The 134,039-nt window shown below is 45.6% G+C and overlaps 1 protein-coding gene and 1 non-coding gene across 2 annotated transcripts; both read left to right on the top strand.

Moving 5' to 3' along the window:
* Nucleotides 1–38,049: 38,049 nt before the first annotated feature.
* Nucleotides 38,050–38,121, top strand: TRNAC-GCA. The gene has a single exon. It is a non-coding gene; the product is annotated as a tRNA-Cys (tRNA).
* Nucleotides 38,122–40,640: 2,519 nt separating this feature from the next.
* PAK1IP1 (PAK1 interacting protein 1) lies at nucleotides 40,641–101,596 on the top strand. Its single transcript, XM_029590645.1, has 10 exons — nucleotides 40,641–40,793; nucleotides 48,074–48,236; nucleotides 57,409–57,529; nucleotides 58,391–58,465; nucleotides 61,383–61,435; nucleotides 62,910–63,055; nucleotides 68,784–68,881; nucleotides 85,313–85,412; nucleotides 98,867–98,993; nucleotides 100,425–101,596. Exons 1-10 carry the CDS (start codon nucleotides 40,713–40,715, stop codon nucleotides 100,601–100,603), a joined length of 1,143 nt encoding a protein of 380 aa, XP_029446505.1. The 5' UTR covers nucleotides 40,641–40,712; the 3' UTR covers nucleotides 100,604–101,596.
* Nucleotides 101,597–134,039: the final 32,443 nt, after the last annotated feature.

The following is a 134,039-nucleotide window of genomic DNA, read 5'->3' on the forward strand; positions in this document are numbered from 1 at the left end:
CTGTTTTATTTGAAGTGATTATTGGGAGTTAGCAGATAGTTCTGGTTCATCAGGGATAAACCAGTCCTGGTTTTGGCCTGACTGTATGCACACCCTTGCAGGCTTACTCTCCCCTTGATATCCCTAGGAAAATCAAAGGGCAGCCCAGTGCACAATGCAGATTCAGATAACTCGGTGGTATGACCATTTTACATGGGTTTCCAAAGTAATATACATAATGATTAAAATAAAAGTGGAAGAAAAGAGAGGCAAAATATTACAAAATGATAATAGTTAAGTACAGTTACAGGTTATGGCAAGTCGACTATCAGGGACATGTCTTAGGTTGTAATGCTGGTCCCTATTATTCCTGGTCAGGTTTAATTTCTGGCCTGGTGACAGGATACCGCTGCTATAACTGCAGGTTTTCCCCTTTCCTCCATGATTATACAGAGGTTTTTCCTGCTCATTCTTTAGTAGCAATTGTTTGATTTTTTTTTTTGCCTTCAGTTCTGGGAAATGTGCATCTCTAATAGCTTTGTATTTTGCAGCGCACAGGAGGAAATGCGTTTGTTTCTCCAGTGCTGCTTTGCATACAGCATGTGGTTTCCTGGGGTTTCTGGTTCAGTTTACAGTTTGCATAATTCTGTTTCTACTGTGTGATCACTTTTACTATGCATTTGGGTGAAGTTCTGTCTGTGTTTTGCATATATGACCAAAATGAGGTATTTTGCTAACACGTAGTTTCTGTTTAGGGATCTATAGCAGTCCAGCTTGTTCTGTTTTTCAATTTGAAATTCCCAATAGGAAGTATATTGATGTTCTAGGGCACATTGCCTCCTAGGTATAGGCCAAATTGTGGTTGTTTTGAGTTCTAGGTATTAGTGCTGGTTTGGTACTGTTGGTTTTCTACATAGGTGCTGTGTGTGTGGTTTTTGTTCTCAGGATTTTGTGTTATTTCATAGAATGCCTGGTAGTCTGTGTCCCTGCTATTAAGAGGAGAGCAGAATTTCAATATTATTTTTATGGTGAGTAATAAAGGAAAGTGTCCTAATTCTGCTCTGCACACATTGTCAGAGGATTTCCTGTTTTGAAATAGTCCCTAGGAAAATCAGATCTCCGAGTCCATTCATTCACTGGGGGTAAAACCAGGATTGGTTCGGCCTAACCCTGATGGGCTGGAGCCATCTGGGAACCCTGAGAATCTATTAGGGATCCCACCTAGCAGAAATAATAATGCTCTTATTCTTATATCCCTGCATATTTAAAAACACATGTGAAAGTTGTTTTTAAGATGAATGCAAGAGCAGGTGGATAGCATTCCCAGACAGCTCCAGCTTTTCAGACATAAGTTGATCTGATCCTGGTTTTATCTTAGCACCTGCATGGATGTCCTTTTCTGCTTTCCCTGGGAGAAGCTGCTTTTTGTTTGAGCTTCCACATTTCTGTTTCAATACTATGCCTTTCTAATTCCATTTATTTCTACCTTTTTAATGAAATTTGTTGGGGAGGACTGTCTATGCTTTCCCAGTGTATTAGAAGCAGCCTGCCCTCCCCACCTTTAGTTTTTATGGGGTTTTTTTTAGCTTCCTCTCTTTTCCTATTCACTTTTAGGGCTCAGTTGTTTAGGACACACAATTTCCTTTCTTCCTTATTTCACATTATGTATTTATTTTCCTCCCCTCTCAGCCTTCTCTGTAGGGAACCCCACTAAAAAGGTATGTTCCCTTTAACAAGGGGTAATAAGCAGGTGGTATGGTTCAATGTGAGAACACCCCTTTTGGTGAGAGCCAGAATGGACTTTTCCTGTATGGGTATAAAGAGCCCCCCAGGTGTTTGCAGAAGGCTTAGCGTTCTGCAGGGAGGCACACAGATGGGGGGAATCTATCATGTGCAGGGGAGCAGTTGCAAACCCAAAGGCAGGGTGTTCTGGAGCGACAAGCAAGTCTGAAGCTTTCCATTCCCATTCTAAATCAACGTCCTAAGCTCAAGGATTAAGAAAAATGAGCATTTCCCAAGCAAGGGAAGATAACGCTTACTCTTATGATTTTCTTAGGGAACATAAAAACATAAAACTTGCATTACTGGGTCAAACCAAAAGTCCATCAAGCCCAGTATCCTCTTTTAGACAATGGCCAATTCAGGTCACGAGTACCTGGTAGGATCCCAAGGGGCAGATAGATTCCAAGTTGCTTATCCCAAGAATGAGCAGTGGATTTCTGCAGCTCTAACTTAATAATGGTTTATGGACTTTTCCTCCAAGAATTTGTCCAAACCTTTTTTAAATGCATCTACACTAATAGCTTTCACCACATCCTCTGACAATGAATTCCAGAGCTTAATTATGTCTTGAATAAAAAAATATTAAAAATATTTTCTCTTATTAGAACATAAGAACATGCCATGCTGGGTCAGACTAAGGGTCCATCAAGCCCAGCATCCTGTTTCCAACAGAGGCCAATCCAGGCCATAAGAACCTGGCAAGTACCCAAAACCTAAGTCTATTCCATGTTACTATTGCTAGTAATAGCAGTGGCCATTTCTAAGACAACTTAATTAATAGCAGGTAATGGACTTCTCCCCCAGGAACTTATCTAATTATATCTTTTTTGAGATGCGGCGACGAGAATTGTACACAGTATTCAAGTTGCGGTCTCACCATGGAGCGATACAGAGGCATTATGACATTTTCCATTTTATTCACCATTCCCTTTCTAATAATTCCTAACATTCTGTTTGCTTTTTTGATGCTGCAGCACACAGAACCGACGATTTCAATGTGTATCACCTAGTAACTTCATTGTGTGTCCCCTATTCTTTGTACTCTTTGAAACAGTAAACAACCAATTAATGTTTACTTGTTCCACTCCATTCATTATTTTATAGACCTCTATAAGATCTCCCCTCAGCCGTTTCTTCTCCAGGGGAAACAAAGCATCCTGTTTCTGAGCTCAGAGTTCAAGTCTGAGTTGCCAGAAGGGATCTGAAACCCATAAAGCTGTCTGTTGTGATTCTTCACGAAGAAGGAGTTTATTGCTGACTTTCCTAGACAGCGTAATATGGTTCCAAAACAATTCTTCACAACTGGGGAGAAGAGGAGTCAGCACCAACCAGGGGCATCATTGAAAGGAAAAGGGCGAAAAGTGTCCTGCAGAAGAGCAGGTCAGCCACCAGGATTTCATGAACCAGGGACCCTGCGAGAAGCTTGTGAATGTGTAAATGGAAAATGCCAACTCGTCACCCAGAAAGTGTACTGCATGCAGATTATCACAACTGAAGACGTTTTGTTACAATAAACATTTCTGTGGGAACATCATTCTAAGTATAAAGCGTGGGCTTTTCAAGTCCAAGAGTGCAAACTCCAATAGCCTAGAAGTGAATCTCCCTCCCTTGCCTGGGAATGAATCCAACCCAGAGCCCTCTTTTGCAGTATGGACGTGAAAAAGGGGATTACAGCACCTTTTGCCTTTTGCAATGTGCAGGATAGTACCAAAACTGAGCAAGAAGCATCAACCTTCAAAAAAGACCTAAAAACATGGCTGTTTCTCAAAGTCAACATTGACATTCATACTTCTTATCATCCTAACACCCAATCAAACTTTCAACCGAATCCGCAAAAGAAATTGTCTCCATCCAGGACCAAACAAACTCTCCTCTCTCAAAATGACTCTTTCCTGGACTAGAAATGTTTTAACTCTGTTTAATATCCATCCTGTTATACATATACCTATTTTTCACAATTGTTAAGAGAATTACAATTTAAATCTTGTAAACCGTTATGATGGCTTCACCGAATGACGGTATATAAAACTCAGCAAATAAATAAATAGCTCCAGGTATTAGAAAAATAAAAATGATTAGAAATATAGAAAACCCTATTCTAGACCTGAAAGATATTTGACAACCTTTTAATGTGTGTGTGTGTGTGTGTGTGTGTGTGTGTTGGCTGAGAAGAGGAAAGGATACATCAAGGGTCACTGTTGCCTTAAAGTGCAGTGTGGTCCATATAGCACTATGTGCCCTTCGTCCACCAGCCAAAGGAACAACAGCATGCATTGGGACTTTGCACTAAATTCAATGTTATTATTGGAGAAAATGAGAACGTCTTTGTGCATTCCCCAAATGCATCATTACTTTCCCTTTTACAAGGAGAAGAGTGGGGGGGGGGGTGCAGGGGAGGCCTTTTTTTTTTTTTTTTTTTTTTTTTTTACAAGATTGGAATGTGGAATTAGTTTGGTTAGACTAAAATCAGGAGACATGGGTTCAAATCCCATCTCCAGTACTCACTGGGTGACGTTGAGTAAAAGCATATTCAAAGACTACATATTTTAGTAGCTTTTTTTGCTGACCTTTGCCGAACAATTGTACAGCCAGATAACACTCCACGGATTCCCCAGTGTTGATTTGATGTAGTGTCTGAGAATGTGTAAAGCATTATTAAATAGCACCTCCTGGTAGTAGTATGGTTTTCCATTCAGGCTTGTACCTCATTGAGAAAGCCAGATGAAGATAAATGACTTGTTTTCAACTGGGTTTGGTAGCATCAGAAATAGAGTACTCTAGACCAAAGATCCTTTTGTACTCTGCTCCAGTATTTTTTGATTACAAGACCATCCCTTCTGCAGCCGAGACCCACGTTATAGTGGAGCATGTGGCATGGAAGACCCTGCCAACAGAATAGAGAATTGCAGAATTTACTCCCGAAGAAGCCAGCCAGTTACCTTAGGTGTTCCTGATGGCTTGCTTCTCCCTTGAGGTTGACAAGGAGTGAAAAGAGCCATTCTTTTCTATGAAAAAAATGTATCCCTCACATTTAAGTCCAAATAATATGTTACTCAGCAATTAGAGGTAGATTTTAAAAGCGTTGCTCATGCAAAAACGGTCCCATGCATATGTGGGCCACACACAAGTAACACAAATTGTAAGAAGCTGAGAAAGGCAGGACTAAGACTTACATGCTTAACCTCTGAATTTTGCAAGGCTGACCATGGAGAGCGAGCGAAAGAGAGAAACAATCTGTCACTCTCTATATCTCCCTCTGTAAGAGGGGCACTTTTAACTCTGGGTGGGTTTTTTTTTTTTTGGGGGGGGGGGCGGTGTTACATTGGTCTGCCTAGGATGCAAGGGTCTGTAGACCCTTGTAAAACTACCCCCTGCCCAAAACTCACCCTGAATTGAAAGTGCCCCTCTTATAGAGGGTGATATATAGAGTGTCAGATTGTCATAAGAACATAAGAAATTGCCATGCTGGGTCAGACCAAGGGTCCAACAAGCCCAGCATCAGGTTTCCAACAGAGGCCAAAACCAGGCCACAAGAACCTGGCAAGTACCCAAAAACTAAGTAGAACTCATGCTACTGATGCAATTAATGCAGTGGCTATTCCCTAATTGATTCATAGCCATTAATGGACTTCTCCTCCAAGAACTTATCCAAACCTTTTTTGAACCCAGCTACACTAACTGCACTAACCACATCCTCTGGCAACAAATTCCAGAGCTTTATTGTGCGTTGAGTGAAAAAGAATTATCTCCGATTAGTCTTAAATGTGCTACTTGCTAACTTCATGGAATGCCCCCTAGTCCTTCTATTATTCGAAAGTGTAAATAACCGAGTCACATCTACTCGTTCAAGACCTCTCATGATCTTAAAGACCTCTATCATATCCCCCCTCAGCCGTCTCTTCTCCAAGCTGAACAGCTCTAACCTCTTCAGCCTTTCCTCATAGGGAAGCTGTTCCATTCCCCTTATCATTTTGGTTGCCCTTCTCTGTACCTTCTCCATCGCAACTATATCTTTTTTGAGATGTGGCGACCAGAATTGTACACAGTTTTCAAGGTGCGGTCTCACCATGGAGCGATACAGAGGCTTTATGATATTTTCTGTTTTATTAACCATTCCCTTCCTAATAATTCCTAACATTTTATTTGCTTTTTTAACTGCTGCAGCACACTGAGCCGATGATTTTAAAGTATTATCAACTATAATGCCTAGATCTTTTTCCTGGGTGGTAGCTCCTAATATGGAACCTAACATCGTGTAACTACAGCAAGGGTTATTTTTCCCTATACGCAACACCTTGCACTTGTCCACATTAAATTTCATCTGCCATTTGGATGCCCAATCTTCCAGTCTTGCAAGGTCCTCCTGTAATGTATCACAATCCGCTTGTGATTTAACTACTCTGAATAATTTTGTATCATCCGCAAATTTGATAACCTCACTCGTCGTATTCCTTTCCAGATCATTTATATATATATTGAAAAGCACCTCTCTTTCTCGCTCTCTTTCTCTCTCACTCCCTCACTTTTTAAATGATACACACGATATAAAATTGAGTGTATTTTTCCTTGCATGCCCAATACTCATGTTTATGGGCACATGCGCGCCCCTTTTAAAATGTACATGCTAATAAGTAATCGATCAGGCAAACTGGATTTGAAGAATGGAACCCTTTAGCTGTTAATGTCTCACTTGCAGTAGACATCACTAACACCGTGGACCATCATCTAAAGTTGTGAGCCAGCTTGACTGATGGCATTAATTATTCTCTTTTTACGAACTTTTCTCCACAGGTGAGCAAAAGAATTATTTTCAAACTCCTTTTCCTAATGATGGGACTGGTTTACCTTCCATTTTATTTATATGGGAAAAAAGCTTAGGGAATGAGGCCCAATCACAGCTTCCTTGGCCTTAAGAAGGAATGCCATCAGTTCAGACTGAAATCACTTGCATTGTGAACAGCAACAGCTGTAGAACTGTGCAATCCAATTCAAATTATTTTCCATTTTAAAGACTTTTTTTTAATATAGCCCTCTGGTATATAATTTCTCTAACATGGCAAAATAAGTGATGGGATTGCAGATGCCACTTTAATAGAAGTCCAGTGAAACAGCAGGTCTGAACTTTTCATTCTTGCTTATGCCATTTCCAGACAGATGAGCACAGTAATAACATGGAAAGCAAGGAGTTTTAGTCTCCTGCCCAGTGGGGCCACCAGGACTCAGACAAACCATGGAGGTGACACGCTGGAGCTCTGGGGAAAGGGGAAAGATGGCTGCCAGGCAACATGTCATGTCACACCGAGGGTTTGACCGCGAGGAGACTTCCTTCAAAGCTGACTAGGATTCTAGTGTTGCTTGAGTTGAACACGGGTTATAAAAGGAGAGGAAAAATTGGGGGGGGGGGGAGAGTATGTTAAACACTTCTATATTAATAGCCTTCTACTGAGCTGTGACAACATATCTCATTGATTGCATCACTTTTTAAATAGCTCTCCATTTTAATTGAATTATATGTTAAAGTATTATGTAGATTTTTGTAAAAAAAAACAGTGCTGGCATTTAGGTGACATGTTTATGTTGTCACTGAAAGTAACATAAAATGTGCGATTCTGGATCAGACCAAAGATCCATCATAGGAAGTACTTATTTCACTCGGTGCACAAACTGTGGAATCTGTTGCCAGAGGATGTAGTCAAGTTGACTCGGATAGCAGTTAAGAAAGCTTTGGACAAGTCCATAAAACATTATTAGCCAAGTAGACTAAAAAAAAGCTATTGCTATCCAAAGGAGTGAGTAACAGGAAACAGGTCTACTTCATGGGATCTACCACTGTCAAAGATAAGATGCTGGGACTGATGGATCTTGGTCTGACCCAGCATGGCATGTCTGAGGTTTTCATGTCTCCAGGGTGGCCAGTCCATAAAAGAGGATCCAATCTCTTGCTGTTCAATCCTTATGACAAGTGGTGAGTCTCCCTGAATCACCTGGGTTACAACTATTTATGGACTTTTCTTCCATAAACTTCTCCAAACCCTTTTTAAACACAGCTTTAGTGCATGACTCTTGTTTCAGCTGATGGCAGTTCTCCCTTGGGTTATCATTTGCAGAAGATTGATCTCAGGGAGACAGTTGTTTTGCTTTCAGCAACTCCCACAGGAAAGAGGAGTATTTACTAGAAGTACACATGTGTTTCTGTCTTTCTGCTGGGAATATCATGCAAGTAGACACTGCTGTGATAACCCTTCATCTCCCTTCTGTGATGCTAATGCCAGTGCCTGGCAATGGCTGCCCCCACCATGGGGACTTCATCCTAGTAGCCAATGCTGGACAAGGTGCTTTAGTCCAGGCATCTGAACTGTCACAATAAAGGGATCCCATCGCAGAAGACAGACGCAGGTGTCTCCTCTTGCAATTCCCCCTTTCTGCGCTTAAATCCTTCCATGTTTTACAAATTTATGGCAGTTAAAAAAAAAAAAAGAAATGGTAAAATGCAATGAGTTCAGCAGTCTGGGCATAAAGATGCAGCCGCACCTCTTGCTGCTGCTTCACAAGGAATGCTTCAAAGTTACTGTGCGACAGCAGCATGTGCTGTTATGAGATACCGCTCAGACTGGGGACTGAGGCACTCGACAGAGAGAAGAGTCCTACTTTTCCCATCCCTCTCCTGCATATTATCTTGTTATAAACACATACCAAAGCGTCTGCTTGCTGTTATGAAATATATCTCTGCCATTCTTGTTCTGCATTTTTTTCTGACAGTCTAGAACAGAGCATATCGGAGAGAAGATTCTCCTCTTCCTTCCCCCACCCCATCCTATTCATCTGAGATAGCATGTCCTCCCCTGAACTTTCCTAAGGGCAAAGGACACACTGATCATGGGAAGGTCGTTCGTATCAAGCCACATTACATAGGCCGTGCATATTTGTGTGTGGGTGTGGGTGTACATTTATATATATACACACTGCACAACTAGATTATTTGGTTGAAAGATAACATCAATCATATCCTCTTAACATTAGTTAACTGTACCACACTTGAAGCCTTGGTGATTGGTGCTACTGCTCATGAGTTGGAAACCTGTGTTAATATACCCCTTTTTGTGTCTGTGACTATGGAAATCAAACTTTTTAAAAGTCATGCAGCATCTACTGATAAAAGTGAGGGTGGCACACCTTTCTGACTGACCAGGCTAGAGTTAATTTCCTCTAGAAAACTGATAATTTAGTAGGGACTGAATTACATTCAACAAAACTGTAGAAGATATTTTTACCCTAATAGTAACAAACTAATCATGGCATTCCCCTCCAAGCCAAGGAGGAAGAAATTCACTGCTCAGAGCAATGAATTTTTGGAACATCCTGAGAAAGGAGATGGGGGAACCAGTACAAGATTTTAGAAGGAAAAAAGAAAGGCTTGACTGGCATGACAACGTAATTAGGCTCAAGGGAAAAGTGCACTTCCAACAGCTTGTGCTGAACAGGACACCAAGCGTCAGGAGGAAAGTTGCTTTCATTATACGGCAGCACTCGGCACTGCCAAGAGTAGAATTATTATTTGTAGTTGTTGTGTCTTCCTCTGGATTACCACACGGAGCTAGAGTGAGGTGATTGGAAGATGCCTGAATATGGTGGTCATCAAGACTTCAGCTAAAGCAAATCAGCTTGGCTCTGGAACTATGGAAGTGCACTCAGCGTGGCAACATTCTGAGTTATTGACCTGCATCATGATAGGATTGTAAGGTGAAGGGGTAGTGGTTTAAAAAAAACAAATGGCAACTTATAAATGAAAGTGAAGCTAGAAAAGAAGAGGGAATGATGTTGTTTTGGGGTGTGCCAAGCCCTCATTGAGCCTTCTAAAGCAGCTCCTCATGTTCTTCTGCTTTTAATACTTTAATACAAATAGTGATATAATACTTCAGAGTTATATTATGGGTTTACAATTATATTTCTCAAGTAACTGAAGTCCCTTTGCCTCTGGTTTCAATATCAAAAGAAGAAATGGTACCTGTAGTACAAGATCTGATCAACGTATCCCTTATTGTGCTTCAGTGCCCAACACTTGAACTCTTAAAATTCTTAAGAGAGGATTCAAGATGGCAGACCAGCAGCAAACAGCGTATTGAGCTCCTCTCCCTGTTGATGGGTTATTTCTCCTCATTAGCTCTTTTTTCCTTACCTTATGGGTCAAAAACAGAAGGCGAGACAGAAGACTGTCCCTGCAGCTTCATCTTTGCCTCCACCTGTCGGGCTAGAAGATGGATGCCCATGTTGTCCATGATGGGTTGCTGCTGGGGGTAGAGCCTTTGGAGAATTCAAGAGGAAAAATTGAGCTCATGTCTCTAGCTGGCTCATCGGCTTGCCGAGCCCAGCAGATAGAACACCACCGATGGATCCTGCTGCCCACTGTCTGTCAGAGCCTCACCAATTTGGGTCACTGAGTGATGACATTCTAGCAACAACCCCAGAGTCAGGGATCGGGGAGAGATGGGCTGAGTCAGGATTTTCCAGCCATGTGAACTTGGGGGATCCTGGTGAGATATGAGATCTGCTTGAAGATACCTGAAGTGATGAAATTTCACCTATTTCTGCCCTTGGTGACTAACTGCCTAGTTTTGAACCTGACATCCCAGTTTCCCCTCAGTTGTACAGTGTCCGGTTACACATGTAACCGGACACTGTAAAATCTGGACAAGGCAGGCAGCATAGCTATAAGATGGTGGCCAGGCTGGAGACCAATCAAATTACATCTTGCTCCTGGCTGCTGCACATGGTCACATGCAAGACACAAAAAAAGGCATCTGCACATGCCCAGGCTGTAGGGAAAGTGTGTCAGAAAGGGATGGTCCACAGGTGCCATGACCCTATCTGGCCCACCTATCATAGTGAGTGCTGCCTACCTACTGCTATTGTTACGCCTGTTGGTCGCAGATAGCTGTGACTGATGTTGCTCACCTCTTGCTTGACTACATTGACTCCTCTGGGTCAACTCGCGGCCTCCACCAGCTACCACTGGCCTGCATGCCCTGGTTCCCGGGCCTCCCTGGACGGCATGGACGCTGCTGACCACCATCTTGCTCTTGGAGTCCATTAGGCACGCGCGCGCGCTACTTGGCCAGTCTTTTGCACGTCATGGTGGGAACCTCGAGGGTGTCCCCCTCGGATGACATCATTCATCAAGGACTCTTAAGCCATCTGGCCCTGCCTTCCTATGACTTGGCAATGATTCCCTCATTGCTGAATCTGCTTCGCTCACTACAGACGCTTGTTCCAGTTCCTGCTCCGTGGCATGAGACGTTCCGGGTACCCGCTCCTCAGGGGCCCTTCCTGTCTCTGGCTATCCGCTCCTCGGAGGGCCTTCCACCTAGGACTTTTGCCTGCTCTGTTCCCCGGGGCCTTCTCTGGAACTTTCACTCTGCTATAGTGAGTACCCCATCTCTGCGGACCATTGCCATACCATCGCTACTGAGGAACCTTCATTGGTGTACCCAGCTTTGTGGACCATTGCCATACCATCGCTACTGAGGAACCCTCATCGGTGTAATGCGGACCATTGCCGTACCATTGTTACTGAGGACCCTCACCGGTGTACTCCACTCTGTGGACCATTGCCGATTCATCACTACAGAGGACTTTTCCATGGATATACCCCACTTCACAGACCCTGGGGCTCCCCAGTGCCTGTGTGTCTTGCTGCCACACTACCTGCTCTGCAGGTAGTGTCACTCTGCTTCTCTAATAAACTTTCAAGGACTCTCAAGCTAGCACTATATCAGCTCCCTGCGCTGATGTTCCGTGACTCCACCACCAGGGGTCACTCTCCCTAGCTTCCTCTGCCTCTCATCTCTCTCTCTCCAGCACTTGTTGCTCTACGCACCTCACAGCTGAGACCTCGCCTCCTGATGGTGAGGCTCACGGGGCTCCTCCCCGTGGGCAGTACAATCTCTCACCTCGGCCCACACACCCACAAATCCTAACAGCTATAAGTGATTGACAAAGCAAGCTGCCCCAGCTCCTACCTGTATCTTGCTCACAACAGAAGTTACATCAAGATGCAATTTCCACTGCAAGCAAGTTTAAAAACCAAGCGGTTCACATGTTTGCCCTGTTTGTTTAATTTTGGTGGTACCACTGTAAGTCTCAGCCTTCTCAATCTTGTTGCGGCCGCCACTGCCATGCAGTGTGGTGCTGCATGTGTCTGCTGCTAGCTCGCTCGGCTGCAGACTCAGTTGAACTGGCTCAGCTGTTGATGTTATCATCTCTCTGCCTGCTGTTGCTGTGCTGTGCCCTGTATGCACAGTGTACAGTGCACCATGGAAACTGCTGCCAAAGTTCTGCCATTGCTGCGCTGTGTGTGGGACTCAGCGGGACCTGCTCACCATGATTGATTCATCACCAGGTGGGAGTCTGCTGCTGCTGCTGTCCGGTTCAGCACTATCGTGCACTGTCACTGAATGTCTCCATATTCACAAAGGATGCTATTCATGGTTCAGGATCAATCATTGTTTCTCAGCTAATTCCTATGGTGGAGAAGATTGTTGAACTAGAAAAACGTGTTCAGTCTTTAGAAGATTCTAACATGAATTTAGGTAAAAAAAATTGTCTGATATAAATAGTGAGGCAGACCGTTTGAAGCTGGTACAGGGTACTGTGCTGAAGGAAAATTATTTTCTCTCAATTAAAATGGAGAACTTGGAGAATATGATTAGATATAATATTCTGCATTTTATACATTTTCCTAAGGAGATGTTAACAGATCCTTGATGGAAGTTTTGAAGGTACTTGAAAAGCTGTATCACCAATTTCTAAAATGTACTATCTATATCCTTTTAAAAAGAAAAAGAAGGGACTATGTCTGGATTTCAAAAATTGTCTCCTATGTAACCGATAGCCAGTTCAGTTTTCAGTAAGCCCTGGAACATGCCAGTTAGTGCAGTTAGTGAGTGATAATTAGAGGAGGATCCATGCAATACAGCCCCTCCTATGGAGGATAATGGGATAGACATTTCCCTCCTGTGAGATTATATAGCAGCTTTCTAAGGAGAGCTTGGGGGAGGGGGCAGTGTAGTTTGCTGATTTGGAGGAAGGTTAGAGAATTTTTCCCTCAGTTGATTTTTGGCCTACCTGGAAGCCTGGGTTCTATCCCACCTGGGATCCTTTGGGACAGATCAAGCACTCCACTGCTGTAACTATTTTCATAGGTGCAGAGAGGTTGTCCTGGGAATTTTCAGACCTATTAGTAAGAATTTGTAACCTATCATTAAAATTGTCCATTGTATCTGAAGACTGGAAGGTGGCCAATGTAACCTCAACTTTTAAAAAGGGCTCCAGAGGAGATCCGGGAAACTATAGACTGGTGAACCTGACTTCAGTGCCAAGAAGAATCATGGAAACTGTTACAAAGAATAAACATTTAGATAGCCATGGTTTAATGGGACACAGCCAGCATGAATTTACCCAAGGGAAGTCTTGCCTCATAAAGCTCTTACATTTTTATAAAGGGGTAAATAAACATGGACAAAGATCAACCAGTAGATGTAATGTATTTGAATTTTTAGAAGGCATTCAATAAAGTCCCTCATGAGAGGCTTCTAAGAAAACTAAAACGTCATGGGATAGGAGGTGATGTCCTTTTGTGGATTTCGAACTGGTTAAAAGACAGGAAACAGAGAGTAGGATTAAATGATCTGTTTTCACAGTGGAAAAAAATAAACAGTGGAGTGCCTCAGGGATCTGTACTAGGATTGGTGCTTTTTAATATATTTATAAATGATCTGGAAAAGGGGTACGACGAGTGAGGCGCTTAAATTTGCGGATGACACAAAATTATGCAGAGTAGTTAAATCACAAGCGGATTGTGATAAATGGCAAGATGACCTTGTGAGACAGGAAGATTGGATGTCCAAATGGCAGATGAAGTTTAATATGGACAAATGCAAAGTGATACATATAGGGAAAAATAACCCTTGCTGTAGTTACACAATGTTAGGTTCTATCTTAGGAGTTACCACCCAGGAAAGAGATCTAGGCATCATAGTGGATAATAAATTGAAATTGTCAGCTCAGTGTGCTATGGTGGTGAAAAAAGCAAAAAGAATGTTAGGAATTATTAGGAAAAGAATGGTGAATAAAATGGAAGATGCCATAAAGCCTCTGTATCGCTTCAGGGTGAGACCGCACCTTTAATACTTTGTACAATTCTGGTCACTACATCTCAAAAAAGATATAGTTGCATTGGAGAAAGTACAGAGAAGGGCAACCAAAATGATGAAGGGGATGGAAGGACTCCCCTATAAGGAAAGGCTAAAGAGGTTAGGGCTGTTCAGCTTAGAGAAGTGACAGCTGAGGGGGGATATGATAGAGGTCTACAAAATCATGAGAGGTCTAGAACAGGTAAATGTGAATCAGTTATTTACTCTTTCGGATAATACAAGGACTAGGGGGCACTCCATGAAGTTATCAAGTAGCTCATTCAAAACAAATTGGAGAAAATTATTTTTCACTCATACCATTTGGCATCTTCACCTTGGGAAGAGAAAGGTTTGGACTTTCTGTATAAGGACAGGATTTTGGCCATCTTTGGAATGGGTATTCCCAATCAGCTTAGAGTTACCCTGCCCACAGGTACCTCCATTTCAACTAATTTAGGAGTGAGAATGGATCTTTTGGAACAAGTCTCCTGCACAGATAGAGGTAGAGACAGTAAACCAAGAGACAGATTCCATAAGAATCACAGTACTGAAGGCTCTTGCTCTCTTTGGCCTAGATTTATCAAAATGTGATCATTTTTGCATGAATAGCACCTGTGATAAGGAACATGGCCATTTTGCAGATAGGGGAGAGAGAGAAAAAAAACTCTTTATAAGGCTTTCATAGTAGTCAACTATTTATATCACTATAGGAGGTCCAGCTAGTAACTTGAGGTGAGGATTTGCTGGTGATCTAGGGGTTTGGGGTCAGTTTTATATGCAGAGTGAGATGTTTGAACAGCACAGTAGACCTTGGTGAAGATTTCACTTGATTTGGAGTGAGACTAAGATGAGATTACTTCAATGTTCTCTCGCCCTAGCTTAATAGTATCCTAGTAGAGAGTCCATCAAGCTAGGGAGAGAGAACATTGTAGAAATCTCATCTTTGTGTGACTTTCCTCACTCCAAATCACATCAGTTCTTCACCGAGGTCTACTGTGCTGTTCATATGTCTCACTCTATATTGTGAATTTGAGCGAGATCACTCAGGAATTCTAGTCCAATTGGATATTAGTGCAGCATTCAACATGGTAGATCACTGTCAGTTATTGGATAGATTGGTACAGATTAGTATAGGTGGAAAAGTGCTGCAATGCTTTCAATCTTTTTTAATGAATAGACAGTATCAGGTTCAATATGAAGGAAAGAAATCAACCTGGTGTGAGATATCATTGGGGGTTCCACAATGCTCAATAGTACTGTCATCCATATTATTTACGGCCTTTATGTGATGTTTTAAAAGAGCTGGGTGCCCTCTATTTTTTATACGCAAGTAACATCCAGTTTTATTGACCATGTGTTGATGGAGAATTTCCAATGGGTTTTTTTTTTTTATTTTTGCATGGGAAAAGTAAAAGAATGGTTAACAGTACACCAATTGATGCTAAATATGAGAAAATGTCCTTACTATGGCTAGGAAAAAGGCCAGCTATTAGCAGGGTTAAATCAGTATCCTTTGGCGACGAGGAATTGTATATTGTAACCAAGGCCCGTAATTTGTGTATTATACTCTATTCCCACCTAGCATTTAAACCCCATAATCAGAAAGGTGATTTAAGAAGGCTTTTTAAAAACTTAAAATGTTAATGTCCCTGAAACAGCTATTATTAACAAAGAATCTTTTTCTGTCAGTGCTGCAAGCTTTGCTTTTTGACTAAGTGGATTATTGTAATAGTCCTATGGTAGGTTTGCCTTAATTAATACTAGACTTCTACAGTTAATTCAGCATGCTGCAGCATGGATCTTACAGGTCTAGGACTTACTGAACACATTAGCCCTGTGCTGTGCCAATTTCATTGGCTGCCAGTTAAGTGGCGTATGCAATTTAAATTGCTAACAATTTTTAAACTTTTGAATTTGGATGATCCCTGCTCTCTTGCAGACAAACTGAGAAGATATACTCCCAGAAGAATATTGAGATCGTAGTCAATAATTTGTTGATAATACCACCAGCGGGTGAGTACAGATTACAAGGCTTTTCCCATTCAGCCCACACTGCGTGGAATGCTCTCCCCTCTGACGTACGTCTTGAAAAAGGACTTGAAGTCTTTTCGTAAAACATTGAAGACTTTTTCTTATGAAGAAGAATTTAAGTATTCATTCCTAATAATTGTTTTGTTTTAATTTTATTATGTATATTATGTGTATGATAATTTTATGTTCATTAAGCTTGTTTTGCTATAAACTGCAGTGAACCACCTCCTGGGAAACTAGCGGTATATAAAAATATGCAAATAAATAAATGCTGTGGTGCTGGGATTTATATAATTGTGCATTTCATTTGTCTATTTAACTCAGTAAAGTTTAATTTTGGAAGCTATCCAAGTGGCTCCAGCATGGTTTTTGGTCACACAGCACACTGAGGAAATACTCTTCCCCCAGGGACAACTCAAAGGAAAGAAGTCACCCCTAGCACTTCCCTCATAAAAAGGATCCACACCCTGAGGAAGGAGTCAGTATTTCCTGATGTTGCAAGGCAGACTCCTACGAAGCGCAGGCAGTTTTTGCTGAGACCAAAGGTCAGCAGCTGGGGGCAATGTTTTTTCTTAAATTCCATTGCAAATGTTATATCAAATATAAAGATATTTCATATATCGGGGTAGATTTTAAAAGAAGCACGCGGGCGTACATGTGCGTGCGCTAGCCGGCGCGCACATATGGATGCCTGATTTTATAACATGTGCGCGCATGTTATATAATCAGGGGTCGGTGCACGCAAGGGGGTGCACAATTGTGCACCCTGCGTGTGCCGATGCCCGCGGCCTTCACCCGTCCCCAACCCCTAAACTAACCTCCCTTCCCCTTCCCCTAACCCTCCCGCTCCCTAGCCTTAACCTAGACTCCCCCTCCCCCCTCCCGATCTTTGTCCTACCTTTTGCACCTGCCTCTGGGCAGCCTGCCGGCACGCAATCCTTCAACACAGCGGCAAATAGCTGCTGTGCCGGAGGCCTCTGGCCCCGCACCGCGGACCGCCTTGCCCCCTCCCCTCCCCTTTTTCAAAGCCCCGGGACTTAGACGCGTCCCGGGGCTTCGAAAAAGCCTCTTTTAAAAAAAAAAAACTAAAGACCTGGCTGTTCAAAAAAGGCCTTTCCTTAACATCCCCCCCCCGCCCCTAACCCTCATTTATGTAGATATACAAATTCTTTTACTGTCTCTTCTTACGCTATAGTAGATGTGCTATATAATTTGTAATGTTACATTTGTCATTTGTTATCTGTCATAATACTATTACATAATTTATTTGTCATAGTACTATTATTGTATAATCTGTAATGTTACTTTTGTCATTTGCTGTTTGTCATAAACTATTATTATATTATTATTATTTATCATATTTATTCAACTGTTCCTCTTGCCATGGTTACCCTATACATATTATCTCATGTATATTAGCAAGTGTTCTCTTATATTTATTATTATTATGCAACTGCTCCCCCCCTATTCTCTTCCACCTCCAAGTTTCAGTAACCCGCGTTCAATGTAACTTTTCTCTTTTTCTCTTCTCCCATCTCTCCAGTAGCCTCCTAGCTACGATTAATGTTAAAGTTCTCTTTTACCCTCGTTCAATGTAAACCGATACGATATGATACCCATCATGAATGTCGGTAAAAAAAGGTTTAAATAAATAAATCTTTGGTATAAATTTGAAAGGAAACTGGATGAACGTTTCAAACGTTATTGGAGAGGTGGGAGAAGGACATGGTGATAGGGAAGACCAAGGAACAGACACACAGACATGATGATCTTATAAAGCCATAAATCCTTGTAAATAAGTTTAATATCACAGAAATACTCACCCAGCAGTGGAGGCCTGTATTAACAAGGTCAATCCCTTGTCGTTCCTGTAGGCCTGGCCTACAGCTTTGTTGCTTATATTATCCAGCCCACTCATGGAGGAAGGGGAATGAATTATCATCTACTGTATAGTGAAAATAATCTATATGGGGAACGTAGATTTCTTGCTGGTGAAACACATCCCCCTTCCACCTAGTGTTATGGCTCTCTCTGTGACGACACTGCCTTGATTGCCAATAAGTGAAGATTTGTTGTTCTAGTCCTAATACAATTATGGATCACAGAAAGAATGAAAGCTTAGGATAAAGCCTGCTGCATTCAAATATATCAAGGAAATGTGATTTAAATGTGTCAAAGTTCTGAAAAAGCACGAGGTGAATTTAGATGGGTAGCGTTAAGGCTTTGCACTTTGGGATGTGCTGTGCAGGAAGGTCGTAAGGGGCAGTAATCAACATGCCTGCAGTAGTGCAGATTCTGGGAGTATCTTTTACCTGCAGGTTTGGCGCCAGTAATCAAAACAAAATGACGTGTTTTGATTATTGCTACGGGTATAAATTAGCTGTATTTTGCACCTGATTCAGGTTTGGGAAAAATGTAAATAACCAGCATAGTAGAGTTGAGAATGCAATGCATGTGTGTTACTTTCCTCCTGCCCTAAACCCACACTCAGGAACACCTGGGAATGCAAAAAAAAAACCAAACTGTGGACGTTGAGGTTGGGCAATTTTCAAAAAATCAATTTATGTGAGTAAAAAGCTTTTTACCTGTGCTAATCAGCTTTCAAAACAGCCCTCTATATGTTCATGTTAGAAACTATCCCCCTTCACAGTAATGGAGTAGTAAGGGAGTATCATATATAAAATGAAACTTTATGAGGCCCAAGAGAAATAGTGTGGTATGCAGCCTTGGACTCATTAAAAGGCGATAATTTGACACCAGACTTGGACCAGGTGTAAACTTTTTACTATGGATGCTCTAGCTAGAATTTCCCTATCCTAACTTCTTTGGGCTGGTTAGCGTGGGGGATTCCCTATTTCTCAGAACCTGACAAACAGAAAGTGATCCTCTTCTGAAGTCCTCCCTGAGCACCATCCCTCCTCCTGTCTTAGCAACATCTGCCACGGGTTATCCCTGCGATGTATAGCAGGAAAGCTCCCTTCCCTTGCACAAGAGGCTTCCCTCTCTAAGGCTCCCCACAGAGGCATCCCCCAGAGGTCCTCCATCTTCCACTCCTCTGAAACTAAGTTTACCAGTCTGCAGGAGCAGGATCTTCACAGGCAGGAGAAATGTCAGAGCTCTCCTGCCCACACCAAGCCTTTGGTGCATTTGACACCATTAGGTGGTACTTCAACCCCTATGTGACTCTACTCTCCCTTCATCTTGTGTGTCTCTCTCTCCCCTCTCTGTTTGCTCTTTGTCCCCTCCGTAATGTATCTCTCTCCCATGGGAGTGTCTTTTCTTTGCTCTCCTCTCCTTTTCAGTAACTCTCTACTTATTAATCCTCAATCTCTCTCAAGCTTTCCACTTGCCTGCCTGCTTTGTGTGCAGGACCAAGCAGCTTGCAGCCAGCTTTTTAAAGAAGGCACCAGAGATCACATGATGCTCTGAAGGGTACAGACGTGGAAACCCTTCTCGGGGACTGATCCTCACATCCAGCCCCATCCGTACCAGCCAAAGCAGCAATTAGGGTCCGGGCCCCAGCCCCCGGTTTTGCATTAGCCACCCTGCAGCTTTATCACGCGATGGCGACCAGATTAACCGACAAGGAGAAGGAGAAGGAAAAGATCCGGAATGCAGAGCTGCCTGCTGAAGAAGATGGCAGAGCTCCGGATACCACGCCGATGGCTATGGTCGCCAATTTAAAAACTGCAGTGGTAGAAGCTCTCGAGCCGGAGCTAAAAAGGATTTCTTTCAAATTAACATAGCTAGCTACAGGAATGACAAATTTTGAGAAGAGAATCATAGAAGTAGAACAACGGGTCTCTGACAATCAAGATGGCCTCTGCACCGTCCAGGAGGAACTCGTGACCCTGAAAGCCTCACTAATTAAACAAGAGGAACGTCTCAACGACCTGGAGAACTGCTCTCGGAGGTCTAATCTACGTTTTATAGGCCTACCCGAATCCCTGGCAGAGATGCAACTGTCATCCTTCCTTGAAAATTGGCTCACTTAGGCTCTCTCCCTTACCAACAAACATGGCCCCCTGCGCCTGGAGAGAGCACATTGGCTCGGGCCTAAGCGGCAGGAGGGTGACAGGCCACGAGTAGTGATCGCCAAGATCCTCAATTTCACACACAAGTCAGAGATCCTCCAGGCCATGCGCTGGGGTAAGACTTTAACCTATGAAAATCGGAAGGTGTTAATTTTTCAGGATTACTCGGCTGCTCTCTCTGCATGGAGACGGGTCCTAGCACCCTATTGTAACAGATTTTTTGATTTGGGAATCTGCACGATGCTGGTCTACCCAGCCAGGGTCCGGGTACACTCTGCCGACAGAATTCGCTGGTTTTCTGAGGTCACTGATATCCAGCAATTCGTTGCTAGCTAGGCAGCAAGGAAACCGGGGACCTCACCCATCTCTGACACCGACGTTCCCTGAACAGGCGGAGTGAGACCCCTAATTGGGAAAGCAGAATGTGGTTTGTTTGGATTGTTCAGGTGTGAAACGTTCCTCCCACGTTCTGTTGGTCCATTACTTTGTCTGCAGACTCAGCCGGGCCTGACAGGTTCCATTGTAGAGACGGCCTTCTCTGAAGCATCTAAGCTGCGGGCCTGATCAGTGCTGAGGGATGTGAAGTTCACCAAGCCCAACAGCCTTAGCCTGAGAGATATGACATTTTCTTTGTTTCTCTCCTTTTTTTTCACTTATTGTTTTGGACTGTGTTGGACATTTACCTTATGGGCGCTACTTGCTTCACCACCTTTTTTGTCATGGGAGCGCCACGGGACGCAGTTCGCTTGAAGGACCTCCACCTAAAGTTTTTTGGGGTTTTTTTTTTTATTTTATTGGCTGTATATGTTCAATTTTTACCTGTCACCACGGTTTCACTTATGGAACTGGGGCTGGATGGGGGAGGGGAGGAAATCGAAGCACAGTTGTGATCTCATTTTGGTAGTTTCTAGAATGTGGGACAATGTACCGCGGGGCAGGGGGGGTGGCAGGGAATAAGGAGGGCGGGGAAGGGGGAGGGGGACTATGGGGGATATTGAGAATATCACTATGTGTTGTGTTACTATGTTGCTCTGCTGTTTTCTATGTCCACTTGTTCACATGCTGTGCAGGCTATATCGAGTGGGGAGCCTTAGCTGGGAGGGCCTCCCACTTTCTCTTTCTCTCTTCTGTCAGCTCAGACTCTCATGCCCTAACGGGATATAAATGACGTTTGCTCAGACACGTTATCATTTCCTGGAACGTATGTGGGCTGCACTCGCCAATCAAACACACTACGGTGTTAGCTGCCCTTAAACAGAAACGGGCTGATATTGTCTTTTTACAAGAGACGCATCTCCCGGATCACGAGCACCTAAAACTACGCCGGGGATGGGTAGGGGTGGTACAATACACTTCGGCCTCTACGAAATCCGCCGGCATCGCTATCCTCCTCTTTATGCAACTACCACTCACGATTCACTCTGAAATTAAAGACCCCCAAGGCAGATACCTTATACTGATCGCAGAGCTACACCAAACTACTCTGGTCCTCTGTAACATATATGCCCCTAATAATTATTCTCCTGCATTTTTTAAAAAACTTTATGGGCATCTCCTTCCCTATCTAGAGCAGACTCTGATTGTAGGTGGGGACTTTAATGCCCCTAGAGACCCTGGGCTAGATACCTCTCAAAAGGCAGGACCTTCTATCCCACTGAGTAAAGGCATAGCCTTTCTACAGCGCACCTTGCATTTGTCTGATGCGTGGTGAACTTTGCATCCCACTGAAATGGACTTTACACAGCTTTCCTGTGCAAATTCTACATACTCCCGACTGGATTATTTCTTGATAAGCACCCACGCATTCTCTCACCTTGGCGAGGCTAGAATAGATGAAATCATCATTTCAGACCACACTCCCATTTGGATAGAACTGGTTTGGCCCATGCAGCAGTGCTCCCCACCTCTCTGGCGGTTTCCCTTCTACCTGGCAGAGGATGTCCACTTTCGTGGATATCTCTGTAACAAATGGTGAGAGTACGCCTCTCTCAATAAAGACCACATGGACAACCCGATTTTATTCTGGTACACAGCTAAGGCAGTCCTACGCGGGGACATCATTTCCTATGTAGCACATAGGCGGAAGATGCTAGACAAACGACTATTATCCTTGACCACACAATTCACTTGTGCCAAGCGTGCTATGCTCCGATCTAATACTAGCCTTAACTGGGAAAAATTGCTTGTCGTTCAGACAGCGCTAAATTCTCTGATACACCAAAGATTTTAAAAAAGCATTCTATATTACCAATATAAATTGTTTCAATTCAGCAACAAGGCGGGCAAAATGATGTCCAACCTAATTAAATCAGCCCACACCTCACGCCATATTACGGCAGTACACTCCCCACAAGGTCATGTGGTCAATGATACCTCTGCCATTCTGGACAGTTTCAAGGCCTATTACTCCTCTTTGTATACGTCTGACGGGTGGGACCCAGACCAATGTGACCAATTTTGATCTCAGTTGCCCCTTCCCCGATTGTCCCAAGACCAATGTGATCACGTTGATCCCCAAACAGGGTAAGGACCACCTCTTACGGGCATTCTACCGCCCCATTTATTTACTCAATTTCGATCAGAAGCTGCTCGCTAAGATACAGGCAGACAGGCTAGCCACCCTCCTGCCGACTCTGATTAATCCTGGTTGTGGGCTTCGCCGCTGGCAATACAGGCTTACCAATATCAAACTAGGGCTCACCGCAATGGCCTTGAACCACAGAGTGAAGGACCCCTTCTTGGCGGTCAGTTTTGATGCCAAGAAGGCATTCGACTGAGTAGAATGAGGGTACATGTTTCATCTCTTACACCGAATGGGATTCGATGGTTTTTTTCTTGATAGTGTCCAACTCCTGTATGATGATCCGACTGCCTCTATAATCGCTAACGGTTCACACTCATCTCCGTTTCCCATTAGGCGAGGCACCCGGCAAGGATGCCCCCTCTCCTCTCTTCTTTTCTTACTAACTTTAGGACCTCTGCTACTATCTATTCAGGCTGCCAGGGAGATACAGGGGAATAAGACTCCAGAGTACTCTGTTCAAATATGCCGCCTTTGCTGATGATGTACTGGTGTTTGCAATGGCCCCCAAAACTCTCTGCCCATTTAATGCATGTTTTCCAAACTTTTGGAGGCTTTTCTGGACTGTGGATAAATTGGGGGAAATCTGAGAGCGATGGACGGGGCCCTTCCCCCCTCCGATGGGCGGGGGGGCAAGATCAGATATCTGGGTATTCATCTCTCGAATGACCCTGCAGCCTCATACTCCCTAAACATCACACTGTTTGGTGCAAAAATCCCGGACGAAGTTGCAGGCTTGGCAAAATCTCCCACTCTCACTTGGGGGTCGTGTTAATCTCTTTAAAATGGTTCTACTCCCACAGTGGCTCTATGAATTTCAGAACCTGCCCTTTCATATTAAAAGGAAAGACCTCTTAGAGGTAGATAAAGCTCTCCGATCATTCCTTTGGCGTGGTAAAAAGCCCTGCATTTTTTTGAAGAGCCTACAAGGCCATTGGGATTGGGGGGGATGGGTGTCCCAGACCTCTCCCTTTACAATTTGGCCAGCAATTTGTGCCTAGTACATGATTGGCTTTTGGACTTTTTGTTTTATGTTAACCTAGTTGCTGATCGGATGCTGGTGGCCCCCTGCACTTAAGATTTGTGCTTCAGTCGCCTGCGCACGATCTACCAGAGACCCTTTGACACCATATCCTCTTGGAGCCGATCCAACATGCATGGCGATGGCTTAATAAGCTATTGGGTACCCCACAACTCTGTGCTCACTTCCTTCCTACACAAGAAAACCTGCATTTTACACCACGATCCCAATCCGCAGTTTTTGGCTATTGGGCCAATCAGGGAGCCACTCAATTGGGCCATGTCCTAGACGACACGGGCGCTCTCCTCGCTTTCTCACAACTGAGAGCACAATTTAGACTAAAGGATATCCATGTGTTTGCTTTTTTACAACTGTAGCGTTATGTTAACTCCTTGCCTGCTGATACCAAAAGCCTTGCTACCTTTCAAGTTTTGCATGATGTGCTGCTATCTTTAGCCCAGACACGACCTCTTTCATTGTCTGCTGCTCACAAGGTTTTGAGGGAGAGGGGCGGTGAGTCCACCCAGGTTTTGCTGGTGGAGAGATGGAGCAGAGACGGAGTATTTAATATTGCACCCCCAATGATTAAATCATGTTTTAAGCAAATTTCGAGGCTCTCTTGTAATATGTTCTACCTAGAGACACAGTTTAAATTTCTTTGGAGAGCATATCTTTCACCCCAAATCATGGCTAAAGATTCATCCCACGAGATGGGGGTCTGTAAAAATGCGGTCAGCCCTCCAGTAATTTTTTTAAAATTATGTTTTATTTATGCATTTACAGATATATTACTTCATTATATCAGCAAAGGTATAAGAGATCTTAACAGTAATGTTAATACACAGAAACATTTTTCTCCACATTTTTATAATACATAGATCTCTAATAATTTCTCAGGTAATATTGGGACCAAGATATAAAACAATAATGGAGCTCTTTCAAGCATATAAAGTAAGAAATAAGCCATTACAGGATGCAATTACCCTTAATCATTTTAACACAGGTCATCCCTTCCCGTCTAAGAATCCCCTTAATTGCTCAGGTTCATAGAAAATATACTTATTTTTTTGAAACTTTAAACAACACTTACAAGGAAACTTAAGCACCATACTTGCACCTCGTTTTAGTACTTCGGGCCTCATAATCAAAAACTTTTTTCTACGCTCCTGTGTGGAGCGTACAATATCAGGATATATCCACACTCATTGCCCATAAGAATGAGCAGATCTGTTTCTAAAGAAAAACTTCATGATTAGGTTTCTATCCTGTTCAAAATGAAAAGTAATCAACAATGTCCCCTAGACTTAATCTCAGTCTGTATGGACAATTCAATCAATTCAGAGGCATTCAAATATTCCATTTCTTGCACTTCCTCCAACCCCGTAGATAGTATTTCTTTCTTTGAAACATAGTAAACTTTAGAAATAACTGGTTTTATTTCTTTAGGAATCTTTAGACATTCTGAGAAATATTCCTTTAGAAATTCCATCGGAGCTAATCTTTTCACAACTGGGAAATTTATTATACGGAGATTTAAATATCGTAAGGAATTTTCTATACTTTCAAATTTTCTCTCCACTTTTATCTCAGATCTTATTATTGTTCCTTGAACATTTTCCATTGAGGCAACTTTTTCCTCCAGTTTTTCCATTTTTTCTTGATGTAAAGTCATTACTTTTTCAACATTTAGACCCCTTTTGTTTAAATCAAGAAAAGCTTGTGTCAAAGTTGTAATTGCTGATTCAATAGAAGTCATAGCTTTCCATTAAGAGTCTAAAGTTAATACAGGGGTTTTTTGCAAAGAAAATACATTCTTAGACTGAAGAGTTACCAGTTCTTGGCATGCCGTGTCCTCGATGTTCCTTTCTGGTGTACCCTTGGGGGGCTTAGCTGTGAATATAGCCACTCTCTCCAGGGCTTCTCCAAATCCTCCTGGTGCCGACTCTCTGCCACCTTCATCCTGCACGGGGGGGGGGGGGGGGCTGCTCTTTCCTCCTCTCCTCGATGCCTCACGGTGTTTCCTCTGCTTCTGCCCTCGCTTGACCTCGCAGTGGCGTCGGCGTCTCAGGCGACCCAGGGCTAAGCAAGATCTCCTCAGCCATGGGAATTGTCCCGAGCTTCTGGGCTCCTCCCTCTGCGGCCCTCGCTCCCTGCGTCTTAGGGGTAGACTCAAAGAAGCTCTCGATCCTCGCTTGCTGTAAACCTTCATCCTTGATGGTGGGAACATCTTTCACACGAGCTTTCCGCTTCGTATGTGGCATTTCAAACATCTATTTCTGAAAGAGGTATTTGTTATTTAGCAATTTCCAGGCAAGCACTGAGAGAGCTCCTCCTGCTGCTTCTCATGTAGCGGCCATTTTGGTCCCAGCCCTCCAGTAAATTATCTCATGTCTTCTGGGCCTGCTCACCAATTTGGCGGTTTTAGACTCATATCGCCTACTACCTGGCAGACCTTCTGGGTGTCTCCATACCTATAACACTGTGATCATTTCTTTTTGGCTCCATCTCTCCATCCACAATTAGGGGCCCTGATGCCCGATTGTTCATTCAGAAAGCTTGCTTGGTGGGAAAGCGAATTATACTTCTGTTATGGAAGGGCAGTGACACTCCAACCTTCTGGATGTGGCGCAATGCCTTACATCGCCTACTGCAAATGGAGAAGTTGGCATCTAAGATATCTCCTCACCACCGGCGGAAATTCTTGCGGATCTGCGACAGCTATGTGCAAGCCTTGCCCACCGTTCCAGGAGTTTGATCCTTAACGATTGACTAAAGTGGATTCCTTCATCTTGAACTCTTCCTCAGCGGAGACGGCATGGAGACGCAACGCAGAGCTTCAGACAAGGGGGGGAAAAGGGGGTGGGGGAGGGAGACGGGGGGAGGAAGGGGAATACTAAGTTACTTTTGCATATATGTACCTGCTTTGCTAACTGAGGTGCATATGTGTTCCTGCGCCTTAGTTTGGTTGCTTGTTGGTTTTTGAAAATTGCAATAAAAACCGTTGAAACTAAGAAGGCACCAAGCTAGGCTGGCATTCTGCCTTTGGAAATGAAGAGACTTAAGTGGGTGGGAAGGGAAGCACATCCTCCCAGTCAGTTATTATGTGACCTCCCAGTTTTAAAATTTTATTGATGATGAAACTAAATTAACAACTCACAAAGCCCTCCAAATAGTAACAAACTGATGAAATTGTATTTATTCTATGAAAATTTGAACAGAACTGCACCCCTCCCTCCCCCCATGATGAAATCTGTTCCGCCCAAGGGCATAGCTACAGGTGGGCTACCAGTCAGCCCATCCTATGATGTGGCTGTGAGACTTGGCCAGACTATCTGGAAAACATTGAGGTGTGAACACCATAAGAACTGACTTCAGGTATCTGGCCTGGTACCTTAAGACATAACCTAGAAGGAAATCCTGGGCCCAGGGCATGTCCCTCAGCAGGGGCATAAGAAAGAAGGCCCAGGAGGAAACAAGGGGGCCCCCAAAGAGGAGTAGGATGTAGAGACTACATGAGAACTGTTGATGTTTAAACTGCTATAGATTTGTTTCAAGCACTGCTGAGGTAAGAAGGTCTTTTTGCTTGTGTTTTTGGGGGGAAGTCAAGAAAGCTTTTTGTGAAAGAACAGCCAGAGTCCAGTCTCCTTTGTCCTCCGGTACTTTTCAAAGCCATGGGTCATTCCCATGGCTTTACAGGAGGCTTCTGAGAGGAGAATGCCATCAACCTACAAAGGGCTGGGCATGAAGGATGAGGCAGTGACAGCACTCGCAGTACATCACATCAGAAAAAGGAGGCTGGGAGCAGAGGTGAATAACAGTAACAGGCAAGCATTGCTGGACGGCCCACGTGGGATTGCCCAAGAAGGAAAAGGTTCCAAGGAGCACCCAGAGCAGGCAGCAGAGTAGAGAAGGTGGCAGTAGAAGCCTGATAGGGGCCTGAAGGGGGCTGCATGGGGACCTACATCAAAGTCTTTGAGGGGGAATGAAACAGTGGTCTGTGGGGGGGGGGGGGCAACTTTGGATCAAGATTCTTGTGGAATGAGGGAGAGAGGGTAAGAGCAGTAGCAGATAGGATCCTGGGGAGATGGATAGGGAGTGAAGACTGGGGATTGAACTATGGAGAGCGAGGGAAAAAAGGAGAGGAATGGGTGTACCAGGGGACTGAATGAGGGAGAAAGAGGGAGAAGATTTGAAATTAAGTAGGGGGGACAGACCTGGTAGAAGGGAGGACTGGGAATTGAGAGAGACAGGGGCTATGAAGGGCTGGTTTGGTGTGACAGATGAGGAGATAGAGGGCTGGGAAAGAATGCAAAATAATCAAATAACGAGAGTAGTGAATTTTCAAGGGATAAGGATTGTATATATTCAAAACTTAAAATCCACATTTCTCTTTGGAAGACATTTCAGACATCTTAGATTGAAAACAGACCAATATCAATTTATTCATATCAGATTTTTCTGACAAACTATCATATAAAGGAAAATTCTACTTTTACAATTTAGATCTAATTAGGTAATGACTTTAGTATTTCCTCTTTTACAAGGATGACTGATAAACCTGCTCCATATACCAATACAAGATTTTCAGTTATGACAAGTACCAGAATTACTGCAAATTTTGACCATCTCTGAAATGTGAAACATTCTATGTTTCACTGTTTATTCAACAGTTGATATAGCAGCCAGGATGGAGCATTGGTAAAGCCTCCCTGGCTGCTGGATGTTGATATACATTCACACAATGCCATCTGAAAAATCAAAATATAAAATCTCCCTGCATCCTTTCCAATTTTCACTGCTTTAAGTCTTTATTTGTGAATTTCTTTTAAACTTGTCCCCTGCACCTCTGGAAGCACTCACATATGCAAAAGACTCAGAATCTACTTCTCATTCACCCATTGGATATAATGTCACAAATGACATCAGACCCAGAGCATGAAGCAAGCAGATCCCCATTCCATGTGTAGTGATTTCCAACCGCATCCTGGACATGACTGCCATCTGCAGCTGTTCAAGAGAATTGCAGGCAAGCTGTGGCAAGAATTTCGAACCTAATGCAGCAAACTTTGAACGGGTAAGGAAGTGAATGGAGGAAAGCAAAGGATAAACAAATGCATGTGCTCCTATTTATTCAGGGGGTCCAATTCCTGACAGTGTAAGGATTCTTTAAATAATGGTCAAGCAGGTGATGTAATGGCCGTGAGCGAAAGCACTCACATAAAAGGGCAACCAAATCCTCTCTGTGGCAGCACTGAAAGCTGCAGCCAGTACCAGAAACAATTGTAGACAACTCCAAAGTTGTGATTCTAACTGGTCTTTTATTTACATAGGCAACTATGTATAGCGCTGCTCCGGAGGCTCAATTTCAGTGAACGCAATTTTAGTTTTTCTTCTGTGCTGAACAAGTGGGTCAATTTTACAATTTCATTTTTCAGGACTATCAGTGTCCTTCGTCGTCCAGCCTTCCTGAGGTGACTGATCCTCTGTCTAGTTCACTACAGGACACTTGTCTTTCAAACAGGTACTAGCAGTAGCCAGTGAATTCCTTCTGCTCCAGCAGTATCATAAGATAGGACCTAGCACATGTTTAGGGGAAGGGGATGTTGGGATGGTTCCCTTGTACTCATTGTTTTAGTCCTTACTGCTTAGACATTTGTAGGGATAGGACTTTATACTCTTCCCAGGAGCTCTGGGCTTCACTAGGAGATGGGCCTCCGTGCCACTGCCATCTCTTCTGGATGTCTTTCTGTCTCAGCTTCATGTTGGCAGCTACTCTCTCTCACCCTACTTCATACACCAACCCCCCATTTCAGACTCACTGAACTGGACATTCAGTGACCGCACTCTCTCTAGAACAGGGATCCAGTCCTTGAAGGCTACAACCTAAGCCAGTTTTCAGGACTGCCACGATGAATATGCATGAGATCTGCCACGATGAATATGCACGTACTACTTCCATGGTTTGCAAATAAATATCATGCATATTCATTGTGGAAATCCTGGGTTGAGGCTCTCAAGGTCCGAGTTTGAGGACCCCCAGCTCTAAAGCATGCTCACAACATTTCTCAAAATCCAAATACACCACATCTATCTGTTCACATGTTTATTTACCCCTTCAAATAAAATGTAGATTTGTGAGGCAAGACTTCCCTTAGGTAAATCCATGCTGGCTGTGTCCCATTAAACCATGTTTATCTAAATATTCTGTGATTTTATTCTTTATAAAATACTCATCATCACATATGAATATGTTACATGAGAAAAATTATAGTATAATGATCATATCGTCTGTGACCTCTCTCTCTGTATCAAGAAAATATCAGAAAAGTGCCAGTAATCATGTCTACATACTGTAATAAAGATCCTGCTCTCTCAAGGGAAGAATCATCACAGGTTCTATTCCAAAATTAAACCAGTTAGGTGGATTTAGATCCCCATCCACTTGCATGCTGCCGAGTGGAACAGACAGGACATAATTGCCATCTGAACATCCATTGGATCTGCTATGACCAATCCTTACATACTTGACTTGTCCCAATCACACTGCCAAGACAGAAATTGGTTCCTAATAACCTAATTTCTGTACTCCACGCATTCATGACTTATCAATCAGGTCCTCTTTTACATATGCCACACAGCTAAGATACCTGAAGCACTTCCTCAATCATGCACACCCTTACCTTACATTGGAAAAGAAATACAAAAAAATAATTTTCCCTTGCCTTATTGTGTTGGTGGACACTTGGGCTGCGGTGAGATTGGCTATACCTGCAGGGAGGAGCCCTGCAGGTGCTCACTGTCAGCAGACGGATAATGTCATCTCTAGGGGCCGCGGGGACTTTCCTGCTGTGATCCCTTTAAATGTCAGGAAGTGGTGTGTGCACACACACTTAAGGGGAAATGTGGCGCATGCTGTTGGTGGCCTTCTGCTGGTGGCGTTTTGCCACATCGAAGAGGGGCATCCTGCCATGTGGCTAGCTGGCAGCATTTTGCTGCATTGAGAGGCAGCGGGACCGGCCTGGCCGAGGAAAATGAGTGCGGCTGCTCATGGTAGCAGCCCATGGACTGCCAAATACAGGAGTTCCCCCCCCCCCCCCCCCCCCCACTTAAGCCCCCTCTCTGAGGCCCCAGGTTAAGAACATAAGAACATAAGAAAATGCCATACTGGGTCAGACCAAGGGTCCATCAAGCCCAGCATCCTGTTTCCAACAGTGGCCAATCCAGGCCATAAGAACCTGGCAAGTACCCAAAATCTAAATCTATTCCATGTTACCATTGCTAATGGCAGTGGCTATTCTCTAAGTGAACTTAATAGCAGGTAATGGACTTCTCCTCCAAGAACTTATCCAATCCTTTTTTAAACACAGCTATACTAACTGCACTAACCACATCCTCTAGCAACAAATTCCAGAGTTTAATTGTGCGTTGAGTAAAAAAGAACTTTCTCCGATTAGTTTTAAATGTGCCCCATGCTTACTTCATGGAGTGCCCCCTAGTCTTTCTACTATCCGAAAGAGTAAATAACCGATTCACATCTACCCGTTCTAGACCTCTCATTATTTTAAACATCTCTATCATATCCCCCCTCAGTCGTCTCTTCTCCAAGCTGAAAAGTCCTAATCTCTTTAGTCTTTCCTCATAGGGGAGCTGTTCCATTCCCCTTATCATTCTGGTTGCCCTTCTCTGTACCTTCTCCATCGCAATTATATCTTTTTTAAGATGCGGCGACCAGAATTGTACACAGTATTCAAGGTGCGGTCTCACCATGGAGCGATACAGAGGCATTATGACATTTTCCGTTTTATTCACCATTCTCTTTCTAATAATTCCCAACATTCTGTTTGCTTTTTTGACTGCCGCAGCATGCTGAACCGATGATTTCAATGTGTTATCCACTATGACACCTAGATCTCTTTCTTGGGTTGTAGCACCTAATATGGAACCCAACATTGTGTAATTATAGCATGGGTTATTTTTCCCTATATGCATTGCCTTGCACTTATCCACATTAAATTTCATCTGCCATTTGGATGCCCAATTTTCCAGTCTCACAAGGTCTTCCTGCAATTTATCACAATCTGCTTGTGATTTAACTACTCTGAACAATTTTGTGTCATCTGCAAATTTGATTATCTCACTCGTCGTATTTCTTTCCAGATCATTTATAAATATATTGAAAAGTAAGGGTCCTAATACAGATCCCTGAGGCACTCCACTGCCCACTCCCTTCCACTGAGAAAATTGTCCATTTAATCCTACTCTCTGTTTCCTGTCTTTTAGCCAGTTTGCAATCCACGAAAGGACATCGCCACCTATCCCATGACTTTTTACTTTTCCTAGAAGCCTCTCATGAGGAACTTTGTCAAACGCCTTCTGAAAATCCAAGTATACTATATCTACCGGTTCACCTTTATCCACATGTTTATTAACTCCTTCAAAAAAGTGAAGCAGATTTGTGAGGCAAGACTTGCCCTGGGTAAAGCCACGCTGACTTTGTTCCATTAAACCATGTCTTTCTATATGTTCTGTGATTTTGATGTGTAGAACACTTTCCACTATTTTTCCTGGCACTGAAGTCAGGCTAACCGGTCTGTAGTTTCCCGGATCGCCCCTGGAGCCCTTTTTAAATATTGGGGTTACATTTGCTATCCTCCAGTCTTCAAGTACAATGGATGATTTTAATGATAGGTTACAAATTTTTACTAATAGGTCTGAAATTTCATTTTTTAGTTCCTTCAGAACTCTGGGGTGTATACCATCCGGTCCAGGTGATTTACTACTGTTCAGTTTGTCAATCAGGCCTACCACATCTTCTAGGTTCACCGTGATTTGATTCAGTCCATCTGAATCATTACCCATGAAAACCTTCTCCATTACGGGTACCTCCCCAACATCCTCTTCAGTAAACACCGAAGCAAAGAAATCATTTAATCTTTCCACGATGGCCTTATCTTCTCTAAGTGCCCCTTTAACCCCTCGATCATCTAACGGTCCAACTGACTCCCTCACAGGCTTTCTGCTGCGGATATATTTTATAAGGTTTTTACTGTGAGTTTTTGCCTCTACAGCCAACTTCTTTTCAAATTCTCTCTTAGCCTGTCTTATCAATGTCATACATTTAACTTGCCAACGTTTATGCTTTATCCTATTTTCTTCGGTTGGATCCTTCTTCCAATTTTTGAATGAAGATCTTTTGGCTAAAATAGCTTCTTTCACCTCCCCTTTTAACCATGCTGGTAATCGTTTTGCCTTCTTTCCACCTTTCTTAATGTGTGGAATACACCTGGACTGTGCTTCTGGAATGGTATTTTTTAACAATGACCACGCCTCTTGGACATTTTTTACTTTTGTAGATGCTCCTTTCAGTTTTTTTCTAACAATTTTTCTCATTTTATGAAAGTTTCCCTTTTGAAAGTTTAGCACGATAGCCTTGGATTTGCACACTGTTCCTCTTCCAGTCATTAAATCAAATTTGATCATATTATGATCACTATTGCCAAGTGGCCCCACCACCGATACCTCTCTCACCAAGTCCTGTGCTCCACTGAGAATTAGATCTAAAATTGCTGCCTCTCTCGTTGGTTCCTGAACCAATTGCTCCATAAAGCTATCATTTATTCCATCCAGGAACGTTATCTCTCTAGCGTGTCCCGATGATACATTTACCCAGTCAATATTGGGGTAATTGAAGTCTCCCATTATTACTGCACTACAATTTGGTTAGCTTCCCTAATTTCTCTTAGCATTTCATTGTCCGTCTCACTATCTTGACCAGGTGGACGGTAGTATAACCCTATCTCTATAGTCTTCCCCGACACACAAGGGATTTCTACCTATAAAGATTCAATTTTGTATTTAGTCTCATGCATGATGTTTATCCTGTTGGACTCTATGCCATCCTGGACATAAAGCGCCACACCTCCTCCCGAGTGCTCCTCTCTGTCATTGCGATATAATTTGTACCCCGGTATAGCACTGTCCCATTGGTTATCCTCTTTCCACCATGTCTCTGAGATGCCAATTAAGTCTATGTCTTCATTCACTGCTATACATTCTAATTCTCCCATCTTACTTCTTAGACTTCTGGCATTAGCATACAAACATTTCAAAGTTTGTTTTTTGTTTGTATTTTCATTCTGCTTTTTAATTGATAGGGATAAGTTAGAATTTTTTAGCTCAGGTGAGTTTTTAGTTACAGGCACTTGGACTATTTTTGTAATTATTGGAACCTCACTGTCGGGATGCCCTAATTCTAGTGCATCATTAGTATCCTTTGAAGATACCTCTCTACGAACCATGCGCTGCTGAGCGACTGTCGGCTTTCCCCTTTGTTCTAGTTTAAAAGCTGCTCTATCTCCTTTTTAAAGGTTAGCGCCAGCAGTCTGGTTCCACCTTGGTTAAGGTGGAGCCCATCCCTTCGGAAGAGACTCCCCCTTCCCCAAAAGGTTCCTCAGTTCCTAACAAAACTGAATCCCTCTTCCTTGCACCATCGTCTCATCCACGCATTGAGACTCTGGAGCTCTGCCTGCCTCTGGTGACCTGCGCGTGGAACAGGGAGCATTTCAGAGAATGCTACCCTGGAGGTTCTAGATTTAAGCTTTCTACCTAAGAACCTAAATTTGGCTTCCAGAACCTCTCTCCCACATTTTCCTATGGGATACCATTAATGAAAGTCCTTTAAGAGGTTGGTATCCAATATGTTGAAGGATGGCTCTCCTGAATTTTCCTCTGGCCATAATTCTTCCAAGAAACTTCTTGGTCTTCGTATATAGCTTCTCCATCAGCAGCAACTTCCTGAGGTTTGTGTTACACTCTGGAGGGCCAAGAAGACACTACCGATTTAGGCAAAGAGATGAAAAAGACATTATGGATCTTTAACTTAGATGGTAGCTTTAGCTAATAAGTGATGGGGCCCACTTGCTGCAGCACAAGAAAAGGCCCAATAAAGCATGGTGCGAAGCACAGCTACGGGAAGCCATAAATGTAAGCGTCTGGTACTTAGCCAAACCTTCTCATCTATCTTGAATTGGGGAGCTGACCATCTATAGGTATTAGGGATGTGCATTCATTTAAAATGAAAGTGCAAACTGCAATGAATAAGGCTAATTTGTTTCATTCAAGGGGCCCCAAAATGAATTGGGGGGCCCTGAATGAAACAAACTTTATACATTTGTTTTAAACAAATGCATCGGGCCTAGGTTTAGGCCCGAAGCCAGGGCTTTGCCTACAGCATAGGCCAAAGCCCTAGATGAGGCCCCCGGCTTTGGGCCTAAGCCGAGGCAGTGGCATTGAGCTCAGGCATAGGCCGTGTCCCAAAGCAAGGACCGAGGCCTAGGCCCAAGTGTGTTGCTGGGGCCTTGGCCAAAACCCTCAAAAATTAAAAACAAATGCAAAACCTTACCTGATAGATCAGGTATCCAGCGAAGGCCAGGTCCTGAGGCCAGGGCCTTGGCTCGGACCCAGGCCTGATGCTGCAAACCAACCTGGACTCCGTGTCCCAACGCCGGAGCCTCTGCCTAGGCCGGAGGTCTGGCCCAGGCCCAACGCTGCGACCCAACTTGGTCCCAACACTGGGGACTAGGCCCAGACCCAGGCCCCACACTGGGGCCTCAGACAGGAGGCCGAGTCCCAATGTCTGGAAGCTCTTCTTCATGTGTCCTCTTCTTTCTTCTTCCCGAAATACAATGACAGTGTCCGGTGGGGTCGCGCTGGAGTTAATTAACTCCAGCGCATTTACCCCGACAGCACCATCTTGATGTATAGCAATTTTGTACAATTACTGTACAATTGCTGTACATCAAGCTGGCGCCATCCGCTGGGGTGAATGCACCGGAGTTAATTAACTCCAGTGTGACCCCAGCAGATGCCATCATTGTGCTTTGGGAAGACGAAAGAAGAGGACGCGTGGAGCTTCCAGGCCTGGGCCTGAATCTGGGCCAAGGCTCAGGCATTGGTACCCGACCTCCTGGCTGAGGCCCAAAGAATTGTGATCCGACCTCCAGATCGGGTCATGGTGTTGGGCCTGCATCTGGGCTAAGGCCCTGGCATCAGGACCCAGCCTCCGAGTTAGGTCATGTCATCAGGCTTGGGTCCTGGCTGAGGCCCCAATGTCGGGATCCAGCCTCCGGGTCAGGTTAAGGCGTCAGTCCTGCTTCATGACGAGGCCCTGGCTTTGGGCCGTGGCATCGGGCCTGGGACTGACCAAGGTTCCAGTGTCAGGACCCGACCTCTGGGTCGGGTTGCGGCATCAGGCCTGGGTGCAGGCTGAAGCCTCAGCCTTGTATGCGCTAAGGCTGCGGCGATCTATCATGGTCTTGGCTTACGCAAGTCTGAGGCTTCAGCTTAGTCCGAGCTGGCGGATCCCCACCAGGCTGGGTAAGTGAGTGCCGGGGGCAGGGGGATCATGGCCCTGGAATTTTCCCGGGAGGGTAGGAGGGAGGCCTCATTTTTTGTTTTTGGCCTTTTTTTTTTTTTTTTTATTGTTTCATTTTTTTCATGTGAATGAAACAAATTAAGCAATCCTCGAACTGAAATTCATGGGGGAAAAAACCTCCCTAAAATGAACTGAAAAACAAAAATACATTTTTTTTCCTGCACCTCCCTAATGGGTATCTGCCATTCTCTTGGTTCAGGCGGTGGCTTTTTCAATCAATTGATTGATCTGTTCCCATAGTTCATGCAATTCCTAGGCTGAGCGCTCAGCCACTGGTGAAAGAACTGTCACGGGCAGTGGCAGAGGAGGCAGATGATGTTTTCCATAAATCTGCCAGAAAGGGGCGGAGCCGGTGGCTGTGTTGATGTGATTATTATGGGAGAACTTGGCCCAAGGTAGGAGGGTGGCTCAGTTGTCCAGGCGCTCATTGACATAAGAGGAGAGGAAGGTTTTAAGGGTACAGTTGGTGCACTCTGCTTGCCCGTTGCCTTGCAGGTGGTTGGCCGTTATATAGTTGAGCTTGATACCAAACTTTCTGCAGAGAGAGGGCCAGCATCATCCAGTGAACTGAACTCTTCTATCTGATAGTATGTGTTTTGGTAATTCATGTAGGCGGAAGACGTGGAGAGTGAAGAGATGTGCCAGTTCCAGAGAGGAAGGAAGGCCCAGTAATGGGACAAAATGTGCCTTCGGAGTATCGATCAATCTCTTCCCATAACACAGTGGCGTTGTTAGAGATGGGGAGGTCCACGATAAAGTCTGTGGACAAGTGGGTCCGGGGTTCTCTGGTGGCTGGCATTGGCTGTAACAGCCTGCAGGGTCAGCCATGCAGCGCTTTTTGCTGTGCACAAATGGGACACGAGTCAACATCGGCCTTGATGTCTTGTTTCATTTGTGGTAGTGCTGTTGAAGCAATTTGTGCTCATCCAGGGTGTCCTGCATCATGGGAGTCATGGGCCCATTTCAACACTTTCTCCTGCAATCTGGATGTTACTACCATCTTCTCTGGAGGGACAGGTACCATAGTGACCAGGAATATCTTAGCGGGATCAATGATGTACTTGGGAAGTTCTCAGCAATTGTTGTTCTTGTCATTGACCACCAGACATTCAAACACTTTCCTTCATCATCTGCAACACCTAATTACATCTAGCCCTTATCGTTTACTTCTCCTCATCAATTCTCCCTTTAACTCAGCCCCCTTCATGTAGCTGTTTCTGAAAGGACCAGTGTCATTCTGTATCCAGAAATGAGCCTACAAGTGCATATATACCTTCTAATAACTCAACTGAGTACTGAATAGTGACATGTAGATGATGTCAGATGAAGACCAAAATGGTCCATCTAGTCTGCCCAACAAGGTTTTTGGTGTTGTAACTGTCGCTCCCCAAAGGGTTACTTGGGGAGTATGTATGCCATTGTGTGGGTTACTTCGTGTATTTTAAATCATTTTATATTTTATTTTATGAGGTCTGCAGCCGCCCTAGGCGGCGATGATGTAATGGCATCATATAAAAACTCTCTCTCTCTCCTCCTGCACCAACCCGAACCCCACAGATCACACACCTCCAAAGCTCCATTCACACACTGCGACCTTTCCCAGCTCCATGCTTCTCCACCCTCGTTTGCTGCTTTAAAAAATTCCACCCTGGCACCCCACCCACTTCTGGCATCCTTGGCAGCTGCCTATTCCACCTAATGTGCCCCCTGGCCCTGTATGTAGTTTATTATTGTATATTTTGTGGGGGGGGGGGGGGGGGAGGAGGGGTGTTAACTTTATAAACTTGTTTATGCTGTACATTGCCTTGAGTCCTTGGAAGAGGGTGGTTAAAAATGTAAGAAATTAATGAAAAGGTTTCTCTGCAAAAGTGTCTAAATCCTCTACATTTTTGCAACCCAAATAATGTTTCTGATTTTACAGCAAAATTATCCACAAATTTAATTCAGTTGCCAGCAATTGAGAGGCATTACCACTAGAGACTGCTAAGTATCATCAAGTTGGGGGTATAGCTCAGTGGTAGAGCATTTGACTGCAGATCAAGAGGTCTCTGGTTCAAATCCAGGTGCCCCCTTTTGTGGGGTTTTTTTTAATCTGTACCAGAAAATATTATAAATAATTAAATTAGTTGTGTGTATCTTAAACTATGCAGCTTTAACTTCTGTTAATACAAAGCAGATTTTATTTTAAAAAAGAGAGAAAGAAAGAAATGGTGAGGAAAGTTGATTTTGTAAACCTTTTGCTTTGCTCTGCTTCTAACACTTTTATCTCCACATGGGTTCGAGTATGGACCCCTATCCCCTGTTCTAAAGAAAGATTTCCCAAGCCTGGCCTATTGACCCCACGGGTTATCAGAAAGCAAATGAGAAGGTGCAGGGTGAGGATCAGCTGTGCCATGGTATTGGTGCATTAACAGGACAGGTTAGCGTAATTTTCTATATTGAAACCTATGGTTGAGATACTCAGCATCAACTCCGCTCCGAATGGACCGTTATCATTACATGTCCCAAAACAAGCTTACTAATACCTTGGAATAACATTTCAGCACTGGCACGGACTGTATCTAACTAAATCACCAAAAAACAATAAACAGCTGATGTCAGATGTTTCAGCATTTGTTCTTATATCTTAGTTTACGCCAGTGCTGAGGGTTGTTTTTTTTTTTTAATGAGGAGGCAGTTGAGAATTTGCATGCCCATTTGGGGAAGTGTAGATGAAGCAAAAATGATGTGTCAGCCAAAGCCACAGTTTTCAATAGGAAATACTGAGATATCTGGCATCATCCTTTTTTAAAAGTGTTTCAGAAACATATGTCAGTGCAGAATTCTTGTAAGAAAATATCATTTATTTACTAAATAAAAACATCTGGCATGCTCTTTAATCCTTCTTTGGGGGAAAACATACATTTTTGCAACTGGATCCTGAACTGTCTACCTAAGGGGATAGAAGAGTTTATAAGTCACAGAGTGGCACAGTAAACCAGGATTAAAGTTTAATTATTTTAGTGAGGACTCTTGAATTCAGGACCAGATTCCAGTGGCATGTGCCCATAGACAATTGGAGGGGGAAAAGGAGCATGGAAACTTGCCATACTGGGTCAGACCGAGGGTCCATCATACCCAGTATTCTGTTTCAAACAGTGGCTAATCCAGGTCACAAGTACCCGGCAGGATCCCAAACAGTAACTAGAACCGCTAATGCTATCAGGCAGTGATAAGTAGTGGCTATTTCTTAAATCTACTTGATTAATAAGAGTTTATTGACTTCTCCAGCAATTTGTCCACATCTTTTTTAAACCCAGCTATTCTAACAGCCTTAACTACATCCTCCAGTAATGAATGCCAGAGCTTAATTGTTCATTCAGTGGAAAAGAATGTCTCAAATTTGTTTTGAATGTACTACATCCTAATTTCATGGGGTATATTTTTTGAAATAGTAAATAACCGATCCTCCCTTCTCAGGGCTTCCTCCCGCCTCACCTCACTTCAGTTCACCTCATGCAGGTTTTATGGCAGCAGCAACTAGAATTTTAAAAAATTCAGCGCAGGTCCTCCTTTTTCTATTACCTTGGAAACTCCTAGCACCACACCCAGCGGCACTATTTTCCAGGGTAATTGGAAGCCCTCTGTGAGGAGGGGTTGGGACACCACGGTGTCTGTCAGCAGGCAAGGGCAAGAAGCCCCGTACTGAATTGTTTAACATTTCCAGTTCTTGGTGCAGCTGTGGAGCCAGTGCTAACAGAGGGACAAGTGGCAGGTCCAGATGAAGGCATGGCCGCAGCAAGGGAGGTTGCCTACGGTTGCCTATGACTAAATCCGGGTCTTCCTGAATATATTTATTAAATAAAGAAGAAAATATATGTTTCAAACTTCTAAAGTTTTCAGTTAAATGTGCCATGGCACCTTTAGGAAGGGGCAGTTAATGAGGGTAAAGTAGATGATGGTGACGGGGCAAAGGTGAGAAGGAGGCATTTGGCAATGAAGGAATACTTGCTGAGAAGAGGGATGCGTTCCTTTCTTAGGACATGTCTCAGATAAGCGGGTAATAAAGTTAATAAATAATATAAATACATGCATGTTGATAACGGAAAGACAGTATATGAAAGGGCATAGGAATGGGGAACAACGGTAGAGTATGCTGACGAGCAAGAGATGGCTGTAGATGAGGTGGCGGCGCTGTGAAACGGAGCGGAAAATTGATTACGCACAGACAGAAGTTAAAAAAAACAAACCCCGTGGGTTCAAGTTCTACATGACTAGTTAACAGCATTAAAAGCAACACGCTAACACACTCTCCGTAATGAGCAGCCACAGATGGCAGGGATGGGAGCAGGTTGTGTAACTCTCGCTCACCCCTCTCTGCCCCGGCGGCAGTGCAGTCCCAGGCCAAGGGCTGGCAGGGACCAGGGCACCACGCGCGTTCAGCACCTTGGAGAGCGCATGCTCCAAGGCGCACGGGCCCGCGCGCGTGCACAGCCCTGCTCGCCACGTGGGTGTGCCGCGTTCCCGGCTCACGCGGAGCTTCCAAAGGGGGCGGGGAGGACTGGGGAACGGGGACGCGGGCATGGCGTCGGGTCCTGCGTGACCCTGCGTTCGGGCGGGGCCCTGGCGAGCAAGGGGGCGGTGCTGCGCAGGCGCTCTTGGGCTCGCACGTGGGCAGGGTAGTATGGAGTCGCCTCGGATGGAGCTGGTGGCCGGCTGCTACGAGCAGGTCCTATTTGGTTACCGGGTGCAGCGAGACCACGAGGTACGTGGCGGGCGGCGGCGTCCACGCGTTAACTGGGTTCAAACTGCCATCGATGTTGGATGTTTAAGCGGTGCGTTAGTGCCAGTGCAGTGCGGTCTGGGTTTTAAATTGCTGGAGCTTGCTCGTGCTGAGCATGTCTCGCCGTCTTCCCTTTGTCGTTTCTGTTCGGGAGATGGTCTTCTCTGCTTCCCGTTCTTACATTTTATCAAAGGGGGAAGGGGCTCATAAAGCATTTGGAATCGGTCTTTCAAGAAATCATTGACTACGCTCACTGGCTCCACAGTAGGGTTGCCAACATTTCCATCGACCAGGACTGGACACTTGTGGACCCGGGGTGTGGGCGGGGAAAGGGGAGGAGAGAGATGGTGTCCCTCATTTGTATAAATATTTCCTGCCAGTGAAGTGCCTAAATACTGTATCTGTTTATGCATTAAAGGGCAATAATGAATTGACAGGATGCACACAGGCGATAATTTCTCTTCTCGCCTCTCAGGGCAATGAAAGGGGACCCCTGCCACTCTGCTGCTCCCCATTTCTTATCTCGTGGATTATTATGGGGGATGGGCCGCACAAACTTTTTCTGGAGAACTAGGGCTGTCAGAAGAAGCAAACAACTGCCTAGGGTGCTAGGCCCAGGGGACACTAATGCATCTCATCAAAGGGCTGGCTTCAGTGCTGCAGGCCACCATTGTAGTGGAACAAGCATTCCTTAGCCCCTATGTGGCTGCTGACTCAGCAGGTCAGTCATGTCATCCATTGCCCAGGGCACTGGCAGCCCAGTAATAGGCTTGAGGGGAGCAGTGAGGTAAAAGAAGGGGGGGGGGGGGGGGGGAAGACTGGGTTCAGAGCAAGGGATGCTGGGCAGAGAAAGGGCCAGGAAAAAGGATACAGGCATGGGCAGAGGGGTCACTGCAGTACACTATATGTTTTTGTTTAACATCAGGTAAACTCCACGTTGCTAAGAGACAAAGCATGGGTTCAGAGTGAGACCTGAGGGAGGAAGGTACAGCCTGTAGAGCAATTTCCCAGACAGCTGCAGCTGTCGGCTGGACTGAGCAAGAGACTGTGTGACCCATTCCCTCTTTCCATGCCCAGTTGTCTATCTCAACCCTACCATGCACCACATGTCTTCTTACTTTTCATCCTCTTGTCTGTCCCCTCAGTGTCTCTCCCCATGCTGTACCTTCATCTCTCTGTTTCTCCACCTTCTCCTCTGCATCTGTATCTGTATCTGCTGGCTCACTCAGCTCCTGGCCCAGCATGCTGGGGGGGGGGAATCAAGAGGGTGATTGCTACAGAAATCTGTGGAGCCACTGGGAGCTGAGGGCTGTGCCATCTCCTCTCCCTATTCTGGCCAATCACAGCCTAAGAAAAGAGGTGGAGGCAGGAATACAAGGCAACTGTCCTCTGAGAGTCTCCTGCCTTTCTCTCCCTGTAAGTAGGAGACTGGGGGAGAGGAGGAGTCACCTGCAAAACTGGACCTATAGCATCCGGTTGGCACTTCTGATTGGACTCTGCACAACATGCTTGAAAACCCTGCTGTCCGGTCCAAAACCAGGCAGTTGGCAACCCTATTCCAGAGGCACATTTAATGATTGCCGGAAGGACCGTGTGTGCAGCAAGTGACTCTGGAGCCTTCGGGGCTGATTGTTTTTCCCCCCATTTGGAAGAAAAGAAACTACCAGTGTATAAAAAAAAAGAATTGCCCTTTCTGATTGATTTTTGGGCCCTTGCCTTTGTTTTAAAATAGACATAAGGTTCTCCTGTGCCTGTGTTCAGCTCCTAGAAATGTATCCCTGTTCCTTGCAAAAATGTCAGAAGAGGCTTCAGCTGGTCTGAATGCCCTCAGTGTGACAGAGGTCTTACTAGAACTTGCACTTTGTGTGATACTGGTGTGGCAAGGAGGACTACCAATCTCCATTGGAAGGGGTTTTGTGAGGGTCTAAAAGCCCCCGCAACCTTTGGAGCAAGGGAGAGAGAATGGAAGCAGGTATTCAAAGACCTGGAATCCTGCTGGTGTTTGGCGCATCCCTTCATAGATTGGCATCATTAGGGCCTGTGTCTCCGCAGAGAAAGTTCAGAAGTGGAGGATAAGGATCCTAGGATGGAAACGCCCCAGAATCTGGGGGACGCGGGTGCTGGGAGATGTAGAGGAGAGGCAATCCTGCCTGGTGAAGTTCACCAGAGTCAAAGACTGATTCAGCTACAATCAGCTTGAGAAAACCAGACAAGGAGCCCTTAAGGAAAATAAATCATATTCCACCAGGTACTGGGAGGACTAAGCATGGAAAAGGGTTCCTTCTTATAAGAACTTGAGTTAGGAAGAGGTATGAGAAGGATTTTGACTGCTGTGATTTTTGGACTTTGTATTGAAGTGGTGCACTGTCTGGTAGTGTGCTATCCTGGGAAATTTTGTTCCTGCCATCACCTTAGTAAAGGCTTTTATGTTTTGAACAAAGCACCGGTGTGAGCAGTGGTTATTGTGTATGTGCTTGGAGCTGATATGCAGAAGAGCCCCTCCTCCCCCAGCTCCCTGTTGGAACCCATGGCCCTCTCCATATACCCCAGACCAGAATGGGAAAGAAGAAGGGGGAAAGAAATGGTAGATTGGGCAGTGCCGGGTGAGAGAGGCGTGGGGATAGAGGTTGCTTGGCTTGGTCCCCCGCAACCAAAAAAGCATTCCATTGCCCCTACACAGTAGGATATAGGACCCTTATTGTTAAACTTCAAGCTAGCTTATAGTCTCACTACAACTAGATGCTCACTAGCTAGGCAAATATGATCCAAATATGCTACAAGTGGAGTATGTTAGCATGTTCTTATTTTTTCATCATAGGATGGATGAGTCGTGCTGTGTTGGACATTGCACAATATCTGTATGTGAGGGAAACATCCCATATCCTGTAACCAATACCTTTTTTTTTCCCCTCTTCCCTCATTTTATTCAGTGTAGCTCCTCTGCATTCATCTCAGACTTTGTGGTGCCCCAGCATTCTTTTTTTTTTTTTTATGGTCAGAGGTTTAAATCCTCCTGTTTTAGCAATGGTCATAACATAAATATGTCTCTAATGGGATCAAGTGTCAGGAAGTTGTTAACTCGTATTTCATGGGTTCTCGGCCAACAGACCAAGAAGGGACCTTGCTGATCTCATAGTTCAGACCTTGCACTTGGATCTTAGCTAATAGACTGAGTAGCAGTTCTTTCTCTGATCAGCAAAACAGCAGCAGTCCCATATTGTTAGTGAAATCTGGTATTTTCCTGCTTTTATGTCATTGCTCTAATACTAGCACAGTATGGATGTTCTCGCTAGCTACAAGTTGCCCGCTTATTTTGGAGCTTACAATTATATACTCCATTCGCCAGCCGTGGAGTTTGCCCACCTAGCTTGAATTTTAAGCACAAGAATTTCCTTTGGGCAGTGATAGGAGACCCTGTCTGAAAATGCAGGGGCCTAGTGTTAAATCAGATAAGATTTTCTTCCTGAGTGAACAATATGTTAAATGGACCCAAACAAACCAGGGTCCATTTAACCAAACCAAACCAGGTCCAAACCAGCTTTCGCTGCTGCTGTTGAATGTACCTGTTCTGTGTGAGCAGCATCAGATTGACATTGGGATACAAGCTGCCACTGTCAATTATTTATGGTACTGCATGCCCCAGATAGCTGCATGCAATACCTGAGTTGTGGTCACACCATGGATTGATAGAGGCATTATGATATTCTGTTTTATTCTCCTTTCCTTTCCGAATAATTCCTAACCTAGTGTTTCCATACCAAGCAAGTATACTTGGCACTGGAATAACATAGGACAAGCACAGAGGTTCTGATTGTAGCTGGGTGCATTCCCTGTTTTGAATTTGCAAACTTGTTTTGGGCACTGACCTTATTGGGTTTTGTTTTTTTTTTGTAAGTAGATTTTGAAGAAAAGTGTGTGTTCAAGTCACTCTGAAGTATACCGAATTGGTGCAGCGAATCAAATGTACAGTGGACCCTCTAGTTACAACCGGCTTGACATACAAATAACTTGGGTTACAACCAAAAGTTTAGTTTTGAGTTACAACCTGAATGCACAAGGCCATGTGTATCAGCTCGTGAGTGCGGTTGCTTCTAATTGGGCGTTTTTCCTGTCAATCGTGTTTTTTTGGGCTTGGTGGGTGGGACTTCTGCTCTGCTGTTGCAGTGATTGGCTGCTGCTGCCGATGAGGCCTGTCCATCTCAGGCGCACTCAGAGCTGCAGATGTTCACAGGAGCACATAGGCAGACCCGGCACGGCATTGCAGCAAGCAACAGCATTACTGGTGTCCAAGGAAGCTTCTGTGCAGCAGCAGAAAGGGAGTGTTGCACTCCGCTGGCTACAGCAAGGTATCAGGAGGGAGGAATGAGTATGCTGGGAGGGGGAAATGAGTGTTTGGAGGCCAGAGATGTGCTCTGAGGGGGTGGGGAGGGGGGAATCCTCCCCCTCCTCCTGCAAGCCAAAGATGTCAACTTGAACGGTGAGTAGAGTATGAAATTGTTCTTTCTGGTAGGCTAGGCACATTTTATAACTTTTTGGTGAGTGCACTAGGAAAATTATAGATGTTTCTGGTAATTACGCGCATTAGTCTGGACGAATTACGCACATTATACAACCCTTTTTTATTATGAAAATGTTAGCTAAGGGGTGCTTTGGGAGGTTCGGAACACGTGATGGGTATTTCCATTATTTCTTATGGAAAAAATAATCTTGAGTTACAATCAGCCCTCTGGAACGAATGGAGTTCGTAAGTCAAGGGTCCACAGTACATCATTCCAGTTGATGCTTACTACTTTACTTGTTTTTGTGATTATGCAGGTGGAAGAGGCTGACTTGTCATGTTTGGATTCAATTGATTAACGATATAATAATCAGTCAGTCTGGCTAGTGCAACCATCAGTATGCTCGACCTGCTCAAAGTGTCCTTGCCCTGCTATTGCTAGATCATCGTCATACATAAAGCTGTGAGTTTTCAGATGAATTCATCAGCCATGCATGCAAATTTTAAAAAGGATATGCTATTTGTGGCAGGCCATTCTTTTGGAGGTTCCAGCAGCAGCAATTTCATAAGAACGTAAGAACATGCCATACTGGGTCAGACCAAGGGTCCATCAAGCCCAGCATCCTGTTTCCAACAGTGGCCAATCCAGGCCATAAGAACCTGGCAAGTACCCAAAACTAAGTCTATTCCATGTTACCATTGCTAATGGCAGTGGCTATTTTCTAAGTGAACTTAATAGCAGGTAATGGACTTCTCCTTCAACTTTGAAATAAAGTGGTGGTTTTTAATAAGTATTTGACTCATTCGGACTTGCTGGTAGTCCTTCATGTCTTAAATATTCCAAAGCATGATTTGATAGCCGCCACCGTTACATACCACTGAGAAATTGATAGAAGTGACTCCCATAATTTTGTGTTTCTCAAAGCCGTCTTTGATGAGCTGGATGAAATTCGGTACCTGGCCTGTAATGAATTGTCTTTACAAATTGTGTACAAAAAGATTTAGGATGATGCGCTTATACAGTCTGTAGATGTGATAAAGTAAGATAAATGGCCAAAATCTGTTAGGATTCCAGGGGTCTTTATGAAGTTTCAAAAGCGCAGCTATGCATGTTCGTATCATGGGTGCAAGATCTGTTCTCGCACAAGAATTGAACAGTTTCAAAAACCAGTTCCTTGTGGCTGGTCAAAATTTTTGAATCGATTGTGAGTGAATATTGCTAAGGCCTGTGGCCTTGTAAGTCTTCATGTTCCTGATGGCTTTTACCATTTCTGCCTTTGTATAATGGTCACTGAAGTTACTGTTTTTTGCTGTTGCTCTTTGGTTTGCTGTTTAAAGCCGTTGGTGTGTTAACTGTTACGTTGTAATGTTGTTCTGCCTTCTGTGAATCTTTGCTCGGTTTCTTAATTTGTGGCCCAAGCTTTCTTACTACTGTGGGCTATGTCTGTCTGCTTAGCTCTTGCTGTGACTTGCATTGCTCTTCTGTTGTGATGGTATTTTCTGCAAAAAAAGATTGTTTTCATATTTTTGGACATAGTTGTCGTATGGTAGCCAGGTTCTGCAACCTCATGGGATGTATTTTATGGTGGTGTGATGTACCACTTTGACCAACTTTTGTAGTTTTCCCGGTTTGGGTTTCATGTTTGCCACCGCTCTACGAAGGTGTACTGGAGAAATTCTGCCATTAGCGGTCTTGAAGTTGAATTAACAGCAAATTGGCACCATCATTGGTGTTAGAAGTGGATGGACTCTGATCGGATAGGATGATCGGGAGTGTGAGATTGGATCTATGATGATCTTGCAGCCTAGGGCTGACAAATATAAAGTCAGGGTTAGAGCCCTTTTTCTAGTGGCCGCTGTCGAGGGAGCTTAGGGTCGTGATGAATCTGGTTCAGTTGGCCTGCTTCCACCCAGGTTTCCACTAACACTTCATTGGTAGTGTTATATCCCCGGTTGTTACTGGAACTGTAAAGTCACCAATGACCGTTTGAGTTCTGTTTAGACATGTTACTGCGTCTGAAAGTTCTAATGTCTTATTGAGTGGTTTTTAAACTTAGGTGATTGAGGTTTCTTTGCTATTTTTTTTATTTATTTTTTAAAATCATTTAGAGTCTGTATACTTGTTGTTAGTTTGTCGGTAAGCAGGTCTGATTTTACAAAGATTGTACTACCATGTTTGTGTTCTTCTGTTTGCCAGCTTCATCCCAGGTATTTGTGACCTTTGTGTGTCTGCAGCCTATGCTGCTTAGACACTTTTGTACAACTTGTATATCAGGGGTAGGCGATTCCAGCCTTTGAGTGCAGCAGGCTCTTCATGGCAGTGTGTAACATTGCCACTGGACTTGTCCATTATCTTTTGCTGCAGAAGTTTCCGCAGAGCTGCCACATGGAACTGGGGCCTATGGGCATAATCCAGGAAAGTAGCACGTAAGAACATAAGAAATTGTCAAACTGGGTCAGACCGAGGGTCCATCAAGCCCAGCATTCTGTTTCCAACAGTGGCCAATCCAGGCAAGTACCAAAACCCTAAGTAGATCCCATGCTACTGATGCCAGTAATAGCAGTGGATATTCTCTAAGTCAACTTGATTAATAGCAGTTAATGGACTTCATTGGGCATTTAGACAATTCTGCAAATAAATGAAGCATAGTGAATGAGCCGCCTCAGCTAGCCAAGTACTCACCTCTTCGCTAAATGTTTAATAACATTTCTGCCTCTTTGGGGCTGTTTGCTGATGGACTTCCTTGGTGCTCTCTCTTTGCAGGCGTGGACCCTGTCTGCAGACTTCACTCATCATGCCCACACAGCCTCTCTCTCGGCAGTCGCCGTGAGTAATAGATATGTGGCCACTGGTAGCAAAGATGAAACCATTCAGATCTATGATATGATGAAGAAGACGGAGCACGGGGCACTGCTGCACCATGATGGTAGGGCTGCTTTCATTTTAGGCAGTGGGAATGCTAGCATTTTTTAAGTAACATAAAGGCATAATGAATCTTTTATTGAAGGAACACTGCACCCACTTTATAACCTTTTCTCAGCAATTACACCCAGAAAAGACCTGAAGACTGTGTATTGGTTTAATATTTAGCGTCATGCCACTTTTGAAATTATGGAAAGCAATCCTTGCACACCTGGGAGCAGCCAGCTTTGGATGGGTGTCAGAAATACACTGGCATCTGGCTTACGGAGTATGTATGTGATATTGCGTGCAAATCACAAATGTCCCAATGTAGAAAACCAAATTGAAACCCATCGATATCTATCTAATTCCACACACACATTCTTAACCAGAAAAAAATCTCACAAGAGTGCACCAAAATAGTTTGAGGACCCTCATTTTTAGGGCAATACCATCGCAGTGCTTCAGACAGCACCAAACTCGTACTCAGCCCTATAATAATATATAATCGGTCCTAGATTGTTGCTAACTCATTTTTTTATGAAAGATTTTTTTAATTGCATTTAAAAACATTACTTATCTTCTAAATTAGCATCTAGATTGAGAAATCCACAAAACTTTTCAGTTTTTCCACTGTTTTATCTTCTGTGGTCCTACCACACTTGTGACTCAAAAGTTGTAACCACGCTGCCCATCTGTCATTGAGTTATTAATCTAGGACCGATGATTATATATTATGGGGCTGGCCAGCGAATTTGTTGCTGTCTGAAGCACTGCGATGGTATTGCCCTGAAAATGAGGGTCCTCAAACTATTTTGGTGCACTCTTGTGAGATTTTTTTCTGGTTAAGAATTTGTGTGTGGAATCAGATATCAGTGGGATGTCATGAGTGACACTTGCCAACATGTCTGCTTGCTATGGATTGCAGGGGGAATACTTCCATAACTGTTAAAATAGCTTGAGAGGAGAATTTCCTGGCAAGCAGGACATTTTTTATTCTGGATGCGTGGTGCTACTTGCCATTTGTACTTTTGAAATATTGGAGGGTATACAATTGATAACCTTTTTAAATGTTTTAAGTATGTATTTTTATGTTAAATCAAGCAACATTTTAGTTGATTCCATTGATGAGTAAAGCAGACACAATTTTTAAGTTCTCTTCGCCCCCCCTTCCCCCCCTTCCCCCCCCCCCCCCCAACACACACACTGCCTTCCTTGTTATGTTGCATGTTCTGCTTCCTAGAATGTTTGCCTTGTTAGTTTTTGAAAACACTTCTTACATGGGCACCCATCAGTATTGGCCCGGGTAAATTAAGGAATTGCTGTGTTAATCTTCCTCATTAGAGCTCCAAGCAGGCACCGCACTGAGACAAGTCTGCTTTACCATCACTACCCACACCACACAAGTGGCTTATTAAATTTATAGAAGGAAATATATACCCATAGACCCAACTGTATCTAAGATTCTGGCTGGAAATTCTTTTGGGGGAGGGGCATTTTTTGGTCCTTTTTCCCCCCAAATCAGCTACCTTATCCCCATTCCCTTCAAGTTGTTCCCTGGCCCCCCCCCCACCCCCCCCCTAACTTGCATCTCATCCTCTCCTAAAAGGTAGGAGGAGGGCATGCTTATTTGTCTCTGTCTCCTGGCTGACTTTAATCACACGATCAAGGGACCTAGGCGTGTAAGCAGGTAGGCTCAGGAATCATTTTGTGGCCGTGAGTAGGTGGTGAGAGAAGTCTGGGGCATAGGTTCAGGGATAGGGGGAAGGAGGCCTGTACCCAGGCTGGCTTTGTGCCAAGGAACTGGTTTTCTGGGACCACAATAAAATCGTGTCCCTGAGTATACCGTGCACAACACTCATTGAGCTGGATCGCTCAAGGGAGCTGTCACAGTGCCGCAGAACCTTTCTCCCGTAGCTCATCGGTTCAAATCCAGGTCAGGTCAGTAGGAGCTTAAAAAGGGCGACTTATGTGAAATGAGTTGAGGGTCTCAGTCTAGCTCCTGTGGCGACAGCAGAAACAGCTTCTACCAGATTCCAGCAAATCTGTGAATACTGCTGCATGCCTGGTCATTGATGTGTGATAAGGAAACAAAGAGGAGAACCGTTTATTTCTTTCATTTATATACTTTTCGGGAATAAAGTGTATTGAAGCAGGGGTTTTTAACTTGGTCCTCAAGTACTCCAACCCCTCCAGGAAGACTGGTTTTTGGGATATCTATAATGAATCTGCATAGGAGAGGTTCATATGGCACTGCCTGCATTTAATCATGTTGATTGTGGGTATCCTGAAAATCAGACTGGCTAGGGGGGATCTTTGAGGACCAGATTGAAGATGCCTATATTAGAGGATAGCTATGGATCTGAACACAGAACAGTCAAATTGATGCCTGGTATAATCTAGCTAGTAAATGTGACCTTAAAACTAGGCTTGGAAGCATCGCTCTTATGCTGATCTTCACTTGTGAGTATCCATATAACCAGGTTTTCTGATGTTGGGGCCAATGTACTAAAGTTGGCTAATGCTTTTGCAGACATTTAACATATATAGTTTTACATGTATCAATGTCACTTTTTAATTTATTTATGTAAATGCTTTTATATACCGAAGTTTAGCTAGCTGCCTTCACTCCGGTGTTAATGTGCATACATTCCTTCATGTCCTGCAGACCAGTCCAGACCAACGGGATTTTCCCTCCTCTCATTAGATGGAGGAAGAGGATCACTATCCATGCCACATTATCTTTGTATTGTCAAATTATTACCATCAATTTTTTTCACACAAATGCTGTTACATAAGTGGACCCTTCCCTATATTTCCTGTACTAGTTATACCTAATTACTAAAAATCACCCAATCATACTTTACCCTTCAATCACTTCAGTCATACCATACATGTATCCCACACATTCAACATTTCATCCTTCACATAAAATATGAAAATCCTAAAACTTAATTTGCACAGGTACAGTCATAATTACTTATTACAAATTCAGTGCTTTCTTCGGGTATTTTTCAAAGAGATTTCCTACTCTTAAACAAGACAATTACAATTCAAGCTAGTATCATTATATTCAATTATCTTCATATACTCCTATAATTGTTTTCTACTGTCCATATGTATTCCTGTGATCTTTGTATTCCAGACCTTTTAGGGAAGACATATTTTTTCTGCAGGGGAATCGGATGAGGAAGAGGAGCAGGGAGAGGGTGAACTGCGCTTGCAGACTGAGGACTCTGTGGTTAGGCTGTTTAGACAGCAGGGAATGTGTGCTCATTTCTAAAGCTTCTCAGATTTTACAGTTGGAGGAGGGGCAGCTAAAGGAGGATATGCCCAAAGATAACCCAGTCCTTACAGGCATCAAGAAGCCATTGAAAGCATTCGTGCTGCACTCAACCATTCAAGAAATGGCAGCGGAGCAGGCTCCAAAAAATATTTTAGAACCATTGAAGGTCGGTATCCACTACAGGGAGGAGAGAAAGTTTTAAGACACCTCAGGAGTATGCTGCAGTAACAGAATGGTCAAGAAGGACCACAATTCCTGTGAAATGAGGTGCAGCTCTCGGGGATCCACAGGATCATAAGCTGGACACATCTACAAAAAGATCCTTTGATCTGGCTAGTCTAGGCCTGCAAGCAGCAATTTGCAGGGGCTATGGTTGCAGCAAGGACAGGCAGCATAGGACCAGAGGGGTCCAAAATAGATGCTCATGGAATTAGGAGAAGCCTTTCTGGCGAACACTTTATATTGACAACACAAGGATCTGTTCTAAGCAGGCGGCCACGGCAATTGCTGAAGCTAAGGAATTGGTCGGCAGATTCAGCCTCCAAAGCAAGGTTTGACCGGCTGCCCTTTAAAAAGTAACCTGTTATTTGGTGAACATCTGGCCCAAATGGTAAAGGAGTTTGGAGAATCAAAACAGCAAAGGTTGCTGGAAGACAAGAGACCAGTAGTCAGGCCCGGTTTTAAAGCTCGTCTGAGGGAGGTCAGACAGTATAAGCTAGGGGGCAGGGAGGCTTCAGAGGGCTAAGTCTTCCGGGAGATTGCAGTCCTTTTGAGGCAATAGGCAGGGAAACCACGAGGGTAAATTGCATGGCGCCTTCAAGTAGAAGGACCTTCTGACAATTGTGGCAGCCACTCCTCTATCTCACTAGTGGGGGGCCGGCTGCAGAAGTTCTGCGAGGAGTGTACCATATCACAGGTGACAAATGGGTATTGGAGGTGGTTCGCCAACATTATGCATTGGAATTGAAAACTCCAGTATGCGAGAGTTGTGCCAGATCCCCATTCCGGGGCTCAAAGAAGAAAAGAGGTCTAGAAGACGATACACAGGTTGCTACAGTTGGGTGCTATCGTACCGGTATTGAAGCAAGAATGAGGAAGAGGAAAATATTCAGTATATTTTATTGTGCCAAAGAAGGCAGGCACATTTCAACTGGTACTGGTCCTGAAAGGAGTAAACAAGTTTCTGACTATATTCCATTTTCGGATGGAATCATTAAGGACAGTAATTGTGGCAGTGCACAAAGGAGAATACCTGTCCTCCTTGGACCTCACAAAGGCATAACTGCATACACCGATCGGGCAAAGCCATCATTAGTTTCTGAGATTCGCAATAGGAGGATGCTATTTTCAGTTCAAGGCACAACCGTTTGGGCTCGCAACAGCCCCCAGAACTTTCACAAAGGTAATGGTGGTAGTAGTGGTATTCCTCCACAAGGACGGAATCCACGTTCACCCATACTTGGATGATTGGCTAATAAGAGCCAACTTGGTCCAGGAGGGGATGCAAGCAACTCAGAGGGTGGTACAGGTATTACAGGACTTAGGCTGAATAGTGAACCAAGCCAAAAGCCACATACAGCCATCTAAGGAATTGGTATATCTTGGAGCTTGATTCAACACGAGTATGCAAAGTATTTCTACCGCAGTGGTGGATTCACAAGCTGTAGCAGTAGATCAGATAATTTCTGAAGGGCCAAAGCCATACACCTTCTGGATTCTATGACAGCAACCATAGAGGTAGTCCCCTGGGCTAGAGCTCGTATCAGACTGCTGCAAGTAAGTTTTTTTTGGGTTTGTTTTTTTTCTTTCCAGGTGGTTTCTGCAACAGTGATACTTCAAGTAACTCCTGCTTTTAACCAAGACGAGTCAGTCTGGACTGGAGGCTGTCCAGGAGCAACCTGGAGAAAGGGGTAAACCTAGATACTCCCCAGTGGATAACTGTTTCCACAGATGCCAGCAGGAAAGGATGGGGCGCACATTGCGAAACGTACATACATAGTGGGGGGCCTCTGGTCCCCCCCAGGAGACAAGGTGGTTAATAAATGCCAGCAAGAGCAATCTGGCTGGCATTAGTGGAGTTTCAGGAAATACAAGGGAATGCAGTAAGGATTTTTTCAGAAAATGCCACAGCAGTGGCATATGTGAACAAGCAAGGAAGCACAAGGAGCAAGCAGGCCCAAAAAGAAGCCCAGTTGCTGATGCAATGCGCAGAGAAGCACCTGCAAGACATCTCTGCATCCCATATAGCAGGATCAGAGACTGTTTAAGTAGATTTTTCAAGTCTCCAAGAGCTGGACCCAGGGGAATGGGAGGTGGCGGATTTTTGTCTTCCATCAGATAGTAGTTGGATGGAGACATCTTACAAAAATACAAAGGCAGAACAGTTCTTCAGCAAATCAAGAAGCAGCCTAGCCAGGGGAATGGATGTGTTAAAACAGTTCTCGCCACAAGGGACGCTATTGTACGTATTCCCACCATGGCCTTTGGTTTCCAGGGTCATCAGGAAGATTGCCAGTCACCCAGGGGCAGTAGTGTTGGTGGCCCCGGATTGGCCAAGATGTTCTTGGTATGCAGATCTTCTCAGCTGCAGCATAGTGGAACCAATAAAATTTAGACCGATCATAGGTCTACTTCATCAGAGCCCAGTGTATAGAGAAAATCCAAGTCCCTTCTCCCTTACAGCTATTGAAAGGCAGAGATTGCGGAGTAATCTCTACATTATTAAAGGCGCAGAAACCTTCCACCTGTCGAGCATTTACAAGTTTGGAAATGTTTTGAGAACTGGTGTGAACAGTGGGGCACAAATCCAAAAAGGCGGATCAGCCAATAATTTTACAATTCCTACAGGCAGGCCAGGAGAAAGGCCTAGCGGTAAATTTGTTAAAAGTACAGGTGGCCACAATTGCCTGTTTCAGAAGACAGGTTAAAGGGGCTCCTGTAGGTGCACAGGCGGACATAAGTAGGTTTCTAAAAGGAGCAAATTGAGTACATCCTCCTAGGAGAAGCCAGGTGCCATCGTGGGACCTAAACCTTGTGCTTAGAGCATTGATACAGCCCCCCTTTGAGCCAGTCAATCAGGCATCAGTAATGGTCCTCACACTGAAAACTGTGTTTTTGGTGGCAATCTGTTCAGCTAGAAGTCTCTGAGCTGCAAGCCCTACCATGCAGGGACTTGTATTTGTCATTTTTCAGAGATAAGGTCACGATTAGACCGGTTTCTTCATTCTTACCCAAGATGGTATCGCGTTTTCATATTAGTGAAGCAGTGGTGCTGCCAGGCTTTAAGGAGGAAGGGGAGGGCAGGAAGAAGGTAAACATGAAAGGTCTGGATGTAAGAAGGATCCTTCTTAGATATCTGGAGGCCAGCAACCACTTCAGAAAGTGTCAGGTTGTTTATGCTGTATGCAGGGCCACACAAAGGGGAGGCAGAGTCAAAGACCTCTAATGCAAGATGGATTAAGGAAGCAATAGCTTCAGCATACTTACTCAAAGGGAAGAAAGTGCCAGAGGATCTCAAAGCACACTCCACCAGAGCCCAAGCGGCCTCATAGGCAGAATCTGGAGAAGTTTCGCTTCTAGATATCTGCAAAGCAGCTACTTGGACCTTGCTGTATTTATTCACTAAACACTATAGGTTACATTTGCAGGAACAGAAGGATATATGGTATTCACCAGGGAGGTGATGCATGCAGCTCTGGGACACTCCCGCTGGGGATGAGTACCGCTTAGGTACATCTCAGTGTGTCTGGACTGGTTTGCAGAACATGAAGGAAGGTGAAATTGGTTCTTACCTGCTAATTTCCTTTCCTTTAGTCCTGACAGACCAGTCCAGAACCCACCTTAAGAGGAATTTTCTTTTTGCTTTATTTATGATAAGTTTAAAAGATGGGAAGATATCAGAAGCATGAAAGTAGATATGCCCTATGCTATAGAAACATAAGGAAGGGGGAGAGTGACATTGAGGCTCAGATTTATTTTGGATTTTGTTTTTTCTTCTCAATACATTTCTTTTTGGCCAGACCTTAAGCACAATGAAAAGAAAGTATTTGGCAGTCACTCTGGGGAGTGAGCAGAGGCAAACAGAGTACGTATCAAAGAAAAGAGGGATACTCCCAGTACGCATGCTTTAGCTGGATGGAACGCGTACACAGCTTTGGCAGTAGACTACTGATGTCTCCTCGGACTAGTCCACGTTATAGAGAGAGGAGGCAGGAAGGCAGAGAAGTTTTCTGCCTCCATCTGCTGGTAGGAGGGAAAACCCTGTTGGTCTGGACTGGTCTGTCAGGACTAAAGGAAAGGAAACTAGCAGGTAAGAACCAATTTCACTTCAGCTTGTAAGACTTTTTAACATACAGGGGCTGATACAATAATGTGCGCCCAGTCTAGTATGCAGGTATGCGTGCGGTGGGTGCTCATTTTGGACAGGCTAGACTAGCACCCGATGCAATAAGGAGACAATGGGGCCCAAAATGTGTGCCCAAACAAATGCATTGCTGATAGCACCCATCACATGTAGATTCCATGTAGATGAGGCTATTACCCCGCCCTCCCACCCTGATGCAGAAAACCTCTGGACACTCAACACACACTTTTTAATGCAGCAAATTTAACTCCCGCGGTGGCGTAGAGTCAATCTGCGAGTCAAGGTCTCATGAGAAATTAAAAAATACGGTCCTCTGTGGTTCCTTCTACTTAGTATCGTTGTGACTCTTAAATTTACTGCTTGCGGTTTTGAAGACTAAATGAATATTAGCTTGATTTAGTAATAATAATAAAACAATTCTTCTGGACGCACAGTTTAGATGTGCAATGTAGATGCCCATAGCAAGGGGGCTTAGCTATGGACGTTTCAACAACCTCAGCAAAATCAGCCAGAAGCGGAATAAAAAAACGGGTGCTCGTATTGAGCGCCCATTGCAATTGTGGGCGCCTGATGCATTTGAGTATTGGAATGCACAATTCTAACCTAGTGCACCCTTTTTTACGCATCCCCTCATTTAAATCCTGCTTCAGGCGCCCAGGGGATATGGCTGAGTGCGCATTAGGAAAACGGGTGCTCAATATGTTAAGCATTGGCCTGAAAGTATGATATGAGGTAATGACATGCAAAGCTGCTAATTACCTGTTAGTGCAGCTAAATGGAACAATAGCTAATTGCTTTTCAGACTCATGAATATAAAAACTTGACTATACCTCATGGAGTTATGTTTTTATGATAACATCTGTAGATGAAGCATGAGCATACATTACTGTTGCCTCATTTGTATGACATTAACATTCTTCGTTATTACATGTAATACATCGGCCTTTGTGCTTCCTTAGTTTGAATTTTCTTTTCTTTTCTTTTTTTTTCTTATCTCTTGCACAGAGAAAGGGGGTTGTCAAGCATCAGCTGTGTTTGGTTAATTTTTTTGCTTGTGATTATCAGGTATCTGCAAGAAGGACGTAGATTTAGCTTCACAAGTAATTTTCACTCTGTATTACTTAGACACAATCTTGTTTTCGCAAGTGTGAACATCCTCAGAGTATTGTGCTCATTACTGGCTTTTCTTTGACTCCTGCATACCTTGTATGTTATCAGTCATGCTTGGTACTCCAGCTCACAGCAGTGCAAGGTTGAGGGAGTCAGATTTAAGTGCCCTGATTACTTTAGAGTGGACTATTTTAGGAAGAAAAGATGTGCATGTGAACATAATTGCCTTTTTGATTATTATAAAAGCAAAATTAGGAAATACTAATTGGATGGAGAGAGAATTTATATTTTATTGTAACATTTAAGTGAGGGACAGTTTCTCATTAAAGCATCACACTTGTGCCACCCAAAAATCTCCTTTTCAAATAATTACTTTTAGACTGAGTGCAGATACCATCCCATCCTCGTTCACTGATCAATCTGTCTTGCACTCTGCAGGGACCATCACCTGCTTGGAGTTCTACGGTAGCACACACTTACTGAGTGGGGCAGAAGATGGATTGATTTGCGTCTGGAATACAAAGAAATGGGAATGCCAGAAATCCATCAAGGCACACAAGTGAGTCATACAGTGCTGCTGCTGCTGTGAACAGGCACCCATTCCCTGCCTGTAGGTTTGCTGGGAGTGTAAATCAAGTCTTGGCCTGGTTTGAAATGCCATTAAGTTAAATGACACAGGAACCTTGTTGGAGAACAGGCTGCTCCAGTGCCTTCCCTACTCACTGGGGTTAAACATAACTTTGGCTATATTAACATGTGTGCTTTTTAACTCTTTCTTGGTGCATTAGCTCTAAAGTCTGTGCTTGTTATATGTACAATTTGCTTGGTGCATTCCTGGGATTTCACATTTATTGTGCATTAGGATCAGTTTCTCTGCTCTTTGTTTGACTTGCATTGTAAATGTGATTTTATTTGTATTCACAGATACATAGAATGTGATGGCAGATAAGTCTCCTAAGGCCCAAGTAGCTTGCCTAATTTAATTCCTTTTGTAGTGCTTTAGGCTACAGTTGATTGCTGGCTTTACCTTTTGCTTCTCTGCAACGAAGGATTCTCTGAGCCTGACCCAGGCTTTCTTGAAGTTCATTACTGTATTTTGTTTCCATCACCTGCCCTGGAGATCTTATGTATTTATTTTGGCCCAGCAGTTTCCTTCTGCTGCTTTGGGCTTCTAACTCAGTTGGAAATGGCCTGTACTGGGGCTACAGTGCCTTGAGCCTCCATCTGTCATGACCTTTGTTTTTTCTGTCCCTTTAAACCCTGTCCTGGAAGAACCAGGCCCGACAGACCATGGCAGCCTGCAGAAGCTGGTACACATGCACCCTGAAATGGGTCACTAGGCATCATCACTGGGGGACTCCCTTCCTCTGAGGGCAAAAACTAAATCAATTTTAACATTTTTTTTTTTCATTCTTCTTAGGGGGCAAGTGACATCCCTTTCCATTCACCCATCTGGTAAATTAGCGTTGTCTGTGGGAACGGATAAAACATTGAAGTAAGTCTGTCTTATCCTATTGAATGGCCAGTATGATTCATTAGTTCACAACTGTTCTGCTCTACTGCATTTTCTCTCACATCTCAAGTTTTAATGTCTGTTTTGGTCCTGTTTGACCCAAGACATTTTTTTTATATTATGCTTCGTCATCGCACATTTTCTGCAGATAAGCAAGCTGAATTAGCCATGCTTTCTGGGTGCGCCCCCTGGTGGCCCGGGGCGGAACCTCTCTTAGAATGTTGAAAGCTTTTATCCTTGTCTCGCTCTTGTGCAGCTGCACGGTTGCTTCCCACGCAATTGACTCTACTCTCTCCGTTCTTTCTTTTCCCGCTATGGTAACGGTCGCGGTTCTTCTTTTCTCTTCACAGAAATGTTGACTTTCTCTCTCCTCACCTTCATGAGCCCCCAATGGCACTTTGGTGACATCTTTTGGCACTTAAAAGGCGCCGGGTTTCAAATTTTGCCCATGTGGTAAATTGTCCATTACTGATGGACATGACCGGTGCTACATATGTTTGGGCCTGAATCACAATCAAACAGAATGCTGCGATTGTGGCAGAATGTCCCTGAGGGCGCAACGAGCGGCAACGATCACGTAACTTAGAGAGCCAGAAGAAGGTACATCAGGATCCTATGCCCCGAGTCAAACCCACTCTTCCCCGGGCAGAGAACCGAAGAAATCTGTACCAAAAAAGAAAGCTCCCTCTCTCGAACTTCCCAAAAGTTCTAAATCGGGACCGGTACTGCATACCCACTCCCATTGAAGCCTGGAAGTGTCGAAGCCTACTGGTGCGTCAAGTGCATTGTTGGACAGCCATCATTCGAAGCCAATGCATAAACCCAGCATCGAAATGTGTTGACCGATGCACAGTATGTTGACTTTGTCACCGCAAAAGACTCATACGGAGTTGAAGCGCCCCATCTCCATGCATCGACTCATTTTAAAGCAAAAAACGTGAAGCAAACGACGCAAACATTTAAATTGACTCATACCAAGTAAAAACACCAGAAAAGTTCTATTGGACAGATCATTTTCACCCCACTACCTATAATGGATATGGAAACCTGCGACACTTCAGATGATGGTATTCCAACACCTCCAATGTGCCCATCATCCTCTGCCTCCCATAAATGCCCCAGGAGAATGGAGGAAACCAAACAAAAAAACACCTCCTGCAAAAAGAAGAAAGGTATCCAAATCTTCAGCCAAAGGCACAGGTGTGGATACCCTACCCTTCATTACCATCTCAACCTGTGTGTGTCAACTTGAGTGTATATTATCAGCCCAAAAATTCAAGGGTATGCAAACTTTTGAACAAGACTATTTTATTATTTCCCTTATAGCTATGGTTTAAAGATTGTGGTATTCTGTGATGCATAAAATAGTTTAATTTGAAACACATTAAAAATGACATGTTTTGATCACTCATGTTTTCTTAAACTGCTACCCCTGGTAGAATGTGTTAGATGTGTATGTAAACTTATGAGCACAACTGTATATCTTGCTGTATGTAATGGACTTTAGAATGCCCTCGGAGAGCTTGTTCAAAATGTGGCCTTCTTATAATAATGTAATATTGCATGATAAATAAAATGGCAGCATAGTACTCGAACAGATTTGTCTATTTTTGTGGAGCGAATGAAAGGGAAAAGATAATCTTCACAGCAGAATGGATAGAACAGAGGAAACCCATTGCATGTTTTCGATGTTTGAAGAGTGCTCCTGTGTTACCTGAAGGTCACTAATCCGTTTCAAAGGTCTGATAGACTCTCCGTGTTGTTCTCGGGGCCATGGAAAGGAGAAGCGGCATCCAAAGCCTCCCATCAATTTTTGGATCAAAGAAGCAATGGCCTCGGCATACATATTAAATAGAAGGCCTTGTCCTGGTCAGAATATAGATCAGTCTTACCGGAGGAGCCTTGCAAAGCAGCACATGGGCATAGTTACATTCATTTGTAAAGCACTACAGGCTGGGACCTACTGGCGAAGTGGGAATCTGTGTTCGGCGTGAGCATCTTTGAGTCAGCTTTCCCAGTCTCCCATCTGGAATAGGCACTGCCTGGGTACATCCCACGTGTCTGGACTGGTCTGGCAGGATGCTAAAGAAGGTGAAACTTGGAGCTTATCAGCTAATTTCCTTTCCTTGAGTCTTGCCAAACCAGTCCAGAGCCCTCCCAAATGCACATGCGTGTACTTAAAAAAAAAAAAGCGAGAAAGAAAAGGACTCAGCCGGGCAAACAGCAGGAACTGGAAGGAAACTTCTTTTCTTTTTTGTCTGGGAGAGCCCCCTTGTCCTCTTCCCCACCCCCCTTGCAGATGAGAGGTAAATGAGGGATATTGTCATAGAAGCTAAAAGGCAGCTCAGGAAAGGAAGAATGGCAAGGCATGCTATTGCCCTTTTGTTTAAAAAAAAAAAAAAAAAGGGAAACGAAGAGATGTAAATTGAAGCAAGAAAGAGTTAATAAATGGGAAGAGAAAGCAGATGTTGGAATCCCAAAGCTATATCAGAGAAGGAATTACCAGGAGGCTTGGCCAAGGAGTCTACTGGAGGCTTTCCTAGCAGTGCCAAGCTATGTAGAGGGCATCAACATAAGAATTTGTTCTCAGCCTCCATCTGCTGGTAGGAGGAAAATAACCCACATGTTTGGACTGAGCTGACAAGGCTCGAGGAAAGGAAATTTAGCTGGTAAACGCCAAAAGTCACCACTTGTAGGAAGCAGAGAACAGCAAAGACAGTAACAATCCTGTGTTTTTTTGGTAAAAGTAGAACTTAGAAAGCCAGACTGAGAGTGCTGATCTGGCAGGGAGAACCATGAAAGTGAAATCCATTTCATAAATTGCCTAATTTCTCCCTAGGATTTATTCCTTTACATAATGGAGTCTGACTATTCTCCCACTTGATTTTGTATTTTATAGGACATGGAACCTCATTGAGGGACGGTCGGCATTTATCAAAAACCTGAAGCAGAGTAAGTGCCTGGTCAGAGGCCCTCGGGGTTGATTTGAGAGAAAACCACGAGTGCCGTGCACTGCGCGACATTTAATGGATCTGCATGGATAGGAGTAAATGCACGCAGCATACGTATTCACGTGTTTTTATAAATTTCTGGTATTTCTCAGCACTTCTGGGGTGATTCTGTGGTCCCCTTGGACTCGTGGAAGGAGCCTTGGTGGGGGCGTCTTCCAGACTGGCTCAGCTAGAATGGTGTTTTTGGGATCATGCCTTTTTGGGCTGTCATGAAATCAACCAATATCGACCAGCCAGGCCCAGCTTGCGCAGCATGGATTTGTGACGCTGATTGTTCTTTGGGGGCATTGCAAGGGAGCAGCTTAGGGAATGCCCACTAAATGGAAAAGTAACATTGCTTTTGTCAGTGCCGAGTAAGCACTGCTGTTTGCCTGGTGTATTGCTGAGATATTGCACAGCTTTCTTTTAAGTGAGTTAAACCTGGTGGAGAAATATGGATGTGTTTTGCTTTGTGCAGCCTCTGTGGCCTATGGGATCAGAAGATTGGGCTGATCGCAGGAAAGGTTAGAAGGGCACGACATGTAATCCCACACTGAGGCAGAGCACAGTGTAGGGGTCAGATCTGATGAACTAAGATGTACCTAAGTTTAAAAAAAAAAAAAAAAAGATATAGAAAGATTAATTGGAGTGTTAACGATGCTCTTGCAGGTCAGAATATTTTCGTAACTGTTTGTCGGTTTTGCTAGTTTTTATGAATGTTGTATTGTTACCTGCCTCGATTTTCGAGAGAGTGCAGGACAAACGGTTTTAAACAGTCTTGTTTCATTACTTCATTTCTCTCTCGTTTCTTTTCCTTCCTCCCTCTTTTTTTTTTTGCTGTATTGCTTTTCATTCTCTGTCTCCCTCACTCTCATCGCTTCGTTCTGCTTTGGTCCCTCCTTGCCTGCTCTCTGCCAGTGACGTCTCCCTAAAAGACGCGTTGGCGTCCCAACCAGCAGCAGGTGGGGAAGGGAGCACTGCACCTTCCTCCTGTTTTTTGGAAACAGGCATTTGTATTAAAACAAGTCCTTCATAAAATGTGTGTCGTTTTGGTACTGCGATAAAGGCAGTGGATTTCGATATTGCTATACAGATGTGCTTCCACCTCTACCTGCTGCAAAAATGTACAGTGGAGAGGCCTGGTTTTAAAAAAATTAAAAAGATGATGCTCCTTTCAAAACAAAAAATCTCTAAAACGACTAAATCTGTTACATGCCACCTTGGAAGTAAAAAGGTTTTTAAAATAGTGCAGGACGATATCTTTCAGTGTGGGTATTTTCCCTAAGCTGTGGTGGCAGTTCTCTCCCCCCATCCCCCATTGCCTGCTGAAGGAGGCAGATTTGAGCCTGCGCCTCGAGGAGAGGTGCTTTCCTGATGACAGATGAGCTGGATTCAAAATCCTATCTGAAGCCTTTTCTTTTTGTTTGGAATTTTAGATGCACACATTGTCAAGTGGTCTCCCAGTGGAGAGAAGTACATCGTGGTGGCAGTGAACCGAGCGGATGTCTACAGGCTGGAGACTGCATCGGTCATTGGCTCCATCGGGCATGGAAAGAGGATTTCCTCTATTCAGTTTGTTACGGTGAGTGTACAGCAGGTGACAGGCTGCTAGAGGAACGGCGGATGACTGTGACGGTAGCTAAGGAGGGGTCGCCATGACAGCCAAGATTGTGCAGTCCATTTTAAGGTTACAGCTTGTTTTCTCATTGTCATATAGATTGATTAAGCAGTACTCCCAGAGGAACAAGACTATACTAATGAGAAGAGTCAGTATTCGTTAGATTTACTGCAGACTTGTTGCAGGTTCAAACTGTAGGTGTGGTAAAACATAAAAACCACAAAGGGGGCTGGTATGCCCCAGGCAACAACCCCAGTGAGATCCACAAGTTCAAGACACAAAGGGGGTACCCTGCAGGCTCCCCGCAGGCAGGGTCTGCAACTTTAGAAACAAAGCCATACTCACATTCACGCTTTTGAGTCAGCACACAATAGATACTGGGAATGCACAGATACAGCAAAGGCAATAGTTGCAATGATAACTGTAAGAAAAATGTTTGTACTACATTTAGGACAGCTGAATTGCTTCTGTCGGTGATGATTTTCTCCTAGGACAAGCAGGATGGTAGTCCTCACACATGGGTGACATTAGATGGAGCCTGGCACGGAAAACGTCTGTCAAAGTTTTTAGAAACTTTGGCTGGCACATTGAGCATGCCCAGCATGCCACTATCCCTGCATCCACGCAGAGTCTGTTTTCAGTCGTTTTCCGCAGAGCTATCGTCTCGTAGAGATGAAGCTCATGCAGATTTTTGTCGGAAAAAGTGATTTTTTTTCCCTCCAATTTTTTTTCGCCTACTTGTTTCCTGCACTGGGTCTCTTTGGTTCCCATCAGGTTCTTTTCAGTCGGTGAGTTTTTTCGCTTCTCCCTTATCCGCTGGCTGTTGTACCCTTGTTGTCTCTGTGCACCTTATGGCAGCCTTGGGCTTTCGCCGATGCCCCCAGTGCCCCTTGACTATGTCCCTATCGAATCCACATGAAATGTGAATCCTCTGTCTGGGTGCATGGCACAATGTCCATGACTGCAACTTGTGTGCTTAGATGACCCTGAAGGGCCGCCGAGCCAGGCTGGACAAAATGGAGAAAGTGTTTGGCTTGGGCAAGTCTGAGCCCTCTACTTTGGCGTCAACACCCAAGGACCGAGGGGAGCCGATCGCCCTCAATCCCTTGGTTACCACCCCTACCCTGAAGGTCTCAGGGCAGGGGGGCTCCGGGGATCGGCTGATCTCTGTTTCTTCAAAGTCCCAGACTTCAGGATCGTTTTCATCATCTGCGCCGGGGAAAGACCGGGCCAAGCACCGTGGGAGATCCTGCAATTATCGGCATTGGTCATTTCTGCACGCGGGCCCGGGCATATAAGGACCATAGCGCTTGTCGCCCTGCTGCCTAAGCTTCCTCAACATGAGGCCCCATCCTCCCTCGATGTTGGTGGTCCGGGGCCTTCCGCACCAATTCCGGGTCTCTGAGAAGGAGCTGGGCCCAACCCTCCCCTCTCAGCCAACCCTCTCATCGAAACGAAGTTCAGGTGTCGGGTGCACCTGACGCTGGATCCTGGTTTGCGCGAACGGGAGCTGGCGCTGCCAGCGCCCACACCGATGCCTGCACCAATACGGACTGCGGTGACTGGGTTGGAACCATTGTTGGAATGCCTTGGTGTCCTCCCGATGCAGTTGATGCTGGAACCTTGCGATCCCTCGGTGATCCGTCGGGCACCAAAACGCAAGGCAACGGAGTTGGTCCTCATGGGAGATTCCTCGGGAGAAAAGGGCCCGATGGTGCTCTCTGCAGCTCGAGGTCCCTCGGCGCCAGGCCCTTTGGTGCCCATGGTTCGCCGGGCCTCCTGGCACCTGTGCCTAAAGATATGCCTGGGGCTCCATGACCCTCCTATCCGGGTGGTGTTAGTCTGAGGGCCCTTATGACCCCTGGGGTCAGGATACCTCTGACGCTTTGTCAATGGATTCCGATGAATCCTTCTCCTTTGGAGGAATGCTGGCGTTCTCCGGAGGACTTGACCTTCGCTGGGTCTGTCCATGTGATGGAAGAGGATGCCCACCATAAAATGCTTGAGATCCTCCAGTTCGCCCTGAAGGAGGTCATGGCCATACCGGTGCACAAGATTTTCTGGAACTCAGACTCTGGGAACACCCCCTTTCTATCGCCCCAGTTAACCAAAAGGCTGATGGGGTGTACCTCATGCAATACAGCTGTGGGCTTTGAAAAGCACCGGCTTCCCCACCAGTTGGTGGTGGTTGAGTCAGCGCTCAAGAAGGTCTCTCACGGCATGGTTTTAGAAAGGTTGATCCGGCAGCCCCTGGATCTTTCAGAGGATGTGGCCTGGGTCCTGGTGGCTTCAAGGAAGCCCTCCACCAGGAAGTCTTATACCTTTAAAGTGGAAGAGGTTCACCATATGGTGTGAGCAGAAGGACCTCGACACCCCCCCCCCCCCTTTTGCCCCATCCAACAACTCCTGGACTGTCTGCTGTACCTCTCAGAGGCGGGATGTGACCAACTCCATTCGGGTGCACTTCTGTGCCTTAGGTGCTTACCACCAGGAGGTGAACGGTTCGCCCATCTCTGTGCTGCCTATCGTAGGGCGGTTCATGCAGGGAGACTGTTTCAGCTACGGCTTTCACGGTGGCCCCCCTGCGGTTGCTTGGGACCTGAACATGGTGCTCGGCTAGCTGATGGAGTCACTGCGCTCTCAAGCATTTGACATGGAAAGTCACATTGGCGCGCAGGGTCAGTGAGTTGCATGCCTTATTGACTTATCTACCCTATACGAGGTTCTTCCACGACAGGGTGGTTCTGCGCACGCACCCTAAGTTCTTACTGAAGGTGGTTACAGATTTCCATCTTAACCAGTCTGTGGTCCTACCTACCTTTTTTTTTTTTTCCCCTGGCCTCATACCAGCCTGGGCACAGAGAGGGCACTGCACACACTGGATTGTAAGATGGCCTTGGCTGTCTACCTGGACCATACAGCAGGCCACAGGCTGCCACCCAGCTGCTTATCTCGATTTCCCCCAACTAGCTGAGTAGGGCTGTTAATAAGCAGACTCTTTCTACCTGGCTAGCAGACTGTATCTCTTTCTGCTATGTCCAGGCAGGACTGCACCTGGAGGGCCCGCCATGGCGCATTCTGTAAGGGCTGTGGCCCACATGTGTGCAGTTCTGATGGGAGAGATCTGCAGGGCTGAGACGTGGAGTTCTCTCCACACATTTTGCTGCGCATTATTGTTTGGAAAGGGATGGCCAGCGGGATAGATTTGTCCAATGTGTCCTGAGAAACCTCTTTCAGCTGTGAACCTAACTCTTCCAACTGTAGGCCCCTGGTTTTCATTCAGGCTGCCCCTGCTCTTACTAACAGCACATCTGTTGTGCCCTTTGGCACCTGGTTTGGTGTCTGTTGGTCCCGTCTGTTCGGGTCCAGCCAGTAGCTAGGGATTCATCCATGTGTGAGGTCTCTCTCTTTCTCTCTTTTTTTTTCTTATTCTCTTTCTCTCTTTTTTTCTTATTCTTTCTTTCTCTCTCTTTTTCTTTCTTTTCTTTCTTTTTTCTTATTCTTTTTCTCTTTTTTCTCTCTTTTTCTTTCTCTCTCTCTCTCTCTCTCTCTCTCTCTCATTAATGTGGAAAGGTAGACAGTAGTATACTCCTATCATTATACTCCTTCCCCAAAACACAAGGGAGTTTCTTATCTGTTACATACAGGTGTTCTTCTAGGACAACAGGATGTTAGTCGTCATGAAATCCGCCTGCCGCTCCGTGGAGTTGGGGTCTCTTGGTTTGTTTGTTATTTCATCATATCTACATACACAACTAAAGAGAGACCCTGCGTGAACGCAGGGATAGTGGCATGCTGCTCAGTATGCCATCCAAAGTTTATAGAAACTTTGACATAATTTTTTCCGTGCTGGGCTCCATCTGATGTCGCCCATGTGTGAGGACTTATATCCTGCTGTCCTAGGAGAACACCTGTTACAAGTAAGCTACTTCGCTTTCTCTCGCTATCTGTCCTCATCTCCCTCCCCTGCCTGCGTTAGCTGTAGCCTTTCTGTTTGCACATCTGAAAGAGAAATACATACAATTTCCTAAAACATTCTGGTTTTCAGATGCAATTCTAACTCCCTCATCACAAATCCTGTACATCTGGAGGTCCATATTCAAAAGCCATTTAGACGGATAATGTAATATGTCTAAAAGGCTTATCTGACTATATTTAGTGCTTATCTGGCTAAATTCTAGCCAGGTAACTGTTATCTAGCTAGAATTTAGTTGGATAAGAAGGGGGCATTCCATGGGCAGGCAAGAGGCATTCTGGGAAGGAGCAGAGCTAGCCACTTAACTTATGCGCTTAACTCTAGGACAGCCCTATGGCCCGACCAAAGTTAGACATAACCAGTTAACTTTAAGATAGCCGGGTATATTCAGCGGTACTGAATATATTTATCCGGCTAACTAGCCGAGCTACAGAGCGGCTAAAAATGGACCACCTGGTGTTTACTTCTTTGGTTCTCAGTTATTGCATTTATTTATTTAAAATAATTTATTATTCGCGCTTGCCATGTAATTCCTCAGTGCAGCTACCCCTAACATCTACTCAGGGTAACCCTGTGGCCACTTGGATGGACCTGCCAAGCACTGCCCAGGCTGCCTGCACCTGTGCACCTACTCTTTCTCTGGCAACCTCCCACTTGCCAACTGTGTTCCTGCTTGCCTCTGAGCAAGTTCCCTGCCCGCAAGCTATCCCCTGGCGGTTTCTAATGTCAGTGGGACTGCACACAACCTAAGGACCATGTAGTTTTTAGAAAAACGCCCACAGATCAAATACTCAAAATACCAGGATTGTTAGTCATCCAAGACAGAGCTAACAAACTAAGTTTATTAACAAAAAGTAAGGAAAAAGTTTAATCTGTAAACAGGAACAGGTAAAACAAGGAATTAAACAGTAAAACTAAACACTTTCCACTACATATGTGCCTGGGGAGATCAGGGAAAAGCTGTCCACATAAGATGAACTTGTCCTCAGCACAGAGATCTGCTCCCTCTGTAATCCCAGCTGAGATTAGAGAGTTTTGTCTTCAAGGCCAGTTCTGTCTGCAGGGCCAATCAGGGACAAAATGTTAATAATCACTTATTCACCAATGGTCTTCTGACTGGTAATAGTTTTTTGGCCAGTGGCACTGCAGGATATTTAAATCTTACATGTCCTCAGGGGTGCTGGGATGTGCATGCTGTCCCTCCCAGCCTCATTCTGAGTTAAGGCAGCATCCAAAGTGTCTACTTGAACTACACTGCAGAGTTAAAACACCACTTGCAGACCAGCATAGAGGAAACTAACTCTCGTGGGGAAAAGTGTCACAGGGCAGAACAATAAACCACTGAGCATCCAAAACCCCTGTTTCGCCACAGTACTCATGCAAACTGTTCAAAGCGCAGTACAGTAAAATACTCTTAAAGACATAGAATTTACAAGCAGTGTAGTCATGTGGTGCATGTGTGTGAGAACACAGAGTCCATTAAGGCCTAGATTCTGAATACATTTTAGCCAGAGTAGTTACTCAGGCTAATCAGTTCCATTGACAGGACTCATATCTATTTTTTTTTTTTTTTTTTTGAAGAGACATGTTCATATCCTGTCCCTAACTATAGGTTTTAGGGTAGTACAAGACTGGAGCCAGACAAGTATGTGCTTTTGTATAAGGAATTTTCCAAATTTTTGCTTACTTCCCCCCCCCATCTCCCCAATCTTCCAGGACTGTTTGCTTGCTGTGGCTGGAGATGAAGAAGTTTTGAGGCTTTACGACTGTGATTCACAGAAGTGTCTTACTGAGTTCAAAGCTCATGAAAACAGGTATGCTATCTTCTAGACTTGGTGAACTGTGTCTGTGTGGTGAGGACTAACCTGCAGAAGGCCCAGCCTTGTGTCTTTTATCATTGGCCAGCTGCCTGGCCCTTGAGAGCATTTAGCCAGGGTGCCTTCAGTGCGGTCACCATGGGAGCAAGGTAGGGTTGCCAACTATCCAGATTTTCTCCGGATAGTACAGAATTTTAAGTCCAGAAGTCAGAGGACTAAAATGTCTGGAAATTGTCCTGATTTCAGCCCTCCATTCTACTGCAGCAGCTTTCGGCACCTGCATCTCCTCAACCAGCCTGAAGGAGCTGTGATTTAACTCCACGGTCAACGTTGCTGCTACGCGTGCCTGCACCCACAGCCCAGGAAGTTGGGGGTTCACCCTCTCCCTGATACAATTTGTGGCACCTTCGCACCTGCCCCACAGTCCAACAAGAAAAGCTTCAACAGGGCCTCTGCCACTTACCCTCCCACCCACGGACCTACAGCGAAATGGCCCTGCTGGGCTACAAGGCACCACTCCTGGCAGCAAAGCAAGAAAAGAGGCCCGCTGATGACTCGCCTCCTGCCTGCGGCACTTCTCCCGGCCACAGCACAACAAGGAGTGGGGCAACGAGCCCAATAAAAAACAAAAGGATCAGTGGTACTGCTGGCACTATACACCTCCTGGCTACCACCCAGAGCAAAAAAGGAAAGGGGCCACCAAAGATTCACCCTCCCACTCATGGCATCTCTCCTCCTGGCCACAGCACAACTGAAAGTGGAGCTGCCAGCACCTCTCCCCCTTACCACAGGGCAATCAATAAAGCCTACTGGCACCTTCTCTCTCATCTCTGACAAAACAAGAGGCCCAAGGGGACATAGGAGTGCTGAAAGAAAGGTCAGGAGAATGTGTGAGAGCCTGTGTTTGTGAGGAAGAGAGAGTCGGTGAGTGTGAGAGATCCTGGGTGTGTATGTATCTGTGTGTGAGGGGGAAAAGGTTGGTGAGTGTGAGCCTGTGTGTGTAAGGGAAAGAGAGCCAGCAAGTTTGTGAGAGCCTGTGTTTGTGAATAAGGGCCAGAGTTTTATTTGAGTGGGTAAGTGAGAGAGAACTTGTATGAGTGAGAGAAGGTGAGCATGTAAGAGAGGGTTTGTGAGCAATATTTCCTCTAAATAGTGAGCGTGCCTAGCCGGCACAGATTTTATCCCCTCATGCGGAAGATTGACGGGGCCATGGTAGAGCATCCCAAATCTCCAGGTGCTCCTTTGGCCCGCATGCAGAAGAAGGCAGCATCTTTGGCAGGGCTGCCGCGGATCCCACCTTGTGGCGGCCCGAGAAGAGGAGGCCTGGTAGCAGGGCCGCTGCAGATCCCATCTCACAGCAGTCTGAAAAAATCAGGGCCACTGCAGAGTCCATGCTGTGGTGACTTGCAAAGAGGAGGCCCAGAGGCGAGAGTGAGACTGAGGCCCTGTAGGGGGTGTGTATGTGCGAGAGTGAGTTGAGAGCATGTTTGTGTGTGTGTGACAGCATATGAGTGAGAGCGAGAGCCTGTGTGTTTGAGTGAGACAGCATGTGAAAGAGAGAGCCAGTTTTTTTTTCTGTTATTTCACGTTATAAGAAGTCTGGCTTGTGGTTTCCAGCAGCATGTTTCTATTAATTCTTTATGCTCTCTGTATTTGTTGAGGATCAGACTGTTGTACATGTGTGACCAAGGTGAGTTATTCTGCTAGTGTATAGTTTCTGTGTAGGGCTCTATAGCAGCCTGCCTTGCTGAGTTTCCTAATAGGGTGGTGTATTGATGTTTTAGGGCCTGGTGTAATATTTGTAGCATTGTCTTTTCTTAGGTAGGGTTTTTACTTTTTGAGTGCTGGCAGTTAGTGCTGTTTTGTTTTGGGAGGTTTACTGTAGTGTAATTATAATTCAGTTTACTCATTGCTTTCTGGTGGCCAAGCCCACATCCAACACAAATAGACCTATTACCATATGGGTTACAAATGACTTTTTTGCAGTGTTTTCTGTGTGGCACTATAGCAGTACATGTAAATAGACTATACATGTTGTAAGTCTATACTTTGAATGTTCTTTTCCATGTAAAATCTGTTATAACTGCATAATTTTTAATTGTATGTGAGGGAGGGAGTTGCACAAGGCTATAAACTTTGCCTAAGGCACTTAATATCCTTGCACCAGCCCTGTGATGGGTAAAGGGGTGTGATATTAGGTAAAAAAAAAAAAAAAAAAAAAAAAAAAGCGCAAGATAGTGGGGAGAAGTTGGTGTTGGGTTGCATGTGGGAATATGTATGCTCATCTACCCAAAGCATTGTCCTCTCACACCGAGGATGTCTCCCCCAGGGCTACTGCCCTGGATGGAAGGGTTAGGTCGGCTTTCATAGTTGGTGATTTGATTATTAGGAATGTAGATAGCTGGATGGCTGGTGGGCGTGAGGATCGCCTGGTAACATGCCTACCTGGTGTGAAGGTGGCAGACCTCACTCGTCACCTAGATAGGATTTTAGATAGTGCTGGGGAGGAGCCAGCTGTCGTGGTATATGTGGGCACTAACGATATAGGAAAATGTGGGAGGGAGGTTCTGGAAGCCAAATTTAGGCTCTTAGGTAGAAAGCTGAAAACTAGAGCCTCTAGGGTAGTATTCTCTGAAATGCTCCCTGTTTCACACGCAGGTCCCCAGAGGCAGGCAGAGCTCCTGAGTCTGATGGTGCAAGGAAGAGGGATTCAGTTTTGTAAGGAATTGGGGAACATTTCGGGGAAGGGGAAGTCCTTTTTTTTTTTTTTTCTGAAGGGATGGGCTCCACGTTAACCAGGTGGAACCATGCTGCTGGTGCTAACATTTAAAAAGGAGGTAGAGCAACTTTTAAACTAGAACAAAGGGGAAAGCTGACAGTTGCTCAGCAGCGCATGGTTCGGAGAGAGGTATCTTCAAAGGATACTAATGATGCATTAGAATTAGGGCATCCCAACAGTGAGGTTCCAATAATAAGAAAAGTAGTCCAAGTGCCTGTAACTAAAAACTCACCTGAGCTAAAAAATTCTAACTTATCCCTATTAATTAAAAAGCAGAATGAAAATACAAACAGAAAACAAACTTTGAAATGTTTGTATGCTAATGCCAGAAGTCTAAGAAGTAAGATGGGAGAATTAGAATGTACAGCAGTGAATGATGACATAGACTTAATTGGCATCTCAGAGACATGGTGAAAGGAGGACAACCAATGGGACAGTGCTATACTGGGGTACAAATTATATCACCATGACAGAGAGGAGCACCCGGGAGGTGATGTAGCGCTTTATGTCCGGGATGGCATAGAATCCAACAGGATAAGCACCCTGCATGAGACTAAATGCACAATTGAATCTTTATGGGTAGAAATCCCTTGTGTTTTGGGGAAGACTACAGTGATAGCAGTATACTACTGTCTACCTTTCCAAATTAATGGGAGAGAGAGTGAAATGCTAAGGAGAAATTAGGGAAGTTAATCAAATTAGAAGTGCAGTAATAATGGAAGATTTCAATTATCCCAATATTGACTGGGTAAATGTAACATCAGGACATGCTAGAGAGAGAGAGTTCCTGGATGGAATAAATGACAGTTTTATGGAGCAATTGGTTCAGGAACCAATGAGAGAAGGAGCAATTTTAGATCTAAGTTTTAGAGAACAGGATTGTGGTGAGAGAAGCAATGGTGGTGTGGTTGCTTGGCAATAGTGATCATAAGATGATCACATTTGAATTGACAGCAAGGGGGACGTAAAGTAAATCTATAGTTCCCTGTACGTACCAGGATCAGTCCAGACCGTGGGTTATGTCCCCCTTCCAGCAGATGGAGTCAGAGCAAAAACTGAGAGGGCGGTCCCTCATGACTGGTGCGCACCCTCTGTAAACCTTCAGTATTTCTCTGACTCCAGCAGATTCGAGTTGCACCTTCGATTCTCCCATTTTCTTTCTGTGAGAATAGTCTTTTTGTTGATTTATTTCTCCTGTTTTCTTGTTAACACTTTTTACTTGGATGGATCTTATTAAAAAAAAAAAGAAAGGCAAAGGCTTTTCCTTGTAGCTTTGCTCTACTTTCTTTGGGCTGTCCTGCTGCAGAGCTTTCATTCAGTGGCAGACCTGTCATCTTTTGTATTTATTGCTGTATCGTTTTTTATTTTTTTATTTATTTATTTAAAATTTTTATATACCGGCATTCATGTTGCAAACACATCATGCCGGTTTACATATAACAGGGGTGTACAGTAAACAATTCAATAACCTATTTGTGTAGAAGGAAGCAGTTACAAATAACAAGGTAATAGAACTGGGAGGAGAGAAGAAAAGAAAGAGAATAACATTAGGTATAGGTATTTACATTAGTAATAACATTTTTACATGTGGAAGTGGTAGAATCTGGCTGAATAGAATTAATCGGTGTCCGGGAAAGCTTTTTTAAACAGCCAGGTCTTAAGTCTCTTCCTGAAGGTTGGGAGGCTGGGCTCCTGTCTAAGGTCCGGTGGGATGGAGTTCCATAGAAGGGGGCCGGCTGTTGAAAAGGCCCGATCTCTCAAGGTAATGTGTTTGGTAGTTTTGGCTGGGGGCACTTGAAGAGATCCTCTGAGTGTGTCTCTTGTTGGTCTGGAGGAGTTATAAATTTGGAATGGGACTTGTAAGTCGAGTGGGGTGTGTTGATGGATGGTTTTGTATATTATGGAAAGAGATTTGTAGAGGATTCTAAAGTGAACAGGCAACCAGTGGAGATCTTTTAGGATTGGAGATATATGGTCCCTCCTCCTGGAGTTTGTCAGTAATCTTGCCGCAGCGTTTTGTAACATCTGGAGGGGTCTAGTATAGGAGGAAGGTAGGCCCAGAAGGATAGAGTTACAGTAATCGATCTTAGAAAAAATGATAGCTTGTAGAATGGTTCTGAAGTCCTGAGTGTGGAAGAGTGGTCTAATTCTTTTCAGAACTTGGAGTTTGTGGAAACAGTCCTTGGTGGTTCTGTTGATGTAAGCTTTAAGGTTCATCCGGTTATCAATTAATACTCCTAGATCTCTCACCTGTGTAGTAGTTGGGATAGTTGGAGGATTAGAGATGGCATTATTATCTGGGGAGATGAGAAGCAGTTCTGTTTTAGAGGAGTTTAAAACTAGGTTTAGGTTAGCCAGGAGATGTTTAATTTCGAAGAGACAGTTTTCCCAGTGAACCAATGTTTTTGTGTAAGATTCTTTGATGGGTATCACGATCTGGATGTCGTCGGCGTAGAGGAAATGTTTGAGGTTAAGGTTGGAGAGGAGTTGGCAGATAGGTAAAAGATAAATGTTAAAGAGTGTAGGTGACAGTGAGGAGCCCTGGGGGACACCTATGGATGCGTCCATTCGTGAAGATTCTTTGTTCTGTATCTTAACCTTGAAGCCTCTGTTGGAGAGAAAAGATTTAAACCATGAGAGAGCTGTGCCTGAGATACCTATAGAAGCCAGAATGGAAGTGAGAATGGAATGATTGACCGTATCAAAGGCGGCTGATAGGTCCAGTAGAATTAAGAGGAAGGATTGGCCTTTGTCAAGGCCCATTAATATGAAGTCAGACATGGAGATGAGGAGGGATTCTGTGTTCAGTGACTTGCGAAATCCGTATTGTGATTGGAATAGGATTTTGTTTTCTTCTATGTATTCGGAGAGTTGAGTATTGACAACTTTTTCTAGAATCTTGGCTATGAATGGGAGATTGGCGATAGGACGGAAGTTGTTGGGGTCTTTAGGATCCAAGTTGGGTTTCTTGAGTAGAGGTTTGATGGAGGCCAATTTGAGGTCGTCAGGATATAGTCCTTGGGAGAGTGAGCAGTTTATGATGTCCGACAAGGTTTTAGCGATGGAGTCAGGGATGGCCAGGAGCAGTTTGGTGGGGATAGTATCCAAAGGATGGGAGGAAGGTTTCATTCTTCTTATAAGAGTTTGTATCTCTAAGATAGAGATGGGTTCAAGTGTTTCCAGACCATTGTTGTTGAGGGATGATTGTTGAAGAGACTGGTAAAGAGCAGGGTCGGTGGGATTAGAAGGCAGATGAGTTAGAAGGCTGTTGACTTTGTTGTGAAAATGAAGAGCAAGTTCTTCAGCTTTGGGTTGTGCTAGGTCGTTGGGAATCTCCTGTGGGATGATTTGGGTGAGATTGGAGACATAGGCGAAGAGGGCTTTTGCGTCGAAGATTAAGTGGTGAATCTTGGATGCATAGTAGTCCCTTTTGGATTTAGAGGTAGTTGACTTGTATTGATGGAGGGTGGCTTTGTAGATGGATCGTGTATTGGTGCTTGGGGATTTGCGCCAGTCGCTCTCTTTCTGTCTTAGATTTTGTTTTAGCTTTCTTAGTTCTTCCGTGAACCATGGTTGTCTTTTGGAGGCGTTTGGGAGTGATTTTTTGGTTGCTAGCGGACATAGCTTGTCGGCTATGGAATCTGTGATGGCTTTCCAAGAGCGGAGAGCTGTGTTCGGGTTTGAGAGATCAATGGATGGAAGTTGAGAGGCTAGGTGGGAGCTGAGGTCTTCTGTAGAGCAGGATCTTCTGTATGGGAAAGATGGTGAGGGCCCTTTGGAGGTGGAGGGTTTGTTCAATGAGAATGCGGTTGAGATAAGTGAGTGATCAGACCAAGGGACCTTCTTGCTTTTGAGGCGTGAAGAATGTTTGATGCCTGGGTTAATAAAGATAAGATCCAGCGTGTGGCCTGCTTTGTGTGTGGGTTTGGTAACTAGTTGTTTGAAACCCAGGGCTGAGAGGGCAGAGAGAAAGGATTCACAGCTGGATGATGGGGTAGGATTGTCCACATGCAGATTAAAATCTCCTAGGATGATTGCTGGAGCGTCCAGTTTGATGAGGGTTGTGATTTCCTCTACTAAGGGGGAGGGGTCTGTCTCAAGGAGGCCCGGAGGGGCGTAGACGAGTAGGATTTGTAGTTGTTCCGAGGTGAAGAGACCCATTTCTAGTTTAGAGTCTGAGTTGTATGGGTGCTGGATGAACCCGAGGTCTTTTTTTGATGCAAATAGGAGTCCTCCTCCTCTTTTTTTCAGTCGGGGGATGGAGAAGATGTCGTAGTTTGATGTGGGAAGTTGGTTTATAATTGCTGTGTCCGTGGGTTTGAGCCATGTTTCTGTTATAGCACATATATCTGGTTTGGTATCAAGGAGATAGTCGTTGAGGATTAGAGATTTCTTGGACAGAGATTGTGCATTGAATAGTGAAAGTGAGAATACAGTGAGGCCTAAGAGTTGGGTGATGGGTGTTATCAAAATTGGGGTGAATGATTTAAGGTTTCGATGTAGCGCCTGTCGTTTGTGTTGTAGTATGAATGATCTGTTCGGTTTTCCTATTGCTGACAGGCTGTGTTGTAAAATAGGTATTGGGAAGGTGGGGAACATTTTAGCGTGTAGTGCTTGTGTTGTAGTGGTGCTGCGTTAGTGCTGTTGATGGACCGAGGGGCGAAGGCAGTCTTTGTGAGTCTTTTGTTTTAATGTAGAGTGCTGAGAGGTAGTTGTTTTGCTGTTGCTTGAGTGTTGTTTTGGGGGTAACTTTCCTTTTACAGGGCTGTCATTTGATTCCTTTAGGGGTGAAGTTGGTGGTCCAACCTCTCCCCCTCTATCGACCCGCTGCCTGGAGATGTCTATTCCTCAGGGCAGCCCCTAAGCTTCAGAGATGTGACATCCCTCTGGCTTGAGAAAAAAAACAAAACTGAACAGGTCGTTAAAGTTCATCAGGCAGCGTAGGACTTTGATTTTGTTCCTGCTATCGAAGGTTTTCGGAGGTCTGGGTTCCAAGCCCTTCTTTTCTTGTCTCCATGCCGCGGCTGACGCGATGCAGCGCCTGCGGGGAGCCCAGTTCGAGGCTCGAAGACCTGTGTGCTCTGTGCCTCCCTGGCGTGGAGGGCACCTCGAGTCCTAGAGGGCGGTCTGTTTCGCACGCAAATGTGCGCCAGGCTCTGAGGAGGTCGGCCCCGTTCCCGTCCAACGCGGGAACTGCGGCCATCTTGGATCCACTACTTGCTGCTCCAGCGCTACCTCCCAGGGATTCAGACCAGGACGGACCTCATTCTCCTCCGGTTCTCTTTCCGGCACACCTCCCCGATGCGGAGCCGCCCTCAGAGGACCCTCCTGCCCTCCCCTCCAGCCATCCCTCCCCCGGAGCCTTTTTCCACAGAATTTATTCTGCTGATGCATGGGGCTTATTTGGCAAGGCTCAGCCAGCACTAGGATGCGGTTTTGGCTCCCCCTCCTTTTAAAGTGGTCAGTCTGGGGGAACTCCCGGACGTGTCAGGGGGGCCTTGGGGATTGGTACAGTCATGGCCTGGTACAGCACCAGTATTCTGGCCCTGCCGTTCCAGTGGTCCCTTCGGGATCCTCTAGGGTTCAGCCGGTTGCCCACCCAACCGGTCCTGACCCTCCACTCCCAAAGGACCTTGCAGTGGACCCTGATCTAGATGACTCGACGCCCTCGGCGCGAGTCAAAGGGCATGTTCCTCAGGTTCTACGCCTTTTCCAGAGCGATGAGATGGTTCCGCTTATCTCACATGTCCTGGCCATATCAGATATTGAGGCCCCCCCAGGAGGCTCTGCCGCCAGCACTGCACCAATGAGAGGGGATCCCATCCTACCAGGGCTCAAGCCACCTTCTTTTCATCCTATGCTCCTCCAATTGCTGTCCAGGGGGTGGGAGACTCCAGAGGCCTCTCTGCGGGTTTGCAGAGAGGCCAGAGACTGTATCCACTCCCCGAGGAGTCCCTGGAACTACTTAAGGTACCGAAGGTGGATGCGTCTGTATCCGTAGTCATGGCTAGGACACCTATTCCTGTGACTGGAGGAGCAGCCCTCAGGGATTTGCAGGACCGCAAACCTGAGGTGTATTTGAAGAGAGTGTTTTGAGGCGTCCGCTTTGGGAGTTCAGGCTGCTGTTTGTAGCTCCCTGATGCAGCAAGCATGACTCCGGTGGATCCAACAACTACTCAGGACCTGCCTCCAGGGGGCGGAAAGGCTAGAAGCCGTCATAGCATATGGCGCGGACACGCTGTATGATCTCCGGGTGCTGGCCAGATCTATGATTTCCGTAGTCTCAGCTCGGCGCCTCCTCTGGCTCAGGACCTGGTCTGCGGATTCCTCCTCCTAGTCTCAACTCTGCTTCCTTCCCTTCAAGGGTAAGTTGTTCTTTGGAGAGGAGATGGAGCAACTTATTAAGTCGCTAGAGGAGCATAAGGTACTTGTTACCGGAAGATCGTCCTTTGATATCCAGAACTTACAGCTCCGCGCGAAAGAGTTTCAGAGGACAACTGCGCTTCTGCCAGGTGCGGCCAGTGTCCCACAGGCCTCCCTCGTCTAGATCGCAGTCCTGGTCTCATTCCTTTCAGGGATGAAGATCAGCCCGAGACACCCTCGCTCAAGGGACTGCCACTATATCTTCACAATGAAACATCGTCAGCCCACTCTTCGATTCCCCGGATAGGGGGACGCCTGTCGCTCTTCTACGAGGAGTGGGTCACAATCACCTCAGACCAGGGCATCCTGGATATTCTACAACACTGTTACGCTTTAGAATTTGCTCGACCTCTCAGACAGGTTTGTCATTTCTCCGTGCGGACTAAGAAAACAGGGCACAGTACGTCAAGACGCTAGACCGCCTCCTGGATCTGGGAGCCATTCTTCTGGTGCCACTACCGGAACAAGGACTCTGCCATTATTCCATCTACTTTGTAGCCCCCGAGCAAGAAAGCTCCTTCCGGCCAATCCTGGATCTCCAGATGGTCAACAGGATGCTCAAGATACCACACTTCAGGATGGAAACTCTGTGCTCAGGGATTGCTGCGGTGTGCCGGGGAGAGTTCCTGGCGTCCTTGGACTTGACTGAGGCTTATCTTCATATCCCCATCCTGAATGAGCATCAGTGCCTCCATCGCTTCAAGATTTTGGGGCAGCTCTTCCAGTTCCAGGCCCTGCCATTCGGCCTGGCAACCACTCCTTGCACCTTTACCAAGGTGATGGTAGTGGGGGCGGCGGCCCTGAGGAAGGAACGGATCCTGGTCCCTTGACTTTCTGGGAGATCATTTCGACATCAAAGTAGGCACAGGCTCTCTTCGTCTGGAGCAGGCCCAATCGCTCCTTGCTTAGGTTCAGCGTTTCGGTACCTCAGTCCCAGACTGTGGGAAATCTATCTCCAGTTGCTAGGTTCCATGGCCTCCACGACAGATGTTGTGCCTTGGGCCTTTGCCCACATGCGTCCCTTACAAAGAGCATTACTCTCCCGTTGGAAGCCGGTATCACAGGAATTTCAGGCTCCTCTGCCAATTCCGCCCCTACTCAAGGACAGCCTGACCTGGTGGCTCGACCTGGATCATTTGCTTTGATGAGTAGAGCTTGAGGTTCCACAGTGGGTACTCTTTACAGCAGACGCCGGCCTTACCGGCTGGGGCCAGTGTGCAGTCAGCACTCGACACAGGGCCAGTGGACACAAGAACAGGCAACTTGGCCAATCCACTGTCTAGAGACAAGAGTGGCCCATCTTGCGCTGCAGCGTTTTCTGCCCCTAGCAGAAGGCCGAGCAGTCCGGATCCTCTCCGACAACACCACGACTGTGGCGTACATCAATCATCTGGGGAACAAGAAGTCTCCATGTGACACAGGAGACGAACAAGCTGATGCCGTGGGCGGAACTCCACCTGTCTCATCTGGCGGCGTCTCACATTGTAGGGGTGGACAATGTTCAGGCGGCTTTTTTAAAGTTGCCAGCGCTTAGATCCGGGAGAATGGGAACTGTCCTAGGAGGTAGTGGCACTACTCGTCACGCGATGGGGGACTCCCCATCTGGATCTGATGGCCACGCAAAGGCTCCGTGCTTTATCAGCCGCAGAAGGGAGCACGGAGCAGAAGGTGTCGCTGCTCTAGCCCTCCCGTGGCCGAGGAACATCCAATGTTCCGTGTTCCCACCTGGGTCCCTGGTGGGCAGAATGTTCCAAAGAATAGAGGGTCACCAGGGGCCCATGATCCTCGTGGCTCCGGAGTGGCCTCGTCGGCCGTGGTTCGCAGACTTAGTCAACCTAGCGGTGGATGGCCCACTGCACCTGGGGCATCTGTCGAATCTCCTATGGCAGGGACCAGTAATTTTCGACCAGGTAGATCACTTCTGTCTAGCGGCCTGGCTTTTGGAATGGCGCCGGCTGAGGAGACGAGGGTATCCAGCGGCGGTTATCTCCACTCTTCTCAAGGCTAGGAAGCTTTCCACATCCAGGTCCTATGTCCGAGCTTGGAAAGTGTTTGAGGCTTGCAGCCAGTCCTCGCGTCTCTCTCCACGGCGTGCAACCATAGCCCAGATCTTGTCATTCTTACAGCGAGGGCTGAAGAGAGGATTAACCTACAATTTTCTCCGAATTCAGGTGGCAGACTTAGGTGCTCTAGTTCATCATCGGGATAGCCCTCCTCTTGCGACACACCCAGGTGTGGTCCGATTCTTGAAGGGAGTAAAGCATGTGAAACACCGATTCGCAGTTTATGCTCTTCGGGGAGTTTTTGATTTTGATCCTTCGTATTCTTGGCGGGCCGCCCTTTGAACCGCTGTAGAGCGCTACCCTCAAGGACCTGACTCTTAAGACAGTTTCCTTGGTTGCCATCTGTTCCACTCGCAGAATCTTGGCGCTGCACGCCTTGTCATATAGAGAGCCTTATCTCCGCTCTACGGATCCCGGAGTATCCTCTGGTATCGCACCATCTTTCCTTCCAAAGGTGGTCTCGTCTTTTCATCTGAATCAGTTGGTGGAACTGCCATCATTCCAGGATGAGGTTTCCAAGAAGCTCAGGCGCCTAGATGTCAAGCTAGTCCTCCTTCGATTTCAGGAGGTTACTAACGACTTCCGCTTATCAGATCATCTTTTTGTCTTCTGGAGTGGTACCAAGAAGGGGAACTAGGCTTCAAAGACGACCATTGCCCGATGGATGAAGGAAGCAATCTCTACCACGTACATTGGCGCGGGGCATTAGCCCCAGATAGTATTAAAGCTCATTCTCGCCGAGCGGTCTCTCCGCAGGAATTTTGCCGAGCGGCCACTTGGAAGTCTTTGTCCACTTTTGTGCATCACTATCGCTTGAATCTGCAGTCAATGACCTCTGGTTCTTTTGGGGCTCAGTTCATTCGAGCTGGGATATCAGGGGCCCACCCTATTTAAGGGAAACTTTAGTACATCCCACGGTCTGGATTGATCCTGGTACCTACAGGGAAAAGAAAATTATTTCCTTACCTGTTAATTTTAGTTCCTGTAGTACCATGGATCAGTCCAGACGCCCACCCTAAGGATTTTGGGTTTTTTTCTTTGAGTTAATCCTTCAGCTCGACGGTGTAATCATTTTAGGACCTGTTTGGGACTGACTGAGAGTTCACATTGCAAGTTTGCGTATTCAGATTTACAGTTTGATATTCAATTTAGTTGATATTCATTTTTGTATTGATCCATCCAAGGGGTTTTTCTTTGCTGCTTGGATATTCTTAATACTGAAGGTTTACAGAGGGCGCACCAGTCATGAGGGACCGCCCTCTCAGTTTTTGCTCTGACTCCATCTGCTGGAAGGGGGACATAACCCACGGTCTGGACTGATCCATGGTACTACAGGAACGAAAATTAGCAGGTAAGGAAATAATTTTCTTCTCTAGCACTAAACTTTCAAAAGGGAAACTTTGACAAAATGAGGAAAATATTTAATTTAATTAAAAAAAACAAAAAAAAAACTGAAAGTTGCAGCTACAAAGGTAAAAAGTGTGCAACAAGCATGGACAGTATTTAACAATACCATCTTAGAAGCACAGTCTAGATGCATTCCACACATTAAGAAAGGTGGAAGGAAGGCCATACGATTGCTGGCATGGTTAAAAAGTAAGGTGATAGAGGCTATTTTAGCCAAAAGATCTTCATTCAAAAATTGGAAGAAAGATCCATAAGAGGAAAATAGGATAAAGCTCAAGCATAGGGAAGTTAAATGTAAGACAATAAGAAATTGCCATGCTGGGTCAGACCAAGGGTCCATCAAGCCCGGCATCCTGTTTCCAACAGAGGCCAAACCAGGTCACAAGAACCTGGCAATTACCCAAACATCAAGAAGATCCCATGCTACTGATGCAATTAATAGCAGTGGCTGTTAGCTAAGTAAACTTGATTAATAGCAGTTAATGGACTTCTCCTGCAAGAACTTATCCAAACCTTTTTTGAACCTAGCTACACTAACTGCACTAATCACATCCTCTGGCAACAAATTCCAGAGCTTAATTGTGCGTTGAATGAAAAAGTATTTTCTCCAATTAGTCTTAAATGTGCTACTTGCTAATTTCATGGAATGCCCCCTGGTCCTTCTATTATTCGAAACTGTAAATAACATTCACATCTACTCGTTCAAGACCTCTCATGATCTTAACGACCTCTATCATATCCCCCCTGAGCCGTCTCTTCTCCAAGCTGAACAGCCCTAACCTCTTCAGCCTTTCCTCATAGGGAAGCTGTTCCATTCCCCTTATCATTTTTATCGCCCCTCTCTGTACTTTCTCCATCGCAACTACATCTTTTTTGAGATGCGGCGACCAGAATTGTACACTGTATTCAAGGTGCGGTCTCACCATGGAGCGATACAGAGGCATTATGACATTTTCCGTTTTATTCACCATTCCCTTCCTAATAATTCCTAACATTCTGTTTGCTTTTTTGACTGCCGCAGCACACTGAGCTGACGATTTCAAAGTATTATCCACTATGATTCCTAGATCTTTTTCCTGGGTGGTAGCTCCTAAGGCTAAGAGAATTTGAAAAGAAGTTGGCTGTAGAGGCAAAAACCAATAATAAGCTTTTAAAAATGTATTCAAAACAGCCTGCGGGGGGGGGGGGGGATGGTTGGACCATTATATGATCGAGGGGTTAAAGGGCCACTTAGGGAAGATAAGGCCATTGCGGAAAGACTAAACACATTCTTTGCTTCGGTGTTTACTGAAGAGAATATTGGGGAGATTCTCATCCTGGAAACTGTTTTCAAGGGTGATGAGTCAGATGAACTGAACCAAATTATGATGAACTTGGAAGATGTAGTAGGCCAGATTGACAAACTGAGAAGTAGTAAATTTGCCTAGACCAGATTGTATACACTCCAGGGTTCTGAAAGAACTAAAAAAAATGAAATTTCAGAACTATTAGTAAAAAGTTTTAATCTATCATTAAAATCATCCAGGGCACCTGAAGACTGGAGGGTGGCCAATGTAACCCTGATATTTAAAAAGGGCTCCAGGGATGATCTGGGAAACTATAGACCGGTGAGCCTGACTTCAGTGCTGGGAAAAATCTTGGAAACTGTTATAAAGAATAAAATTACAGAACATTTAGATAGACATGGTTTAATGGGCCTCAGCCAACATGGATTTACCCAAGGAAAGTCTTGCCTCACAGATCTCCTACATTTTTTTGAAGGGGTGAATAAACAGGTGGATGAAGTTGAACCAGTAGATGTGGTGAATTTTGGATTTTCAAAGGCATTCGACAAAGTCCCTCATGAGAGGCTTCTAAGAAATCTAAAAAGTCATGGAATAGGAGGTGATGGCCTTTTGTGGATTGCAAACTGGTTAAAAGACAGGAAACAGAAGTATTAAATTGTCTATTTCACAGTGGGAAAAGATAGAGTGGGGTGCTTCAGGGATCTGTACTTAGACTGGTGCTTTTTAATATATTTATAATTGATCTGGAAAGGGACACGACCAGTGAAGTGCTTAAATTTGCAGATGACACAAAATTATGCAAAGTAGTTAAATCTCAAGCAAATTGTGGCAAATTGCAGGAGGACCTTGTGAGACTGAAAGATTGGGCATCCAAATGGCAGATGAAATTTAATGTGGACAAGTGCAAGGTAATGCATATAGGAAAAAATAACCCTTGTGGTTACACAATGTTAGGTTCCACATTAGGAGTTACCACCCAGGAAAGAGATCTAGGCGTCATAGTGGATAACAAATTGAAATCATCAGCTTATTCTGCTGTAGCAGTCAAAAAAGCAAACAGACTGTTAGGAATTATTAGGAAGAGAATGGCAAATAAAATGGTGGATGTTATAATGCATCTTTCACTCCATGGTGAGACCGCACTTTGAATACTATGTGCAGTTCTGGTTACCACATCTCAAAAAAAAAAAAGATATAGTTGCGATGAAGAAGGTACAGAGAACGGCGACCAAAATGATAAAGGGGATGGAAAGGGCTGTTCAGCTTGGAGAAGAAATGGCTGAGGGGGTATAAAATAGAGATCTACAAAATCATGAAAGTATTTGAACAGGTTAATGTAAATTGGTTATTTACTCTCTGATAATAGGACTAGGGAGCACTCCATGAAGTTAGCAAGTAGCACATTTAAAACAAATCGAAGAAAATTCTTTTTCACTCAACACATAATTAAGTTCTGGAATTCATTGCCAGAGGATGTGGCTACAGCAGTTAGTGTAGCTGGGTTTAAAAAAGGTTTGGATAAGTTCCTAGAGCAGAAGTCCATAAACTGCTATCAATAAGGATTAGTAGCCTGGGATCTATTCATTTACTGTTTGGGTACTTGCCAGGTACTTCTGACTTGGCTGGCCACTGTTGGACACAGGATGCTTAGCTTGATGGATCCTTGATCTGACCCAGTATGGCATATCTTATGTTCTATATTCTTATATCAACTGGTCAGACTGGATGGACCAATTTGGGCTTCATCTGTATCATACTATGAGACCGATCACTGGCTCCAGGAATAAGCAACAATAATGTGGCAAAATAGATTTCACGAGTTTAGTAAGTTTGTGTGACTTGATAAAATGACAAGTATTTGTGATTTCTTCAAATCAAATACAGGTTTTCCTAATGGTGGGGTTGGCAGTTGTTAAGTAGTTATAGTTTTCCTGACTGTTCTTTTAGAATGTTGTTTGTATTTTTATATTTGGGATCATTTTGGTTGTGCCTTGGTTTGTGCACAGCTTTCTAGTAATAAAGCAGGTAATAAAAGTTTAAAATAAATAATCATGTGGAAAGACAAAGGTGAAAAGTTTACTCTGTGCATCAAAGTGTTTGCAATTTCCACATTTGAAAGTTGGCAGCCCTTGGACAAGGGGATGGAGAAACCTCAGCAGTTGACCCCATGCTCCATGTCTCTTGGCCAGAGATCGGTATTGCAGTATTGAGGAAGTTGGGGAAAGTAAGGTAAAAGTCAGATGTGTAGAAACCACAACTTGATGGTCTGAGGCACTCAGTCTTTGGGTTCCCCCTGAATCTGGCGGTAGGTGGGATCAGGTACAGGAGCTGGAGGATGCTGATTCTAATGCAGTTTGCAGCAAAGCCTGGTATGGGTCAGTCACTGGAATGTTAATGCAGCTTGGATTATTTTGATCTGTTTGTCCCTTTCCATACATTTTTCACACCCCATCTCTTCTTTTTGCGTTAGAGTAAAAAGCATCTACAGTTTTGAATTAGATGACTTCTGTTTTATTGTGTCAGCATCCAATGATGGATATATCAAAGTGTGGCGGCTTGATCCAAACAAAGTGAGTGCTTTTTGTTTTTCATTTGAAATGATCAATTTAAGTGGGCATTTGGATCAGAAGTTTTTTTTATTTCAGGAAAAATGTTATTTTTGCTAGTTTGGCTTGTTCTCTAGAATTTATTTATTTCATAGTTTGTATAAACTGCCTTCCTAGCTTTAATAAGGATAAACGTGTGCATCTCCCTAGATGGGTTTTTTTTTCCCTCTTGACTAGTAGTATTAGAATTTTCTAAATTGTTCTTCTTGTTTTAGAGGGACTTTTTCTCAAACAAGGTGCACCCAGATTTCTTGCATTCTTTCGACAGTATCGCATCACATCTTTGAAAAGTCCGGGTCTGCTGCACAGTAAATGAATCGGTCTGGCTAACAGACAAACTCCCAGCCAGCCAACCACAAATAGGTTTACAAAGACCAGTGCTCTGTTGAGCTTAATTTGAAAGATCCTCGTACATCTTGGTCCTGGCTTAATAATTTAATAACAAATATTTAATCCGCACTCTCCAAAGTTCAGGGTGGGATACAACTAAAAACATACACACTAATAGAAATCATAACTAGAACAAACACAATTCAGACAGATGACAGTGCAACCTTCAATGTTCCATTGACAAACTATACTGATGGCAGAGGATAAAGAGATTCAAAGGCCTCTCTGAATGGGAATTTTTTCAAGAGCTTCCTAAAGGATGAAATGTCCCTCAGTTCTGACAATTATATTCCACATTTGTAAATGTTATTGTGGTCTGTATATTTTATTGTTTTTAGTATCATAATTATGCTATTTACATGTTTTATGTTTTGTGGTAGTTAAAAAAAAAAAAAAAAAAAAATCTAATTATTGCTTTATTTGTTTTTATGAATTGTATAATATAACTGTGTATTTTGTAAATTGCTTGGGATTGCAGACTGATGGTATATAAATGAAATTAAAATAGATAAATGATCCAAGGTGCAAAAGTTGATAGAAACCATGAAAAAAAAAGCGCCGATGTCCATACATAACACAGGCCTCCTTTGCCTCTCCTGGCACTTGTGGAGCATTTACACTTCATTTTTGGCTACACTGGCACCCTATGGTAATAGAATGTGACCTCAAGTGCATAGACAGGAAGTAGGAGGGAGGCTTTCTACTGTAGAGCTCAGCAATGACTCTCTTAACTCTTTAAATGTAAATGGGGGTATTTTTCGTGGCCCAGCAGTTTTATGCAGGATGAAGATGTTGCAGTTCTTAGAAGAGATGAGTGCAGAGTAGATGGCTATTATTGCAAACAGTGATCAATGGTTTAAAAAAGTATTTTTTTTTTGGGGGGGGGGGGGTGGGGGTGGTTCTCACTTGCATGTGGACTTTCTTCCTAATTTTAGGTGGGCATTATTTTTCTCAGATTGTGGTTGTGTGGCACAGTAATGTTCTGTTTTTGGACTGTAGGTAGGTAGGAATTTGTTTTAGTTTGTATCCACAACTCTTGAATGTCATCAAAGCCTCTTGATTAGAGAATGAAAGCTCTACGGAAGAACGCATTGGGAACAACCATTGCAGAATGATAGGGGACCAGAGACCTTGACTATACTGTTGGAGCAGGCTGCTATCTCAGGCAGCAGAACGTTGGGATACCTACGGGTTAGTAAAAAAGTATCCAACCTTTCAAAAAAAGAGAAAATGTCACTTAGGCCAGCAGTGGTGAGTCTGTGAGTGTTGCGCTCCGGGGTGGACCCTTGTCCTGGGGCAAGGGTGGAATGGCTCCTGAAAGGGAGCAGGAGGTAGCTGGCCCCAGGCGGCGGAGCATTGAAGGAGACAGAGGCTAGATAGAGCTTCACCACTGGAAGGGACCCGGGCTGCTTGGACTTAGGTGGACCTCGCAGGATCTCCTGGGAGAATGGAAATCCGGCGTGCCCACAGACACAGAAGGAGCGCGGTCAGGTTCGAGCTGGAGCAGGGAGAACTAGAACAGAGTTGGTGATGACAAGGCGAGGAACAGAGCCAGAATCTGGAGGCAAGGTCAGGCAGGCGACAGGTCAATGTCCATAGATCAGTCCGAGGAGTGGTCACCGAAGCAAGGGTCAAATACCAGAGGTCAGATGTAGTCAGAGGCAAGTAGAGGTCTAGAGGCAGGCGGCAGACAGGCGAGTAGGTCTGGAACAGGCTGGGGTCTGAGGCAAGTCAGGAACAAGCCAAGGTCAGTACCAGAAGTCAGTCCGAGGGTACTACCGGGAAGGCAGATAGACAAACACAGGAACAGGCAGGACTCAGGAATGAGGATGCAGGAACAAGTCAGGAATGGAACTGGAACAGAAGGATCCTGGAACGAAACTAGGAACAAACAGGAACAGGTGCGGAGACAATCTAGCATACAAGTCGACCCGATTGCCAAGGCAAAGAAGTGAATTCAGGAACTTCCTTATTGTAGATCAATCAAGGCGTGCCTTGGAACCCAGACCCACACTCGGCCCTACAAGTCTCAGGGCAGTGCGTGCGTATGGGCGTGGCTAGCATGGAGGGAGATGCCGAACCTCGGCGTGAGGCCTGGCGCGCAGTGGAAGGCCTGGCGACCGCCACCGCGGGACGCCAGGGCCTAGCTGGGCTAGCAACTATCGCGAGAGAGGTCGTCCCGGGACCCGCCAAGGAACTGTGGAGGGTTTCATCTCGATTCTCAAAAAGATGAAACCCTCCACTCATCCGATAGATGCCATTCCATCTAAATTACTACTCACCATCCCAAATATCATTGCGAAGCCCTTAGCAGAGATCATCAACCGTTCACTAACCCAAGGATCAGTACCAGACACTCTGAAAATAGCAACCCTCAAACCTCTCCTCAAGAAACCCAACCTGAACCCAGCAGACCCGGCCAATTTTCGCCCCATCGCCAACCTACCGTTTGTCACCAAACTTATGGAGAGAATTGTTAACAAACAGTTGTCGGAATTCCTAGAAGACTACAAGATCCTCACAACAGTCCAATTCGGATTCCGCAAATCCCTTAGTACGGAATCCCTATTAATCTCATTGACGGACAGAGTCCTCTCCGGACTGGAGAAAAAGACCCCCTACCTCCTGGCACTTCTCGATATATCAGCAGCATTTGACACCGTAAATCACTCTATCCTCATCTCCCAACTCTCAGACATAGGCATCTCAGGTTCAGCCCTTGAATGGTTCAGATCATTCCTTAACAGGACATACAAGGTCAGAATTAGTAACAAGGACTCTCACCCGGTCAAGTCCTCTCTAGGAGTCCCTCAAGGATCCTCCCCCTATGTCATCTGCTCTCAAATCTAAAGATCACACACTTCATATACGCCGATGACGTCCAGATCCTGTTGCCACTGAATCTATCTCCAACGCCATCAACTTCTGGAACAATTGTCTACAGTCCATAAACTCACTCCTCACTAGCCTCAACTTAGTGCTCAATACTTCAAAAACGGAACTTATGCTGTTCACTTTGGATGACAACTTTCAGGCTACCAACAATCTAGTCACACTGCTAAGGATCTCCCCCACACACGTAAGAGACCTAGGCGTCACTATCGACAATAGACTGAATCTCAAACAATTTGTCAAAAACACAACGAAGGAATGCTTTCACAAACTACACATATTGAAAAGGCTGAAACCTCTCCTCCATTTTCAGAACTATAGAACAGTCCTCCAAACAATTCTATTTTCAAAAATTGATTATTGCAACTCGCTGCTGATTGGCCTCCCAGCTATCACCACCAAACCACTACAAATGTTGCAGAACTCGGCAGCCAGGATTCTAACCAACTCTAGTAGACGAGATCACATCACACCTATTTTAAAAAACCTACACTGGCTCCCTATTAAATCTAGAATCATTTTCAAAGTACTAACCATAACCCTCAAGACCATTCATTCCCAAACTTTGCTAGATCTAAGCGACCCACTTCGTCCTCACGCTTCACTGACACCTATCAGAACCAGCTACTTAGGCACCTTATATGCACCTCCAGCCAAGTCACTGCTCAAGAAATGAGCATTCTCAACTGCCAGCCCCTCTCACTGGAATACTCTGCCCACAGACCTTCATCTAGAAACTTGTTGTCGAACGTTCAAAAAAGAAGCTAAAAACTTGGCTTTTCACAAAGGCATTCACTTAAAGGTCTCCGATTCATGCTTTTCTTACTCCACACCATATATATGATGTCGTAACCATAATTTCGCCAGTTAATTGGACTAAAATATGCACCCTGGATTAAGAAGGCTTTCGTTAATCCGAGCTTGACTGTTATTTACTATGTGTTTTTTGTAATAATAATTTTAAATCGTTCTCACCTTTTTCTATAATCTCTTACAAGTTAGCCCTGTTATTTGCCCTGTTATTTGTAACCTCTTGTTCGATGTAATTTCCAACTTTGGTTCTATGTAAACCGAAACCGACGTGATATGTACCAGTACATGAACATCAGTATATAAAAGCCTTTAAATAAATAAATAAACAAACTATGCAGGTGAGCGGTCCTGTGCGCGGGACGGCCGTGGGTGGGGCGAGTAACAGTGAGAAGGCAGGAAGTCATTCTGTCTGGCATGACTCTGCCATCCTATCATTTGATTATGTTCCAAATTTTGCAGATGTTGCACAGAAAATAGCTCTTTTTACCACCAAATCAATGACTTCTTAAACCTCCAGGAAAAGGGATGAAAAACATGTAGACCTGGGATACCTCTCATGCATCATTTTCTGGAAAAATATTGACTAAAGCAGTAGAACTACATTTCTGGTGGGCTGGTTGCCACATGACATGTTCTGCCTTTCTTTGTGTCCTCTCATCTTTTTTTAGCTGTACTGGCTGGTACCATTCCCATCTGCCTGTAAGAATGATTCTCCAAGGACAAGCAGGATGGTAGGCCTCGCACATGGAGTGACATCAGATGGAGCCCCGTTGCGGAGAACTAGGCACACTGAACATACCCAGCATGCCCTATACAATGCATCCACGCAGGGTCCCTCTCTAGTTCCTCATTTTCCATGGAGCTATTAGCCTCATGGTGTGAGTGAGCTGTCTTTACTCCTGGGGGAATTCTATGCAAAAAAATTAAAAATTCTGCGCACACAAATTGAAAATTCTGCATACTTTATTGTTGTTTTGACCAAACAGTTTTTAAGTTATTTAAAATGTAATACATAAAGTTATCACTTAAAGATGTAGTTTTTTTTAATATTTTGAGCAGAAATTCTCTAGAAGTTCACTATAAGTGTGTCCCTCTCTCTCTCCCTGCTCCCCTGGCCACTTTGCCCTCTCAGGGCCCAACTCCTCCACTTGCCAGTATCTCTTCCCTCCCCCTCTAGCCTCAACTTCTTCTTCTACTCTTATCTCCACTCCCAGAGTTTGACACCTCTCTCAGTACTGCCCCTCACACAGGCTCCTTCTGCCCTCCCTCTCTCTAGTGCACATACACACCTCCTCATGCAGGCTCCCTCACTCTCTCTCACACACTTTCATACAGCCTCTACGAAAACTAAAAAGTCATGGGATAGGAGGCGATGTCCTTTCGTGGATTACAAGCTGGTTAAAAGACAGGAAACAGAGAGTAGGATTAAATGGTCAATTTTCTCAGTGGAAAAGGGTAAACAGTGGAGTGCCTCAGGGATCTGTACTTGGACCGGTGCTTTTCAATATATATATAAATGATCTGGAAAGGAATATGACGAGTGAGGTTATCAAATTTGCGGATGATACAAAATTATTCAGAGTAGTTAAATCACAAGCAGACTGTGATACATTGCAGGAGGACCTTGCAAGACTTGAAGATTGGGCATCCAAATGGCAGATGAAATTTAATGTGGACAAGTGCAAGGTGTTACATATAGGGAAAAATAACCATTGCTGTAGTTACACGATGTTAGGTTCCATATTAGGAGCTACCACCCAGGAAACAGATCTAGGCATCATAGTGGATAATACTTTAAAATCGTCAGCTCAGTGTGCTGCAGCAGTCAAAAAAGCAAATAGAATGTTGGGAATTATTAGGAAGGGAATGGCTAATAGAACGGAAAATGTCATAATGCCTCTATATCGCTCCATGGTGAGACCACACCTTGAATACTGTGTACAATTCTGGTCGCCGCATCTCAAAAAAGATATAGTTGCGATGGAGAAGGTACAGAGAAGGGCAACCAAAATGATAAAGGGGATGGAACAGCTTCCCTATGAGGAAAGGCTGAAGAGATTAGGGCTGTTCAGCTTGGAGAAGAGACGGCTGAGGGGGGATATGATAGAGATCTTTAAGATCATGAGAGGTCTTGAACGAGTAGATGTGACTCGGTTATTTTCACTTTCGAATAATAGAAGGACTAGGGGGCATTCCATGAAGTTAGCAAGTAGCACATTTAAGACTAATCGGAGAAAATTCTTTTTCACTCAACGCACAATAAAGCTCTGGAATTTGTTGCCAGAGGATGTGGTTAGTGCAGTTAGTGTAGCTGGGTTCAAAAAAGGTTTGGATAAGTTCTTGGAGAAGTCCTTTAATGGCTATTAATCAATTTTACTTAGGGAATAGCCACTGCTATTAATTGCATCAGTAGCATGGGATCTTCTTAGTGTTTGGGTAATTGCCAGGTTCTTGTGGCCTGGTTTTGGCCTCTGTTGGAAACAGGATGCTGGGCTTGATGGACCCTTGGTCTGACCCAGCATGGCAATTTATTATTATTATTATTATTATTATACAGGCGCCCTCTCTTTCTCGTGCACACCCACATCCCCTCATACAGGTTGCCCCTCTCTCTCGCACACATACACACACTCCCTTATACAGGGTCCCCTCACTCAGGCTACATATGTATCTCTCTCACACACCCCTTCACACAGGCTCGCTCGCCCTCTCACAAACAAACAAGCACCCTCACATACACACAATCCCTTTTTCACATACACCAGCTCCCAGTCTCTCTCACATATACACGCACCTTCACAATCTCCTCACATAGTCTCCCTCTTTCTGGCACCCACACTCGCACACCCCCACACATGCTGTCATAACCACCCCCCTGGCTCTCAGTCTTACACACGCACTCTCACCGGGGCCTTCATCTTCACTGCGAGCGGGTTGAGCTCTGCTCACGGCACAGTGGGGCCTCCTCCATCTTTACCAAATTCTGAGCAGAAAATGGCAATTCTGCACAGGGGGGAATTCTGAGTAAATTCTGCACTCCACGGTAGCACAGAATTCCCCCAGGACTATCTCTTTTGATTGTTTTTGGCCTTGTGGAAAACTTTTCCTTCTCATGTTTTTTTGCATTTTTTTTTCCATATTCTTCCAGCGCCAGGTCCCTCTCAGTGCATTCCCGTAATGCTCTTAGGGTTATCAGTGGTGATTCTGTTTGTTTACTTTCACAGCTGATTCCCTGTGGTGACAGTGCATTGGTGCCTACCAGCCATCAACACCCCACCATCAATTTCGGTTGGTGCCTCTTTTTTTCGTCCGACATGGCCACGTCCAGTTTTCAGCACTGCACCCAGTGCCCGAAGACCATGCCCATCACTAATACATATGAAATGTGTCCTCTGCCTGGAGGCATTGCATGACGTCTGGGGTTGCTGCTTATGCACCCAGATAACCCCGAAGAGATGTCTGCTTCGACTTGATAAGAGGGAACAGCTCTTCAGGTCAAAGAAGTCCAAGGCATCTGCATTGAAGAACCAAGGAGAGCCGCACTGATGGGCACTGAGCCATTGACATTGGTGGGACCTTCGATGGATAGGGGCGCCAGAGACCAACCAGTGTCTATCTCCTCCAAGCTGAGGACGTTGGGTTCCTTGTCATCGACCTCGATACCGGGGAAGAACTGGGGCGAGCATTGAGAGAAGCCGAAGAAGCATCATCACAGGAAGAACCAGGCTGAGTATCAAGGAAAGCCGAAGAAGCTTCTGCACAGGTCCCCGTCAATGCAAGGTGCTGGGTACGGGGATGTACTGGCTCATGCTGTGATGCTCCTGAAGCAACACCACGGTGAGGAGTGCCAAACCTTCATCTGTGCCGGGGGTTCGTGACAGTCTCCACTGTTCCTGATGCCAGTCACGATCCACCTCGAGGGTCTGAAGATCTGGCCACCCCTTCTTCTTCCTAGTCATTGTTGGCCCAAGGTCACAAGTCTCGCTGTCGCTCCTTGTGACCTTGGGCAAGTCACTTTACCCTCCATTGCCTCAGGTACAAAACTTAGATTGTAAACCCTCTGGGGGTAGGGAAATACCTTCAGTACCTGAATGTAAACCGATGTGATATCTCAGATCGAATGTCGGTATATAAAAAAATAACAAAAATAAATCAGCAACATTTGAGGAGGAACTGGAGTGCCGAGTCCAGGTTTCAGTCCTGTGGCACCGCACCAGGTGTTGCTCTCTCTCATACCGCTTCAGGAGAAGCCCGGTGATTTACCAACCCAGCTGGCATCTGTTCCCAGGTCATCATCTGTGCTTGGCAGTCCAATGTTACTGGTGTCTGCATCTCTGGATGAAGGCTGAGGACCTAGGGACCCATTCCCTGCACATTACAGTGAGGATGAGGACCCCATGATCCCTGGGGAGATGATGGTTTGGGGTCCTCTGAGGGTCTCCCATCAGCCCATTCTCCTCCAGAGGAATGAAGGAAATCTCTGCCTGAGGACTTGACCTTCACAGGGTTTGTGAAGCCACCCCATTTCAGCTTTTAACAGAGGAGGATGCCAAGCACAAACATGCTTGAAATCCTCCAGTTCATAGAGCCTCCTGAGGAGATTGTGGTGGTTACGGTGCACAAGATCCTTAAGGAATTGCTGAGGATATGGGAACATCACCTTACAGTGCCTCCCATTACTAAGAAGGCAGATGAGGTCTACCTCATCCAGAAGGCTGCTGGATTTGATAAGTGTCAGCTGTCCAACCAGCCGGTGGTGGTCAAATCCGCCCTCGAGAGGGCCAAGTGTTCTCGGACTCCTTCCTCTGCACCCTCAGGAAAAGACCACAAAATAATGGATGCTCTTGAGAGGAAGGTATTTCAAGGTGCTGTGCTCGTTGCTTGCATTGCTACCTACCAGCTCTACATGAGCCAATACTCACAGGACATCTGGAAGCAGGTGTAAGTAGCCAAGCAGCTGCTTCAACAGCAGCAGGATGCCCTCACGTCACTGGTACATAAGGGCTTGGAGTGCGGAGCACACGAGGTCTGAGTGACCTACATAAGAACAGAAGAATTACAATACTGGGACAGACCAAGGGTCCATCAAGCCCAGTATCCTGTTTCCAACATCGGCCAGTCCAAGTCACAAGTACCTGGCAAGTACCCAAACATTAAATAAATCTCAAACTACTATTGCTTAATAATTAATAGCAGTTTATGGATTTTTCCTCTAGGAACTTATTCAAACCTCTTTTAAACACTAACTGCTGTAACCACATCCTCTGGCAATGAATTCCAGAGCTTGACTATGCACTGAGTGAAAGAATTTTCTTCAGTTTGTTTTAAATGAGCTACTTGCTAACTTCATGGAGTGCCCCCTAGTCCGTCTATTATCTGAAACAGTAAATAACCAATTTACATTAACTTGATCAAGTCCTTTCATGATTTTGTAGACTTCTATCATATTCCCCCCTCAGTCGACTCTTCTCCAAAGTGAACAGACCTAACTTCCTTAGCCTTACCTTATAGGGCCCATGCCACTGATTTTGGTTGCCCTTCTCTGCACGTTCTCCAGTGCAACTATATCTTTTTTTGAGATGAGGCGACCAGAATTGCGCACACTTTTCAGGATGTGGTTCTCCATGGAGAGGTACAGAGACATTATGACAGCCATCGTTTTATTTGCCATTCCCTTCTTTAAAATTCCTAACAATCTGTTTGTTTTTTTGATTTGCGAAACAGTGAGAGTCTCTGCAGTGGAAATCAGTGTCCGCAGTTTGGCATAGCCACGGGCCTCTGATCTCCTCCCAGAGGTACAGGAACAACTCTCTGACATTCCGTGTACTGGGGAGGATGTCTTTGGAGATAGGGTGAAGGATGCCATGGCCCAACTTTGGGACCACCAAAAAAACTCTCAAATATTCTGACAGCACTCTGGACCTGTCCTCTTCTTCTAGGAGGCCATAAGACATGAGTCAAGGAAGTCTCTCTAGCCAAAGGAAGTACTATTCTCCATCCCCTCTGTCTTGTCAGCACCATCAGAGCTCCCATGGCCGTCTGAGGCAGCAGAGAGCCCCTAAGCCCCAGCTGGTGCCTCTGTCAACTCCAGGGATGGGATTTTGACTGGGTTGTGGGGAGTGTAAGCCAGTCGCCTGTACTTGAGACATTGGACCCTCTGGTTGGGGGCAGGCTATGGTTCTTTGTGAACCAGTGGCCCAGTATAACCTCAGACCAGTGGGTTCTTTCCACTGTCCATCAAGGGTATCAATTGAATCATATTGGTGTCCTGCCGGTAATGCATCAGGAGGTACTACTAGCAGAGCTGTCCTCTCTCAACAGCCAGCACTGACGTGCCCATGCCACCAGGGCAAAGAGATGGGGAATTTACTCCAGTTACTTCCTGATTCCAAAGAGAACAGGACGACATGACCAAGACAATTTTGTTGGACAGACTAACTCTGAAAGTCCATAGCATGTATCAGATTGCCCGAAGCTCCAGGAAGTTAATTTGACAAAAGTGGCTCGACTCCCCTGGCCGTTGAGCGAGGACAGCTCTGCTAGTAGTACCTCCTGATGCACTACTGGCCCTCCAAACGGGCATGGAGGGCAATTTAGTGGACACCCAATAGATTCATTTGATACCTTTGAAGGGCAAGGGGAAGAACCAAATGGTTTGAGGTTACACTGGAACACTGGTTCTCAAAGAACCATAACCTGCTCCCAACTGGAGGGTCTGATGTCCTAGGCATGGGCGACTGGCTTATGCTCCCCACAACCCCATCCCTGGAGTTGATTGAGGCACTGGCTGGGGCCTAGGGGCCCTCTGCTGCCTGGGATGGCTGCAGGAGCCCTGTTGGTGCTGACAGGCGTGAGAGGATGATGGATAGTACTTCTTGACTCATGTCTTTCCAGCCCCCTAAAAGAGGACGACAGGTCCGGAGTGCTGACGAAGTGTTGTTGAAGGGTTTCATGGTGGTCCCAAAGTTGGGCTACGGCATCCCTTACCCTGTCTCCGAAGAAATTATCCCCAGTATACTACGTCAGCGAGTCATTCTTATACATCTGGTCAGATATCTGAGGCCCGCAGCCATTTGGTATGTCAACACGCAGGAAGGCACGGGATCATACCTCCTATATCAGGAAGTGGTCCGGATCTGGTCATAGGCCCTGTCCCATGGGATGGTGCTCAGAGCCATGTACCTGGCTGGGAAGGAAAACGTGGTAATGGAGAAGTTGAGTTGAGCCTTCAGACACCACGAGTGGTCCCTAGACTAGGGGGTAGCGAATCACATATTCCACCTCATGGGGGAGCCCAGATGTAATCTGTTTGCATCTCTTTGCAACAGGAAGGTGCCTCTGTTCTGCACCCTGTACAGGTCAGATGTCAAATCGGACACCCTTTACCTATCATTGGTGCAAGGGCCTTTTGTATGCCCATCCTCCGATTCCCTTAGTGGCAAAGATTTTCTTGAAGCTTCACGAGGCCAAGGGGACTATGATCCTTATAGCCTCTCATTGGCCAAGACAAATCTGGTTTCCAGTCCTTCAGGCGGTTGTCTGTCTAGAGACAGATCAGTCTGGGGACTTCCTTGGATCTCAACATGCAAGATCAAGGCAGGTTGCGGCATCCCAACCTCCAGGCTCTGTCACTCACAGCCTGGATGTTGAGAGGTTAAATCTGCAACCGCTCGATCTCTGAGGATGTGTCTCGGGTCCTGATGGCTTCTAGAAAGCCTTACACTAGAAAGTCCTAGATTCTGAAGTGGAGGAGGTTTTCTGTGTGGAATGAGCAGAAGGCCCTAGATTTGTTCTCCTGCCCCATACAAAAACTGCTTGATTAACTTTTTACATCTATTGGAAGCTGGTTTAACAACAAACTCTGTTAGTTCATCTTAGTGCAATTGGCACATACCACCAAGGTTTGGATGATATGCCCATCTCTGTACAGCCTATAGTTGTACAATTCATGTGGGGCCTGCTTCATTTGAAGCCTCCCCTAAGGCCTCCTGCTGTTTCTTGGGATCTCAACTTGGTGTTAGCTCAGCTAATGAAAGCTCCTTTTGAGCCGCTGCATACCTGACCTAGGTGATATTTCTGGTGTCTGTTACGTCAGTGTGCAGGGTCAGCGAGCTCCAGGCCTTAGTGACTTGTCCACCTTACACTAGGTTTTATCAAGACAGGGTGGTCTTGCCTATGCACCCTAAGTTCCAGCTTAAGGTGGTGATGGATTTCCATCTTAACCAGTCCATCGTCCTGCCAACATTCTTTCCCAGGCCCCATTCTCATCAAGGTGAACAAGCCCTGCACAGTTTGGATTGCAAGTGAGCCTTAGCCTTGTAACTGGAGCATACAGAAGCCCATAGCCAGTCCATCCAACTTTTTATTTCTTTTGATAGAAATAGGTTGGACGTTGCTGCTGCCAAATATACACTATCCAATTGGCTAGCAAATTGCATCTCCTGTTATGCCCTAGCTGGACTGCATTTTGGGGGTCATGTCAAGGCTCATTCGGTTAGAGCCATGGCAGTGTTGGTGGCCCACTTGCGAGCAGTTCCTGTGGAGGAGATCTGCAAGGCTGCGACATAGAGATCTCTCCACACATTCACATCGCACTATTGTCTGGATAGGGATGGCCGATGTGACAGGTTCAGCCAGTCTGTCCTTCGGAATCTCTGAGGTGTAGAACCCAACTCTCCCCACCAGAGGGGTCTGTTCCCCCCCCCCCCCCCCTCTGTTATCAACAGCACTGTTGTGCCTGTTGGTACCTGGTTGGGTGTCTATTGGTACCCTTTTTTGTTGGGGGGGGCAGCCTGTAGCTAGGGATTCATCCAGGTGTGAAGACTACCATCCTGCTTGTCCTCTGAGAAAGTAGAGTTGCTTACTTGTAACAGGTATTCTCCGAGGGCAGCAGGATATTATTCCTCACGAAACCTGCCTGCCACCCTGTGGAGTTGGGTTTCTCCTATTTTTTGTTTTAATTTTTAATTCTGTTACAAGATTAGAGAGGGATCCCTAGTGGATGCGTGGTATAGGGCATGCTGGGCATGCTCAGTGTGTCTAGTCCAAGTTTCTAGAAACTTTGACATAGATTTTCCCACATTGGGGCTCCACCAGATGATGTCACCTCATGCGTGAGGGCTAACATTCTGCTGTCTTCTGAGAACATCTGTTACAGGTAAGTAATTATGCTTTCCCACTCCTCATTCTATTCTTAATAGAATGTTTTGAATGCAAAGAGATGTCTTGGAATGTCTGCTGGAGGATACCATAGACTCCTGTCCCCCTTCTCACTCACTGTACAGTCCCCTGAGCTGAGCTGGGTTTTGCCTCCTTTTCTTCAGATACAGGAACCCCCTTCCTTGCTCTGTGAGGTGAACACCTCGGCCAGGCTCACCTGCCTGTCTGTGTGGCTTGCTGATCCTTTGGAAATGAAGAGAAAACCTGACACAAGCGCTACCACATCTATTGGTAAGAGAATTTAATTTTAAACCTGTACTTTGCCTTTCTAATGCCAAGTAACCAAAGTAGATTACAGCATTTAAAAGCAAAAAACAAATGATTGAAATGCAAAATAACGGCACAGAATAATAAAACAAATATGCAAGCTCATACCATGATCTATCCTATACAGGGTCCATGCTTTTACGTGCATTGAGGAGGGGGTGGGGGCGGATTGTGGAACCTGGATGGATTTGAGATTTTGATTTTTAAAAGTATATGTGTAAATTCTCTTGGCAAAATTACCTCTTCCAAATAGTGCGTGTAATTGTGTGTGCCTTCTTTTGCTGGGGTAATAGCAGACTTATTCTCCCAAGTCCACTTTGAAAATTGGTGTAACTTGCACACACTTGCTGATAATCTTATGTGCAGTATTTAGAAAATTATTACTCCTATAAAGACCAGAGTCCATAGAGTATTTCATGTTGGAGCCATCTTTAGCAATCCCCTCAATTTGATGGCTGCACTGTAGTGCAGGGGATGGATCTGATTTAAGCCTGTATGTGCAAGCCCCTAGGTTCTGTGCAGCACCTTCAGGGTAGGCTCAGCAGCAAAGAATATAGAAATTCACAGTAAAAATGTGCACACCACATATCCTACAGGAGATGTGCGTGTCCAGGCAAAATATGGGCTATGCAATATGTTGCCATCTAAAGAGGTAAAAACCAAAATCGCTACATATGGAAGGAGAATGTTTTTTATAGCTTTACTAGCAAGATATTAAATACGCTATCAGTTGCATGTAAGACTTTAAAAGAAATTTAATACAATTTATGTCTTGCCCAGGAGGTTGTTGCTTGTGCTCAAATGCAGACCCCTTAAGTAAGTGCAGATGGATTTTTGCTCAATGACAAAGGCTTAGCAATAATGTTGTTGACGCACATTTAATAATCCAGTTTGAAATCCTTTTTCGCATCATCAAGGTGATCATGATGCTTCTATCTGGCCAGTTTGCTGAGCTTGTTTCTCTGAAAGATTGTGATCCTGAACATTTGTTATGTTTTTTACACTGAATATTTTAAAAGGAGATTCATTCCCCACAACAAACAAATTATGCAACACTTTCTGCATCTGCAGTATAGCAGAGAACTAGGGGTCTTGGCTATAGGCATATCTGAATTAGTCACTTCCATGTTTTATTTGAATGTACATGTGGTATGATGGGTTTCAAATGCTTATTTAAGAAACTTATTCATCTGCTGTCTGAGCAGTTGCAATGTGGTGAATGGCAGGTTAGTAAGTACATAGCTGATAAATGGAGCAAATTCAGCATAGATAGAAAAGCAATCCTGCATTCTCTCCCATTTTCTTTTGCATACACAGAGGGGAATGCTAAAGCTGCCATCTTTTTCTGAAGCTACGGGTCACCCTGCTGCTATAACCAGTTTTGCTATGTTTTAGTTAAAGAAGGAAGTCTTCCATCTTTAAAGAGGAAAAAGAAGATTCACTGGCGTGAGATGAGCACTGCTGATGGGGGAGGCGGCAGCAGCAAAAGCAGTCTGCTACCACTTAAGAAGAAAAAACTACAGGGTGCACTGGAGAAGAAGAAGAAAAAGAAGAAACCTCCAAGCCAAGAATAACTTCTTATAAAGCCCAGACCTTGTGTAAATGCAGAAGGGGTCACCTTTCTGGGCGATACCTTTTTGAATTTGCTTCTACCAAAATATTTCCTTTTGGTGACTGATAAATTTGTCTGTGACATTGGCAGGTTTGTGAACACAAGTTGCCTTAAGGCAGATCGTGTTGCAGAGCAGTGGTCGAGATTTGTAGATCACGAGGCAAGGCTACGGTGTCTCCATCCTTTAGATTGCTTAAAGGGACAGTGCTTACTTCCGTATACCTAGAAATATTGTCATCCTTTATCAAAAGAAATCTTCTCCCTCATACCTCCACTAAAGCCTAGTAAGTCTGAAAGATATTTCCTACTATATTTTTATGGTTTTATTTGTTTTCATTTAAAGATTTTTTTTTTTTTTTTTTATTGGACAATCCCATCCATAATACAACACACTGTGACTGCAGCTTCTTCGTAGCTCTGGTCTAATAGTGCTCCCATAGCTGTAGTGTGCTCTTTAAACAAATATGTCTGGGCTCTGCTTGGGCAGCGAAAGCATATTTGTATTATTCTGTTCTCTCACAAGCCTCTAATGGGACATTGAGGACACTTCATGCTAGACTCACTGATGTTAGCATTAGAAGGTTGAGTTAATTTTGGAGTTAGCTCCAGCATCACTTGTTGAACGCAGATTGAAATTAATCAACATGTAATCAAGGGACAGTTCACCAATGAGAACAGGCAACAAATCCGGTTTACCTAATCCAAGCTAAATAACGGAGTAACTGTTCTAGGAGAAGAAGAATTTGTATATGAAAACAACATTGGAGTATCTTAATATTAACAGATGGAGCTTTCTGGTGTACTGGGGCCTACTGGTTGCAGGATGCAGAAAGTAAGGTTGTCACTTTGTACAGCTCCATTTAAAAAGAACTTTGTTTTTACTCGTCTTAATACAATGTTGCCTGTAGCTCTCAGCTGAAAATGCCATTAAAATCTATAAGAATGGAAAAAAATATCTTCCTGCTCAGCAGACACGTGACTTTTTAATTGCAGCTATTATTTTGATGGTAATATATAAACACAGATAAGTGTACCCATGGTCTCTTATCACTACACGCTCTCTTTATTCTAGCTCTAGTCTTTTCTTCAGCTCCCAGTCTCTGCTGTCCCATTCTATGCTTCCTACCTTGCGTCCATGCTGCTCAGGAGGGCCTGGGAATGAAGGCCGGCGGTAGCTGGCAGAGGCCGCGAGTTCGCCCAGTGGGGCCGAGGCAGAAAAGGAGGTGGTGAGCAACAGCGGTCGCAGCTGTCTGCAACCACGGAGCGTAACACAATTACTAAGAAATCCTTTCCCTTTCTATCCTGTTACACTCCTCTCCCACCTCCCCTCTTCCTCACTACAATTACTAAGAAATACTTTCCCTGTACGTACCCGGATCAGTCCAGACTCCTGGGTTTTGCCTCCCCTCCAGCTTGAAGGAGACAGAAGTGTTAACAAACTCTGCCCTATATCCTAAGGTGCCACCAACCAACAGTCCATCTCTGTCTCCAGCAGATGGTGGAGGTGCAAAACCTACAGTCTGTTCTGATTACCTAATGTAAAAAAAAAAAAGAGCAAAGTCTCAGAGAGAGTTAGGGTTTGATGTTTATTTAAATTATAATTAGGTAAAAAAAAGAAAAAAAACAAAACAGAAAAAGACCTGTGAGATTTCGTCAGCCTCCCAGGGGTTTGTGAGGTCCTAAGGGGACCATCCCTCCTGGTGTTGGAGGCAGGTTCTGGTAGGGGTTGAGGGTCCTATTACCAAGTGTCAACAGCTCTGGGTTTGATACCGGGCAGCCCGGCTCACTCATCCCAGCAGGTCCAGGAACCAGGACAGCTGACAGGCAAGTTTCTTTATTGAAAAAAACCAAAAAGATCAGTTTCGGCACGCCAGCTCTCCTTTTCCTCACTGCTGGGCCCAGTTGCATCGTCGCTGTTTTTTGGGGGTCGCGTCTTCTTTTTTTTTTTTTTTTCTTTTGTCTGTTCTTGCTCACGATGCCCAGGAACAGAAGCCATTTTGAGTTCTTTTAGGGCGGCCACGTGGGCCATGGTGGGGGAAGGGATTTTACCGCCTTCCCTCTCTCCACAACAAAGGACCCCCGAGGGGGCCAACCTCTCCTGCGACAGAGGATAGCCCCGAGGGGGCTTCAGACTCCTCTTCTGCCTCTTCCTTTTCATCAGAATTTATTTTGCTTCTTCATAAGGCGTTTAAGGCTAGGAAGGGCGGGAAAGAAGCAGGCTGGGGAGAAAATGGCCTTGCTGGATCCACGCAAGTCTGCCCGGAAACGAACCAGGTCCAAGGGGGGGCTCTGTCCTCTCAAGGGGAAGCGTCCGTTAAGGTCCGTGGCGACTCTTACAGATTTGGATTCTTCGGCACCGAAGGACCAGGACCTGCAGTCCAAGCCCCCGATGGCCTGAGTCCTGCTGACTCAGGCCACGGTACCCAGATCGTGGAAGGGGACGATCTGAAGATGGTCCGCCTCTTTAGAAAGGATGAATTGGGTCCACTCATTCCCACGATTCTGGGGGGAGTTAGGCCTTGAAGTATCGCCTGAGGAATCTCGGCTGGGAGCTATGGATCCAGTGTTGGGCCTGAGGGGTCCCGCCAATTCCTTCCCTTTTCATTTCTCAGTTACGGACTTACTGTTCAGAGAGTGGGATACCCCAGACTTGGGGTTGAAGGTGAGCAAAGCTATGGATAAGCTATATCCTCTGCCAGAGGAAGCTTTAGATCTTCTCCGAGTTCCCAAGGTGGTTGTGGCAGTTTCAGCGGTCACCAAAAAGACTACCATTCTGGTCACGGTGCGACAGCCCTCAAGGACTTGTAGGATAGAAAGTTGGAACTTCAGCTCATGAGATCTTTGAGGTCTCTGTACTGGGTGTGCGAGCTGCCATTTGCAGCAGTTTTTCTTTACGAGTGAGCCTTCGCTGGGTTCAGCAACTTCAAGCCAACGCAGGCCTTTAGGAGGGTGAGGCGCTCTCCAGTCAGGGCATCTGGAGGCGGCAGTTGCTTATAGTGCGGATGCGCTTTATGATCTGTTGCAGACTTCGGCCAGGTCCATGGTATTTGCTGTCTCTGCGCGCCGACTTCTGTGGTTACGGAATTGGTCTGCGGATGTTTCTTCAAAAGCTCAGCTTTTGAAGAAACATCCGCAGACCAATTTTTGGAAAAGACTTGGAGGACATGATTCAATCTCTGGGTGAGAATAAGGTGCATAGATTGCCGGAAGACCAGCTCAAGTCAAGGGGCTCCTTTATGCCTCGGTCTCACTTCCGGGAGAATCTGAGGTTCCGACCGTCCTGCGCTACTGGTCCTTCCTTTTGACAAAGTTCGAACAGGCAGCAGTCATGGTCTCAGTCCTTTCGAGGCCGATGTTTTGGTAGGCCCAGTAACCCTCAGTCTGCTCCTGGAGTTAAGTCCTCGCAATGAAATGCAGCCAGTCCATTCCTTGGTGCCGGTCGTGGGGGCAGACTGTCACTCTTTTATGAGGAATGGACAAAGCTAACATCTAACCAGTGGGTCCTTACCGTGATAAGACAAGGTTATGCTTTAGATTTTGTACTTCGACCTCAGGACAAGCTTCTGGTCTCTCCATGCGCTTACGAGGAGAAACGAAAGGCAGTACATGATACATTACAGCGCCTTCTCGAACTAGGAGCTATCACGCCAGTTCCGGCTGCGGAACAGCAACGAGGCCGTTATTCCATTTATTTCGTGGTTCCCAAGAAAGAAGGGACTTTTCAACCCATTCTAGATTTAAAAAGGGTAAACAGATGCCTTCGGGTACCGAATGGAGACCCTGAGGTCAGTCATTGCCTCAGTGCAAAAGGGAGAATTTCTGTCATCGTTGGATCTGATGGAGATATATTTACATACTGGCATCCGGGCAGCCCACCAGAAGTTTCTAAGGTTCTTCATATTGGGACATCATTAGTTCTGAGCTCTGCCTTTCGGGCTTGCCACCACACCCAGGACCTTTACCAAGGTAATGGTTGTGGTAGCAGCGCACTTTTGGAGGGAAGGATTGTTGGTGCATCCATACCTAGATGACTGGCTGATTCAGGCCAAATCAGAAGTACTTTGCCAGTCGGCGGTCCACAGGGTACTGTGGCTCTTGAGGTCGTTCGGTTGGGTGGACAACCTTACCAAGAGTTGTCTGATTCCCTCTCAGTCCTTGGAATTTCTGGGAGCCCTGTTCGACACACAGCAGGGGAGAGTTTTCGTTACTACGGACCGCATTTGCAAGCTGCAGGATCAGATTCGAGACCTGTTGTCCAAATGTACTCCCAGAGGTACGGGATTACTTGAGAGTCCTGGGTTCGATGACTTCCACTCTGGAGTTAGTACCATGGGCCTTTGCGCACATGCGTCCGTTACAATCAGCATTGCTTTCCCTGTAGAATCCGTCTCTGAGCAATTTCATTTGCCCCTTCCTCTTCTGGATTCTGCACGCTCCAGTCTCGATTGGTGGCTCCTCTCAGACAACTTAGCCTGTGGAGTTCCTTTGGTAGTGCCCAAGTGGACAGTGCTTACCACAGATGCCAGCCTTTCCGGCTGGGGAGCAGTTTGTCTGGGGAAATCGGTGCAGGGGCAATGGTCCCAAGAGGTCGATCAATCGTCTGGAGACCAAAGCAGTGTATTTGGCATTACAAGCTTTCCTTCCACTTCTTCAAGGGAAGTCGGTCAGGGTCCTGGCCGACAATGAGACCACGGTGGCATATATCAATCGCCAAGGAGGGACCAAAAGCAGGCCAGTGGCAGTGGAAGCTCACCAGTTGATACGCTGGGCACCATGTTTTCCCTATATTTTTGCCAGGCTCTGGCCAATATTGCCTTTAGCTTTTCTCTCTTCACTAGGTTGCCCAAAGTGCCTTTCTGTTCACCTGACCAATCCCGTAGACAGGATGGATATTCCTGCCCTTGACAGGGTGAAGTCTGGGTGAGCTTCAGGCTTAACTTCTCTCCCTGCTCAGGAGATGGGCTAGTGATCTATTCAGGGGTTGCCGTTCATCCCCTGAAACTATTGATGCCGTCCTGCATGGCCAGCTATGCCTGGTGCTTTGGCTCGTAGGATCTGTCTCAGGCCCTGCCATTGTAGCTGATTATTTGCCAAGGGTTGCTTGGGCTTTTCTGTCCATTGTGCCTATCAGTCACACATGGGCACGCTTCTGCAGAGACATTTTGTCCTTCGGATGTCAGTGGACCGCAGTTTCTTTCTGGGGAGTTCTCGGACCCCATTTGGGTTTTTGGTTGTCTTCTAACACCGAAGAAAACTGTGCGGTCTTTGTCCAAGAGTCCTTCTCTTGGTTACATCTCTAGGCTTTTTTTTGTACTCAGGAGGTTATTGTCAGAGTTACTGATCCAAAACCCTGCTTGTAATGTTTTCCGTGATGTGGAGTAAGCTTCTGCTCAGGGCCGGTGCAAGGGGATTAGACGCCCTAGGCGAGCCTTCTCCCTTGCGCCCCCCGGTCTCAGCCCCGACTCCTACATCGTTCTCGATCACACCCACTGACTGTGTGGTTTTCTGGATCATGAGCAGGTTGGGCACTGCTCGCGGCCCGCCAAATCTCTACTCCTCTTTGCCACCGCTTGCGGCCTCATATGGTTCGCACCCAGTGGTGCACCAAGGGTCTCCGGTGCCCGGGGGCCAATGCATGTGTGCCTCTCCAGCATCCCCCCCTTAATCTTTCTTGTACTAATGCTTAAGATCACAGAAAATCAGTGGCATCTCTAGACAGAAGAATTTTTTTTTTTTTGGGGGGGAGCCAAAATGACATTTCTTTATCACACCCACCTCTATAGCATGGATCCTACTTTAAAATTGGTTAAAAAAAACAACCTGTTAATAAAAAAAAAAGTCCAAAGGGTCTTCTGCGTAAATTTAAAAAGCTGGCCAGTTTCACACTTCTAGTAAAACTACTATAAAATTATTTGATAGCCTCATTCAACTAATTCTATATGGCTATGAGAGTGAAGTCTGGAATATATAGGAAGGAACAGAATGTCAATATAAATCCTGCACCTCCAGTTCTCTAACTCTGCATCTACTGGCTCGCACCAGGGTTGATTAATCACAGCCGATGTATAGGAACCGCAGGCTCAGACCATCCGTCGGGGGTTGGTCGCCGACTACCAAAGACCTTATATATCGTTTCTTAACCTGTAGCATATTGTTAGCTTACTGCGGGAGATAGGTGGGCAAGCCCCCTCTTTTTCTTGCCCGACACAAGGTAGGGGGGCTCGGGTCTCTTTGCTGTCTTGCCTGGTTATTATGGGGGGCAGCGGAGGGGTGCTTAGCTGGTTGGTGGCAACCGCATTACCAGTTTGAATACCAGATGCCTGACGACCGGATGGTAAGTTCATCTTTTCGGTTAACAAATGGTGCCATTAGGAGGCTCGGTGGCTGGGCACCTAGCATGACTGGCCTTCCTGTTCAGAGCGTGTAGATGGGGAGATCGGACGGTTGTTGGGGATGGATGCCGGCCGTAGCCTTATTGGTTGCTGGGCGTGAGGCAAGGGCACACCCTTCCTCATGGCTGTGGCAGTTATCCGGGCCGGTAGGGGCATTTTGGACGTGGTGCAGCCATGTATCATGGTCCAGATTAGCGCTAGTCTGGCACCTTGGGCGCTCCATACGCCGGAGGCCTCCTTGCTTGGGGACAAGGCAGGGGGCCCAGGTTCGATGCTGCCTTGCTTGGTTATTATGGCAGGCGGCGTAGGTGGCGATGTAGCCTGGTCTTGGATGCTGCCATGCTTGGTTATCATGGCGGGAGGCGGAGGTGTTTAGCTCTTTTTTGAAAGTTTTTAGGTTTTGTTGAGTTCTCAGTTCTGTTGGAAGGGAGTTCCACAGTTTGGGGCTTCCAAGGGATATGGCTCTTTTCCTAGTTGTTATGAGTTTGTGGCGGGTTGGTGGGATTTTTAGTAGGCCTTTGTTTGTTGATCGGATAATTCTGTTTGGAGAGTGGAGTTTTATGGAAGTGCTGAGCCAGTTTGTTTGTTTTTCATATATTATTTTGTGAATTATTGATAATATTTTGTATTCCACTCTGTATTTTATTGGGAGCCAGTGTAGGGAAATGAGGGTTGGAGTAATGTGGTTGAATTTTCTTGTACCTGTGAGTATTCTGGCGGCTGTATTTTGTTGGTTTGGTCGTATGGTGGTGAGAGGAAAGTTGAACAGCAGTGAGTCACAGTAGTCTATGTTGGAGAAGGTGAGTAGTTGGAGTACTGTCTGAAAACAAGGCTCCAGGGGCTAGTCACCTTCCTTTTTAGTGGTCCTACACTAGGCCAATTACTGACAAAAACCAAGAGGCTAGCACCCCACCCCCCAAGTGCTTTTGAGCTGTGCAATACACATTTAGCATACCTACAGGAAAACCTGCACTGGATACTTGCTTAGATTGGAGTCCCAGCACAGAGGCTTTCCCTGGCCACATAAACATATCAAATGATGAGGGCTAGCACTGGTCATCCCAACACTCAATCTGTTCCAAACATTTATTATTTTTCCTGGACTTGCTTACCAGGATTCACTTTGCACTGCAGGACCCTCTCTTACAGCTGAGCAGCAGTGGCTATCCCAGCATCCCTTGCTGCAGTCCCTGTTGTGCTGCCTGCCAGGATTGCCGCTATTTCTCCCAAGGAGGAGGGGGCTGTGCATGCTATCACTGAGGGTCTGCGGGAGCTTATCACTCCTTTATGAATTTGGTAAGTGCTGTCTGTTGCTTCTCTTTTCCCCCTTGCCTTTATTTGAATCTATCTTAGTTCTGTTTTAGTTTGATTCTTTTTATTATACTTTTGTGCCTGCCCCTGTGGTGCTGATATAATCTGCCCCTTTAAGAGGCCAGGCTATGACATCATCATTGCTGGGTTGCTAAAGTGAAATTAAACAAGCAGCTCTATTGACAGGACGGGGTGGGAGAGACAGCACCCAAACAAAAGAGCAGCATGGTGTCTCTGCCTAGTCCTGCCCCTGCAGCAGCCCAGGTAACATGCTGATGAGGGGTGGGAATCATTGAGGGGATGGCTACACCAAGCCTGCAGAGAAGGGCAGCTGGCTGAGGAGGAACCTGCTGGGGAGTGCAGGGGTAGAAAGAGGAACTGGGAGGGGAACAGAGGAGGACAGCTCAGTGGGAAAATGAGAAGCAAGGCATCCTAAGCAGATGTAGGGAGTGGAGCTGGAAGCTGGGAATTAAACACCTCCCTCCAAATATAAACTTCAAAGTATGCCCAAGCAGGAGGGGGAGAATTAAAAGTGTAGACGGAGTAAAAAGGGGAGTGGGGAGAGGAGATTAAGAGAATGAGAGAAAAGGGAGGTTGAGTGAGTGATGGTGACAGAAGAGGGTGGGGGAAGAGACTGTGATGTGCATGGGATGGAGCAGGAGGGAAGAAACTGGTGAGGATGAGCTGGGATTGGGGAAAATAATTAATTGAGGGACTATGAATGCTTCCCTGGCTTTTGTTTTGACCACATGAGCCTGTCCCATATCCACATTAACTGCTCCTCTCTGGAGATTTAAATACAGCTGATCAGTCGCACTCACAACCCACTGTCTTCTGTTTTTTTTTTATTTTTTGGGCTGAGAAGTTCTGTAATTTGTGTTGAGTTCAATAACCTTAATCATTTTCTAAAGTTGGTTCCAATAGTGAGGTCCAGCACCCGGGAAGCAAGTTACCAAGCGATCCCCACGTCCAACAGCCACCCGACTATCTCCATTCCTAATGATCAAATCATCAGCTACAAAGGCCACCCTAACCCTTCCCTCCTGGGGACGTATCCTCGGTGTGAGGGGATAATGCATCACCTTGAGGGCAGGTCCTAGCTACAGTATCACTTCCTGGCATAGTAAGGTGAAGCTCTCTTTCCAGGTGACCTTTCTCTTTTCAGCAGCATATAAAAACCAGCATTACATCTGTTATAGAGTCTCAGTTTAGTGGACCCTTGGGTCGACCTGCAGGAGACTGCGAAAGATGGTCAAATTCTCTAGTGTACGGCAGGCCGGGAGGCAGATGATCAGGCAGGACGTAGAGATGCTCTTCACCCTGGAAGCTGGTACTCCCCCTGGGAGGAGCCCGTAGGAGCCCAGCCGCTGGGACTTAGGTGGCTTCACCCTTGGAAGCCGGAGCCCCCCCCCGGGAGGAGCCCGTAGGGGCCTGGCCGCTGGGACATAGGCGGGTAGTGGATCAAGACCAGTAACTGGAACCAGTCTAGGACAGTAGCAAGTATCGTAACGGGACTCGGGTACTGGAACCAGGCAGGAACTGTAGCGGGCAAGCAGGAACCAAGCAGGTACTGTAGCAGGCAAGCAGGAACGGAGCGAGTAGCAAGGCAACTCATTCCGGGGCACGACGCAACAGGGAACAAGGAGGAAAACCCATTGCAAGGCCAAGACTGAAGGTCCACGGCTGGCTAATCAAGGCCGCGGCGTCTGATGTCAGGAACTGGGCGGAGTCACCCTTGGCAGGAAATGGCCTAGAAAAGCATCTGAGTGGCGCGTGCACGCGCCTAGGAGCAGGACATCCATGGGAGGCTTCCCAGCGGCACGGCCCCCACGGGGACGCCATCGAACAGGCCGCAAACCAGCCCTCCAGAAGCGGGAACAGGTCCAGAAGCTCGGCGGTAAGGGTCTGGCCGCGGTGCTCGCGGCCAGAACCGTAACAGTACCTCCCCTCTTACGCCCCCTCTTAGCCGGTCCGGGTTTACTTGGGTGGTCCAGATGGAACTGCCGTAATAAGTCTTTGTCAAGGATGTTACGGGCTGGTTCCCAAGAATTATCCTCTGGTCCGCAACCTCCCAGGCAAGCAAGTACTCCCAGCGTCGTTGATAGAACCGGACATCCAGCCGGTACTGTTGGATGTCTATCCGGTACTGAAGGGTCCGATGGTTCAGGACCCTTCAGTACCGGATAGAACAAGAGGTTTCAGCAATGACACATGGAACACATCATGTATACGCATGGAGGAGGGCAAGCGTAATCGGTATGAGACTGCTCCCACTCATTCGGCGACTCGAAAAGGCCCACAGAATCTCGGCCCTAGTCTTCGAGACGGAACACGTAGCTGTAGATTTTTGGTACTAAGCCAGACGTGGTCTTCTGGAAGGAAGATGGGTGCTGGCTGACGATGCCTATCTGCCCATCTCTTGGCAGACTCGGCGGCTTTATGGATCTTTCCCTGGATGGACGTCCACAAGGAAAGAAGTTGGTGGGCTGAAAGTTGCACTGCCGGGAGTGCACTAGGTTCAGGTGAAGGCAAGGGCGGTCGAAGTTGCTTCCCATAAATGACTAGGAAGGGCGAACTTCCAGTCACCGCATGCGTATGATTATTATACGAGAACTCCACCCACGGGAGTAACTTGGCCCAATTATCTTGTCGTTCATTCATGAACGAACGGAGAAAAGTCTTCAAGGTTCGGTTGGTTCGTTCCGTCTGTCCATTACTTTGAGGATGGAACACAGACGAAAGGCTCAGATGCACATTGAAGCATTTGCAAAGTGCTTTCCAATATTGAGCAGTAAACTGTGGTCCTCGATTGGAGACTATATCCTGCAGGAGACCATGAAGTCTAAAGATATGCTGAGCGAAGAGGTTGGCTAGGTCAGGTGCAGAAGGCAGTTTTGGCAACGGGACAAAGTACGCCATCTTAGAGAATCGGTTCAGCAAGTCTAAAGTCCCTTTACAGCCAACATGGCTCCCAGTGAGGGAGTCATGGGCCCAAGTGAGAACTGCGCACCAGGAGCGAAGTGGAACGACGGTCTTTCCTTGGGAGGACACCAAGGTGGCTGCAAGGCATACTTTTGCAGGATCCAAGACATACTGAGGCGTGTCAGGTGTCTCTTTGACCTCAGAAGAGTGCGAGAGCGCGTCGGCTCGAACGTTCTTAGAGCCAGGTCGATAGCGTAAGGTAAAGTCAAACCGGTCAAAGAACAGCGACCACCGGGCTTGCCTTGGATTCAGACGTTGAGCTTGTTTCAAAAAGGCTAAGTTCTTGTGATCGGTGTAAATCGTAACCGGATGGTTGGCTCCTTCCAACCACTGTCTCCATTCCTCCAGGGCAAGTTTCACGACTAGCAACTCTTTGTCACCAACATAGTAGTTGCTCTCTGGCGGGGAGAATTTCCTTGAAAAATATGAACAGGGTAACAGTTGTCCAGAATCAGAGTACTGGCTCAGCACGGCCCCCACAGCCACATTGGAGGCATCAACTTCCACCACAAAGGGCCGGCTGGGATCCGGGTGACTAAGGCAGGTGTCTAGCAGGAAGACCTCCTTAAGGGCCTCGAAGGCTTGGCAGGCGGGGACAGGCCAATCCACCTCATTGGCCCCCTATTGGGTGAGGGCAGTCAGTGGGGCCACAATACGGGAGTAATTAGGAATAAAGTGACGGTAGAAATTGGAAAAGCCGAAAAAGCATTGCAACGCTTTAAGGCCCTTTGGCCGGGGCCAATTCTTAATAGCCGCCCCTTTCTCAGGATCCATTTGAAAACCTGTTGCAGAGACTATGTAGCCCAGGAACGGCAGGGACGTCTTCTCAAAGCTACATTTTTCCAGTTTCGCAAACAGACCATGCTCCCTGAGTATCTGGAGCACTTGACGGACATACTGACGGTGTGAAGGCAGGTCCTGGGAGTAGATAACACATCGTCAAGGTAAACTATTACGCAGGTGTTCAGAAGGTCCCGTAACACCTCATTCATAAGGTGCTGGAACACCGCTGGAGCATTACATATGCCGAAAGACATCACTAGATACTCGTAATGCCCGTCTCTGGTATTAAAAGCGGTCTTCCACTCATCTCCGGGACGGATTCTGACTAGGTTGTATGCACCTTGTAAATCCAACTTTGTGAAAATCTTCGCTCCCTAGAGTCTATCGAGGAGCTCCGGGATTATCGGGAGTGGGTAACGGTCTCGCTTAGTAATGGAATTTAAGCCTTGATAGTCTATACACGGTCTCAGCGAGGCGTCCTTCTTGCTGACAAAGAAGAAGCCTGCCCCTGCAGGCGACTTGGACGGGCAAATAAACCCCTTGGCCAAATTTTCTGAGATATACTCAGACATGGCCCGGGTTTCAGGTACTGATAAGGGATACACCCTTCCTCGGGGAGGCATAGTACCAGGTAACAGGTCTGTAGTGCAATCATACAGACAATGCTGCGGAAGGATTTCCGCCTTGGTCTTAGAAAATACGTCTGTAAAGTCCTCATACGGTGCAGGAGGGCCTAAGGCCGAGTGCATCAACTGGAGTGCGAGAGTCTTAGGCACTTTCATGCAATTAACTAGGCAGAAAGGACTCCACTTGACAATCTGTAAGGTATCCCTCTGAATCGTAGGTGAATGCTTCTGTAACCACGGCAACCCTAGCACCACAGGTGGACAGCCTTATCCAACACTAGGAAGGCTATTTCCTCCGAATGGATCGCCCCGGTGCGGACTGTGATGGGTGCTGTGGACATCTGGACAGGACCTGGAAGGAGTGTCCCCTGGATAGAGGTAATTCATAGAAACATAGAAATGACGGCAGAAGAAGACCAAACGGCCCATCTAGTCTGCCCAGCAAGCTACGCACTTTATCCATTTTTCTTTTCCCTTTTTCTCTCTCCCACCTGTTACTATTGGCTTCCAGTACCCTCCAGCCCTAATTCCCCTCCACCCCACCACCAATTTAGAGAGCAGCGCCGTATCTGCATCCAAGTGACATCCAGCTCAATTAGGGGTAGCAACCGCTGTAACAAGCAGGCCACACCCTTGCCCCATACTCTTACCCACCCCTGTTTTTTATTTTTTTGTTTGGTATTTTATTTTATTTTTTTTGGAGATAGCAGCCCTCCATCCTTCCGCTCCGTGAAGGTGGAACACTAACTACTGGCCACTGGCATCCCGCTCCGTGAATGCCTCTGTGGCTACTGCCGCTCCGTGCAGTGTTTGAATGCCTCTGTGACTACTGCCACTCTGTGCAGTGTTTTGCTGCCTCCACTTTATTCACGCCCTCTAGACTTGATGGATCCACAGTGTTTATCCCACGCCCCTTTGAAGTCGTTTACAGTTTTAGACTTCACCACTTCCTCCGGAAGGGCATTCCAGGCATCCACCACCCTTTCCGTGAAGAAATACTTCCTGACATTGGTTCTTAGTCTTCCTCCCTGGAGCCTCAGCTCGTGACCTCTGGTTCTGCTGATTTTTTTCTGACGGAAAAGGTTTGTCGTTGTCTTTGGATCATTAAAGTTTTTCAAGTATCTGAAAGTTTGAATCATATCACCCCTGCTCCTCCTTTCCTCCAGGGAGTACATATTTAGATTCTTCAATCTCTCCTCTTATGTCATCCGATGAAGACCCTCCACCTTCCTGGTCGCCCTTCTCTGTACCGCTTCCATCTTGTCCTTGTCTCTTTGTAGATACGGTCTCCAGAACTGAACACAGTACTCTAGGTGAGGCCTCACCAAGGACCTGTACAAGGAGATAATCACTTCCCTTTTCTTACTCGATATTCCTCTCTCTATGCATCCCAGCATTCTTCTGGCTTTTGCTATCACCTTGTCGCATTGTTTTGCAGACATCATATCATTAGACACCATCACCCCAAGGTCTCTCTCCTGCTCCGTGCACATCAGCCTTCTCCCCCCCCCATCGAATACAGTTCATTTGGATTTCCACTCCCCATATGCATGACTTTGCACTTCTTGGCATTGAATCTCAGCTGCCATATCTTCGACCACTCTTCCAGTTTCCTTAAATCCCGTCTCATTCTCTCCACTCCTTCCGGTGTGTCCACTCTGTTGCAGATCTTAGTGTCATCCGCAAAAAGACCTTCTATCCCGTCCGCAATGTCGCTCACAAAGATATTAAACAGGACCGGTCCCAACACCAATCCTTGCGGTACACCACTTAAAACCGCTCTCTCTCTTCGGAGAAAGTTCCATTTACCATCACGCATTGTCTTCTGTCCGTCAACCAGTTTTCAATCCAGGTCACCACCTCGGCACTCACTCCTAAGCTTCTCTTTTTGTTCAGTCTCCTGTGCGGAACCGTATCAAAAGCTTTGCTGAAATCCAAGTAGATAACATTGAGCGCTCTTCCTTGATCCAATTCCTTGGTTACCCAGTCAAAGTCAATCAGATTTGTCTGACAGGACCTTCCTCTGGTGAATCCATGCTGCCTCTGGTCCATCAATTCTCCGGACTGTAGATAGTTCACTATTCTCTCTTTCAACAGTGACTCCATTACTTTTCCCACCACTGAAGTGAGGCTAACCGGTCTGTAGTTACCAGCCTCTTCTCTGTTCCCACTCTTGTGTAGCGGGACCACCACCGCTCTTCTCCAATCGCTCGGCACCACTCCCGTTTCTAGGGATCTATTGAACAGGTCGCACAGCGGAACCGCCAGCACATCTCTGAGCTCCCTCAGTATCCTTGGATGAATCCCATCAGGCCCCATGGCTTTGTCCACTTTCAGATTCTTTAGCTTTTCCCATACATTTTCTACTGTAAAAGGATTTTCATCTACTCCATTCCCCTCTAGTTTGTTAACTAGCAATGGTCCTTCTCCAGGGTCTTCTTTAGTGAACACAGAACTGAAGTATTTGTTTAATATTTCTGCCATTTCTTCATCTCTCTCCACACATTGATCCTTTTCACCTTTCAATTTCACTATACCACTTTGAACTTTTCTCTTTTCACTGATGTATCCGAAAAATGTTTTGTCACCATTTTTTATCTCCTTGGCAATCCTCTCTTCCGCTTGACTTTTTGCCAACTTGATTAATTTCTTCGTCTCCCTCAGTTGAATCAAATATTCTTCTTTGTGCTCCTCCCTTTGGGATCTTTTATATTTCTTGAACGCTGTTCTTTTAGCTTTAATTTTGTCAGCCACCTCCTTTGAGAACCAGATAGGTTTCATTTTTCTTTTACTTTTTTTTACATTTCTAACATATAGAGCAGTTGCCTTGGTGATTGCTCCTTTTAGATTGGTCCACTGCTGATCCACATCTCTCTCATTCTCCCATCCATTTAGTTCTTCCTCTAGGTACTTCCCCATTTCCTCAAAGTCCATGTTTTTGAACTGTAAAACTCTGGTCTTTGTGCTTCTTTTCCATATTCTTTTAGTGATATTAAACCATACCGTTTGATCACTGGTACTGAGGTGGGTGCCCACCTTGACATCAGAGACATTAACTCCATTAGTGAGCACTAAGTCGAGTATAGCTCGACTTAGTGCTCGTAACGGGACCTCCCGTCTATGCGTAGGGATTCGCAACTGGGAGACTAAGTCCTGCAGGATGAAATTACCTCCGGCACCAGAATCCAGGAATGCCATCATCTCAAAGGATCCTCCAGGATATTCCAAGGTAACAGGCTCAGTACATTGAGGAGCTGTAGCACAGCCTAGGAGGAGCTCCTCGCGACCTCCTAGGCTTTGGCATTTTCCGTACGTTCTTGGCAGCGTGCCAAGAAGTGGCCCTTCTGACCACAGTATAAACACAACTCCAACGAACGGCGACGTTGCCTCTCTTCCGTCGAGAGCGGGGCCTGTCCCAGCTGCATGGGTTCTTAGGTGGGAGCCTCTGAACGAGGAGTCCTAGGAGAAGGCACAGATCTTGCTGGCCCACGAGCAGGACTATGGCGAGAGGAGCGCTGCTCCTTGGCCCGTTGTAGGCGGCGGTCGATGCAGGCAGCCGTCTCTATCAAGGCGTTGAGGTCCTCCGGCAGATCTCGAGCAGCAGTCTCATCCTTTATACGTCCGGAGAGACCCTCCAAAAAGATGGCCTTAAGGCTACATCCTGCCAACCTACTTCTTGGGCTAAAGTCCGAAACTCCATAGCATAATCTGCCAAGGAGCGAGCCCCCTGACGGAGTTGCAGCAGGTCGGATGTGGCCGTGGCTACTCGGGCGGGCTCATCAAAGGCCTGACGGAAGTTCGAGATGAACTGTTGCAAGTTTGTTAATGAAGGATCATTGTTTTCCCAAAGGGGAGAAGCCCATATTAAGGCTTTCCCATCAAGCAGGGACAGGATGTACGCCACTTTCACCGCATCCGAGGGGAACTGCCAAGGCAACAGAGAGAACCGTACAAAACATTGGTTCAGAAAGCCGCGGCAGGTCCTTAAATCTCCAGCGTAGCGGGAGGGTGCCGGTAGCTGAGTAACAGAAGAGCTGTGTCCCTCGGGGGCCCCGCCAGCGGGAGGCAAGGATTCCAGGCTCGAGGATAGCCGTTCCACCGTGGCTGCCAGAGTATCGATGCAGCTCTGGTGCTGTAGCATCTGCCGGGCCATCCCGAGCAGATCCGAGGGAGCAGACACATCCGCCGAGTCCATAGCCTTGCAATCTGTTATGGAGTCTCAGTTTAGTGGACCCTTGGGTCGACCTGCAGGAGACTGGGAAAGATGGTCAAAGTCTCTAGTGTACGGCAGGCCGGGAGGCAGATGATCAGGCAGGACGTAGAGATGCTATTCACCCTGGAAGCTGATACTCCCCCAGGAGGAGCCCGTAGGAGCCCAGCCGCTGGGACTTAGGTGGCTTCACCCTTGGAAGCTGTAGCCCCCCCGGGAGGAGCCCGTAGGGGCCCAGCCGCTGGGACTTAGGTGGGTAGTGGATCAAGACCGGTAACTGGAACCAGACTAGGACAGTAGCAAGTACTGTAACGGGACTCGGGTTCTGGAACCAGACAGGAACTGTAACAAGACTTGGGTACTGCAACCAGGCTGGAACTGTAGCAAGACTCGGGTACTGGAACCAGGCAGGAACTGTAGCGGGCAAGCAGGAACCAAGCAGGTACTGTAGCAGACAAGCAGGAGCCAAGCTGGTACTGCAACAGGGAACCAGGAGGAAAACCCGTTGCAAGGCCAAGACTGAAGGTCCGCGGCCGGCTTATCAAGGCCATGGTGTCTGACGTCAGGAACTGGGCGGAGTCACCCTTGGCGGGAAACTGCTTAGAAAAGCGTCTGAGTGGTGCGCGCATGCGCCTAGGAGCAGGATGTCCATGGGAGGCTTCCCGGCGGCACAGCCCCCGCGGAGACACCATCAAACACGCCGCAAACCAGCCCTCCAGAAGCGGGAACAGGTCCAGAAGCTCGGAGGTAAGGGTCTGGCCGCAGCGCTCGCAGCCAGAACCGTAACAACATCTGTGTTTTAAAACTGAGTGCTCTGTGTGGGTTTAAAATACTTCTCAGTTCAGCTGATTTTCGCTCAGTTGTCCAGGCTTTAATTATGCCCCTCCAGGGTTACTGTAATGTGAGCTATTTGGGTCTTCCTGCCTACATGCTAAAAGCCCTTCACAGTCTTCGAAATGCTACAACCCGTCTTATTACTGCTACACACAATCGCAAGCATATTACATCTGTTTGGCTAAGTTACATTGGCTTCCAGTTCAATGGCGGGGGAAGTTTAAGAATGCTGTCATGGTGCACAATCTTCTTCAGCTCCACTCCTTTCCCTGGGCTAATGCATTATTGAAAATTTACAATCCTACTAGAAATTTGCGTTCTCCCACCCAGGGCATGCTAGAAATTCCATCCCACAAACTGCAGGAGACACGGGAGAGATCTTTTTCATTGTTGTCCCTGAATTTTTGGAATTCTCTCCCCATCCATCTACAGCTAGAGACTGACACAAAGAAATTCAGGGCTGAGATAAAAAAAAAAAACTTACTTGTACAGATTAGCATTTTTGTAATTATGCTGTTTATTCTTTATAGAAAGACTCTTAATCGGACAGGCATTATTTGTTCTGATACTTTAGTTTCTGTTTGCAATATGTGTTTTTATGCGATTAGGTATACATTTTTCTAAATTGCTCAGCCTTATGCACCAAGCAATTCATACATTGTTAATAACGATAAAGATAAGGCAGCACAGGGTTGACTGAGTGGAGGTGCGATTGCTGTACGATGTCCCTGAAGGTCTCCTCTATATACCTCGCTGTCTTCATGATCTCCTCCAGGTCTGGGAGGAGGGAGAATGACAGAGCTAGAAGCGACAGGGGGAGGGGGATAGTGAGGATGGGTGACAAAGTCATAGATACTGAAGGGGAAGAGGGAGGGTAACAGAGTCAGAGGTAGTGATGAGGGAGGGAGAGAATGAGAGCCAGAGGTATGATGGGGTGGAGATTGAGAGAAAGCCAGAGGGAGATTGGGAAGGAGGAGGGTTTGAAAGATGGAAGTGCAGGAGGGAGTTAGTCTTAGAGCGGTATAGGGAGAGTTGTGTGTGAGATCCAGCAGGGATAATGGAGGATGCTGTAGGAGAGTGAGACAAAGAGAGAACGGGAGGGGAAGGAGAGAGAAAGAAGGGGTCAAGTTAGAGGAAGAAAAAGAATGATTGAGGGCTGAGCCCCTGTCATTATTATTGTGGAGGTTGGAGGAGCTATGCTTGGGCTGCAGAGAGATGGATTGAGAGAATCTTTGGATGCCTGATAGAGCGACTTGTGAGGATAGGATGGGGGCATTCAGAGGGAGTCTGGCAGGGACAGTGTGAGACAACTGAGAGAGAATGGTGGGGAGTAGAAAGAGAGAGACTGGAAGAAACAGGCTGGGAAAACTGGCAGAGACTGGTGGGAATAAGGTGGGGTATTGAGAGACTTGTAGGAACAGGGTGGAAGTTCAGAGAGAGACGGGTGGGAAGAGGATGTGGGCGAGAGATGGGGACTGGGAAGAGACTGGTGGGAGGATTGTGAGAGACTGGTAGGGTTAGGGTGGGGGGATTGAGAGAGACTGGTGGGATTAGGACATGAGAGAGGGAGAGACTGGTAGTTACAGGGTGGGGGGGATTGGGAGAGAGAGACTGGAAGGGATGAGGGGCACTCATTGGGACCTCCTTTGCTGAGGATCTTTGGTAAATTACTATCTCTAACATCATCAATAGATCCATTACACTTGGTATTGTCCCCAGTAACCTTAAACATGCCATTGTCAAACCCATCTTAAAAAAACCAACTCTTGATCCTGCCGACCTGTCCAACTTTTGCCCCATTTCAAACTTACCTTTTATTGCTAAAAATCCTTGAAAAGGCAGTCAACCGGCAACTAACTGATTACCTTGATGAACAGAATATTCTCTCACAATCGCAATTTGGTTTTCGACGACACCACAGCACTGAGATCCTACTAACTTCCTGTCCGATTACATCCTCAAAGGCCTTGACAAAGGCATATCACATATTCTGATCCTCCTGGATATCTCTGCTGCCTTTGACACTGTCAATCATAAATTACTTGTTCAACGCCTTTCAGATATTGGCATTTCAGGTTCAGCCCTGCAATGGTTCCAATCCTATTTACAAGGCAGGCAATACAGTGTACAAATAGGCAACTGCACCTCCAAAACTGTTCCACTTCCACAAGGTGTCCCACAAGGCTCCTCCCTGTCCTCCACGCTGTTTAACATCTACCTCCTTCCGCTCTGCAACCTTCTATCCACTCTAGGCCTTCTGTACTTCATTTACGCCGATGATGTGCAAATTCTTATTCCTGTAAAAGACACACTTCAAAAAGCTACCGAGACCTGGAATTCCACTCTAATGGTGATTAACAATCTACTGACAAGCAACTTCCTAGCACTCAACACTGTCAAAACAGAGAGACTACACATCACCCCTCCTAACTTTTCCCCATCCCTGCACCCAGGCCACAGCCCCCATCCCACCTTGGTCTCCAACGAACATGTACGCAGTCTCGGCATCACCATTGATAACCACCTCTCCTTCAATAAGCACATTAACAACACACTCAAAACCTGTTATTTCAAACTGCACACCCTCAAAAAAATCAAACCCCTACTACACCTGAACGACTTTCACACCATCCTGCAAGCATTCATTCTATCTAGAATTGACTACCGTAATGCCCTTGTTCTAGGTCTACCCAAAAGCACACTTCAGCCACTCCAATTACTCCAAAATGCTGCTGCACGCATCCTCACTAACACACACAAAAACGATCACATCACCCCGGTATTAAAACACCTTCATTGGTTACCTGTCGCAGAAAGAATAACATACAAAATCCTCCACAACCAAAGCATGCACTGGTTCTCTGAGCACCTCACCTTCCACAGCTCAAACAGACCCATAAGGCAGCAACACTTCCTATCCCTTCCCCTAAGCAGCACAAACTCGGTTGCACTAAAGCCCGGGCGTTGTCTTTGGCAGGACCCGTCCGGAACCTTGCCACAAAAAATTTAAACAGAACCTGAAAACTTCCCTGTTTACACAAGCTTACTCATAACTCCCTTCCTCCCCTTTTTTTCTATGTCTACTCTGTCTTAGATATTTGAACACTGTTAATCTAACTTATGACATTCTTTCTTATTTAATCTTATGTTTAATCATTCCTTGATCCCAAACTTATTGTATATTCCTCAGTTCAAAGTCTCCAGTGTGCCCCAGTTTTATTCGCCCCTATGTTATTTTCCCCTTGCCATGTTCAACATTATATGGATTGTTCATTGTTCTCGGTGAAGTTCGTTAGCTGAATTTTTGTTTACTGTGAACCGGTGAGATGTTCCCAACGTTCATCGGTATATAAAAGCTTCCAAATAAAATAAATAAAATAAATAAATTCTGATTCCACGAGTCTTAGTGCGTGAAAGGTTGGCCACGTCTGGTCTAGATAAGTGGTCATGGTGTGAGGCTCAAAGTGAGCAGCTGTGGGAAATAGTTTGTGGACAGGCTACTTGTTCATAGGTAACTGGAAATCCGGTTGGTGGGTGGGAGATTGGTAGGAGAGAGGCACTCACAAGAGAATAAATCCATATGAAGCAGGGATGTGGAGAAGCTCTGGAAGATTTATTTATAGGATATTATAAAATATTTAGGAAGTAAAACAATCCTCCAGGCCAGCGATTCTTCAGTTTTCCAGAGATATTTTTTTCTTTAATCTGACAGCAAATTACAGGACTGAGATGGGCTGGAGAGCTGCGTACATCTAGGAGTGCTGTAGACTGATTAGCACCAGCATCCAGAATCATCAGTTAACTAAGATCCCCCCTCAGTTTAATGCCTGACTGCGCCACGATTAATCAGAAGGTTCAGGTCCTGCTAACAAGATCAGATTTCTGCTTTCCTCTCGCTGACACCATCACTGCATTGTCTTGTGGGCAGAGAGCCTGGGCTGTGCAGACATGGGAGTTAGTCAGGGAGAGGCTGAGCTCAGACAGGAAAAGAGAGAAAAATATGCAGTACAGAGAGGATCAGGGGCGAGAGACAGACATTTCATGGATCATCCATTCTACTAGCAGTAAAGCCAATCCAAGGATGGGGAAATACTGTGAAGGGTAGGAAGTGTGTAATTAAGATGTCTGATAGCAGAATCACACCCCCATCCTCTCTTTCTTTATCCCCCTTCCAAAGCCCCTTTCACTCCATTTTTTCACTTGCTCTTCCCCCTGATTCCCTTTCCAAAGCCCCTTTAACCCCCTCACCCTCTACTTCCGACCAACTAATCCCCTCAACTCACCCTGGCTCCCCCCTCATAAACCCCTTGGTCACTCAAATTATTTGCCCCTCCCAAGCTCCTCACTCACCCTGCTACTCTCCATGGTTTATTCACTCCTCCAAAACCCCTCACTCACCCGATACATTAGCTTCCTCCCTTCTTCCACCACACAAACCCTTCACTACTCTCATCCCCAGTTCACTCCATTTCTCTTGGTTCACTCCCCAATCAGTTTGTTCTCTTCCCTCCAGCCCCCAATCTCAGGTTAACACTCTACAAGACCTCCCCATGTCCATGGACCCCCTCACTCAGAGGGTACTATCGGCAAACCAGGAAGAGGAAAAGGACAGTGACTCTGCAATGTTCGTGATACATCCTCCCTCCTCCCTCCTCCCTCCTCCTTTACTGCGCCTGAGCATCCTACTTTGAACCAAGGGGGTCAAATTGCACCATTCAGGTCTCAGAGGAGGAGAGAGGAGGATGCACTGAAGGACCTGCAAGGCCTCAGTCCTCCTCCTCTTATTTGTCCGATAGGAGCCAGTGAGTGAGGAGATCCAGGGGAGGGGAGCGGGAAGATTGTGCTGTCCATTGCCACCAATATGTCTCTTTGGGGGCAGGCAGGTGGGCAAGTAAGGGGTTAATTCAGAGCTGGAGAGCACAGCCTGAGAGAGAGGGGTAGAGCTGGAGAGCAGTTGAGAGAGAGAGAGGGGCAGAGCTGGAGAGCACAGCATGAGAGAGAGATGGATAGAGCTGGAGAGCACAGCATGAGAGAGAGAGGGGCAGAGCTGGAGAGCAGAGAGTGAGAGAGGGGCAGAGCTGGAGAGCACAGCATGAGAGAGAGATGGATAGAGCTGGAGAGCACAGCATGAGAGAGAGGGGCAGAGCTGGAGAGCAGAGAGTGAGAGAGGGGCAGAGCTGGAGAGCACAGCGTGAGAGAGAGGGGCAGAGCTGAAGAGCACAACGCGAGAGACAGAGGGGCAGAGCTGGAGAGCAGAGCATGAGAGAGAGAGGGGCAGAGCTGGAGAGCAGAGCAAGGAAGAGGGGCAGAACTGGAGAGCACAGCATGAGAGGGGAGGAGCCTGAGAGTGCAGAATGAGAGGGGAGGAATCAAGTGCCATACAGACAGAGCTGAACACTACGAGGGAGGGGCGGAGTTCAGGTTGCACGCTGGTGATGCAGGCATGGGGCAACTTTCCTCTTTATTATATTCAGATTATTTTAATTAATTTGTACTGAACTGAATTCAGTTGCTCCTCCTCTGCCACCTCTCCTCTCCCCTCACCATCAGCCTCACATGGTCTCTCCCCCCCTCTTGTGATGTTATGATGACAGGAGGTGACATCATAAAAGGCAAAGCTGCCAGGGTCTCTATTATGCAAAGGATGGCAGTAAGCAGTGAGCTTTTCTGCTGATTGGGGCTCTGGATAGCATGAGACCAAAGGACCTGAAGCTTCTGGAAGTAAACCACAAGCAAGAGGAGAAAGAGAAGGAGCATTGACTCAACATGGAAATGAACTACAAGCGAGAGGAGAAAAGAGAAGGAGCATTGACTCAACATGGAAATGAACTACAAGCGAGAGGAGAAAAGAGAAGGAGCATTGACTCAACATGGAAATGAACTACAAGCGAGAGGAGAAAAGAGAAGGAGCATTGACTCAACATGGAAATGAACTACAAGCGAGAAGAGAAAGGGAAGGAGCATTGACTCAACATGGAAATGAACTACAAGCGAGAGGAGAAAAGAGAAGGAGCATTGACTCAACATGGAAATGAACTACAAGGGAGAGGAGAAAGGGGAGGAGGATTGCAGCACAGAACAACTCTACCTGGAACTGAATATTGTAACAACTCCTCCCACCCCTCCTTCCAATGCTCCCTCTGCTCTCCCTCCTCCCTCCATATCTCCCCTCCTCCCTCTCTCATCAGTCTCCCTGCCTTATCTCCTGCTCTCCCCTTTCCATCTTACTTTTTCTCCTTTGCTCTTTGCTCTCTGCCCACTTGCTTTGCTATTCTCTACTTTTCCTCTCCTTTCTCTGTCTTGTTTATGCTTCCCCTTTTCCTTTCCCTCTCTTCTCCTTTTAGCAAAACACTTTTAGTGGTTAATATTATTTCCCTCCCATGTAAAATTCCCTTTTATTACCATTAGAGTCATTGCTGCTGAGGGAGACAGAGCTGTGGGTTAATAGGGACAGACAGGGAGAGTTTGTAAAGCTAAGGAAGCGCAGCCAGTTGTACAGTCTGAGCTGATCTCATCAGTACCCTCACAGCTGACTGAGGCAGGTGCCGCATTCAGCTCTGCAAAAAGGTTCACTTAAAACCAGTTGGAGTTACTGTGAAATTCCTTTTCTTCTTCCCCTGCTTGTAATGCAGTTTATTTAAAATCCTTTGGGTTCACTGTTCTGCCTTCATAACAAGCTCTGACTATTAGCACTGTGGATCCTAGGTAAGTGAGTTTTTCAGTGATTCTTGTATTTTTTGGATGCTCAGTTTTTATTTGTCTGGATTCTGTGAAAGCCCAGGTTTAGGGAGTCACAATGTCCTCAGAAAACCCTCATGAAGGAGCAGGTGGAAGGGTACTTGGGAAACCCAGTTGGTGGGTGGGAGGTTGTCAGGAGAGAGGCACAAGTGCAGGAGCAGGCAAGGCCTCTGCAGTGCTTGCTATGACCTTCAAGATCCAAGCAAGTGAGCAAGGGTTTAACCTCCAAGTGTCAGCTGATGCAGCTTTTGCTTTACTTCTGCTATGAATGTTTATTCCAGGGAGGTAAAGGAAGAGATGTGATGTGTGCTCTTCATTCCTGCCATGAATCTTTAATTCTGGGTGGCTGGGGAGGAGCCAGAAGAAGCAGCAGCTCTTGCTCTGTTTCCCCTGTGAAGATTTAATTATTGGGATGGGAGGCGGTAGGAAAGAGCCAATGATGAGGCAGGAGCTCTTGTGCCACTCTCCAGTCCTTATGAATATTTAATTCAAGGACAAGGTGGGGAGATGAACCAAAGCTGGGGCAGCAGATCATGCTCGCTTCTGCCGTGAACATTGGATTATTGGGGGGAGGGGGAGGAGTCAGAGACACAGAGCAAAAGCTCCCTCCATGAACCTCTGGTTTGGGGCTCTGGCAGTGGCTGCCTGGGACTGAGCTGTGGGTCTCATCTGGGTCTGGATGTTTCACAGCCTTGACCTAAATAATCAAAGTATGCAAGGTCTGGCCAATCCCATGTGAATTTTACCCTGGAGGTTTGCAGTGATAATGAATGCAAAAGTACACATCTAGATTTGCTTTTTTTATTGCTCCCTCAAAAATACCCCTGCCTGCTTTTTGTGAGGGCACGTTGTTAAAGGAAAACTCTGCATGTAGTTTTCCCCCTGTCCTAACCCCAAACCAGAAATATTTACAAAACTACATGGGGAAAAGCCCATGCCTTGATATATGCGCCTACTTTTACTTGTGTAGAGGATGGACAATAATCAAACAGCCCATTTCTGTGGATAAAAGAGCGCTTTACCCCCGGAAATGGATTTCATTATTGTCCTCCCTGTATATAATGGTGATGTGCGTTCAGCCTTACACATTTTAAAGCCTGAACCTTTCTTTAACAGATAAAGAAAAAAAGCAAGCATGAAGAGGACCGAATGACTGTACCCCCTCCCCACCCTCCCCTCCCCTTGAGTGACTGCTCCCCCTCCCCCTCCCATCCCCAGACCTTGTTCTCCCCTTACCCTATTCCCACCCCTGTAACGCCCTCCCCTGCCCCCATTCCTCCTTCCCTGTGTGAATGTGCATGAATGTGTATGAATGTGTCCCCTCACCTTCCCCCCCCCCCCCAACCTCCCACTCTCTTGCCCCTTCCATCCTTGATTCCCTTCCCTTTTCCCATTTCCCACCATCAATCCCATTTCAGAACCCGGTAAGTTACAGCTACAGTCTGTCCGTTTTTAAAAATTACCCATCTTCCCCCAAATATTCCTGAAAAGTATTGTCCTATCTCAAGTTTGCCTGTCTTGTCCAAAATTTTTAAAAAAGTAGTTCAAGGTCAACTCTGGGGCTTTCTAGAGAAGATGTTAGTGTTTCATGCTAAACACGCAGGTTGCAGGAAGTGCTTCAGCATGCAGACAGCACTCACTGTCCCTTGATGCAGCCTATAGGATTTCCCTCTTCTTTGTCAGCCCTCTTTATGTCTTTGTTACTAGTTTTAACAGGATGCATTCATTACGGCTATTTATTTATAGCAGGAAATTCTGTTTATTTTATTCTTTGTATACTGCATTGATTTGATTTTGTGATTAATCAAGCTAATAAATCATAACCATAATTAAAAAGAAAACATGACAAACAATCCAACAGGAAATCAGTAACAGAGAAATGAACAAAACTCACAATCTCCAGAGCAAAATAAAAATAATCTGAGTGAAATTAAACTTCACAGGCTCTTTCAAAGAGCCAAGTTTTAAGGCTTTTCCTAGAAATCCTGAATTCTTTCTCACTATGTAAAGACAGAGGAAGAGTGTTCCAAAATATGCAGCTAAATAGGAAAACCCCCCTCTCTCTTGCATGCTCCAGACAAATTTCTCTAGGAGAGGGAACTGGAAGTAATGCCAGCTGAGATGAACATAATCACCTTGCAGGCTCATCAGGAAGTAAGAGAGGCCAAGATATGTGGCCATGATAGCCTGCAAATTAGCCTAAGAAAATAAAAACAAATAAATCTTTGTGCTAGAAGAGAAGTGAGGAGCAAAACTTAATGAGTTATCAAACTTGACTCCTAATGAAGTAACACTATTTCTTAACTGAATAGAAGGAGCTGCCATCGGCGGGGAAGGAAGTGAATTTATTCTACATTTCTAGTAAAACAAATGCCCTCTGAGTTTCCTGGGTTTACCTTTATCTTCTTCTCCCCTATCAATCCCTGCCCCTTCCAGGTGATGAAGGAGAGGAAGGTGAATAGAGACATTATTGATAAATATGTATTTTTTATGCATCTAAATGGCAGATGAAATTGAATGAGGGCGAGCAATCCTTTCTTTGGGATTCTGCTGACCTGGATTGGCCACTCTCGCAGACAGGATGCTGGGATTGATGGACCTTTGATCTGATCCAGAATGGCATTTCTTGTTATTTATCTAGCTCCAGCAGAAGAGAGAGAATAACTGATGTTATTCCATTTATTTTTAAGTTCAGACACATTATCTAACCTTGCTGGCCTTTAGATGTAAAGTATTATGCACTTTACAAACTAGAGGCATCATCCTCTCACTGGCAGTGCGGCCCGATTGATGGTGAGGGTGCACAGTCCGCATGGAGGGACATTCTTGTAAGATGGAGCAATGAAATTGCTCTGTGGGAAGGAATTACCTGCTGGGGGATGCACGATGGCCATGGTTTGTGCTCTATCACTGGCAGGTCATGGGTAATAACCACAGTGTATGCGAGCACCAGGGGAGGGGGATGGGGAAATGCAGTCAAAGACTGGAGAAGAGGGGTGAGCTCAGGGATCATAAGGGTGGGCTCTGGGGTCAGGAGGGGGTGAGGTCAGGGGTCATGGTAAGGGTGGGCTCTGGGGCTGGAGTAAGCTCGGGTCAGGGGAGGGGTGAGATCAGGGGTCATGGTAAGGGTTGGCTCTGGGGCTGGAGTAAGCTCTGGGGAGGGGTGAGGTCAGGGGTCATGGTAAGGGAGGGCTCTGGGGCTGGAGTAAGCTCTGGGGTCACGGGACAGGTGGGTATTTTTTTTAGATTAAGGGGCAGGTCCTTCAATGAAGGTAGATTCTCTGGAGCTGCTCAGGGTAAGTTTTCAGGAAGCTGCTCGGTGCTGAACCGGCTAAGCTAAATTTGGGAACATTTCCAGCCGCCAAGCTGTGATTGAAAATGTATCCAATAAACGTAATTAACGCTTGTGGCCACTCAGCAGCTCTTCTGAAAACTTGCCCCTTACCTTGTATACAGAAATGGACACAATTAACTTTGTGATAACCAAGATCAATGCCTGTACTGCAGATGGAAAGTAAGACATCAGGAAATGCTCACACATCTCCTTTCTTTCTCTTTCTGGTTCCGCTCGTCCTGCCAACTTCTGCACCGGTGCATTAGATTTTCCCTTGCCATCCCGTATCCCGTGTGTGTGTGGTGTGACTGCAGTGAAGACAAGGTAAGGAGCCTTTGCAAACATCACTTTGTGCCCTGTAATACTTTTAAAGATCCTTGGTCAGTGGATTTGTCCGGCTGAGTTTGGAATTTAGCAGGACAAACCGCAAAGTGTTAAAATTGTGGGCCAATGAATGGTTAACTTACCTGGATAAAAAGAGATGACCGGGTGTGGGGCTTATGTTTAGCTGGGTAGCAGCCCTGAAGTTAGTTAGATAAACTTACTCCACTGTCTTTGGATCTATCCAGCGGGAACTCGTACCTGGGTAAGTCCAGCTAACTTCCTGCTCTCGGCACCGCTGCATGGACCTATTAGTTTATAAATATAAATGAAGAAACATTTTGTTGGTATTCAGGGACTTCACAGTGCTAATCAGTGATTTCTCAGAGATGAGGAGTCCCTCAGATCACAGGGAACCGTCTGCCCTCTATAGTTACTCCAGTGAGCCATAGCAAATGGTTTAGTCCACTCGCTACCCTAAACTAGGTCCTCTTCTGGGAGGAGCTTAGACCTTAGAAAAGGCACCCAGAAAAGACAAAACAATAAATATAACAACTGAGGAATCACTAAATAGCAGTCAAATCTTTATTTATTAGCACAATCTGTGGTCAGAAGACCTCATTGATTCAGATGCTGCTTGGTTACTCCAGCTCTACCTGACCCAAAAACCTGAAAGAACTGTGTGAGACTTGGTGCAGGACCCTGCTGACACCCAGTACTAACTCACCTGTCACTAATCCTTCACAGAAACTGCTAATAAATGAATGTTTGTTATTATATACACAAAAAGGATTTACAGTTAACTCAAAAGGCTTGAAAAACTGGAAACAGCAAAGAGGAAAAAAGAAAAAGGACAGTAACTGCTGGTACTTAACAGTTTGTCTGCAGAGTGAAATGCTGCATCCTTCCCAGTCAGATATGAGGGTCCTGTGCAACCTTTTCCTGTCACCCCACAGCTGTACTTCCCAGCTGAAACAGGTCTCTCTCTCTCTTTCTGCTAATTCTAACTCTCATTCTCTCAGCCCGTTCTGTCCCTTAACAGATCCTCAGCAGCAGTGCAATGTCTGCTGAAACGAACATCTCCTTCTCAGTGTTACAGTCTCTCTCTCTCAGAACCTTAGCAGCAGGGTGAAGACATCGGTCCTGGGATTCATCCCCTCAGCTCCAGCTCCTGGTGCCAGTGGGACACTGCGCTCTTATACTGCCGCCTGCTGACCGGCTGAATGAAGATCATCTGAATAAAAAAAAAACATTCTCTCAATATACCAGGCAAATTATACTAATAATTACAACTCCTGCTCATCACCAAGAATAATTTTCCAAGTGTGTGGCTCGACTTTTGGGCTGTATCCGAGGGACATTTGAATTTCTGCTGACTCCGCCCTTCCAGCTCTGCCTCAGCTCCATCCCTGAAACAGCTCTGCTCGCTGGCTGTAAAAGACTATTGGTTAGAGCAGTGGGCTGGAAGCCAGGGTTTAAATCCCACTGTCACCACTCCTTGTGGCCTCAGGGTCAGATTGTGAGCCCACTATGAATAGAGAAATAACTACAGTACCTGAATGTCATCCACTTTGAAGTGCTGAAAGTTGGAATATAAATAAAAAATTAAAAAAAAACCTCAGGCTCCTGATTGATTTACCCAAGTAACCTCTACAGCACTGATTCAATGGCTCATTTCTTTTTTTTTTTGTTTAAACATTTTTATTGATAATGATAACAAATGAGGTTAATAACAGTAACATTACAATTCAATACAAATAATGGAATACACAATTGTCACCAATGAACTAGCATCCATAGCTAAGGTTTTATGATAATTATGATAGTACATTCCCCAGTCCCCTCCCCCCCCCAGTTACCATGTATACAACATTGGGAAAAGGAAAAAAGAAAGAGAAATACATAGGAAAGGAATGGAGATTTACAATATCATGCTAATCAGTTGCATAAAGGGAGCATTCTGCTTATATGGAAAGAATATAAAAGTTATCCAACATACGTACATGGCCAAACCTATGGTAATGCCACCTACACAGGTAATATACGCCAAGACCTGAATACATGCCAAGAATGCTATGTGGATACAGTTATGCCGATTGCTGAGCTTCCAACCACTGCAGATATGGATCCCAAACCTTATGAAAAGCTGGCAGGCGATCCAGGTGAACCGCTGTGAGGTGGCCTAGTTGATAACATGCATGTGGTCTGTTTTGTATTTTAGCCAAACTGGGCAGTGTGCTGCTAATTCTGTATGAGCTGCAATAAAAACTTGTAATGTAAATCGTTGTGTCTCTTTATTCAGCCCCTGTATAGGTGCTCTCAGTAATACATGCCAAGGTATAAACTCTAGTGGAGTGTGGAGTATCTGGGACATCCAATCTATAATCAATGGCCTAAAACAAGCCAATTTAGGGCATGTCCACCAGATATGATAATATGTACCAACTTCCCCACATCCTCTCCAGCAGTACTGTGAGACTGCTGGACGAAATTTATGGAGAGTAACTGGCGTATAGTGCCAGCGATATAATAATTTATAGCAAATTTCCTGCAACCCAGTAGAGATGGAACATTTACCAGCCGCTAGGTATATGGAGTTCCACTCCGTATCTGATAATAAGTGGTTGAAATCAGATTCCCACAAGGCACGATGTCTTAATGAGCTGGTCCTCTTACCATTAAGAAGAGTATACACTTTGGAAATCACACCACGTAACACTAATGCATTTCTGCAATAATGCTCGAATAAAGGTGAACTGGTAGATGTAGTGTATTTGGATTTTCAGAAGGCGTTTGACAAAGTCCCTCATGAGAGGCTTTACGAAAACTAAAAAGTCATGGGATAGGAGGTGATGTCCTTTCGTGGATTACAAGCTGGTTAAAAGACAGGAAACAGAGAGTAGGATTAAATGGTCAATTTTCTCAGTGGAAAAGGGTAAACAGTGGAGTGCCTCGGGATCTGTACTTCGACCGGTGCTTTTCAATTTATATATCTAACTGATCTGGAAAGGAATAAGACGAGTGAGGTTATCAAATTTGCGGATGATACAAAATTATTCAGCGTAGTTAAATCACAAGCAGACTGTGATACATTGCAGGAGGACCTTGCAAGACTTGAAGATTGGACATCCAAATGGCAGATGAAATTTAATGTAGACAAGTGCAAGGTGTTGCATATAGGGAAAAATAACCGTTGCTGTAGTTACACAATGTTAGGTTCCATATTAGGAGCTACCATCCAGGAAAAAGATCTAGGCATCATAGTGGATAATACTTTAAAATCATCAGCTCAGTGTGCTGCAGCAGTCAAAAAAGCAAATAGAATGTTAGGAATTATTAGGAAGGGAATGGTTAATAGAACAGAAAATGTCATAATGCCTCTATATCGCTCCGTGGTGAGACCACACCTTGAATACTGTGTACAATTCTGGTCACCGCATCTCAAAAAAGATATAGTTGCGATGGAGAAGGTACAGAGAAGGGCAACCAGAATGATAGAGGGGATGGAACAGCTCCCCTATGAGGAAAGGCTGAAGAGGTTAGGGCTGTTCAGCTTGGAGAAAAGACGGCTGAGGGGGGATATGATAGAGATCTTTAAGATCATGAGAGGGCTTGAATGAGTAGAAGTGACTCTGTCATTTACACTTTCGAATAATAGAAGGACTAGGGGGCATTCCATGAAGTTAGCAAGTAGCACATTAAGACTAATCGAAGAAAATTCTTTTTCACTCAACGCACAATAAAGCTCTGGAATTTGTTGCCAGAGGATGTGGTTAGTGCAGTTAGTGTAGCTGGGTTCAAAAAAGGTTTGGATAAGTTCTTGGAGGAGAAGTCCATTAACGGCTATTAATCAAGTTTACTTAGGGAATAGCCACTGCTATTAAATGCATCAGTAGCACGGGATCTTCTTAGTGTTTGGGTAATTGCCAGGTTCTTGTGGCCTGGTTTGGTCTCTGTTGGAAACAGGATGCTGGGCTTGATGGGCCCTTGGTCTGACCCAGCATGGCAATTTCTTATGTTCTTATGCCTGCCTCTGGGGACCTGCACCTGGAATAGGCAGCATTTCAGAGAATGCCACCCTGGAGGCTCCAGATTTCAGCTTTCTACCTAAAATCCTAAATTTGGTTTCCAGAACCTCTCTCCCACATTTTCCTACGTCGGTGCCCACATGTACCACGACAGCCGGCTCCTCCCCAGCACTGTCTATAATCCTATCTGGGTGACGCGTGAGTGTGCCACCTTCGCACCAGGCAAGTTACCAGGCGGTCCTCACGTCCACCAGCCTCCCTGCTATCTACATTTATGATGGCCGACCTAACCCTTCCCTCCTGGGCCCTAGGAGACTTGTTCTCAGTGCTAGATGACAACGCATCACCTGGAGAGCAGGTCCTTGCTCCAGGATCACTTCCTGTAGCAAGATTATGTTCTCCAACCGGGAGACTTTTCTGATCCAAGGCAGCACCGGGGCTGCCTGACTGGAGTTAGGACTTGGCTACTATGTCGCTGAAGGTCTCATCAACGTATCTCTCTGTTTGCCTCAGCTCCTCCAGGTCTGCCACTCTAGCCTCCAGAGATCTGACTCATTCTGAGAGCCAGGAGCTCTTTGCACCGGGCATCTCCAGAACATCATGGATGAATTTCCTTAAGGTGTTCTTTGAGTACCTCGGAGTTTATAATGGACCAGCAGTGAGCCAGCTGTCGCACCCATTCACTGGAAATCCAGGAATATGCCTTTTGCACTTAGGTTTATGATGAGGTGGAGCTTGAGGATCTCCTAGTGAAAAGCATCCTAGAACCATTTCTGCATTCAGAAATGGGCCATTGTGGGGGGCACTGTTCTGCAGCCGATGGGAGAGGGCGCCTAACTACGTGGCTCCGTCCTCCATAAGATTAAGCACCCAACTAATTCGAGTTTAAACCCTGAATTTTGATATATTTGCAAGCTCTGGTTCCTGGCTTCCTATTTCTAACATGAGAATGGCTGCCAAACGAAGGACCGCGGACCTAAAGCAATTTTCCTACGGGAAAACATCACCGGAGCTGGGCCCTGAAGGCGCGGATCAAGCGGTGCTCGATTTACATGAGCCGGTGCTCACTGAAGGAGAGCGCGGCGATCCTATCTCCCTGGAACCGCCCTCAAATGAAGACCCGCTTACCAGAACCGAGCTTCAGCAGTGGTTCCTAGATCTTCGTGCAGATATTAGGCAAAACAGACAGGAAATAATGGCATTATTTGCCGATTTGAAGGAAGACTTAGCAGCGCTGGGCACGAGAGTTGACGAAATCGACACCTGTGTTGATTACCACGGGGATGCCCTCAATCAGCTGAACTCCCAACACTCCTTGGTGCATACTGAAATGCAATCTTTGCAAGAAAAGGTGAAAGACCTCGAAAATAGGAGTCGGCGGAGCAATTTAAGAATACATGGAGTCCTGGATACACCTGAATTTTCAGATGCATTTACAACGGCCCAACAAATTTGCTCATTTATACTAGCACAGGATTGTGAGAATCCACTGACACCGGACTTACTCGCACCAACGGTGCGCTTGGACAGCGCCAGGATCAGAGACCACGAGACATCGTTCTGTGTTTCCACAGCTTCTCACAGAAAGCGAAAATCTATGATATTGCCAGGAAACTGAAGGAAATCAAGTGGCAAAATCACATAATTATAATATTTCTAGATCTTTCACCCATTACGCTCAAAAAACGCTTCAATCTTCGTGAAGACACCACCAACTTGCGTGCGTGTGAGTTAAGATACAGATGGACATACCCGTTTGGGTTGCAATTCCAGGCCCAAGGTGTAACATATCAGGTTAAAAACATGGCGGAGGCCCATGAGGCCTTTCAGAAGGCGCAA

The sequence above is a fragment of the Rhinatrema bivittatum genome, chromosome 2, assembly GCF_901001135.1.
Source record: "Rhinatrema bivittatum chromosome 2, aRhiBiv1.1, whole genome shotgun sequence".
Lineage (NCBI taxonomy): Eukaryota > Metazoa > Chordata > Amphibia > Gymnophiona > Rhinatrematidae > Rhinatrema > Rhinatrema bivittatum.

What these genes read in the sequence shown, in the direction of transcription:
- PAK1IP1 (XM_029590645.1), top strand. Translation starts at nt 40,713, where the DNA reads ATGGAGTCGCCTCGGATGGAGCTGGTGGCCGGCTGCTACGAGCAGGTC. An exon ending in TATCAAAAACCTGAAGCAGA is followed by an intron (nt 61,436 to 62,909) that starts GTAAGTGCCTGG and finishes TTGGAATTTTAG; the next exon opens with ATGCACACATTGTCAAGTGG. An exon ending in GGCGGCTTGATCCAAACAAA is followed by an intron (nt 85,413 to 98,866) that starts GTGAGTGCTTTT and finishes CCTTTTCTTCAG; the next exon opens with ATACAGGAACCCCCTTCCTT.